Source organism: Pleuronectes platessa, chromosome 24, assembly GCF_947347685.1.
Source record: "Pleuronectes platessa chromosome 24, fPlePla1.1, whole genome shotgun sequence".
Classification (NCBI taxonomy): Eukaryota; Metazoa; Chordata; class Actinopteri; order Pleuronectiformes; family Pleuronectidae; genus Pleuronectes; species Pleuronectes platessa.
In genome coordinates, this window is record NC_070649.1 from 5,541,118 (window position 1) to 5,680,198 (window position 139,081).

Here is a 139,081-nt window from a genome sequence, read left to right on the forward strand (position 1 = left end):
CACGATCTTCCCGTCCAGAAGGTCCTCAGGTTCATCAGAATTATCAGAGCTGCCAACTTTTCAAAAAACCTTGGAGTGAGATTTTGTCGGGGGTGACCAACATTTTGCCGCGCACACAGCCACACACGTTGGTGGCTCAAATATCAGGGAATTGTTGGAATTTGGCGTTGTATCCATGTTGTTCGCTGCATTCTGGTGGCCTTTGGGGCCCGAAGTCGTTGATAGGAGCGGCCGACTGGAGATGGACAACATTGGTTACATTCTGTGACGCAAAGACATAGCTGAAGGTCCACCCCCAGGAAATGTTGGTTTAAGTAGATGTTGTTTCCTGCATTCTAGTGGATTTTTGGGTGGTATGCTAAAGATGTGCAATACCTGAACTTCTTCTGATTCATGTTCCTCTGATCATGACTTGTAGGGCCTTCTAGCCTTGAGCTGAACATTCAACCAGAAAACTATTGTTGTGCCTCAATGACCACAATATAGCCTAATTAATAGACCTTTGTTTAAGATTTGACCAAGGTAGGTTGATTGACATTTTGATTACAATGGTTTTCAACTAATTCTGAACTGAAACCTAACCTATATTTTAAATAATTGTATTCTTAAGAGCAGTTAATGATTTATGTTCGCCTCCCACCACACTTTCCATCAGACAAAAAAGTGCAACAAATAAAGTGCTTAAACAGTAGCCTTTTTAAGCAACACAATGGACCCTCTTCCCCAAAATAAAATTTGTCTGGAGCCGCAAAACATATTTGATAACAAAGCTAATAAAGTTTTATATAAAGTTATACTATACTAAACTATGGTTTGTTGCATTTATGAAATTATCGAACAACAATAAAGAAAACTGTTGACATTTGATTGATATTTTTACCTGTTACAACAAAGGAAAAACCAAACGCTTATGAAGAGAAGTAAATACACAGGCAAGTGTCGGCCTACTTTGAAATAAATTAAACACAGACCTTTGTAGGGTTATTTGAGTCCTCCCCGTATTTGTGGAAAATGTATGAAATAAGAAGTACCCTATTTTTAAATAAATAAAAACATATAGCTGCAGCCTAATAGCTTAAAAATATATATTTTAGTTGGCGAAATATTTAAACGAAAAGTGAGAGCAGGTCAGGCTGGAGGCGGACACAGAAACTGCAGCTCGGTAGAAACCAACTGCAGCTTCTGCTCTGATCAAGACGCTGAGCTCTGATCAGCTGAGACCAGAGAAACTCTGTGTTTTCACTGTTTCCACTGAGCAGCCGGTGAGTCAGTGACCAGCTCCTTCTTGTGGTTCTTGTGTCTCTGAGCGAGTGCGCGGGGCGGGGGGCGGAGCCTCGGGACCGGTGCGCTATCTGGGGCGCGCGCACACACACACACACACGCACACGCACACACACACACACGCACCTGGTACTTCATGACGGCCTGATACGATGATGTTTTAAAAAATGATCGTGACTTAGTCAACCACCAACATTTTCGTCTCGTCTCGTCAACAAGTTAAAATAGATTTAGTCATGCGCTTCACTTCAAAGATCCAGGTTTTTTTTGGCGTGAGAAATTGGATGTGTGGCGTGAGTGCGTGTGAAAACATGCAAAAGCGTGTGTCACACGGCGGAAGCATGAGAGTTGGCAGCTCTGGAATTATCCATGTTGTTTGTTTGTTTGAATGGCAGCTGCCGTCTGACTGCATTAGAGCGGCAACTAGTGCAGAGGCGGCGGAATTGGAAGGTCCTTCTGCGCATGCGTTAAATGCGTTAAAAAAAAAACGAATTAATCCTGTAATTTAATCATAAGGCGTTAACGCGTTATTTTTCACAGCTCTAATATATATATTGGTGTGCTTGCTAGAGGTATCTGGCGATTTGATTTATATTCACTATTATATGCAAAGGCAGGGGGCCACCAAAGGTTTTGGGATCAGGGGAGTCGTTAGGCCTGTTTTAGGGGGGCTGAAGCCCCCCTAAAATGTTCTTCAGCCCCCCCAAATAATTATTGGGATTTTTTTTTTTTTTTTTTAAATTAAACTATTGTTTTACACATGGACAAGTTATTTATAACTCTAACATGCTACATATTTGAATGCGTTTCTGGTTTGTATGTTTTCTCCCCCTTCAAAGTACAATCCAACAGCCTCTCATCATACTTGACAATAAAAGACCGGGCACTAGGACCTTGGGGAGTCTGCATCGCTGCTGCCCTGGCTTTCTCACTCTGCCAAGTAAAGGCCAATGTATGCTTCTCCGTTTTGACGGACACGGACAGATAGGACCGCCCTCTCCAACGTGGAACGCCCTCTCCGTGCCTCTCCGAGGCTCCTCGGAGAGCTTTTCGTGCCGCGCTCATTTTTCTAACTATACGTCGAAATGACGGACAGCCCACGGATAGTACTTGGCTGTGATTGGTCCGCTAACGCCAGCATTTCGGAATGGAAACTTCCTGTTCCATTCCCTACATCACAATAAACCAAAATCACAACTACGACTCTATGATTAATGTGACAAGTGTGTCCGGCTGACGGTGGCTGGTTAGAGCACTTACAGCATGTGTGTACGGTCACATACGGTTATAACGAACTTTGATAACGGGGGTAGCGGGCTAGCCACCATGCTAACTGCGGTGGGAACAGCGCAAAAACCCGCTGACTTTAATCCCACGGCTGTCATGACACTGTTTCTCAAACACCGTCAGGTTAGAAGCAAACACTTGGTAGTAGTTAGTATCGGGTGTCCGTGCTGACTGTGTGTGGAAGCTGGGGGGGAAGACAGCTGCCTCCGTGTAGCTTCAAGCTGTTGCAGCTGTTGAATTAGCAACGCAGTTTGGAAACAAGACCGGGGAACTGCTGGGTTAAGACACGATAACAAAAGCATTTTGACCCGCTGGGTGTCACTTTATTCAGCAAAAACTGTCGCGTCATCAACATCCTTTTTCTGTTAGTTGCCATCGTTCACTGTGTGCGAGGAGCCGGGAGGACGTAAATAAACCAGCGTGGACTTCTTCTATATACCTCATGAGGTAGGCTTGTCTAAGCTCGACTTCCGTTTCGCCATCTACTGTTCTGGCGGTGAATTGTTATCACAACAAAAAGGCTCGTAGAACTATAAATCAAAAAGGGTCCGTCCGATCCGTCCGTCCGTCATTCCGAAACGGACTCGGAGAAGCATACTGAGGCCTTAACGTTTCTCATCAAGACAGCAGGATTACAGCCAAGGAGTTTAGCTCATAGTAAATGATGCACGGAGTGAAATTGTAAGTACAGGTAGTTACAAAATGTGGCTATCTGTAGTTGTTAACAATTGTTACCTGCTTAAATATAGGTTTACTTGAGGCAAATGAAAGGAAATATTGTAATGAGCTATGTTAACACTAAAGGCCGAATTATAGTCGGGTTGCACGCACGCACGCATGCACGCAAGACACGCAACACGCCCCTTTCGTGCCCTCTGGCGGCTTGCGTGCGTCCGCCAATTTTTCTAACTATACGACAAAACGACGCGACCCTCACGCAGCCCGCAAGGCTTGTGATTGGTCTGCTTATTACATCCCGTCCGGAGTCTAGTTTCCGGTTTCATGCCATATAATACGCGGAAATCACGGAAGATTTAGTAGAACGAATATGGACTAAATAGATGAGCACTTGGCAGAAGAGATCCGAAAGTATGACCACTTGTATAATCCGTCACTGACTGGCCGATTTGTCCGCCAGAAATAGGCTATGAGGAACCGGAGTGGCGATCTAAATAAACAGTCGACGAAGAAGAAGACGTCTCTTCTTTGTGTGTTTTGTCTTCGACAAACAACGTTACTGCGCCTAGTGTTCTGGCGGTGAATTGCGTTGCAACACGCGCAACACGTTAGAAAAAGCATAAATCAAAACGAGTCCGTCGATGCAACTGCGTGGCCTTCCGAGGTTGCAGTCGCAGGACTATAATTCGGCCTTAAGTGGGAGGCAAAGTAGGAGGAAACCCGAACAACAGGAGACTTACACAGAGGCGTAGAGAGGAGCAATCTGTCTTAAAAGCCCAAACACAAGAGAAACAAACAACACTGTTGTTAAAAGAAATAAGTTTTTAATGAAAAGAATTTGGAGAAGCCAAAACAGGAGAAAAATCCACAGGAACTTGGTGACATAAGCTGACGTTTGAAGGAAGAAACAATATATTCTTCCAGTGCTGGGTCTTCCATTTCCAATTCCAAAAGAACACTGACAACACTGTGCCACTTTTTGCAGATTTTTTGGAAAATTACTTTGTCAAGGCGTTGCATCATTTTTGGGGTGATCTCAAAATCTTCATCCTGGATTTTGACCCATATGTTTTCGAATAGACGCTCGATGATGGCGTTTGGTGATCTGAGCGTATCCAACACCTTTGCTTTATTAAAGATCCTCGAAACCAGCTTCATAACAATGACCCTGATGGGCAATTTTCTTCCATCCTCTGTTGACTCTTGCTCTTCGCTGTATTCTTCAGTGAATTCAGAAGTGGTCATCTCACTTTCTGAGCCAGACCCTTGACTTTCATCTGAAGGCAGACTGGCCCCACCGATCGAGCCCTCTGACACAGCTTTTTCCAAAGTATGTGTTATCACCCTGGAAGTGAGAGTTTCTGCCTGTGTGTGAAGCCACCACCTCATTACTCCAAGGAAACACCACACCATGGCAAGGATGTCAGCTGATATGATAGCATGTGGCGGTAAAACCATTATGCTCAAGCGCTTTGGTCCTGAGCTGGTCTTGGGTCTCATCCTTTCAATGTGATTGCTGAGGATATTTTTCAGCTCATTGGTTAACTTGACGGTTTCACCACTGAGGATAACATCAATCCATTGAGACACATTCTGCCCCTGCTCTATCTCACCAACTACTGTTGGAAGCAGAGCGTCAATATCATTCATCACAGACTGCATTGACTGCCTACTTAAAACCTGGTCAAAGGCAGGGTTGTCAGGGCTGTCAAAGTACTTGATATTCAGTCTCTCCACAAGATGACCAATGGACGCTTGGGCAAACTGTTTTGCAGCGCATGTCTTAATCCTTCCACACACTTTCTTCAGCGAGGGTTAGCTTTGGGCTGTTTCTAGATCAACTTGGTTTTGCATCATAATTTCATCCACAATGACCTCAGCAACGTCATCTGCAACCTTCTTCATCTCCAGAGTGGAGCCAGATTCCAGCTGCTCATAAGCAGAGACGGAAATTTCATCAGAAGAAGATTCGGTGAACTGAGAGACCTCATCCTTGATGATCTCCTGGACAGTTTTGGATGTTTCAGACAAAAGACTTTCTCTGTCTTCTGAGATTGTCTTCCGGGATGAGGATGATGACTGACTGACCTTCTTTCTGCTCTCACAAGGTGCACACTCACGTTTCAGATCCCTCATGAGTCCTTTGATCATTTGGCCAGCCTGTTGAATCAGACATTGTAGTCTTTTTGGAGGTGTGATACGAGGAATGGTTTCCTTCCCACTGTCCACGCTCATGGAGAGGACAGAGTTGACACACTCTGCAATCTCTTTAGCAATCAACCTTGTCAACTTCTCTGAGCTGACCAGCTTGACCCCATCTGGAACATCAAGAGCCTGAGCAAAAATCTGAGGAAGTGTGTTGCCAAAAGAGCAAATCACACTGGTCTGAGACACAGGCCCAGCGGTGCTCACATGCTCCTTTAGGGTGGATTGTGTCTCCAAATAGACAATTTCCAGCAGTTTCTCTCCCAGTAGGGTTATTGTGGCCACATCAGGTTTGCCTGCTTTCGAAAGATTCCATTGTTCTGATGTCATGCCTTCGAAATAGGACGTCACAATGGGTAAAATGCTGTCGATGTCCATATTCTTGTTTCTGATATTGTTTTCCAATACTTCTGTTATTGGCTTGGCGTTTTAAATATCAGGTCAAATATCCTTGTATTCCTTGATATAGTAAAGTGCTCTCTCGGTTTGCCGTAGACTACATTGAACATTCACCTAGAGTTAGAAAACACACCAAAGAGACCACACCAAAGAGAACACGCACTAAAGAGTACACACTAAAGGGAGAACACACTCACCAAAGAGAAAGGCATCCAGGGCAGCTGACATCACAGGCTGACACCAGGCTTTCCAACAAGCCACGCCCCCAAATATTGATTGTTGATGTCAGTAGCAGCGGTAATTACCTCGACATAACACGATGCAAGCTGGTTAGAAATTGTCTGACTTTTACCAGCTCTGCAAAACATCACTATGTCACAGGACCTTAAAATATTGTGGGAGCGAGGTTCAGAAGGTGCAGTTTTTCTCCTTCAGCTGCAGCACCTGGGAACCAAAGTCTATGGAACCGGCCCTATGACACTTTATCCACACGACGTATCTTACGTTATATTCTTACACATTCAGAACAATTAACTGCTGCTTATTTTTCTCCAAAGGGGATGAGATGTCTTTGATCTCTACCTGACAGCTTTCTATTTACACTTAGAGTTTAAATTTTCTGTCATTAAAACAGTTTTGTTCAGGCGATTGTTTGTGTGAAGTTATTAATGATCATGTAGGTGTTTTTTTTGTCCTTTAGATTTATTTTGCTGACTTGTTTTTTTGGAATTATAAACTAGAACATAAATAAATTACCTTGTTGAGAATGTCAGTAAACTATACAAGGAAACATTGTCATGTGGAAAACACACCCACGCGCATACACACGCAAACACACTCATGTGCTTACTTCAGTTGTTTGGATTGAAGCTGCAAGGTTACACCAACAAGCTAGTCACCTGCCAGTTTACAACTCACATCACGCTACGTCTCGCTGTTCACGAACAACCCCCCCCCCCCCCCCTGTTTCCCTCTCTCACTCTCACACATGCACATAAACATACTCTCAGTTGGGAGATTCTGTATTGTGTTAACTAAAGGCCGATTTATAGTCGGGTTGTACGCCAATTTTTCTAACTACACGACAAAGCGACGCGAGCCTCACCCAGCCCGCAAGGCTTGTGATTGGTCTGCTTACTACATCCCGTCCGGAGTCTAGTTTCTGGTTTCATGCCACATAATACGCGGAAATCACGGAAGATTTAGAAGAACGAATATGGACTAAATAGATGAGCACTTGGCAGACGAGATCCGAAAAGTATGACCACTTGTATAACCCGTCACTGACTGGCCGATTTGTCCGCCAGAAATAGGCTATGAGGAACCGGAGTGGCGATCTAAATAAACAGTCGACGAAGAAGAAGACGTCTCTTCTTTGTGTGTTTTGTCTTCGACAAACAACGTTTCTCCGCCTAGTGTTCTGGCGGTGAATTGCGTTGCAACACGCGCAACACGTTAGAAAAGCATCAATCAAAACGAGTCCGTCGATGCAACTGCAATCTTACAAATTTGAAATGTAAGAAATAACTATTGACAGCACTCTATTCTTTGCATTAATATCTATCTCTAGTATTTTAAAACAATAATATCAGTGCCTATTATTCCCTTCTGCTCATAATACAACAAATAAACAACTCAGAAGTTGACACTGGCAGGTCCATTCTCCATCCATTGTGTGTGGTCCCTAAGAATTAGAATTTGGGAGTGACGCGGATATGAAAACTAATATATCCGTCTTTCCTTTACAAGCAGGAAAATGATTTCTCTCTATTCGAGAAAAGTTCATATTTGTGTTGTCAAATTTCACAAGGACCCTGAAATTCTGTCTCTTCTGTTATCTTATACTGAATGAATGCAAGCAAAGATACAGAGAAAATCAAAAAACACACTCTTTCTGATTGAACCAATCTATGAACTGTCTGAAACAATGGATAACCACAGCCCCAAATGAGCCCCCCAAAAAAATTGGCGCACAAACATTCGACATCCTTAGGGGCTAAGGCCCCCCCTTTCTTTCAATCCTAGAAACGCCCCTGTTTGGGATTCATCTCAAATATCATGGCAATGCATTCAATATGTCAAGATATGTCACTCCAGGTCGAAGTCCCAGACCAAACAATTCCTTTGGAGGACACGGTAAAAAAAAGTTGCCCAAAATTTCCCGAAATAAGAAAACTGGTATAAATGTGTCTAGCCATTGACGCCACTTGAGGAGAGGTAGACAAAGAGGATTGTTTTGACTGCCTCTCTTTTTATTCTTAATTTATTGTGTTGTGGCAGAAAACTGACTCCACTGCTTCGATTAAACACGAGGAAGGAACAGCGAGTTCCCATCTCAACCAAACATAATCATCATATTTGTTGTTGTGATACCGTTTTGAATACTTTCACACGATCTGCGAGCGCAGCTGGGCGGGTTTAATGCCATGAAACTCGACAACAAACACACTGAGATGCACACACTCTGCAACAGGAGCTTCCCTGTCTGGTCACACTCGGCCCACTGCGGGGGTCCTGCTGTGGTCAAGCCGACTGCAGGAATGCAGACTGGTCTCCCAATGGCAGCGGGTTAAGAATCCCTCCATCTGCATTCCATTTTTTTCACCTCCTTCTCCCCCGAAAACAGCGCTGGGCCTTGGAATTGTGCTAAAACAACAGGGCTCTCTTAAATTAGTGTGTGAGTCCGATTCAGCGTTTCCTTTACGGTTCAACACGAGCTCCACCTCCCTCCAAACCAGAGCAGGGGTCAATCCACCCAGCCAGGTGATGGAGATGGAGGCCTGGCTTAGCATGACTTGGATGGCACTTGGCCAAATGACCCACGTTTCCCTCCGACTGGTTGTTTAGCTCTCGTGTTCCAGCTTGACATGAATCAATGCATCTAGCATGATGCAACGCTTAATGAAGCCAGGGAATAACTTCTCAGCGTGTGTAGACGTCTTTCCCTAATTTATATTTAGTATTAAATTAGGTAATACCCCTGAGCTGCAGCCAGTTCAGTGGCTTTCGCCTCATCATCAATCCCGACAGATGGTAGGATGTCTGTTGTTTTGCTTGTCTTTATCCAGACTTTACGAACTCAATGCCCGCTCCTTGGAGCAGAGCGAAGCATATTGTCAACTCATCAAAGACAGAGCAAACCGCTGGAGCGGGCCGTCATCTCAAGATCTGTGATCCGGCAGCTCTCGTGAGCCTCCTGCCGCGCGTGCCATACCGATGCAGATTGATTTATCCTCGTACCGTGACTGGACAAAAAAATTGGCCGATTTGCTTTACATCAAAGCTCGGTCCAACAGCGTGTCTGTGCACACTTTCCTCCCGTGTGCCTCTCACACAGTTGGACAGAGACTTGGAGCGATCCGACTTTTTCCCAGGCGAATCTGCCTCTGTGGCTTCTGCATAATAATCAGTCACCCAAAGGCTTCTGACCCGCTGACCACGAGGCCCCGTCAGGCCCTCTGCCAGCCGCGTTAATGACAGAATGAGGTCACGACCTTCACATGCGGAGCCAAGGAGGGCAGATGTATGGTTTCAACTCCTCTCAAGGGTACAACTACTCACCCAGTTCCCCCAAGACTCCTTCTTCCTATCTGACTCCCCTTTCGTCTGACACCTTCTCCAGCCTGGATACCTCCTGTTCTTTTTCAAGTTCCGATCCTACAGGCGTGCTTGGACATTAATGTAAAGAGTCTAATCTCGCGGGCCTGACCTTGTCTCCTACTCCGACGCAGAGTTCTCATATTGCCAGGGCTCATTACAGGCTAAAGTAGAAGCACCAGATCAAGGGAGCTCCCCAGCAGGTTAATTTCCTCAACTAACCAAATCTCCGACATCAAATGGATCATCTTTCACTCCACCTAAGCTCAGGAGCTCCGAACTCTGGGGCTGAGACTCGGAGGACCTCCAACTTTTACTTTGAAGTTGCGGAAAATCAAAGTGAATGTCATTCGAGCCACAGTACCTTAAAAAAAAAAGGTATTTATCAGGAAGATAAGCTTATCAAATGGATTGCAATTTCCTCATGAAAGACAGACTCAACTATAATCTCCAGAGGTCGCGCATTCTGGATGACCCCCCCCCCCCCCTTCTCCATCTCTAAATTGCAGCATTTCTCAATCACTGTGTCAGATTGCGCTGAGTCACAGTGCCCATATTTCCTGCAGAGCACTTTCGGCTATTGTGGAGTATTTCCTCACACACACACACACACACACACACAAATATACACACACACACACACACAACCCACAATAGATTTATGGCAACTCTGCAAAGTTTTAATTCCCGCTCCCCGACACACGCCCGTGCCCTTCACAGACACAGCCGGTCATGGTAATGCTGGGAAAAATTGAGGTCAACTCCCCGTCCACCTGACGGCACACATCTGAGAAGCCTTTTTTTTTAAAGGCCCTCCACATCCCGCCCGGGGGTCCCAGAACAACAAACTTCCTGCATCACACGCAGACGCGGGGATTAGTCACTGATACGTGAGATGTGACAGGAAGTCAGGGCGTGGTTAAGGGAAGCATGACATACGAGTTCATTGGACAGTGACGTGCAGTTCCCACACATCTTACTCAGGGTCGGACATGGTGGAGTTTTAATAAGGCCAATTCATTAATACAATAGGTCACAAATAGAAGAGAATAGGATAAGAAAAAGAGCTGATATTAATAGGATGGTGCTGAAGAGGTCAAAGTGATTCGCAGTTTAGATCACAGCAGCAGGGAGAAAAATCAAAAAGAGGTCAGGCTTCTGTTTTGATGACAGCTCGCTCCAGCTGATCGATGCTCCTGGAGCGGAGGGCAGAGAGAGAGAGGATCAAAAGGCTTCTCCTCCAAATAGTGAAATTCCTAACGTCTGCGATTGTTCACTCTTTCTTTTCAAAACAGTGAAACGTTTGCAGCTTAAGATTTGCATAAAAGTGGCCTCGAGATTTTACTCTGCAAACTTCGGCTCTGCAGAATAATACTCGCTCCCAGTTTCCTACCAATGTGTGAGGCATTCTTGTATGACTGGTTGTGCAGCAGTTCAAAGGCATGAGTAGTGGGATATTTTCACGTCTTCCAAAAAGCAACCGATGACCCTCATATATTTCAGAAAGCGGTTAAACAAGGGGGAGGCTTCGGTGGTTTTCTTTCCTGCCAATTAGTGGAAAAAGAAATGCAATAATCACTAAATGTCACCGGCATGGAGGCGGCTTAAGAAATGTTATAATAACCAATAAACTTGATGCCAGCCTACAGAGGTTGTTTATATTCACAGGCCATGTGATCCTCCTCCAACGCTGTGCACTCCTGTGTGGCATTGGAAATGAAAAACACTCTGCTATTCAATCTAGATGCAGGAACCAGGTTTGTAGAGGGAGATAGGGAAGAGATTGCTTCCATGTGTGGCTTTATCTGGGCTGCAACCGACAATGGTGCCATGAAAACTCCCCTAGATTGATATCCTTGTCGACAAAAATACAACAATGCAGTCGGCAGCTGGGCTATCGGTTTTGTAGTCTAACTTCCCAACCCGAGCAAGTGGCACACAACCGATGACTTCATGCACCGAGAGGGCTCGTCAGCAGCCACTCCTCGAGCAGCGCCTAAAGATAATCTCGCCCGGTAAACATTTGGTTTCTCTAAGTGCACCTCTGCCGCACCCACTGGCTCCTGAGCGAGCTCAAACCAGCCAAGGCGCTGACAGTCGGCCACCTCACCGGCGTGTACTTCTTGGCAGACGCCGCTCGGCGGACGATGTGCCAGCCCCCGGCTTTTAACATCGCCCTACTGGAAGTGTGCGCTCAGTCCCGTAAATGATGTCAGAGAAAGTGGCACCACCGGAAAACAACAGCCCGTAACAGCCGGGAAACTGACGAAGAGGCACCTGTTACTCAGGTCCAATCGTATTTTGGCGCTCCGATAATGAATGGTGGTACTGAAAAGCTCAGTCTGCAGTTTTTTTTGCTTCTGGCAGAGCTTTTTATATTCTGCAATTTTGCACTCAGCTGCCAAAGGAGTGGAGGGAAAAGGAATCGTCCACGCACGGATCGAGTTCGGCTCGAGCCTCCTCGAGTAGCACAAACGCAGAACAGGGGAATTACTGCACTTTAAAGTTTTGTTGAGGGGTCTCCTGTGAGGTGTAACTCAAAACCCTCAAACTGCAACAGGAAATACAGTTATATCTCCAGTGCGACAATCAATGGTGTCGTAATTATCCTTGATGCAGCCCAGGAGTCTGGTCACCGGGGGGGAAGTGAGGATGATAAAGGTCTATAGGAAAGACTCACACACACACACACACACACACACACACACACACACACACACACACACACGCTTCATGGAAAATAAGCTATGCTACACACGCCGGAACCACGACTCCCCTTTCATCAGAAACGTCCTTTTCTTGACCGGATAAGAGGTCAGGGATCTCAGGTCCGATATCAAGGAGGAGGAAGACGGGGGAAGAAGAGAAGAAGAAGAGACTGAAACAAAGAGGAAGATGAGAGGGAGGTTGCTTCCCCCTCGTCAGTTCGAGGCGATGAGAGGAACAGCTGTCGAGAGCTTCCTTTTTGGCTCCGCAAGTCCACACACCCCACACACACATATTTATTCAATTGCTATAGGTCACAGAGGCTGGATGATGAAGGGTCAATATGGTGACACCTTGCTGACACCCCTTTTGTCCAACCACTGCGGGGGTGCCTCCCCATCAAATGGCTTCCTGACTTATTTGTCGGGACCCATGGGTGGGGCCGTCGCACTGGGAGGATGCACTGGGTGTGTGGACAGCGGACGCACGTGGAGAGGGAGGGGAGAGTGGTTGTGTTTTGGCTCGGGATACCGAGGCCTTTTCTCTATTTTTCCTCTCCTTCCTGTGGTTTTATGGCCTACTTACCGGTAGCAGACTTTCATCTGGCCATGAGAGAGGGTGATCTCTGGTAGATCTGTTGCAGAGATTTTGACAGGGGCTCCAGGGAGAGAGGGATCTCCAACAGGGCACCTGGGTTGGACCGGATGGCCCAGGGGGCGCTGGCTAGTTCTGGGGCGATTTAACACCCCTGGGTGGCGTATAGAGGTGAGAGGTGTGACCAAATACTTTTTTTAAAGTTGCCAAAAAAGATGAATTCATGACAGAAAAATGCAAATTTCATATAATTTTAAAGTACCTTGTCACAGAAAGCAACCTTTTTTAAAGATGCACTAATAAAAGCATGTTTTAATTTGACATACAATGTTTTTGAGCTTTGTTGTTGAGAGCTTTAATATGAAACTGAACCCAGGGTTTGTTTAGCTTAGCATTAAGACTGAACTAACACACTAACTAACACAGGGAGAAGTAGTGGGAGTTTGCAACTATCTGCAATCAAGTTCTGTATCTGCAAAAACTTACTTTTGTACTTTGACTTTTGTCTTTGGCCCGTGTCCCATCAACTAACATGTAGGAGGAAGGGGTTATGACCTATACCATAAGCAGCCAATAGGGGGCGATGAGATGGTTTGGCTTCGCTTTTGATGAACCACCATGTCCTCCATCTTCACAGTCTATAATTGACCTTAATACGTACTAATAATAAACTAAATAAACAACAATTCAAGAGCAGCTGCTGCACAGACATGTCAAATACTGCAGCTTCACCTCATTTGATGGAATATGTTGATATTATCCATATGGAACAAAATGATCTACTCTGTGAAAATGCACAGACCCACATTCATTAGTCACAACTCCATCTGCAGGGGGAACATCCGAGACCTTGTTTTGCTCACATGGAACCTGTTACGGCCACGGTGATTCAGACACGACGTGGAACATTCAAATGTGTTTAAGTGATCTGTACATTTACTTCTCAATAATGGCACCTATTATGGAGAGGTTCCTGTGAAGCAGCTGCAAAAATGGCTTCCATTGTAGTCGGCAGGCGTTTCTGTCATCAGCGGAGGATGGATTTCATGACTGTGCAGGGCCACCCAGGCTCCAAACTGCAAGCTCATGCTGTTTGGGATAAAATCACACACTGGTATATGGGGCTACAGTATATTTCACTATAATGGTCTATATGTTGAATTCCTTCCAATGTCATCACCTGCTTTGTGTTCGCAAAAGTGATGGATGTGGACGTTTGAGAGAGAAAGGGTTTGTAAAATAAATAAAATACAACTCTGGCATCTAAAACAATAAAAAAAACACAGTTTGAATATGTTGCCAATGAAAATCTACCTGAGGAAAATCTACCCTTCAGGCGCAAAATCATGTTCCTGTTACGCAGTAGTGACTAATTCATTGATTCATTAGGAGTGTCCAGGGAAGGAGAAACTCAGCCAGTGGGTTTTCCTTTCTTTTTTGTTGTTGCCCTGGAAATTATGGCAGAGACGGACAGAAAACGGGTAAAGTGGCAAATTGAAAAGCTCCTGTCATCTATAAAATGTTGGATAATGTACGTACACAAGTCAAGCAAGAAAAGAAGAACAGAAGAGAAGAGATGTGAGCCCGGTGTCGGTCAAAAGTCGACAGATCATGAGCCTTGTGTTTCTCATTCTGTGGAGCGAGTGTGTAAAGAGGTTGTGTGGGAAAACCTCCTCCACCTCGCTGTGTACATTAAGCGCTGTGAGCTGAATCACCTGAGAGAAAGTGTGTGTGAGAGAGAGAGAGAGAGAGAGAGAGAGAGAGAGAGAGAGAGAGAGAGAGAGAGTGGGCAATAGAATGAGGGCAGAAGTCTGCTGCTCTGAATATCACGCTGCGACTGTTGTCAAAACATCACCAGGTCTCCATGTGCCTGAGAGCGTGTGTGTGTGTGTGTGTGTGTGTGTGTGTGTGTGTGTGTGTGTGTGTGTGTGTGTGTATGTGTGTGTGTGTGTGTGGGTGTGTGTGTGTGTTGGATGGCGAGTACAGTAGGTGGCATATCCGTGTTTGTAGGTCAGTGTGTGGGTGGGCAAACATCTTCCTGGCAACACCACAATGCCCCTTTTCTTTTCTTTTTCTTGTTTTGGTGGTTCTCTCTCTCCATCAGTAAAGTGAACCATCCTGCAAACGCTCGGCTCCTTCAGGAACACTTCTGGTTTTGGACTCTGATCGGCCGCGGCGTCTGGACTGAATCAGGCCACGGCGTGTTTGTGTGCGGCGATCCTCCTTCTACCTCTTTTTTTTTTTTTTCTGTGCCGTAATCACAGAAGACATAAATCATAATATGAGCACACTGCAGGGAAGGCAGGCCAACAAAAGCCAAAAGAGGAGAGAGAGGTTCTCGTGCGCTGCGTGTCGTCAAAACAGGTTTTGTTTTTAAAGTGAATAAAGGAGGATGATTACGAGACGTGCTGATTAATTCCTCTTTCTCTTTCTGGGAGAAACGCACATGTGAGCTCATTGCATGGAAGCATTTAATCAACAAATGTGAGGAGAGACTTTCATTCCAATGGAAACATCAACTAATACATATTCAAAATTGATTCGTTTTTACATTTTGGTCCAATTATATACATCTTTTCCTACGTTGGTTCAGTGTAGACCTCAAGAAAAGGCAGAAATCACCTGCACTGTGGGATTCATCACTGAGAAATAGATTTTTCTTCTTGACATTTCCACTTGACAGGTGTTTGCATGGGGCCTCGCTCGCAGCCGTTTGTTCCCCGGTGAACCCTCTCCCTCCGAGTGTCTCAGCCTTTCCCCCCCGCTGGTACACAGTCTATAAACATTTAGACTTCATTGGGTAATTTTCCTGTCAAGGAGAGATTATGTGTCTGCTCCCAACTCCCTCCGGCCTCCTCGGAGAAGCGTGTCACCAAAAAATGGATTTCAAACAGAAATCAGATCACTTTTGTTTTTCTCTGCAGTGCAAATATTTGGGGAGTGGGGAGATTGGGTTTCGCGTTTTCTTCTTTTTCTTCTCTTCAGTTTTTTTTTTTGCAAACCACCCATCGCTCCAACTTGTCGTATTGGAAAAAAGAATCCTCCACATGGAGCCGGAGCCAGGAAAGTTTTTCCCTGAGCTGCAGGCTGGGTCTGTTTTTATGGTGCGCCGAGCGGCTAATTGGCTTTGCAGACGGCCTTTCCCCGCAGTGACCCACGGCGCTATCGGCCTCGGTGCTCGTCCACCACTGACAGCTTCACTAGAGCCGCCTGACGGGCCTGGGAAAGTGAGCGGGGGTCAAAGTAACGTAAAGCCCCTCGGATGTGTGTGATGTCCATGTTGGCGTGGGCAGACAGGTGAGGAGCCTCCTGTCGGGTCCAGAAACCTTCCTCAGCAGCTTCTGGAAATCGTCGGCTCACGTTTCCACCTGATGCGCTCGCGAAACAAAAGCGTGAGTGGGATGAGATTGATGTTTCGTTAAAGCCGTACATCTCTCACTCCTCGTTTTTCCCCCTTCTCCAGCTTTCTGCGGTGATAGAAATGGATTAGCGCGTTTCGAGCCCCCTGACACATTTCAAGGCCAATCACTTCCAAACCCTCCTACGTGCAACTGAATCCGTCCTCAGGAGTGATCTCTGCTGTCGGAGCTGAAGCGAGATGTTTAAAAATTATTATTTGTTTTAAACCGTCAGGCTCCCACATGCATGGCGATGTACTGACACGGTAGCACTCTGCGATAATCCCACGTGGGAGGCGAACCTGGGCCAAGCAATCACTTTCAACATGTCTCAGCACTTGATGCATTAGATCCCTTTTTCAATAGAGACTAGTCACTTAGTAAGTGTGAGCGTGCCCGTTACTCCCAGACCTTCATAACAGTGCAGGGGGAGAGAGTGGGTAACAAAGATGGCCTCTGCAAATGAGCTGTGACCTGAGGTGGGAGTCCCACGAGGGGGTGTGGGCCATACGAGGGCATGGAGAGGGAATATGAGACAGATGATGTGTGTGTTTGTGTGTGTGTGTGTGTGTGTGTGTGTGTGTGTGTGTGTGTGTGTGTGTGTGTGTGTGTGTGTGTGTGTGTGTGTGTGTGTGTGTGTGCGTGTGTAAATCCTCAAAGACACCCTGTCTGCGCCCAGGACGTCTTGTCTCTGGCTGCAAATCGTGTAAAAGTAGGTCACGTTTTTACTGCGTTTAATTATGTTTTGTCAACGCCAGAGGGTTAGGTTACTGGGGGGGGGGGGTGGGGGTGAGGAGTTGCTAAACACACGCACAGGTAGGTTTACACACAGAAAACACAGGAGACTTGTACTCAAATAAATTTGGGGCATAAAACCAAACGAAAATGTGAAATTTGTGAGATATCAAATGGGAAAATCTGCAGGTTTAAAAAATTCACACCACCTCTGGACACTCAGCAGTTTTGAGCCAATATTCTTTATTTAATAGTTTTCTATTATAGAGACTCCAAAACTTCCCAGACCATTATAAACCGAACCCTATTTTCCGAAAGGACAATGATTTGAGACTATGCACACATGTTTCGATAAGATAAGACAAGAGAAGATCAGATAAGACAAGACAAGAGAAGCTGAGATAAGTAGATTAATAGTAAATACTTTAAATATGAAGCTGTTGGTGTAAATTATTGTTTAAATCTAGTATATAGAATAGTTTTTACTGGGGTCCTGACCCCTAGTTCTGGATCCACTGCTCTGTACAGTCCACACGTTTAAATATTCTACATTATATTGAAATCAGCTCATCTCCGGCTCATCACACCCACGAGTTCAGCCTCATTTCTTATTGTTTTCAAACCCCTGACTGACGGCCCCTCATTCATAAACACGATACGGCATCAAACACAGATACAGATGGAAATTATCATTGCGCTTGTAATCTTCTTCTCACAACACGGACCTGCTCGTGAGCTTCCCCGGCGAAACATAACAATGTTTTAGGAGGGGAATGTAAACTCTCTCTGCACTTGGCAACCTCACACGGCTCCAGTGCACCCCCGAGACTCTGGCTGCAATTACATGGTCCAGTTTTGTCTAATCAGCCCAATCAATGGCCGCCGCCGGTGTTTACAGAGAGAAATGATCAGATAAGGTTCTGTTTGCACTCAGCAAGGGCCGGCAAATATTTGAAAAAACATCAACTTGTATCGAGCGATTGGTTTATTTTTGTTTAGCTTTGTTTTTGTTTTTCTTACAGAAACTATTAACACTGCTTACAGTATGGAGACAGCTCCCCTGAGGAGCACGCACCGTTTGGGATCGAGGTCGAAAGTGTTCACCGAGGCTTTCCTCAGCTGTGTTAGAGTGGAGAGTGTGATGCTACCACAGCGCCTGACCGTGTGGACGGTAAATAAACATGGACGACGCGTCTCCACCTCCTCCCACCATCCGCAAATGAAGCCGAAATATACGAACGCTGCCGTCTTCTGATGTTTGTCTGCGCAGAAGTGATCGGGGCACGGAGCAGAGGAATCAAGGTCCCGCCGATTCTTCCTCTTCGCTTTGGGGCTGCTGCCATGTCGTCCATCTTTATATGTAGACCACTGACACATCCAGAGCACAGATCCAGCTGTTTTCTAATCTCTCCGATCGACTCTGTCCTCACGATTCTCGTCAATTCTGCTTCATCGCCTGACGTTGGATTTACACGACGTGAAGACCTCCCTTTCAACATATCCCCAAACATCCCAGTTGTGTATTTTACCAGCAGATGTGTTTCATAACCTAATGGACATGTCCCGATTTCCTGCATTTACTGTTTACCCGATCGCGAGGGGGAGTAAATTCCCTTTTCGCGGCTCCAGCGTCGAGTTCAATCAGCCGCCGGTCAAACAGAGACGACTTGAATTTCAATAACATGTTGCTCCATCTTCATCAAGATGGAGTCGGCTGTCAGCGCTGGACGTCCCGGGGCCGGACGGGACATTGTGTACCGACAGAAATCGGCCTCAGCTGTTTCTGCGAGCGTGTGTGTGTGTGTGTGTGTGTACGTGTAATGGAGAGGAAAAAGACTTGCGGTGGATGAGTTGGCTCGTGTGTGTGTTTGGCCTGAGGCTGCATTGTGTTAATGAGCTGCTGCTCTGCGCCCAGCTCTTCACCTCCAACTGAAGGTATCCACATCTACACGGATACACACACGTCCAGATCAGCGTGTGCATCCCCCTGAAAGTTACGACTTGATTTTGCCACATCAACAACAGCCGAGTTATACGGTGTCAGATAACCAGAGGCAGACGACCGGCCGGTGCTGAGTCTGCAGACGTGTTCGTTACATCAAAACAAACTGTTTTCAAACTGAGAGGAAATTGCAAGTTGTACCCTGACAGAATTCATTTAAATCTGTGGTGTGTATGATTTAGAGGAAAAACATTTGAAAGTGTGTCCAGATGCAGCAACAGCTTTAGTTCCTCACTTGATCCTGGAGACACAAAAACAAGAATAACATGTTGTCCACGTGTGAACCGTGTTTAGGAAAATCAAAACACTCAAAACTCAATTTGAATGTGGTTACGTCAATCTTAACTGAACTGGACTGTGCTTCCATCAAGTGCAGGGATATTGACGCCACTTGAAACCATAGCTGTGGAGGTCGGGTGTGTTTACTGTGAGCAGGGGCCTATTCAGAACCATCTCTAAAGGTTGGTTCCTCAGCAGAACCCGTCTGACACAGTGGGCCGTATAGCGACTGGAGGCGGCACAAAGAGAGAGAGCTCCTGATGTGTATCTGCTCGCCCGCTAATTCTGTTTTGGTTCTCATGAACTCGCCGCTGTCGTCCCGCTGTTCAGTCCAATCCAACCGAGCGGCTAATCGGATTTCAAACATTGTTCGCTGCACGACTAGACCAACTCAAACAATGCTTATGTTATTATATCTGGGCCTCGGCTAATTTGTATCCTTTCATTGCAACTGTTTAGCTGGGGCTCATAAAATTAGGGCATGTTCATTTTCTGCAAGATTACATGGCACTTTTTGGGGGCTGCTAGATTATTGTGTAATTTGAACCGTTTAAGACGCCACTTCTTAAATCAATCATACCAAACACTTTAAACCCCAAATAATTCAAGGCGCTCAGTGTTTCTTCATGTGGACGTATGCTGCGTGTGCGTGCGTAACCTGCTGAGGGCGAACTCACGTGCACGAGGACGCTCAGGAATATAAAGCAGCGTGGGTTTTGTTTGTGCAGACGTGGCCCTGACCACCTCTGAAGCCGCTGAGGCTGTCCAGCTGCTTCACACTGATCCACATCTGGGTCGAGTCTGGTAGTGGTTAAGGCGTGAGCACGTGCGCATGCACACACGAGCACACAGACTCCCACACGGTCGCAGACACACAGTAAATCCCCTTACACATCCATACATACAGGAGACATTTCCACTTTTCCCCCCCGTGAAAAAATGCCGAGCTCAGCGATTGTTTTCGCGGCGCGGCCTTGTCGTGGCCCGTGACCTCCTTTTTTTCTCGATCTGCTAAAACGTGAACAGATTTTTTGAGGATAAAGTGGGGGGGCCTTCCCGGGCGGAATGGGGGTGAATAAACACACCTACCCACCAGCCTCTCCTCCTCCTCCTCCACCTCCTCCTCCTCTCCAAGCGAGACTAACCCACTTGGCCGAGGATCAGCAGTGTGGTTAGAGCAAGATAAACACAATCACACACACTCATCAAAGACTGACATTAGTAACCGGCCAGATTGGAAAACCATGGCCTGTATTATGAACCAACTCTTACCTTTATGCTGCAAAAATACATATAAAATATGAATTTTTATCAAATATCCCCGGAGAGACTCATCACTTTTACTTCACAGCAACGTTACATAAACACATGTCTAATCTTCCTATACAAGACTAAGCTTTTGTGCCTCCTTCATAACACAACACAACACACAACCCAATACAGAGCAGTTATTTACCGACAGGCCTGTATTGTGTCAGACGGTGACACAATTAAAGAAAAGCACGGCCTTCAAAGCTTCACCCACATCTCATTACGAGGTTCTTGGGTTATTGACGCTTGCACTTAAAGCTGCATCGCTTATTGCAGCTTCAAATAAGATTGTGGGCTTAGACTCTAAGTCGATTTACACAAAACATCAGGGACTTTGGAACACACACACTACACACACACACACAAACAGCTATTTTACAATGTGCCTTTTACTGCACGGGTCAAAGGTCAATCCACCACCTCACCTGGGTCGTGGATGGAGATCACAGATGTCAGACTTTTTTCACATGTGGTGACGAGGCTACAGATACATTGACTTCCATTTATCAAGCCAGTCACCGCTGGAATTTCAAATAAAGAAAGTTGAAATATGTGGATTTCCACGGGGCGATGCTGTGAAAGACCACAATCCAGACAGGTTCAATCCACACCATGTCGTAGCCTCGTCTAGACACACAAACACACACACACACGTGAAGAAATGCTCGCTTGCACAGACAGATACAACCAAGGCCCGAGCACAAACTGATGCTCGCCCTCTCATCTCTCAGTCTCTGAAATGAGCTGGAAAATAATTCAGGGCCGACACAAGTGATCCCGCCGGGCCGCACACGCCAGGCGGTGAGTATGGGTGATTTTGATCAGTGTGGGCACTTTTTCGGCGAGCTGGTCTGTTTGCCGGCTCGACTCCGAGCTTTTCCCCTCTAGCTCCGACTGGGACACGGGCCTAATTGCAACGACTCGCCAAATGCTTCAGGAGAGGAGAGCGATACATCATCGTTGGACATAAGCACACAAACACCCACGTGCACGTGCAGGCAGACACACTGGTTTTCGGTGTCACAAATCTGAGAGGTGTCTCGCTGGAGAAGGTTTTCTTGCCTGACACATCAAATCTGTGTTTGCCACCGTACAGGAAATACGCTACCGCATGTGCGCCTGTACGTTCGGCTTCATGGAGCTGATTTTATTCTGGTCAGCTGCCAAACGGGTGAACTTCTTCCTCAAAGAACAACACAACGGTTTCCAGAGAAGTTTCAGCGATCACAGTTGAAGTATTTGCAAGTCACTTTAGGAAACTTTTCCGTCTACATTTCCCCTGATGCGGGAAGCGCCCGCAAATCTGGCGCTGGAACCAGGTCAACACAAAGTGAAAGCATGTGGAAGTGTGCTGGAGAGGATGAATGAAGCCATTATGCTTATGGATGCTCTATTCTGGGTGTTGTGTGGTCGCACGGGAGTCGCACTCGCCCACCGCCCGGGCCTCCCGCCCCTCCTTTAGTTACACTCACACAGCGGGGCCTTGTTGACTTTGGTCGGGCTGACGTTGTCGCTCGGCGGGGGGGGGGGGGGGGGGGGGGGGATGGGTGGCCGTGGCCTCGCTCGCGCTCATTTCGGGGTGGAAAGTCACAGCCGCCCTCCCCGGGGAGCAGGCGAGCAGGAGGAGGTGATCCCTGCTGCCAGAGGGCCAGACCTATATCCCACAACTGAGGAAGCCACTGTTCTCCTCCGAGTCAGCGGGTCCGTTTGAATCCTGCACCGAGGAGGAAAGTGCACGGCTCGGTTTCGTCTGCACAAACTCACAGATCTCAGCAGCTTGATTGCTGTAAACAACACAATCTGTTCCCAATCAGTTGTATATCTGCAATCATTTCCCCCAAATATTCTCTGACACTTTGAATTTGAATTTCAGAATAAAAGGAACACGCGTCTTGGTATTCATTGAGCTCTCGTCCACGGGTAACACCCCTGATCTTTCGGCAACTGTGTAATCTGGAGTGAAATATCCTGAACGGGGACGGGGAGCGAGACTCGGCGCACGTTTCCATGTCTGACAGTGGGTCACATTCACCGCACGCAGAAATTCCACACACACATTTGTAGGTCAGCTATGGAGGAGAAGGAAAGGAGCTAAAAAAAAAAATGTAAACCCACACAGGACGGCAGAGCGCCAAGCTTGTACTGGGGCCATCTTGCCCTAACTGGAAATTCCCACTGTGAACTTTTCCATGCATGGTGCACAATCAACTCAAGGCACTGGTGTTAGTACGGCTGCGATTAATCCTTCACCTGAAAACGGGGTCATGTTTTCTCGCCGAATTAGAAAAGAACAATTGAAGCTTTTTTTAAAACAGCACCGTGTCGTCAATTGAATTAAAGGGACCTCGGTGAAGTTTCCATCAACAGATGATATTTGTAGCCTCGCTCTCATTCTGGCGGTGTCGGGTTGAGTGCTGGTGTTTCTGGAAGTTCTGGTGACAGTGCATGGGCTTGTTTTTCTTTCCCCGGCCTTTAAGAGGATTTGCACCTTGTTTGGTTGCGTGCCATGAGGTAACATCTTATTTGTGCTGGAACGCGGAGCGGCAGATGGTTTCAGACTTCGAGAGCCGTTATTATGACTCCCACTGTTTTGCTCCTCAGCAGTTTTCTTGAAGCGGCAGAGTAATGAACCATGAACCTCAGTTCAGATTGAGATCCATTATTAATATAAGCGATTAGGCACCTCTCGTCCTCAGTCAGTATTTATCTGTTTTTACACAAGAGTGGTTCCAGTCGGAGGTTTGTGTTTCAGACGTGGAAGAGGAGTCTGCACAGTGACTCAGAAAAAGCCATAAGTCATGTGGGTGCATGAACCTTTTCATTCAGTTTTTCCAATCAAACGGAAAGACTCCTGCCGTCAAGCTGCCGGCACACCGACGCCAGATGCACGGCCGTCTACAAACCCACGTACTTGGTGATGACAGGACGTACGTGCAAAATGATTTTGTGCGTTCCTTAAGTCACAATTTGAAACACACACAAGTGGAACGGTGAGAGTTGATGGGCAGCCATACCGGCCAATCAGACGCGAGAGTCAGTCACTTTGATTTAGATTAAATTGTCAAATATTCCAGATGCAATGGAAGAGAGAGGTCAGAGGTCAGAAAAAAGGATTTATTCCCCTGCAGGTGAGACACTAACAGAGAAAAAAGGGAAAAGACGAACTCATCATCATCTTTTCGCCCATTGCAAATAGTAATAAAGGGAAATAGAGAAAGGAGAAGCTGGACTTGCTGGGAACACTGGTTTGACCGCTCCACTGTAACTGTAGACGACACTGTGTGCTACATAATTATCTTGTTTTGGTGTGGAGGAGGAGGAGTGCAGGGACGGACCAGGACAAGACAAACTGACCCGTCCGGCTGTTCCAGGGAACAGAACATCCCCTCCTGACTGTTTCTGAACTCAAAGCAAACACTCGCTGGTCGTCTCCTCCGTGAAAACAGCCTGCAGCCACAAACAACCGGTCCACTCCACCTCTGCTTCTGAGCTGAGTCGCATATCAGACGGCTGTAGGGAAAATCCAAAAAAGCGAGGCCTCTGCTTTGTTTCGCTTGGATCGCTTTAAAACACACAACACGGCCACACGCGCACAAACCCCCCCCCCCCCCCCAACCCTTCACGCCGCAAATCCAACTGCAATTTATTTCTGTTTTGACGAAAGTCTGTAACTTTACGGCACGTCCCTGCCCTGTCTGGTTAGGGGCCGCGCGTGTCTGTGCAGAATATAAAAAAAAGGAGTGCGAATGAAAAATGGTGTCGAGGAAGTTTATCAGCGTGACACGAGCCATGCCCCCGGGAATCAGCCACATCCCTTACACGTTAAAAAAGTCATTTATTGAGGTTCGGTAAATTCCCCAGGAGAAGATTCATCAGGCCCTGATGGGACGGAGGTGATAATGGAGTGAAGGGGGACGAGGGAACGTGTGGTTCCAGGCTTGTGTGTTGTTTTTTTATTGGTGCTCTGCTGAATGTAGGCCAAGTGCTGGGTTTACGAGAGCCAGTCGCACACGCACACACACACACACGCACACAAATACGCCAACACACGCACATGCTGGTATTCTGACAACCCTTCACCTCGCCCACTCACTCACCTCTCCTCCTCCTCCTCCTCCTCCTCCTCCTCCTCCTCCTCCTCCTCCTCCTCCTCCTCCTCCTCCTCCCATAGATCTACAAACGCAGGACTGACCCTAACAATCTACAGCTGTTTGAGCCTGCGAGCGCCAAAACACTGAGGCGTGCTCAAATGAACCCCCCCCCACACACACACACACACACATATAACTATTACTACAGTGAAACAATGTGATATAGACTATAGTGACATAAAAGATAATTCAAATGCAGCAGATAGCAATACTGTACTGCAGCCAGCCACCAGGGGGCGATTGAGACATTTTGGCGGGGGGGGGGGGGCGGGGGGGGGGGGCCCCGCCAACGCCAGGACAAGATCCCATAATATCAACACCTTATATCTAGAAACAAGCAGGAGAATGTAAAATCAGATCCCTCGGCTTTCCAGACGTCAAGTTAAATTTGACGTGTTTTTTTAAGGATCTGAAATTCAAACCCTGTCAGTTTCTGAAACAACATCGCAAACTCGGGGGGGGGGGGGACTTGGAATCGTCGCTGCTTTGACTGCACGACTCCACTTTTCTAATTTGCACCATCTTGTTTGTCTTTTGCAATAAAACGAAGGGGGGGGGGGCACTAGAAGCATGTTTTGTCTCTGCTTTGTTTACACTCGGCCTGTCGCGTTATATGAGGAGCGCTTTTATGATTGTGGGTTTCGAGTGTTTCCCTCCTCGGCAGTGGAGTTGAGGTCGGAGGCCTGCAGCGCTTGCGGCTCTGCTCCTGGGTCGCCTCGCGTTTACAGGTTTATATTGGACTGTCCCGAGACTCTCGCCGGCCACAGACCGACGCCGTGGCTCGGGCCGTGTGGTCGGCTCCTCAACCGGGCCGGAGCGAGACTAACACACTTCTGAGTGTTTGTTTTAATCTGCGTCGAGGAGCAGAAGGGTGGGGATTCGCCACATTGAGACAATTGCTTCCTTCAGGGCGACACCCAGCAAATATGCAGAAAAGGCATCGGCGCGTCTGATTATCTCGAAGCTTGTCGTGCAACACTGAGGCAAACCCACGCACATCAGACGTATTGTAGCGAGCGAGGGGGGAAAACCCAAAGAAATCAAAGCAAATGAGCCACAATGTGAAAAAAACAACGTCTTATTTGTCTGAGGAGCAAATAAAAAATCCAGTAAAGCTCACATTGTCGAAGCCGCCGCTCTGATCATGCACGGGAGGATGTTGACGGCGCCGTTTCTTTCATTCCTCTCCAATCAACCAATCAGCTGCCTCGAATCCGGACATCTCCACGTGTCGGAGTCTGTGTCGGCTCCTTTTTCCAAACGTCTGCAGCCTAAAGTGACCCCGGAAGAAAAAGAGGTTTAAATGCATCTGTGAGCAAATGTCAGATTTGTGTGTGTGTGTATCCTCAAAGACACCGAAAAAGATGCTTTCTGAATGGATGACTGCCTAATTGGTTAATTGGCAAAATCTTGCCAGAGTGGAGTGTTTAATAAATGCCACTTGAAGTAAAAACCAAACACTGAATATAAAGATGAGCGATGCATCTCCACTTCCTACAACCATCTAGAAATGAAGCCTCAATATCTGAAGTCAGTCACCAGGGGGCGATCAAGATGCTTTGGCTTCACTTTTAGGGAGCAGTGATGTCGACCATCTTCATACACAGTCCATGGCAGAAGCAGCGTCATGGTTAGAAAGGTGGATTATAGGTTGTAGGTTTGGGACTCTCAGGTTAAACCCAATTTCTAAATAAAATCTTTGCTCGGATGGATCAGCAGCTCACAGTCGTCTGCAAAGCTGCAACGTTTCATGCACGAAACCACGGACACACACTAAATTGACCAAACTCTTCCAGACCCAGAACAGTCCGTCCTCCTCGTTCCAGAAACACAGCGGGTCCCGGTGAAGTGAAATGTGCTGCACCAAGACGAGGATTAGCTGCGGCCTCCTCTGTCCCGATCACGGCGATACCATCAGATGTGACTCTGCCAGTTGCTCTGCTCCTCTTGATAATCGCCGCTCATGAAAGATGCCACTCTGACACACGAGAAAGGCAATTAAAGAGGAGACGGGGAACTGAACTTCCCGGTGCCATCAGTCCCCATTAGCGTCAACGCCGGAGCGGCAAAGCTTCTGCAAATCCTCGTGGCTCGGGACTCCGTGTGCCTGGTGTGGATTAAAATGACTCAGATGGGTTTTGTGGCTTATTAAGAATCGAGAATTAGAACTGAGTAGCTTCATTAATGCACCTTGAATTGGTCTGATGGACAAAATAACCACGTTTGATGCTCTGTGCAAGAACTTCTGGCGCGCAATCTGCAGGGAGTGTGTTCCTGTCGAGGGACGGTCAGTGTGTGTGTGTGTGTGTGGTTGTGTGTGTGAGACGAGCAGCAACTCGGTGTGTGCGAAGAGGGACATCTTCATGAGAGAGTGACAGGAGATTCACAGAGAGTCAGAGAGAGGCAGATGTGAAGATGTACACTGCCCTCCAGTGGGAGAGGAGGGAAAAGTGAAGGTGCAAGATGCATCATGCATCGATCCATTATCTACATAGGGTTGCAGGGGAGGGGGGGGGGGGGGGGTTGGCGGGAGAGGCTCGATCCAATTCCAGCTGACTCTGGGCAAGAAGCGGGTTCCATTAACCCCTTACCAAAAATCTGCATATCTCTGGATTGTGTGAGAAAGTTGGAGAGAACCTAGGACCCCTGGTTAAACCAGAATTCAGCTGTCATGCATCAGATCAGGAAAAAAAAAGACATGTGTCAATAGTAATGAGCGACACAATGTGTGAAACTTAAGAGAAAAAGTGCTTTTTCTTGAATATATAACAGGAAAAGTCTTGTTTAAGGTGTTTCTCTCAAATGTCTTCAGGTCTTTACATCTGCACCTCTGAGATTTATCCCTTCATCCCAATAAATTAAGGGGAAAATTAACTTCTGTTGGCGGTGAGGTCTGAATTATTCATATCAACACAGTCCGAATTTTGACTCGATTGTTTTTAATCAACAGAGAATTTTAGAGGAAGTAAATTCACGGTGAAGGTGAGGAAACAGATTTTGTCTGAGAATTGATCTTGTGAATAATGTGCTTCTAATCTTTTTTATATATCTATAATCTATACTTCCAATATGTAGGATGTGTCACCTGGAGCCTGGACAATGGTGGTGGAGGTTGTGGGAAATGGAATTCAAAGCAGTGGCGTTTCCACGTTTAAACCTAATTCACAAATTAACATTTTCTATTATCATCTGCATTTTTGTTGTGCTACCACCTCCATGGACACTAGAGGGAGACAAACCACTGGAATCTGTATGAGGGTTAAATTGTGCAGCATTTCTGATCCTGAGGCTGCAAGATCCTCCAAACCTGCTGTGAACTAGTATATATGCAGTGTTGTGCAAGTTCACTACTCTCATGAACTAGTTCAAAGTTCAGTTCATACAAGTAAACATGAATAGTTCACGTTCATAGTTCACCATTTATATTCTGAACTAGTTCATAGTTCAGTTCATTTCATAGTTTTAAGGTGGACAGTGAGAACTTATTAAAGAAAAACTTATCACACTTATTAACACAGTGTGTAAAAATCCCTCAGATAATAATAAGGTCCATCGGATCTCGGATGTAGTTGCTGAGTCTGCGTCTCTGCTTTCTCTAACCATCTGTATATGAGACCGAGAGCTGTTGTGTTGCGGGTATGGCCTGTCCCTTTAAGGGAAGTTTGTAGTGTGTGACGTAGTGCACCTGGGTATTGTGGGAAAAGACGCTAAAAGTGTGTTTTATAAGGAGAAGTGACGGAGCACCTAGAGGTGATGCGAGTGTTGCTCCTGCTGTAGATCCGAGAAATAAAGTGGCTGCATTCCAAGTAAAGAAACATCTCCTCCTCCTTCTTCACGGAGCGGTCCGGACGGCTGGTTACCGGCCAGACAGCGAGCCAAGATAACCAGTGACAGGGGCGGCTCCTGGTGCAGGCGACATAGGAGACTGATTTATCATGACGTGACACATGCAATGTAAAACAATTAGGGCTGTGAAATGATTAAAATTTTTAATCAAATTAATCACAGGTTTCTATGGATTAATCATGATTAATCACATTACCGATTTTTTCGGAATATTTTTGTGAAAACAAGATTTATGACATTTAACTTTTCTTTTGTGCTGAAACTCAGCAGTTCTTCAGCAGTTATCAATGCTTTTCCATATGGAACATTAATATAATCTTCATCCTAAACAGAATTCGGGTTACTTAGCCATTGTGTGGTTGAATAAAACTTTTTTTTTTAAATTAAACAGAAATTATTTGAGCTTCTTAGCCATAGGATGGTTGACATTTTTTATATTTTTTGTCACACAACCATTAACCACACCATGATACAATCTAATGCCTCTAAAGGCCCTCTTAGCTACTCGGTCTTTAGCCAGTTGGTGAGGCAAACTAACTTGTTCAAATTCTCTGACAGTAAAGCTGACCGCTTCTTTTGCACAAAATCCGGCGAGTGAGTCTGGTTTGGCGCATTCCACTTGAACGCCCCTCGCCAACCAACACATGCTTCGCGTTGCGGTGGTTAGGCGGGTATTGCTACGGTGAAACGATAAAGTCTTCTCGCAGAGTGTGCATATCACCTTGGTTTTACTGAATGTTCGATCTTTGTTTTTTTGGAACACGATCTTCCCGTCCAGAAGGTCCTCAGGTTCATCAGAATTATCCATGTTGTTTGTTTGTTTGAATGGCAGCTGCCGTCTGACTGCATTAGAGCGGCGACTAGTGCAGAGGCGGCGGAATTGGAAGGTCCTTCTGCGCATGCGTTAAATGCGTTAAAAAAAAAAAAACGAATTAATCCTGTAATTTAATCATAACGCGTTAACGCGTTATTTTTCACAGCTCTAAAAACAATACATTAACGTCACACCATCATCCTCTAACCCCGGGGACGCACCGGATGTAGTAGCGCCTCAGCCTCCTTTCCTCGCCCATGTTAAATACTGTTCCATCGGCAGCGTAGTGCCGGGAAGAACCAGGAAGTGCCGCGGCAGAAGCCCATTGCGCACATCCTGCGCAGAAGCCCACTGCGCACATCCTGCAAGCCCATTGCGCAGTTTGTTTGTTTTTTCCTGTTTTTATATTTAATTAATTTAAATTTACAAATTGTAAGATATAAATATATTAATAGGAGAAATCCTGCCAATTTTAAGAATTCAGAATATTGCCAGCTTGAAGATGGGAAAGAGTGGGATTCGAACTGGGGTCCATCTTGACGGCAATCGAAAGCTCTACCAACTAAGCCATACCGCCTGTTGATTTCTGTGAGGAACTAAGCACTTTCACTGTGTCATTTTATGCTGCTTTTGATAAACACTTAAGAGGTTTAGGTTAGGCTACATCGCGGACATTTTAGAGGCATTGAGGAACGACATGGTGAAAGCATTCGATTTAGACAGCGCCTCTCCTGAGGAGAAAGTAATGAAATGTCCTAAGGGTCAGTGAACAGGTAGAGGTGGGGCACATGACAGTTCTAGGCCAATGGCGGTAGGGTTTTGTGGGATGGCAGGCTCATGAGTTGGCATCAAGGTTGAATGAGGAAAGGGAGTGAAGAATACAGTGGTGGATGAGAAGAGTGTCAGAGTTACGAACAAGAAGAGTGTCGTGTTCGCTGGACTTTAATAAAGTTACACATAAAGAGAGAAGTTTCCTGTCGTCTATACCCGAGGACGCTACAATATGAACGTGTTCACCGTTCAAATTCATTATTTGTCATTGAGTTGCGTTCAGTTCATCGTTCTCATAAAAGTGAACGTGTTCAATGAACGCGTTCTTTTGCGTTCGTTCATGCACAACACTGTATATATGTTATATATTATAGATATATCATCTCTAACTAGTAGCTGAATGATGTTCAGGGATTTATGGCACATTCCAGATCATTTAAAGCCCCACTTTTTTTAAGATTTGATTTCTGGTGTAATGTGCTAAAACGTCCACTAGGAGGTAGAAGAGAACAGGAATAAAGTAGAGGACTGGCCTCTCTCCTTTAAAAAAATAATGAATAGATATAAGCATTTATTTCAAGGTATTGATGTTAAATTTCCATTTAATTAAAAGAGAGATCACACTGATAAATGTGTGTATCTGCTGCCTTCCAACTGGTATGCAGTATGTGATATGCACACACACACACACACACACACACATAGATATTGTGTCTGTACCCCCACATGCACATTGCAACACTTGTAATCCTGCAGCATGTGACAGTGAGAGTCCCAGCTGGAGAAACACCCGAGCAGGGAGAGCGGGTGAATAAAGTGGCTCTGACATCGATGAAAGAAAAGGAACATTTGTCCCTGAAACACATCCAGGACGAGCAGCTGAAAGCATTGATTGATATTTCACATTAAAAGTCTCTTTTTAAAGCCGTTGTCCTCCAGCTCCTCGTTTTTTGTTTGTTTATTTGGTGTGTTTGCTGTGTCCGTCGCTCAGAAGCTCATCTGCTTCTGGCTGTTTGCATTTCCTAGAGATCCCCTGTCATCAGACATCGCTCCTCGTATACGGTATTTCTGGGGGAGCACTAGTATAAATACCCAGAAAGCAGAGCCTGATATTGAAAGATTTGGAGAATGCATTTTTCCCAAACTAAACCACTTCAACAGTCAAATAGCTTATTAGTCAGTAACGCCATATTCCAACTGTGACTGACTCAGCCGAAGAGTCGGTTCTTATTCCAATAGGTCTTCAGCAAATTCTTGTTCTATCCTACTGTGTGGTGATATGTATTGTATAATCATGCATCATATTCAGTAGGACCATTAAACAGCTGTCAGACTGAATGCAGTGGGAGAAAATGTACGATATTTCCCTCTTACATCTGCAGCACTAAATTGAGAATATTCAAGTGCCTCACACCTACATGCAGTATTTTATTAAGTGCTCTCGTATGTTCTACTTATATAAAGATAGACAATATTGGAGGTGATAATGCAGAATTCAACAAAGACGGTTTACACTAATGTGGTTTGCACACTTACACACCCGGTAAGGAGCTGTGGGGTTACCAAGGTAACAAGTGCACTGGGTGAGGTTACAAGCGGATGTTTTGGTGGCGCCCGGGAGTTCTCTGTGAGTGAATTGTTTGGTCAAAATAAACGCACGCCGAGAGACGCACAAATCAGGAAGATCTCCGGACTCCGTGATTCCCTCGACTCCTACAATATGACTGTTCCCCTAAAAGCCACCTGGTGGCCGGCTGCAGTACAGCTCACAGATCCCACCTCCTCCATGTAAGTGGATGGGACGGAACCAAACTAAAAAGTCAAAGCACACGTAAAAAAACAGTTTTTACAGATATGATTACTGTCATTTTAGGTCAGGAAAGGTCACGGCTATAACTCATTGAATTGGGGCTGTACGTCCTGGGAACAAATCAATATTTCCTCCCATCGACTTCCACGTGACAGACGCAGGAAATCCACTAATCCACTCTCCCAACATCTTAACAGGTTCAGTTTGGTTCGTATGAACTTTAAACTGCAGTTCACGTGACTTTTCATTGTTTGTGCACGTGAACCCTCTTCAAGAAAGCGTCCGCCGCCCTGAACTGCCGTAGGTGAACTAGAGGGAGTTGACCCCGGCCCTGCATGGTACTGCTGTTATCTTGTGATAAGCCCCCGATCGAAGCACCGCGTTTCCCCTTCTCAGCATGTGCGGAGGTGTGTGGGGGGGGGGGGGGGGGGGGGGGCTGTTAAACCCCTCTCTTATTTGCTTTCCCCCTCAAAGGGACTATGCGAGGAATGCTGGGAATTCCACTGATCCCCCGGAGTGTCCCGGTGTGGCTCCCAGCGCTCCCGCATGCTCACGTTCTTTGGAAACGGCCGGGCTACCTGAAACCGGACACCCGCTTGACCACCCGGCCGTGGGAAACCGGGCAGAGTGAAAACACATTCAAGGAAATGTCTCGGGCAGATTTGCGGGACAGCCCGAGATCACGGAGGATCCTCGGCAGCTCTCGCAGGAATTCGATGCACTGATCACTTGGGAGCTGGTTTCCTGGCATCTTCACCTGAGAAACACAATAAGCAGGCTCTGAAGAGCACAGCACAATAAGCCAAAGTGCATCTTCCAGCCGGGTGTTTTACCTGTGGCGAATTGACTCTTGGCAAAGTGGGGTCGTTGGACTTAGAGCCAACACTGATGAAAACTGGGTGCGGTATAATTCCTGCAATAACTGCTTCTGCTGAGGATTAATCAAAGCCTTCATGCAATCATTTCTCTCCACAATGTCCACTTGTTTTATTTAGCTGAAAGTACATATTGACCCCTGAGTCCCACAGATTGAAATACTCTGCTGTGGTATTTTTAGACACGCTGTATTTGCAGTGTGTGGCATCGGAGGGTGCAGACGCCCGGGGAGCGCTCCAGGCACCCGGCACCAGGAGTGGATGATGAGTAGCGTGGCCCAATTTAAAACCCGCACGGACACTTCCAAATCAATGGGGACCACCGGCGGCGTCCCAGTGGGAGTCCTTACTGCTGGGAGGGCCCGGGCTGTGGCAGCATCCAGCCGCTGTCGGAGCCCGGAGTCAGCGCTTCTCACAAACCAGTCAACATCTTCAGATGTCACTGTCCTCGAGGCACCTCAGCTATACCTCCATGGGAGGTGATGCCAACCCATGGACGACGCGTTACCACTTGCTCCTACTTTCCAGAAATGAAGCCAAAATATCACAGACACAAACGCATACTGCACATCTTGTGTATTTGGAGTCTGCGTGGTAGTGATCACCAATCGTGAGTCAGCCTCAGCCGTCAATCAGGATCTTTCACCCAGGTTCCATAGCATAGAGTCAATAAAGGGACCAATGCCTTCAGGTCTGCACGAGTTTAGAAATCTGCCATTTTTAGCTTTTTAATGTACACACACTTATAGTATGAATCCTCTGCACTGAAAAGAGGTACTTTAACTTTTCCTTTTCCTCCATGTCCTCAGTTCGGACTTTTAAAACCTGCTTCCTCCTCCTCCTCGTCTCACTTCCTCCTCCGGTGTGTTTCCTCTCTAAACTTCCTCCACCTGTCACTTGACAAACTCTATCTCACGCCAAATTAGATCATCGCGTTTATCGCGCTCTATTGATCCACACTCACACACTCACACACGCCTCCATCTCCTCTTTGACCCCCCTCACCAACCGCAAAGGATTGTGGGGAACCCGTGGAGAGGCCAATGAGGGCCCTCCAGACTTGATCGCTGCCGGGCATCGCCACCCACCTTGTGACTGCTCGCCAGCCGTTGCCGTGGCAACAGCAGCAGCACTCGACGGGAGAGGATCCTACTTTTCTGAAAAGACGAGTGTGCGCGCGCGTTGAGTGTTTTGTGTGTTTATTTAAATCTCCAAAGCCAAACTCCTCGACGTTGACCTTGAGAGGAGAGATGTGTCATGACCCTGAAGATGAATCAAGACACAATGAAAAGCCTGAACTCTATTGATTTTTGCAGCCCGGAGGTTTTGAAAACATGGATTCAGAATTTTGGCAACGGAGATTGTGCTTGTGCATATTTTTAGTGCGTGATGGAGAGAACGTGTTAGGGATGAGAGAAAAGATGGAGTGCACGTACTCGTGTGTTTGTGTGTATTAAAGAGAGGTAAAGAGGAGACGGGATCAGCGTGGGCTGAGCTCTTCATCTTTATTCATAGCCGAGCTGATCTCTTCACAGGTTCAGTGATCGTTTGCTCTTCTCCCCCATCGCTGCCTCTCCATCGGCTGCTCTGTCCATCTTTATTATTGTCACCATCACATCCTTTTATTTCTATCTCTCTATTCACTCACACACACATTTACAGTTGTGTTACACACACAAACACACTTGGACATGAGTCGTGACTAGTTTGGAGTAGACAGCTTCAACCAGGACTTTTAAAGTAAAACAAACTGGATTCAATTTGATTATTAAAGGTGATTAAAAACTAAACTTTTGTGAATTCTGAACCACAAAACACTCAAACACTTTCGCTCTAATCCCGACCAATTATAGGAAACCACAGGAATGGAAGCTTAGGACTAATTAGGCTGTCATTTATTAACAGGCTAATAAAATTGAACTTTTTAAATGGTGATAGCTTTATGTACATGTTGCAACTGTCGAACCCTCTCTCTCCCTCCTGGCCCAGATCCAGCCTACACACCACGTGCAGTAATGGCACTTGTAGTACGTTACTCTTTACTTTGATTTATTTATTTCTAATGAATCAAGCTACTCTATGATTTTCCCATGCACAAACATTGGGATATGCACGCACCTATCTGGGTCTACACTGCCTTACCAGTGTAAAGGAAGTAAAGGAAATAGGCTAAAGTTGCACGATTATGTGTCAGATATGTATTTTTGTTCTCAATATAAAATCCACTCTAGCTCCACTGATTCTGCAGACTCTTTGTTACACGCCAAGCTCTGCCAAAGCCCAAATCATCGAGTCAAAACTGAAAACAGTCTTTCTTCATCTTTGTCATCACCTGCCTCCTCCTCCTCCTCCCCCTCCTCCTCCTCCTGCTCTTCCTCCTCCTCATCCTCTCCGCCCACGCTCCACTTTTGTTGACTCTTGTCCTGAGTGAGTGTGTACTTCATTGTGTCTGTGTGCTATTTCATCAAGACAGTTCCACCCTCGCTTCTCCAACGTACTTTCCACTTAATGCATTTCATTATGAATGTGATACAATTGTAAGGATCTTTTTTCCGCTGTGAAAAGCCGAAAAGAAAGAAAGAATCTGACACATTATTTAATTAAATTATTGTTAAAGTTAAAGTAAAAGCTTGGAATGAAATAAAACAGTGAAAATTGTGCGTAAGATGTTGTGCTATTAGAGTTTATTTGCCTCCGAACATGCTGGAGCAGTAGTTTTCAGCCGAGTCGAGCTGGATTATTATCATTTATAACAAGTATTAAGTGTTTTTTTTGTCACATTATGAATTCTCCGCGCAAGCCAACAATGGCTCGCTCCTCATTGGAATTAAACGTCTCTATCTGGCAGCTCTTTCTCGCCGGTTGCAGCAGCGAAATTAACCAACCAATTTGTGTAAAGCACAAACGCACTCCTCTCGGCGGCAGGATTCACACTTGACTGTTGCCATGGCTCTGCAAATCTGCCAGCGTCTATCTGTCAAGGCCGGAGTGTTTGACAAAGATATTGTCAGGGAAGATGATTCACTTTGCACTCAACAGTCAGCGTCAGTGTGTGTGTGTGTGTGTGTGCGTGTGTGTGTGCAGGAACGCAGACAGTGTTGTCGGTTGTGTTTGTCCTCTCCGTCGAGGGAAACAAGCAAATGAAAGTTCAACACAATGTCTTCCTCTAAGAGCAGGAGCTCCAATAAAAGAGGATTAGCCGAGGATTTGGCCTCGGATGTTTCGGGCGATTGCTGCCGCTCGAGCGAGGCCACGCCGCTCGATACGCACAGATACTGAAAGTACGGTCGATGCGAGAGCGGAGCCGTGTTAAGTCGTCGGAGCCAAAAGTCTCCTCAAACAAACCCGTCAGAAATCAGATGGACTTCAGTGACAGATTCACGACATTCTCGGCTTCACGTGGAGAGTGGTTCTGGCAGGCAGGAGATGTAGCGCTTCTCGTCTTTGTTGTAAGGGAGGCAGTCGGTTGCCAGAGGACGCCCACGCACCCCATGTGTTCTTGTGCACTTCTCTTGTGCAGACACACACACACACACACACAAACACACACTGCAAAATGCCTCAAAATATTGGAAATTTATTCTGCAGAGATTAGTCTATCTCCAAAATGTGAGGTGGAAATATAACAGAACACAGTAGAGTAGTATATTACAGAATCTATTCAGCTATCCGTTTTCCATCCATCTATCCATCTATCCTTCTATCCATCTATCTATCTATCCATCTATCTATTTATCCATCTATCTGCCTGTATATAAAGATGGATGACATCTCTTCCTCCCACTACGCCGCCATCTTGTGCCATTGGAGTCAGAGCCTCCACAGAAGCGATCGGAGGATGGAGCCGCGGCATCGAGGTCCCACAGATACATGAGCTCGACCAATCGTGAGTCAGCCTCAGCTTTCAAAAGTGGCGTCCCCCCCCCCTCGTTATTATAGCATCAAATAACTAAAACCAAACTTATCAGGAGAGTCAACACTAGAACAAACCTTTCAATGTATTTATCGTTATAAAGAAAAAAAGAGGAATGGCATTTTTATTAAATGGTGGATAAGTTAATAAGTAAAGTAGAACCTTTAAGATTTTAAGTGACGTTGTGATCGTCTACATAGTTTTGAAACAAAACTCTGATTCTCATCAACACTCATTCATGTTCTTGTCGAGCGTTTCCAGAGCAGCTCCGACTGATTCCCGACTCCTCAGACATCGTATCATCATCACCGATCTACATTGTGTGCTGCTTTTTCAATGAATTCACACCTCAGCACATTTCCGACAGTTTTTTCTTTTCTTCGTCAGACACTTAAATCCAATTAAAACAGCCTCAGTGACTCAGCACACGCTCAGTCACTGGGGCTTAGTGGCCTCAGGCAGATGGCAATTCCCAGTACGTGTTTTTCCCAGGCGGCGACATTAAAGTGTATGTATTGAATTTGTGGAAATGTTTCGATGTTTGTCAATTCATATCTTTAACGTCCAGGTTTGTTTTCTCTACGAAGCTGCTCATTGTGGTTTAAATGCCTCACGGGACCGAAACTTAAAAACATCCACATCCTGTGCTTCAGCAGATTTACTACTAAAATGTACACAAAATACTCAAATGTACATAAAAGGGACACACACTCATGCTGCCCATTGATTTAAACTTTTCGGTGATGATTAATTCCTGCGAACAAAACATCAAATTATAGTAAGTTGCTCTCCACTGCGACTTCATCCTCAAATACATTGAATTTGTGATAAAAAGGCGACGCAAACATTATTACGGAAGAGGCAATCTGAGTCACCTAAATAAAGCCTGAGTATTGCATTGAGTGGTTGTTGATTATAGTGGAAGACAGACCTCTGATGGGTTTGGAACTGCTGCGGAAACACTGGAGCACATAGTTAACGTTGACCATTTAATGAGGGGGTGATGGACGGATGAATAATTGTTTTTCTGCATAATAAACATAAATCAATATATAGCAGTGTCTACCATTGCTAAAATAAGAAATAAATATATATATAAATCGGCTTAAAGAACGTATGCGTCCACAGAGGTTAAAGAATCTGATGGCATCATCAGTAGACCATGTTAGATAATAACTTTATCCTCTACACGTTCCTATTTAATTCATCCCCAGTTAAATTCTAACTCAGAGGTAGTTTTCAACTAAAATCATCAAATGCAAGGGGCCATTAGGAGCTGGTATAATATCAAAAACATTTAGGGAATTTGGGCAAATAATAGGTAGAATAAAGCAAAGGAAATGAGTTGCAGAAACAGACGTACCAGTGGCCGCATGGTCTCAAACAAAGAGATTTTGGTCGGACACACCCAGACCTTATAAGTCCCCTCCCCTCATCTGAACTCCTCCTCCGCACACACAGGTGAATCCTGCAGCTGCTCCAGGGCGGAATTCACCACGGACAGAATGTAGCAAACATATATTAGAGAAGAGAAGAGAAGACGATTATTAACCTTCAGAATTCCATTACAGCTGCCAGCTTCCGAGAATGAGCTGGAAAAGAGGACAAATGAAAGTATAAAATAGATCGAAAACAGGCAATAATAATCAAATTAATATTAATGAGCAACGCTTCGTCCATCTTCATTTACAGCCTGTGATCTTGACGCCCCTTTTCTGCGTGCAGCTTTACTTTAGCGCCACAGTTCGATAAGTAGCTCACTAAATTCATTCACCTACGGTTCAAAGGAACTTCTTCACCTGCTCTGTCACTGATTTCAGTCTAAAAAAACAACACAGGTGATGCTCAAAGAGAAGTTGGAGACGGATGAAAAGACTTTGAGGCCTCCGGGCTTAATTAAAGACATTTTTTTGTCTTCAGAGAACAAACCGGGGACGATTTGATTGATGCTATTTATTTACCTGGGAGCGCATGTTTGAAACCGCTTCCTCCGAGGTCAGCGACCATTTATTCAGCATGACTCATTCGCCTCCAGCACAAATTCCTTGAAAGTATGAACTCATGTTAAAATGAATATTAGCGCGCAGGCATACACCCCCGCAGACCTGCTGCTGGTTTGCCCACACACACACACACACACACACACACACAAACACACACACACACACACACACACACACACACACACACACACACACACATGCAGACTGTGTGTGTAAGCGAATGCTGTCCATGCATGTCTAGTAGAGCTGAGCTATGTGGAGGGGATCTTTGATGTCAGCCAGGCAGCCAACCAGCTTCTCCACTATTTGCATTCAGTCTCCTGGGTCCGTTGGCTCCTTGGCCCCTCACCAGCTTCAGATGCAGGTTACAGAGGTAGCCAGAGGGAGATTCCCACACATTCCTACTTGTGAGAGTGTGTGTGTGTGTGTATGTGTTTAAGGTTGTGTGATTTTGTGCATGCACGAGCCTGTGTTGTTGCCGGCTCAGAATGTAGCCGTGTTGAGTTTGTGTGTAAGAGACATGCAGAGGGAAGAAAAAGAGGCCGAGCGAGAGTATACCTGGGCCGGCACCGCATCAAAACTACAGAGGTCTTAGCAGCGAGGGAAAGCGGGTGAGAGGAGAGTGGAGAGGGAAAACAAGCTGGAGAGGATGAGGGAGAGAGAGAGAGAGGGAGAGAGAGAGAGCATGCAGGAGTAGTGAGCGGCGAGGGAGTAAAGAGAGTGAGGCCTCTCCAGGAGGTCACTGAGTTTCTGGATCTCCGCTCCTTTTGTCCCACAGCACATTCCATAGCAACAATCTGACCAGTCAGCCAGGGAGCCGCAAAAATGAAAAGAAATATAAAGAGGAAAAAAAAAAGAAGAAGAGAAAACTCACAGCCCACCTCAGACTGGTGTAGAGAGATTTTCAGATTTGAGTTTCTCCGCAGCACAGATTTGATTTTAGACTCTTCGCTCCCTAAAGGCCTCCAACACATTTTTCTATTTTTTAACAAAACTCGCTTCATTGGAATTTAGATTTTGATTCCTTTTAATCTGTTTGATTAAATGTAAATTTAAAGGATCAAAGATTGACAAGCAGACTAAATAGAATTCAAAAACATATGATGTAAGATATATGTGCTATATTAAAAAATAAAGCACATACTGCTGCTCACGCTACGTCTCTTGTGTAAACTCGCATTTCTGCTGACAGCAGGGGGCAGTATTGGCAATTTGTCCCATTATAAAATTTCGCATTCCCTTTGATATTTCCCGATTTACATCTAGTGGTGGAAATGTGCAAAGAAATGTAAAAAACATGCCAATTACTATGTTTCGTTAAGTTTAAAGGTTCAAGCTTTTCAAAAATACAAGGTTACTCATTAAATGAGGTAAATTCAATAAATTACTTTGAATGGACGGGTGTGTTTTCACTTAAAAATATTAAAGCTTTCAGTTGAAGTGGGAATAAAATTGAATTGTGTAGCAAGGTATTTTTTTGAAGTGTACCCATAATGCAATTCAACAGGAGAGCGGACCTCTCTTCCAAGGCCAAACAATCGTGGATTCAGAATTCACTTCCCCGACATGGCTGATTAAGATCTTAATCAAAATCATGACATGAGAAACTAACAGAAAATCCCCAAATTTTTTATATTTCACTCGACACTTGATATTAATCCGACTGAGACAATCAGAATCAGAATCAGAATCAGAAGTATTCTATTGCCAAGTAGGTTTACACCTACAAGGAATTTGCTCTGGTAATTGGTGCTTACATTTAACATAGAAACATAAAAACGCAATAACAATAGTCTGAATATGACACTGCCATGTAAACAGCTTGCTCTGATAGCCTTAACCTGAATATGTCACAATGGTAATAATAATGATGGACGGTATTCTATCGCATTAAAATGTCCTGTTGGAGCTTTCACTGGATTTTCCCCCCTCCTGATGTTCGTTAGGCCCCAACCGCTCGATGACACGTCCCCTGGGCTCGGGTGTAAACAATAATAGTAGTATAGAGTGCGTAAAAATGCAGACAAACAAACAACCAACCAGCAGGTACTTGGGGGGGGGGACAAACATCCTTGTTTTTGGTGATTTACGTCGGAGTGGCCCTCAAAGCGGCGGCTATTTCCAACTATGCAAATCAGCTCCACCTCAACACAGGAAACCAACAAATCACCTATTGCTCGCTGATTTCAGCGGCGCTCTTAATGCATCTCCCCCCCCGCACCAAAGTCAGGGAGTTTGCTCCCGTTCCCTTCGGTAATTTGAAATGTAATTACCCATCATTTTGAAGTGCTCCAGGAGCCTGACACCTACATCTTCCTCCCCCAGCCCCCCCAGCACCCCCCCCCCCCCCTCTCACTCTGGCTGTTTTTGTACGCTGCTGGAGGATTGTATATTTTCCACCACCGCACATTTTTGAGCACCACCCCTACCATTACCTATGTAAATGACTCAGACGGGCAGTTTACAGAGCCACCTCTCCCACACCATGACTAAATGAGAGCTTTTTACATGCGCGGGCAGGATACAAGATCCTTTCCCTGCAGAGGATCAGGGAAAAATCCGATCAGCCCCGTGTAGAGGAGCGTAGACGAAATGTTAAAGCAACAGGACTTGAACAGTGATGTTAAGATGCATCAATAATGTGTGTGAACAATAGATATATGTGTATAAAGATGTACGACAATACCAGTGCTCGACCAATCACGAGTCGGCCTCGGCTGTCAATCATAATGTTTAACTACTTTTTTATGGCGTCAAATAACTAAGTAAAACCAGACTTACAAGAAAAATAAGCTTACAAGAAACTTATGAGAAACTTTGGCCGTAAAAATGAACACTTGGACATAGATGAGTGAGTAATGAGAACTGCCTAAATTGATGGAAACCATCGTTGGGAAAAAAATCCATTTGACTTGTACTTAATAGGAATGAATTTGAAGTTCATGAAGCTGCAGGATTTTGGGTTGGACGAGTCAAGCGATGTTTTTCATTTCATTGTCTGTGTCGTGGCTGTATTATGCATAAACCTGCCCCGTGAAGCGAGGCCTCCGTAACCTCCCGAGCTCAGGTTCAACGATGAGAAATATTAGTTTGGAAAGCGTCCACGGAGACCTGCAGGGCAGAGTGCGCCAGTTTATTAATGAGGTGGGTGCAGGTCCAGCCCGAGAACACGGCTGAGGATACAATCATAGCACGTTTCATACAGTCTCTGCAAAAACAGCAGAGGATTCGATTCATCTCTGACAACAAGGGCCTGACGCTGATCTTTATCATGACAGAGGATTAAATGTCGTGATTATAAGTGATTATTTGCTCCCATTCGTCACATCAACACCCGGCAACGCCAACGAGAGTCTTTTGTTCCCTGTGAGCTCCCGCGGTCTGAAATTGTGCAGCTACCTGCAGAGCGCCGGGCTTTTCACAGCGTCCTTGCTATTATTTACAGTTGTTTACCTCCGCCTGCCTCACGCGCACACGAGAGATAAAGCCTTGCTCTTTGTCAGATATTGTTTTACATCATTATCCCTCGAGAAATTAATACATTTTTCCATTAAATTAAAACAAATCTGTCTCCGATTCTGCCAGATAAGGAGATTGCACCACTGATAAGTAGAAATTGTGGCTGCAGCTGTGTCCTCTTCCCATTTGTTTCATATTTCTGTCCATGCACAAATGAAAATGTGAGTTTAAACATCTGAGATGGGCTTTTCTGTGACATATAAGTACAAATACTTAATTGGAAGCGCAATGAATCTTGGGATAGGTCGGGCCATGAAGGAGCCACAGGTTGGAGCCTTCGTTTCTCGGGGATGGAGGGACACATTTAGAAGGCGCCCCCTGAATGGCTTCACTTCTGGAGAGCTGTCGTGTTCAGGTTCCAGATGTTCTGCCGGGTCCCACATCTGGTATCGTCGTCCTCTGAATAAACTGCAGTTGCCCTTCTGAGGCGAAGCATGTGGCAGCATTCATCCTCCATAGCTCCATGGACGTCTGGCCTCCTACCTCGAAGATGTTTTCATTTTTTTAATTCTACCTCCATCTCCCCTGTCAGAAGTCATCATTATAGTGATGAAGCCAGTCAGCTGTCAATCACTCCTCCTCCTCACCTGCCAAACCCTAATCATCACCCACTCTTTCTTGTGATGGCTGCGCATTAAGAAACAAAAAAATAAACTATTTTCAAGTCTTAAATCAGATTTACTTATATTTTCTTTAACAAATTATACAAACATAAGATTTTAACACTGATTCTCTGAGCTGGTCAACATGTTGCATTCTGGGGACTCAAAATGGTAATTTTCTTCGCCATTATTAGATTTAACCCCCGGTGTTGTCACCGCCGAATCGCCTGCATTTCTTCTCATCTGATGGCTTCACCGCCTCGCAGAGCCACGCAGGCATGAATTCAGACCACTATTTTTAACCTTGTTGCAGTGCAGGTGGCTCAGATTCCCTTTATTTCAAATTAGCTGGAGCGGCTGAAGCTCTCGAGCTCTCATTTCAATCCGTATCGAAGAGAATCGTCCTTTCTCTTCATCTTTGAGTCATTCCTGTGCAGAAATTTGGTGAAAGAGTTTTTCTGTGATGTTCAACGTTATGTAAAAGCATCACAGCAGGATGAGCTGTTCACCCAGGTAGCCTGATGGCCTGCAGCCGCCTATTCAACCGCTGCGCCACATGGTTTTTGCACATATTGGATGTAACCACTGCCATTACAAGCTACTCGGCATGAGTCACAGGTGTTCAGAGCCCGAGCTGGGGATACTCTGCTGCCCTCCTCAAGACATATACCCCCCTACCCCCCCCTAAAAAAAGAAAAAACATGCACACAATTGATGCGTAGGGGTGTGGAGTGGTCAACTGATGAGGCACTGTGGAGGCTGAGAGCTCTGGAGAGTGGTGTGTGTGGGTTGGAAGCCTCCTCTCCTCGGAGTAAAACACACACACACACACAGAGACACACACACACACAAAGCTGGGGGAGGTGGAGGCAGCCGAGCTTGCCTCACCGGCTGTCCATTGATCAGTCGAGAGGTTGGTAGACTTAAAAGATCAGTGTGGAGACTGGTGGAGAGCAGAGAGAGGGATGGAGAGGAGGATACCGGGGTCCTGCATGCAGGATGAGGCAACGAGACGGAGAGAGAGAGGGAAGGTGAGCAAGACAGAGAAGAGAGAAAGGGAGAGAAGACATGAGGAAAGTGTGTGAAGAGATGAGACATGAGGGAAGAGAAATAGAGAGGCAGATGAAGGCGTCTGCTGGTTGCCCTGGGTTTTAACGGTCTGGATAAAGCCTGCTGGTAAGATCTTAATGTTCCTGTGTTTCTGCATGCAATGTATGTATATGTGTGTGTGTTTGTGTGTGTGTTTGCCTGCAGGGTGCCCACATTTGTATGCCTGCCTGCGTCTCGTGCTGCCCATGCTTCATCGTAGAGCCACTGCAGAGAGCGAGATGCCGGGCGTGTGTCTCCACGGTGCAGCAGCAGCAGCAGCAGCAGCAGCAGCAGCAGCAGCAGCAGGAGGAGGCGCACCATATCCTCAAGGCTCTCCTCACACTGCAGACAAAAAAAAAATGTCCAGTGTGTTATCTGTTCAATTAAAAACAGCCGCACTCTCCGGGCTGCTGCTGCAAGATGCATTCACTCACACAGCGTGCATGTGCATGTGCATGTGAAAAGGTGTTAGGGTGGGAAAGAATCACACGCAGACTCTCAAGTTGTCGCCTGTGAGGAAAAGAAGAGTGATGTCCCCCCCCACACTGCAGCTTGTGTGTGTGTGTGTGTGTGCATGATTTGACATTTCTGTGTTTCTCTACCAGACTGTTGCATTGCCTAATATGTTCCTGCAGGCAGTTTGTAAAACAAGCCCGAAAGTAATCACTGCAGTGTCCCTCAGTCACAAGTTCGATCACACCGGCTGCCTCTCGTCCATGTAGAGGCTGAGGCATCGAACCTGGACAGAGCTGCAGTCAGTGGTGATGCAGTCGGTTTAATAAAGAGGTTAGGTCCAGCACTCGGAGGGACCACAATGCAAACAACCATTTGAAAATAATGGAGAATATAGAGAAAATGCTACTAAAATACTAAAATTGCCCACCATTCAAAACCACGCTTACCATCATTTCATCATCCAGTCATGCATTTCAAAAATAATGGTGAATAAAGAGTAAATGCATGGTCTCACTATAACAAAACAACAATAAGATCTTGTGTGCAATTGGAAAACACAAACTCCATCTTTCAAAACCACATTTAAGATGGTTTAATTATCCAGCAAACAAAATGAAGGAGTGGTTGTGCACATGTATTTCAAGATTATAGAGAATATAGAGAAATGCATGCTCACCCTCAATACAAACATGTGTGAAACTGCACAAATATGAATATCTACTATTCAGAAATGCAGCTGTAATATCAAGAACGAGAATAGAATCAATAGAATGAATTTACAAGGTTTTATCACTATTTAAGAAACAAAACCTTTAAATCCCTCAAAACAAATCAGTCCGGTTGATCCAAATGATCATATTTGAGGTTTGCAGCCAATAAAACTCCTGTTCTCCTTTAACTCGACACACACACTTGTTGCTCGCTGCCTCCGGAGGGGCCCCGGACCACCGCTTGGGCAACACAGAGCCCCCCCTCTCCTCTCTTATGATATGGAGAAAACACGCGTTGACGTGTCGCGCTGCGCTTCCGACCTCTAGTATTGGTATGCGTCTCCGGCGCGCACGCACACTCTCTCTCCTCTCTCTCTCTCTCTCACACACACACACGCGCGCTCCAAACACTCTCATGGGGACATGCGGCCGAGCGGACGCAGCCTGCACGGTAAGTGGAGCCACTTTTCACACAGGGGGGAATCGATCCCAGAAGTGTTCCGCGGCCTCTATGCGCGTGTTTGTGTGTTGCGTCGCGGCTGTTGTTGTTGTCCTCGTCGGGATCGAGCGGAGACTTTAGGACACTTTTCCTCTTGTCCTCGGCACCGCACTGTCCGTGCAGATTGCGCAACGCGGCGTGTGATCACGCCGGAGAAACCGGGGATGGGGGGGTGGGCAATTCAGTGTTGTTGCTTTTTGTTGTATTTGTGACACATTGGTGCCGTGAGTCCACCTCATCACCTCGGGTAAGGCGCTTCGCTTTGCTGGGGCCATGCGGGGCTTCTCCGGGTGTGGGGGGGGAGCACATTTCAGCCTCTCTACACTTGGCTAAAAAAAAAACGCGGATTTTTACGCACAAATTCACGTGTTGTTTTTTTCCAACACAAACCCGCATCTGCAGTGTTGTTGAATCGTCACTTGTGTTTTTCTTACTCACAACTTAAATGCTGCGCTTCTTTGAGCGGCCAAGTGTATGTGTGTGTCTGTGTGTGTGTGTGGTGAGGGGGGGAGCAATGCGCAAAGTGTGTGGTCTCCAAGCTCACCCGCGCAGAGACGCACGGTTTACGCACGCTCTCTCTCTCTCACACACACACTCACGCACTCACACTCATGCACGCTTGTCTGTCACGCTCGGGCATGGATGTCTCCGGGCCTCAGGAATGCACCCGGTGTTTTTCTCTGTATTTTTCACATTAAGAGCAGTTTCTCTCAGAAGCGTCGCCACCAGCGTCAAGTCCGCCGCCGTCACCCGCGCACATCCAGCGCGAGGTCTCGAAAATAATGGTAACGCTTTTCCAATTTGTTCCTCAATAGAGCCGCTCACTGTGGGTGAAGGGCAGTTATCACTAAAGTCACTTATTATAAAATCTAATCAACATCTCACATGTATTTTTTATAGTTGTGAATTATTTGTGGTTTGTATTTAAAATGTGGATTCATGTGCAAAAATTGATATTTGATCTATAAGATGCCAAAATGTACTTAAAAAAAGCAATTGATATTCTTCAAAAACCCACAATCTAATACAATGATCATTTAAAAAGCAACAAAACATAACAGAAAAGAAACATTAATTAATAATGTGTTAGTTTCACTCAACAAATTAGGTCCATTGACAATTAGAATAATTCCTGTTAATTTTGACTTATTATGAATAAACTACGATTTTCTATGAATAATGACGTTATGTCTCCATTGACTTTTTTATACATAATCTTTATATGATTGCTGTTGTAAGGGCAGCCTTTATATGTCTTTATTTCCTTATATTGGCTAATTGTCATGAGCAAACACAGTCTGTAACCATGGAGATAGTCTGTATCATTTTTATAACAAGCCACTTTTGTATTTGTGGTCCAACTAGTTTTCTCCTGAGTGCTTTTAATTTGAATGTAAAAGCCAGAGCAGCTTCCGCTTGGTTCCTGGTGAACTCTAGCCAGTCTGACACTGTTGGAGAGAGGGAGAGGGAGGGAGGGATGGAGGGATGGAGGGAGGGGGTAGCCCCAGCCTGGAGAGGAGAGAGGGGGAAATTCTTGTGTTTTTTGGTATGCGATTACCCAGCGGAGAACCCATGACTGAGGGGGAGGAGGAGGAGGCGGCGGAGGAGGAGGAGGAGGAGGAGGAGGTGGACCGGGGTTGAGAGTAGGATACATTCCTCGTCTTCCTCTTTAAGTTTGAGCCGCACTAGAGGAGCAGCTGACATGTTGCCTTCCTCGCTCACATAACAAAGTTCCCAGACAGATGACGAGAAGCTGAGAAACAAAGAAGCTGCTCTCAACTCCGGACATTCTCCCGTTCGTTCGAGTCGGTTGTTCAGAAGTTGACTTTTTTATGGAACTTCTCCTGCCAGGTTCCAGAAAAAGGTCCCAAGTTTAGCCCGTGTGAAAATACAGCAGGAAAATCTCCAGGAATTGGTTGGTGATGCTTCTAGAACATAAAAATCTCAGGATGAAAAAGAGGTGGCATTCACGTACACCGAATTTCTAGGGCTTGAGCGATAAGGCGGCTGTAAACAAAAAATGCGAAGTCTGACGCAGAATTTATGAATCACGTCCCGCCTCCTGCACGCTCGGCCGAGATCCCACCCCTCGCCCGAATGTGAAGGGCATCTTCCCGTTGCTGTGACCTCATCTGACCCGGACGATCTCCTGATGCGTTCTCCGTACGTGAAATGGCAAAAAGGTTCCAGAAAATTCCAGAGTAAATAAGAAAATGTATCTAATGTCGACCAAATTTACCTTTTCCCATTTCCTCTCTAGTTATTTGTGCACATTTCCTTAAAAAGTGATAAATTCACTTCGTCACCGTCAAATCCTTTTTACCCTCAGGTGTTCAAACACCAAAAAAACACACACACACACACACACACACACACAAAAACACACTCCCTGCTGCTAACCCCACATTACATCTGACACATGAAAACGGGGCCTCGGCACATTTGCATAAAACCAGCCGAGTTCTGCCTGTTCATCAGCATCCATTGAAAAGCATATTCGCCCACTCGCTAACGACAATTACTATAATGGACTGATCGGTGGATTATGCCACCAAAGTGGTTTCAGCACGCATCTGCATAATTGTTCTTAGCACATACATATATGCTAAGCGCCTGTGGGCTCCTGGCTGCCATTAACTGCTGCTGCGGAGAGAGAGAGAGAGAGCGAGCGAGGAGCGGCGCGATGCTTAAGAACAACGGCAAATTGTGTGCCAACTGTGTGGGTGTTTAGAGTGTGTGCGTGGAGTCAGTGCTGGGAGGAAATGCACAAAGCATCGTCTTATTAAAGTTGTTCTTAGGATTAGATTCCTTCCCGAACAGAGCAGGGGCTGAATAGGGCAAGTTACACATGCAGGGGTCAACTCGGGGGCTCATGAGCAAGGCACCGAACCTGCAGCTGCTCCACTGTGCACATGAGTAGATTTACATGCATTTTAAAGGAGGATGTTTGAGCTGCATCCTGTTGACTCAACTAGATAGATGAAAGTTAAGAAGCGATTTCCCGGGAGTTTTGTCGGTGTTGGATTCGTAAAACAGATTGAAGTTTTTCACCTTTTTAGCCAGAAGTGTTTAAAATGAAAGCGTAGTGATTTTTACAGCCTCTTGCAGACGTAAAGTTGCTTTACACTTTTCACCGATCCCTCACTTCATCACCTCCTATTGCAAAGTCCCACAATGCATCAAATATTCAAACAAAATAACTTAAAACCTCAGACGTCTGCTTGCAGGCCTTCTCAGATTCATTCAGAGTTTATCACACCAACAATGATCCAAGTCGTAGACAGACGAGGAGACAAAGACGAGATGGTATCGAGTGTCCCGCTTTGCCAAAGACTCAGAAAGGAGTGAAACCAGCGTCACGTGACCAACAGATGGACGGACACATGCGGCAGCGTGAGCCAGATCCAACAGCTGAACCCAGACTTCCTGTCGCAGCCGCTGTTCAAACACGCAAGTGAAGGCTGCGCAAAATCTGCTGAACTCTTTCCTCCGGGAGGAAGAAGGTCTGATTTCCTCATCGAATTCAATAATGTAAAACAAAAAATATTTTAAAAAAAACACCGGTTGTCGTCTGTGGCTGGTGTGTAACGATTTTTTCACGCAACCAGACTGCTGTTACTTCATCGCCCTCATCTCTTGAAAGCAAGCCAACGTCTCTCTCCCCCCCCCCCCCTACACACACACACGCAGAATCACACTCGTTCGCCCTCCCTCCACAACTGTGCTAATTACTCCCCCGTTTCCATGGCGACGGGTAGCACTTCTTTCTTTGTCACCGTCCATCGCAAAACACGCGTCCCCATCGTTCAGCCGAGTGGAGTGGACTGATCTGGATCCCGTCCTCCCCCACTTATCATGAGCGCCCAGATAAATGAAGAGTTTCCACTTTTGTGAATCCACGTTTATATAGTTCTTAATGTGCATTCCAGGGATTCTTTACATTTCCCAGAATGCCTTTGGACAGGGGGTAGTATTATGTGACCACAACAGCAGAGCTTCAGTTTTGCCAAACTCACATAAAATGCAGGGTCCCTTGAGGTTCCTTTTCGGGACTCTGGGTCTCTGGGAAACGTCTGGAATTTTTGGTCCAGACATTTTCCGGTTCACAGACAAAATAAATTCCACTGCGGAAATACCGTGTTTTTGCCGACAGCTCATCCACACTGCTGTCGGGCCTTATCGCCAGAAGCTCAGATATTCGCGTTCTCATGAAAACGTGCAGATATCAGTGCACGTCTGATAATAACATGGCTTTGAAGACCTGAATTGAAGGCCCCCCCCCCCCCCCCCCCCTCTGCCTCCTCCGATTGGACGCAGTATAAGTGAGTCGCTTTGTCTCAGACTTGAGTTTCTATACATAAAACCTGTAAGTTAGGAGGGGGGAGGGTTGTGTTAACATTGAAAAGGGTCAGAAAACATGGAGGCGTGGTAATTTCAGGAGAGAGAAAGAAGACTGTAGGATTCAAGGTGTGTGTGTGCGTGTGTGTGCGCGCGCGTGGTGTGTGTAGAACTGGAGAGAGAGAGAGAGCGATAGAGAGAGAGACGGAGATTATCACACCTCGCTTCATTACTCATTAAACACACAGGAATGTGCCGTCTCTGTGTCCGGCTGGATGGAGCGAGACTTAACAGGATACTTTAAAGAATGTAATTCACTTACATTACTGCTGTAATTTGCTGTGCTAAACTACACAATACACAATATTTGTTAGCTTTTGACAACAAACAACATTACTACAGATTCTGTTTACATGTGATTAACCACCAGTGTTTATTCTCTTTCGTTCACATACGTCCAAGTGGCATTAATAATTCATTTTGCAGGGTGAAGTGGGCTCGCTCCTCCTCCCTGCACGTGCCTTAATAAAACATTATCCTCAATGACCCCGGGGTTTTATGAATGGGCAGCGGGGAGCTCTGTCATTGGCTGGGGGGATGGCCAATCAGGGAGGAGCACTGGCAACAGAGGTGGGAGTGGATGAATGGAGAGTCAGACATTTTTAGAGGTCAGGGCCGTGTGTGTGTGTGCATGCGTGTGCATGCGTGTGCGTGTGTGTGTGTACATTTGTGTGTGTACATTTGTGTGTGTACATTTGTGTGTGTGAGTGTGTGTGTGAGACCTACTTGGTTTATTGTAGGCATCTATACATAGCTGTGGGAAACACCGGACAGACAATTGGCCTGGTTTAAAATTAGCAGTCAGGGCCACCTGCCTGTTCCTCAACAAAGGCGGAAACGAGGAAGCGCGGGGCGGAGATGGAGGGAACAGGAAGGGGGGGTGGGGGAAAGGAGGGATGAGAAGGGGGGGGAGATGGGGCATTGATCCCTCTGCTGGTTTAACTCCTTCTCTCCTTCTTCTTTTTTCTGTGTGTGTACCTCCCTCGACACAGGGAGACATTGTTGGGCCGACTGGATCTGGGTTTGAAGGTGGGGGGTTGGTGGTCCCGGGCCAAGCAGAGTTCACATACCTCTCTGCTGGAGCCCGGCCAGATTTCACACACCGTATAAGTGGGAAACAGGAGCGGGGGGGGGGGGGGAGTTAAAGGGCCCTCTGCGATTGGAGCCAATGAAACACCTTGTGAGACAACGTGATATCTTTAGAATAAAAGAGCCACCTGCAACCCCATACCCCCCCCCCCCCCCCATCCGCTACATACAACACCAATGTCACCATATTTCACAACTCACGTTTCCTGCCTTCGCCCGACAGGAAGTCTTCTTCTTCTTAACTTACACGCATGTTAACGCCGGCACCTCGTTTCCTAGAATCCACACCCACCACACAAGTTTTTTCTTCCTGTGAAGAAGGGAAACGTCTTCTAAAAAAGCAATATGAACAGCGAGTAGTTACTTCACGGCCCCCAGAGGACTCCGTTCTTATTGCTTCTTTAAAATGCGTTCGAATATTATATCTGAAAATGTCTGATGCTTAATTTCCCTTGGACCCAAACTCAGTCGTCTTGTTCTCTGTCTGCACTCTGATATAAACAAAATGAGACTCACAAGGGTTTTTCTTTTCCTTTCCAGTGTTCCTGTTTGGACACGACACTCCAGTGAAGGTGTTGGACTGTCCTCCTTGGACAATCTGTGTAGCTCGACTCCGACGACGGCCATCTTGGCTCCAGCGAGGGATCAGAGCGACAGAACAGCGCTGAAAGGCAAAGAGGGAGATTCATTTTTAATTCTCCCCCACATGCACCTCAACCGTTTTTTCCATATTTGTTTTAGAGATGCTCTGATTCATGAAGCTGCTTAAAATCCAGGTAATAAGCCCCCAAATGGTTTTGATCAAATCAAAACAATGGACCACAAAGATGGACGACACGTCTCCACTTCCTCCTGGATACGAACGCTGCCATCTTGCGTAAAGTCTGCTCAGTAGCATTCGGGGGGAAGGAGGCGTGGTAGCTCCACTAATTGCATAAATTAATCAATTAAAATCAAACTTCACATGTGATGTATAATTTGACTTTTTAGCTTTCATCCATGTCTCATCCACTAGCATGGAGGAGGTGAGGATTGTGAGATATACTGCAGCCAACCAGCAGGTGGCGATTGAGATGTTTTGGCTTCACTTTTGGGGAGCGGTCATGTCGTCCATCTTTGATGTACGATCAATGGGAGAAACACGCTTGATACTAGAAAACAGAAAAGAGTCAAACAACTTTTTCCAAATTGCTAAAATATTAATGGGTAAACTTGAAAAAGTTGCCTTATCTTCCCTTAATCGTTTTATTTATAAGTGTTTCTGATGCAACGTCGCTATTATTCAAGGACTTTCTTTAAAAACGTTTGTTTTACACACATCCTACCCCAGGAAACACACCTGTGGTGGCCGCAGCATGTGAACATCAGGCGGCACCATCCTGGCTCCAGGTGGCGCTGCAGAGCTGTGGGGGGGGGCGCCCAGCGGTTGCTCAGTAGTCAGTGTAGATCCTGTGGGGCTGGCAGCAGCTACATCTGGCTACTGGGTCTCCGCTGGCAGCCACGTCACTCAGGATACACAGTGAAGACACAATTGATGTGATGTTGTCGTTTGGACGTCAGGATTATTACAAAATAAAAGTGAAAATGAAGAGAAACTGTATAAGTTCTGAACCTGGCATACAGTGTAGGATTCTGTGTGTCAGTCTACAGCTACATTGTCTGCTGGGTTTCAGGCCTGTACTCACACGCCTCCATTTGTATTATTCTAAATAACCACATGTACAGTGTGGGTGTGAATGACGACATTGAACCAATGACAAATGGATAATTTGACAACTTTGTGTTTATTGACTCATCATAAAACATTCTTCAAACAATAAAACAATTTTAAATGTCCGTTTCTGTACAATGCTTGCTAAGCAATTTTATTTATATATAGAAAATGTAAGAGGAGTCGTGTTAAAATGACAAAACTCCTTCAAATTTAATGGCAGGTACTCTGGGAAAAAAATAACAGCATTCCATCGACAATTTTTTTTTCCAAGCAATAAATATGTATTTATAAATAGTGTAAATTTACATCAAGATTAGAAACAACAAAACAAAAACAAAATCACAAATTAAACTTTATTCCATAAGTCTATGTGCAACCCATTTTCTTTGTGACTTGGCTAGTAAGTTGTTTTTTTTCTAGTTATTTCCTTTTTTTTACCTAAGAAACAAACAAAACGTAGTCTTGAAAAGAACAAGACAGAGATAAAACATAAAAGCTGTATAAAAAAAATTAAAAAAGGAAGAAAGAGAAAGAAAAGAGAGAAATCACCTAAACTCTTCACATTACACATTTTTTTGGGGAGATTTTGCTGTCTCTGAATTACCATCTATACCATAGAAAAAGACCAGTTCGGCTAGTGCTCCTTAGGAGGGAAGAAACAAAGAGAATTCAGGGGAAATCTATAAATCAAATCCAACATTTCATCCTGTTACCAGAATGGAAAAAGAGAGAAAGAGAAGGAGGGAGAAAGGTTGTCAAGTCAGTAGTCTTTTATGGGTGGTGTTGCCAGTTGTGTCAGTGAACAAGTATCTACAAAACATTTTTATCACGCCTTAAAGAATCCCGACCCCCCCCTGTTCCCAACCGTTTTTGATTAAGTCCTCCAGTAAAACAGGGCAGAACCATTGTCATTAGAGGGGGCAGGCGGGGAGGGGGAGACAAGTCCTGTTTAGCGAGCTCGGCGGCGCCCCCCTCTGGAAGGGCCGGGCCCCAGCACTTCGAAAAACAGGTTGCATAGACAGACACACTCAGCCTCCAGCCGTCGCTATGGAGACCAGCCATATGGGAAGGGCGGTGGGGGGGGCGGGGGGGGCGGGGGGGAGACGGCCTTGGCTTTCCTGAATATCAGAAATGGTCCGTGTATGAAGATGTTTGTTTTGTTCCATTTTTTTGTTTTTTTATTCGTTTATTTATTGAACACAAGTTCCTGTGCATGGGCGTCGCGGCTCCGCAGCAGAAGAAGAAAGAGGCGTCGCCTAATGTCAAGATGAAGATGAATGAAGAGGAGGGGCCTGGGCGGGAAAATGATACGAGAATTAGTCATTGAATGCATCACAGGCCTCTGGGGTCAACAGGTCAAGTACCACAGACACAAAATAAGACCTAGGTCATTTAGCATGTTGAAGTTGCACTGCAGATATATTTGGCTTTATATGTATAAAAAACTACTGTCACTGGATGCTTGATTATCAATAAAGCACCTAACACCTTTCTTTAAACTATTTATTGTACTTAAATTGAATATTAACCACTCAACAAACTTTTTTATTATATATAAACATCCCTGACTCTTTGTTTGGGGCGTAAGCTAAAAGCATATATAGGAAACCATGTGCCAATAGAGTCCGACCAATATGGATTTTTGGGAGCGATGAGATATGAGGGAGTAAAAGAAAATTGATTGATGCAGATATTTCAGCCAAAATAAATATATTATAAAAAATTGGCAATGATTCCTCAGGAGAAGGTTTGATAGTTTCCAGTTAAACCATAAATTTATATCAAATAACTATGAATCAACATAAAACACAAATAAAACTAAATATATAGAAACTGGAATAAGAAAATATATTTTTTTCACATAAAATGTAAACATGAATGCCCATCATTGTTCTGTCAAAGAGGTGAAAAGCTCATATTCACAGACATATTGGTCGGGCTTCAATTTCCACCTCTAAGATAACATGAATGGGACTGAAATGAAAAGACCACGAGCACTGGTAAAAGTTTGTGCTGTCAAAGTTAGACAAGTTCAGAAAGCTCTGTTCTCGTTCCCGTACTCTGAGAGAAGTCCAGCTCTCCTTCACTCTGCCGAGCGACTTACTAATGTGAACTGGTCGTAGACCTGCATCAGGTCGTCCATCCTGTGCATCTCCAGCACCACAAAGTCGTCCAGTGTCGCGCTGCCCTTCCTGGCGCAGTCCTGGCAGTGGACCACGTGCTGCTTCTTGGAGAGGAGCTCGCGGCGCACAAACAGCAGGTCGAACACCTCCACCTGCAAAGAATGCACACGCTTCATTTAGTGAAAAACAGACGCCGCATCGTTCCTTTTGCCTGAGAAGTGTGCGTGAGGATGAACAGCAGGCACGGACTGCACAGGATGATGTCATGCACAGACAGATCCTGGAGCTGCTGCACAGACAGTGAGTAATGGAACGATTGCTACGACACAATAACAGCAGATGTTACACGGAGACGTTTCTGCTCGACAGCTGAGAGCCCTGCACTCAAATCTAAAACCATTAGCAAAATAAATTCGGCCCTCGGTGCAATGTAACTGAAGCAAGCAAACGTTCATTGTGTTGTTCGGGATGTGAGCGGGAGCTAGCCCATGGCGAGACAATCAAATAAAAAACCCAGAGTATGAGCGATGTGAGATCCTGTTTGAATTTGCACACTGAAGGGTTCTGGGTGCGCTCCACTGACCTCGCAGATGGTGCAGTAGTGAGCCGGTTCGTCCCTGGTCCTCGACTTCAGGACGGTCTCCTTGCCCGTCGTCACCAAAGCTTCCTTCACGCTCTGGCACTGCTTCAGCGTCCGCAGCAAGCAGTACCTGCCGTGAGAACACACAGAGACACCTGGTTAGAAAAAGACCGGACAATTCAAACTATCGCAACAGTGCTAGATGTGACGGATCCCGTGACTCACTTGATCATCTCAAACAGCTTGTGGTCGGACACTTTGATGTTGCGAGCCATGTTCCAGGAGAGGTGCACCATGGGAACCATCGACTTGACGCTCTGGAGCTTGTTCCACTCGTATCGCTCCACCGCCAGCTTGTACTGGTGAGCTGAAAACACAGAGAAAGTTACCACCAGAAACTGGGACGCACCGATTCATATGGAAACTTTTAAATATCACAGGGAAGGTCACAACATGAGTGATAGCTCCTGGTTGGTGGATAAAGATAGAAACTTTCCCACTGGTGTATTACCAGGTGTTCCTTCTCTAGTCTTAAAATCCTAAAAGATTGTCTACGTGTGTCCTGTATCTGCAGCATTAACAGATATCCCATGATTCAATGCGCGTACCCGTGAGAGGTCCCACGTTCCATGCAATGTTGTTGCACCAGCCGATGGCCTGCACCCAGTGCACGGTGCCTGTGTTGAGCCACACCAGGTCGCCCGGCCGCTGGATGAACCGGTACACGGGCACGTCGGCCTCGTACAGGTCCTCCAGGTTGGGCCACCACGAGCCCATCAGGAAGTTGATGTTGTTCCTGCAGGTGAGGGGGAGAGAGAGAATTGTGATGGATGCATGAAAGAAAGAGGAGAAAGGAGAAAGAAAGGAGAGAAGATCATCTTACTTTTCACAGAAGTTGCTCATCACTCCCCAGTAAGGCTCGGGCACAGCGAACCACTCACAGTCTCCGGGTCCGATGTTGATGTTGACGGCACAGAAGTTGTTGTGCTCCTGGTGACCTGGAGGGACAAACATGGAAACTCCTCACTGAGTGAACCTGCACATCAAAACTGACTGAAGCAATAACCCTCCGAAGAAATAAGCACTGACCTGCTATCCTGCTCCCGGGGACCTTCATGTAGAGCTGAACCGTGTTCATGCCCAGGATGGTGTGACCCACGTGGCTCAGCAGGTTCCCGGCGGATACGACCCGAGCGAAGGCCGGGAGTTTACTGAGCTCCTGCAGCTGCTGCTTCCACCTGGGAGAGAACGAAGATGAGGAGATTGTGAATTCAGGCTTTTAATCGTAAAACGATCAGTGTGAAGAGCAGGAGGAAATCCACACTCACTTCCTTTCGTCCGACACATCGATGTTGGTTCCGAACTTGATGTGCTTTAAGGGTCCTCTTCTTTTGCGTGCAACACTGTTGATACACAGGAATAGAAAATTAGCCACAGTTTAGTCTGGTCAGCCTCAAGAAAAGGGGGACGTAGCAGAAGCTGTTCAGAGAAAAGGTGCCAAACATTATGACATAGCGTCTGAACTGTAATTACTAGGGTGGAGGCTCACATGCTGGATATTGTCTTGCTTTTAAAACCATTCCACGAACAATTCAGCCAAACCAAACCAAAGTAAATACTGGCGCAAATAAAACATTTAAAAGTCTGGAGCTTTCGAAAGGAGAAAACAAAACGTGACGTACCTCTCTGCTGATGCTGGCTCTGCGTCCGACGGCTCTTTCAGTGCCTTCTTCTCATTCTCCTCCTGAAAACAGACAGGAAGAGTTTCATCAGATTTCCGTCGGTCTCTCTGATCTGACTCTAAATATGTCTCTTTTAAGTGAACTCCAGGGGACGTAGTTGAAAGCGAAACTCACCCGCAGGGATTCCTGGAAGGAAGCAGCCTGATACTGGGCGTATTTGGCGATAGTGGTGTGGGCGCGGGCGCTTTCGCAGCGCCACATTTTCTTTGTGCCGGCCGGGTCCCAGTTCTCGTCGGCGGGCTGCGAGAGCTGAGTCCAGACCTCCACCAGGTGCTCGGGGTTGGCCTCCACCAGCGTCTTTGTGGAGAACAGACCCAGGTCTGCAGGGAAATGGCAGAGAAGACTTTGTTAACATCATTTAAATCACGAAATATGATGTTTAATCAGCGCTTCATTTTATAAACAGTGAATTTACCCAGTTTGAGAGCTCCAGCCAGTCCTCTGATGACGGTGACGGGGTTGGAGGGGTTTGTGCAGAACTGGTGCAGAGGGGGGAAGAAAGCATCCCTCTTGTTCTCCAGCTGGTCAGGCAGAAAACAGACAGTTAACATACATACAGCCTACATGCATCTTAAGAGCACTTTGGTCCGTCCCCTGGGTCCTACTCACATAGATGCTGGGTGTGGGGGGGTTGAGCTTGTCTTTGGGCAGGACTGGCGAGGGCGGAGGGGGCAGTCGGGGCGGGGGGCACTTGTCGAGGAGGATGCTGCTGTTGGAGAGACCGTTCTTCCCCAGGTTTCTGCACAGAGAGGAGGTTTTCAGACGTGGCAGGAAAACACTACATCAGAAAAATAATTAGACTCGACTCACACCTCAGAACTCATGTATTTAATCTGTATTTACTGTATGTGCAGAGTGTAAATGTCACGTGTAACTAATCAAATGTTAAACTGCAAACAAACGGAACTGAAACCATTTAAATGTGTTGGGAATAATATCTGCATGGCAACAGGACTGTCCAGTCGCCTTCAGTGTTGTTTACAGTTACATAATATTTTTTCCACCGTTCCTGCAGTTACACCATTAATCCACTGGGAGGAGATCTCTTCAAAAGGAAAAGAAAAGCACATGTCCTCATTTGCACCGACTGTAAATACAAGTCGGTGCCACACTCAGCTTCATGTCCAAATCATTTTGGAAAACATGGAAGAAACACATCACACAAGGCTGCATTCTCTTTTTGTATTTATGGTAAAAACAGCATTAATGGGAACTTAAATTTACTGTATTCAAATGTTGTGAGGCTTCATGATAATAAGAACAGATCCATGCATCCATTACTAATGATGACGACCAGTATCAAATCAATACTTTCCTCTGGATTCAACACAACAGCATCGTCAAGCCAGAGCATGAGAGAGCATCTGCAGGAAGCTAAACGGTAAAGAGGTGGAGAGTCTCACCTGCAGGCCTTCAGCACGTCTGTGGAGCTGGGGTAGATGGAGACTGAAGACGACGACGACGAGCTGTGTCCATGTGGGGGCGTAGCTTTAAGACCCGTGACGGCAGGCGGCTCGGCCTTCTGCGGGCTCTGGGAGTCCTCAGAGATTCCCCCTTTGCCGTTACCATTCACGGCCGGTGCAGCAGATGTGGTGGTGGTGGTGGTGGTGGTGGTAGTGGCGGCAGGACTGTGGACGCCAGTTTGGGTGTGTTCTGAGGATTTGGGCGAGGGCGTGGCCGTGGACATGGCGGAGATGGGCGAGGAGGCGGCCGAGCTGCCCTGAGCGTGGGGGGTGGAGGGCAGGACAGCCGGGTGGATGTTGTTGACCTTCTTGTGGGGGTCGGGCGTGGCGGATGCGGCGGATACAGTCCCTTCTGACGATCCCTCGCCCCCATCAGGTCCCTTCCCCCCCGCCAGCAGGGCAGAAAGTCTAAGATTGTCTGCGCTAAGGCTCGGCTTCTCGCCACCTTCTGCCACCTTGCCGCCATCCCCCAAGTGGACATGATTGGCGAGGCCGTCTGCCGGTGCCTTTTTGCCATCAGCCGACGGCAGCGGCGATGGCGTCTTGCCCTCTGCGCCCCCGTTGCCGAGGGACGCGGTCGCGGTGGCGAGGGCGGCTGTGGTGTTGCTATCTTTGGTAGCGGACGCACCGGGTGCTGCTCCACCTGAGGTAGAGGAGTGCGGGAGGGAGGGAGGGGATGGGAGGTGGTTGTGAGGCTGCTGCCGTGGCGATGGGGCGTTAGTGGAATGTCCAACCTGATTGTTGGGGTGCACAGGGGCGGTGGAGTTGGGGGTCTGCGAGTGAGAGGGGGCCCCGTCACTGTTGGAGCCCATCGCATGTGGAATAGACCCTCTCTGAAGCCCCTGGAGGAAGAAGACAGCAACTGTTCAGACTGGCAGTAAAACATAGAGCTGGGGCAACGTGTCGTTAATAAAGCTGCAAACATATTGACAATAATTTGGCAGGTTTACACCTAGAGACTATTATAACCAGGAGCATAACGTACGGGTTGTGGACTCCACCCTTTGTTCCATTTCTATTTTTAAATCTGTTACGGGCATAGTCTGCGTCAGAGATTGAGGATGTGGTGGCGTGGCTCACCTGAGAGGAGTTTAGGTGCAGGGCCTGGTGCGGCGCGGCGTCCTGTGTTTGCGTGCTTGTGCAGGTGTGAGGTAGCAGTGTTGGGTCGCCGCTGCCGGCAGGTTGCAGGTAAGGCACGTCTCCGTTGGGCCCCGTGTCCGTCGGCCCTGGCTGATTATTACTACTACTGTTACTACTCTTACTGTTGTCGCCCACGTGGAGGGAGTCCGAGGGTCCTTGCGTCCCGGGGCCCATGGGCCCGTTGGCCAGCAGCTGCGGCGGGCACAGGGGCCGATGGGGTCCCAGGTGGGGCCGGAGGCTGGGGTTGGGGGAGGGGAGGGAGTTGGAGGTGGGGCCGTTGGGGAGAGAGGGACGCACCGGACCTCCTGAGGCGTTCTGTCTCATCTGCAAAAGAAAACACAACGTTACTTATTATGTTTGAGTAAAACTGGCTGAAGAACCTGAAGGGTGAGCTCGGATCAGACGAACACACCTTTAATTGAGTCACCGGTCATCGTCTGAACTTTGTTATTTACACATTACGTGCCCACGCATGACTGAGTCACATCCTAAAACGACGGTCAGTGTTTACATTCCTCAGAATTAGTGACTGTCATTATTCTAACAATCCGGGATGAGCCTTTAGCTTTTTTTGGAATCATGACCTGTGTGCCAGGGCATTACGTTTTCCCTACTATAGGCATTTGACCTTTATGCCTACTCATATCTTCATTTTTGACATAGTAAACAGATACATTTGTGTGTGTCTTCTACGAACATGGCAAAAAATAAAGTTCGTATGGGTTATTTGTTTTTTGACTCAAGTCTGACATGTGTGTCGGTTGTTTACCTGGTGCTGGTGCTGCTGCATCAAGGCGAGCTGAGCCTCCAGCTGCTCCAACATTTGAATCTGCGGTGGCTTCAAGCTGGCGCTGTTACTCCGCAACTGCTCCAGCACCTGAAGGTCAGACGGGGACAAACCCCCTCACATTAGCTCATGCAAGGAGTGGAAAATGGATGCGGCCTCGGCTAAGACGACTTTAAATACAATAATAGAAAAACACTAAGTTGCAAACCTGTAATTTCTGTGGGGAGAGGTACCAGTTGGGAACTGGCTGTGCTGGATTACTGGCCCATACTTCACCCTGGAGATAGAAAAGGTAGTTTAGGTTGAATCGAGGACACAGGCTTTCATGCATGGGTGTAACTTTGCATATTATGAGAGTTAAAGATAACAAGATTTACCTTCGAAGGGCTGGAGGCCCTCCTCCTCTTGGCTGGGCAGGACTGGTCCTCCACTTGGCCCAGCGTGCCCAGGTGAGGGGGCAGAGACTGACCCGAGCCCCCTCCCTCTGCACTGTGATTGGGCTTACAAGCCTGGAGGGAAAGGGGTGGCGGAGGCGCAGGCAAAATGGGAAACAAAAGGAGGATATAAAGGCCACAGAAACCAGGAGGATGGATGGATTAGAGATAAAAGGAAATTGGGTGTGGAATTAATGAAAAAATAAGATGCAGGGAGGATGGGGGGAGGGGGGGAAAGCAATATTGCATTGTTTTTTTATCAAGGAGTAAAGCGGCAAAAGGGGGGGGGGAAGAGGTGCAAAAAAAAAGCAGGGAATGGAGAAAGAGGAAGAGAGAAAAAAAAGGAGAGAGCGATATTGTCATTGTGTGCTGGCGCATAAACAAACAAGCAGGACATGTGGAGCAAAACATTCCTGCGTATCTGAAGGTGTTGCTTCATGGGGCAGGGACAGCCCCGGGGGATTGCTCCTGTTAAAGAGGAATGCTGGTGGAAATTTACCACTAGCGCTTCTCATCAACACCCGCAGCGCTCAGTCGTCACAGCGACTCTTCACAGGAAATCTGTGCTTTTCATTTTCAGAGAGCGTGAAGGAGAGTTGCAGCCGTTGGAGCAAAACTCCCACTTTTGTTTTTTTAAACCAAAGGATTTACAACACGCTCCTCACACTGCAGAGCCTTACCGTGACCTCGGAGGGAGTCCATGAGCCAGATGTGACTGAAATTTAGTTGCACAAAAAGTTTCGGATTTTCTCTTTTTCGGAACAAGAATGTCGGAAAATATGTCTTGAATTGGAAAAACAAAAAAATGCAATAATCGGCAGGTGCTTTCTTAAACATGAAGTCAAATTTTCACATCTGTCACATCTGACCCATTTAAAATCCATCCATCTGTTAACCTCCCGACTCCATTCACACTGGAATAGGTCTCACAGTGAATTGACTCTCACCAAGTCAAAGCTGCTACAAGTCCACATATTCCAATGCCCACGGGTCAATAGCACAACAATGATCACGCACACACACATTGGACACAACAGAACCACTCGCATCTACTGTATGATGAGCGTGGATGAATGAAGTGGTGATGGGGGGACACTAGGGGGCGTTGCTGAGGGGCGTTGTGAGCAGCTGTGCGACATCTAAGGTCAACTACTGAAGAGGAAGGGGGGAGGGGAGGGGAGGAAGATGGGACAGAGCCAGTGGGAAGCCTGGGCACACGCTACGCCAGCACGACCTCACCAATCACACCGGGGCACGGGTCAAAAGCCACGAGTGGAAAAAAAAGAAAACGGGCCCAAAACGTTGCAGAGAAATAGAAAAAACGGCCACTTGACTTTGAATTAAAGCACTTTAATCTCTTCACAAAGGCAATTTCTCCCAAAGCCGATTAAGAGCAAAACAGTGTGGCCCAGGTTCAACAAGTTCGCCTCCTAAAAGTGGGATTTATCCGTGAACTGCAGGGGGCGTAATCCTGAATACCACACTGGATTATAAACAGGATTGATTGAAGGAGAAATTGAATGTGGGGGTGGGAGGGAAACCAGCAGAATTTGTTTTTTGCGTGATGGGTGAAGCCGAGTGACTGGTGCGCTGAGGAGAAGAGAGGGGAGGGTGGGGGGGCTGCAGGGATGGATAACACTTGGCCGGTCACGCCTCCGAGTTTCAAAAGCGGACGCCTTAAAGCTGCCACGGACGAATTGCGGTCGCCAATTGAAACAGAAACTGAGCGGTGACGGTGATGTCAGCGTTCATAATGCGGTTGTGAGCCGTTTTTCTCTGTGCACGTTCTTTAGACATGTGTGGGAGGTGGCGTGGCGCTCAAGTGTTACCCGTGCGTATGTGCAACAGTGCATGCTCTCGTGTTTGACCTGCAGGTATGTCTGTGTGTACATTACGATTATGTGTCTCGAGTGTGCACTCGGTCAAAGGGAGGGAGGGAGGGATGGGAGAGGAAAGGGTTGGGTGAGGGAGGGGGGGGAGGTGTAGGTTTGCTCTATCTGGTCTCTCACCTGCTGTGGTACACTGCTCAGGCCTCCCTGCCTGGAGGTTAGCTCGGCTGGGATTGGCAGACTCCATGCCTCCTCAATAAGAGGGAGCATTTTACTTTTACCCTGTAGGCTACTGAGCTGGGGGTTACTCAACTGAGCCTAGGGGAATGGAGAACGACGTGAAAAAACAAAAAAAATAATAAAACACAAGGCTTTTCTTTAAAAAAAATAAAGGAAAAAGGAAACGATGACCTCAAAACAAGGAAATGATCAGCAATGGTAAAAAGGTAGAGGTTACAACACAAGTGAGGCTGCGATGTGTAAACTTGTGCCCTGGCTGGCTGATTATACCTGTGTCATGTACAGCATCCACCACACAAGGTGGATTTGCTAACCTGGATGACATTCAGCAACAAGTAAGATACCAAACACAGTAAGAGCTTCATTAAAACAAGCAGGTGAGCTTGTCTTAATGCCACCAGCTTGTTTTAACCTAATAACTGGTGGAAATGCAACATTCCTTCATGCATATGTAAAGGAAAAATGACATAGTTTGGACAAAAATAGAGATGAGTAAATTAACACATGAGGTATGGGGATTATTTGAACCCCGGGTTGTTAATCTGATAAATAAATTACCACTATTATTCCCCAAGAGGGCAACACAAGACTTGACAGTTAAGGATGTGAGATAATAAAGCCCAGGGGGAAAAAAATATAGAAATGCCACCAGACACCTCCTGGATTTTGAGCCATGAAATCAATTTGATTTCAGCTCCCTGGATGATTCAATAAGATGTGGACTCATTCAGCCGAGTTGTGGCCTGACGGGGGATGTTAACAAAGAACAGGAGAAAGGCCGGAGGGTGCAATGGTGGAAATGACATTCTTTCCTCCCTACGCTGGTGGAAGTGGAGATTTGGGGGTTTAGGAAGGTTCAGGAAAGGAAGCGGAGGAAGCCAGCGCCTGCTTTCGGTGACTTTTTATGATGGTTGTGTTATTAAGTCAGTGGTCAGTCGTCGTTTCTATCTGCATTTTGTGGCATTCGCTGCTTATCGTCCACACAATCTACATAAGAAATCGCAAGGGAATTTAGGGGGGGAAGAATAATGGATGTCCCGAAGTGATCAAGGTTGTTTTTTTTTCACTTTCAGCCAGCAGCAGTTGAAATGAATGATACGACAGAGTGCATCAGTCAACACCGAGCGGAGCGGCGTTAAAATCCACTGATGCTCATCTCTCGACACTTTCACATAAAATAAGTGATTATGAAGAATAGTATAAGAAACCTGTTTTAAAGGTTTTACTGCCTCAGGCCATATAAATCAACGTCGCTACTTTCAATTAACGATATCTACGCTGCCGGTTTGTGTAGAGAGCAAAGTGACGACAGCCATTTTGGTTAAAAACAAAGTCACTTTGCATCCATTTCAGCCAACTTTTGCCATCTGTACAATTCTGTTACTGGTAGACAAGTGCATCTCAGCTTCATCTATGGGATTATCAGACTGCAGCTGCATCCAAACAGCCGCCTCCTGATGTAAATCCCTCTCTCCACCCACCTGCAGGCATTTGATGCGTTGGGTTAGCGCGGTGGTGTTGGTGCAGCCCTTGCTGCGTGTGGCGTTGATGTAGCACTTGATGGCATCGTGCGGCTGGTTGCAGGACTCGTACAGCGTGCCCAGGTCCATCCAGGCGGCGGCGTGGCTGTGGTCCAGCTGCACGGCGCAGATGTATGCCTGGAGGGCGTCCATGGGCTGGTTCTGCTGCTGGTACAACACCCTGAGGAGGGGGGGGTGTGGGTGTGGGAGGGAAATGTAAGAGAAGGGTGGGGGGGGAGACAATCGGGAGGAGGAGCAATGGGAAAAAAGATTGAAACAGGAGAAATTGGGAGATTGGAGGTAGGTTGAATGGACAGATTGAAAAGAAAAATGTGAGGATTTAGGTCATTTCAAAATATCCATTGAGTTGACGAGTCCAGCCTAAATGATGCTTACCCTATAGAGCACCAGGTGTCGGCACTGGCCTCGGTTTTGTCTATGGATTGCCGATAGGAGATGAAGGCGTCCTGGACCTTCCCAATACTAGAGTAGCACCTGCAGGAGACACGGGCGGTGAGGTGTCTATAATATACTAAAGAAAGCTCTTTTTTTCTATTTCTGTCAGATAAATGACGAAGACGTTTGAATATTAACGCGCATGTTTTTCGCGACGTACCTGCCAAGGAAGTACCAGGACTGTCCAGAGTTGGGATCGGCCTCCAGAGATTTCTGCAGACACTGGATGGCATAGCTGTCCCTGGTGGACCTTTCCCCGAGCTGCTCCACCGTGTGATGCATCCAGCCTAGGAAATGTCAAATGAAGCAGTCGCTTTAAGACAAAGGGGAGTTTTCAAGACTTAAATCCAAAAATGAAAACCTACAAACTAAAATAACACAATGCAACAACAAACTTGACAGGAAAAAAGAAAGTTTCCCAAAAGGATCTGCATAAAGGCTGTTTTTCAAATGAACACCGAGCAATTGTGTTTGCCGAGCTACCGCCAACTTACCAAGCTGCTGCAGGGTAGTGGCCTTCACCTGTGCAGGAAGATCCTCCGTTTGCAGGAGGCTCTCGTAGGCCTCCTTTGCAGCCCGGTATCTCTTCTGGACGTGGGGGAATAGAGAGGGATGGAAGAGGGGATGTTAAAAGGAAAAGGAGTAGGTTTAGCAGAAAGGGGGGGGGGGGGGGGGGGGGAAAGAGGGGAGAAAACACAAATTAGAAAAGGGGTAAAGTTGTTTAAACCATCAACAATTCATATTCAGGCCATCCCAACGATGTAGTTTTGGGTTTAATTATCTGCTGCTCGGTAGCTCTGTAAGCCTGAGACTTCCAGTGCAGTGTTATGATTTTTTTTCTTGAAACAACAAGCGCGAGTCGTGAAGCGCCCCTACTCCCAAGGCTGCTGAGCGCTACTGTACCTCTCCACTGAAACCGAAATAAAGCGAGAGCGACCACCAGCATACAAAAGAGTGGGGGGGAGACAGACTTTCTTGTTTCCGTGGCAACCCCGTGGATCGGCTGAGAGTAATCTCCTATCGCCCCCCCGCACACCACCCACTCATGCAAGCACCCCGCTCCCTCCTCAGTTTGTCACCACCAGGTTCGAGACACATATAAAAACAAGGCTATCCCCAGAATCCGTGGACCCTGTGATTTAAGAGTGCTGGTTGGGCTACGAGGCACAAGCTCGGCGCTGGACAATAAATCAGCATGCAGCACTTCACGCTCACAGTTACAAGTGACAGAAATAAAACCAACGACTTGTGTCCTTGGGAGCAAACGCAACTGAGGGAAGGTTAAAGAAAAGAGCAAGCACTTACCTGAATCTCATACAAATGAGCAATGTGGAACTGGACTGTGAAAGACAAGAAGTGGAAACATGTTAGTTAAGGTATTTCAGCTTTCACGAAAAAAGGTTTCCCCCACCCCAAGTCTTTGTAAAGTAATGCTGCCTCTTTAGTAAATAGGCGTCGGAAACCCGAGGTCTCCCTGTCCACGTTAAGTGTAACAGACCAGATAGAGGTAGCTGTGCTCCTGGCAGCACCTTCCTTTGTCTGGAGCGCTGCAGTGTCTGATCTAAGCTGCTTGAGTGACTCTCAGCAGATTGAGAGAGAGAGAGAGAGAGAGAGAGAGAGAGAGAGAGAGAGAGAGAGAAAAAGGGAGAGGAGGGAGAGAGAGGTGGAGAAGAAAGACAGGGGCTGCCCTTCCTAAGTGTGTGTGTGTGTGTGTGTGTGTGTGTGTGTTAGAGAGAACAGGAATGAGGAGTGGGGGGGGACAGTGAGGCAAAGGCAAACAGCAAGAGGCTGGGCGAAAAAAATGGATATTGCTGTCGCCAAGGTAACAGGTACCGTGGCGGGAGAGATGAGAAGGCGGCGGCGTATCAAATGATACCAGACTGAACCGCGGCAGCTGGACATGATCTCAGGCCCGGGACACGCGGTTTTTATTTCATTATGTTTTTTTCCCGGCTTACAGTTCCAAGATTAAAGATATAAAATAGATATACACAGAAGTCAAAATAATACAAACAGCGCAAGATCCATATCTCCGACACTGTCCCCATGAATCATCACGGATTTAAAGATTGTCTCAAAAACCGTTAGTGTTGACAATCTGTATATATTTCTACCTGTGTGGAGACTCAACCTCCAACCTGATGCAACTCCACATGTAAACAATGCTATATAACGGTCCTTTGAAGGTCATTCAGGACAGCAGCAGTCATCTAACGACGCGACTTTGCCCAAATTTGTTCCCTCTTTTAAGATGAAAACGTTCAAACCCGCAAATCATAGAAAAAGACCGTAAACACTCAATAAAACATTAAAAATAGCAGCCGCTTCTGTTTCCGCATTAAATTATACCCTTCCCATCATTGACAACTACTTATGTTGCTGCACGGCTGCCACTGGCTCACCACATGCTGTGCATTGGTAAATCAATGAACATTTCTTTAAACTTTGGCCACATTTATTTAAAAGGAAAGTCTGGTCCCACAGGTTTACAAATGCATCAAGGACTGGACCACGACCTTTCTTCACAACCTGCAGATGGTCCAGGTCCATATTAAATTTGTGTGCAAGAATGCGGTTGAACTCAATTAAAAGCAGAAGAAAAGTCAATAAAAAGCAAATGCCCAACGTTCTCCATTCCCATCCTTTCCCTGTAGGCAAAGGGATCTACCATGCCATCAGTGTTTTCCATTAATTACTCAGACTGTAGCCGCCCGACATAGTATAATTAGTTCTGCCACGGTTTAATAATGAACTAAAAAGGTTCTTTTACACACTCATAATAAAATAAGGTTGGCAGCTTTGGCTTTTTTCCGAGGTTGATTCATTGTTGAGCCGTGCAGCGCTTGTTGCCTCGTGTCTCCATCAAACAGTCCTGCTCCTAGCAGAGCTGTAATTCTCCCCAAAATCTTTCCAGTGGAATTAAAATTCCAGGCTCCGGTGCGCGTACGCCACTGGTGCGGCATCGACGTTGAATATTGTAGCTGCACTTAAGTACAACGGTGTTGAGCTCGCGGAGGGAAACAACGCGCCACATCTACGATAGTGAGAACAAACAGATCACCTCTGGCCACTAGCTCACTCACATCCAGCTGTGTGTCAGAGACAGAAGGCCAATAGTCACAATGATCATCATCAGATTCGTAGCTTGATATAAAACTGACATCTTTCGTACGTACCATCAAAGAAATATCACAATAAATAAGGTAATGTATATGTAATGCAAAAAAACATACTAATCATATTTTTCTACATATTTTATTAAAAGTCTAAGTCATAAATATACACATACAAAACAAATGTAGGGCTTACTTTCAGCTTTGGACAAAGTGCAGGGGTTGGAGTCAATCAAAGCCAGCTGAAAATGCTGCCAGAGAAAATGGGTAGAAATCAGTAATAAGCATAATTCTGGGTCATCATCACAATGGGAGCGGCATTCCTTCTCTGCTCGGCTCCACTCGCTGCCCCACAGGAAGACAGAGCTTTTATTCTGAAGCCCCCTTGGGATACCGCAACATTTAGACAATGAATGTTCAAGATTTAAAAATGGGTTCAATGAGTATTGTTCTTAATGCTCGTTGGAGAATGTGTGTTTATAGGAGCTCATTTGAAGATACGTTGGGTGTGACCAACCTTTAGGCTTGACTCGTAGTCTGTGTTGACTTTGAACATGAGACCCAGCCGAAGGTGGATCTCCTTGGCCCGGGAAAACCCTGGGTCTATGTACAGCACCTCCTGGAATGCTTTGATCGCCCTGCAGGAGGCATGAAGAAGGGATGAAGAGGAGGAGGAAGGAGGGAATTAAAAAAGGTAATCATAGGACAAGAAGACAAACAGTAGGACTTGGTTGCTCCAGTTGAATTTGTTCCCTTGTTTCTGGTGGAGGAACCAAACAATAGGTGTGCACACAACCAGGGCTGCAGCACATTCTGCTGGTCAGACGGTCGGCGCTCATTCAAGTCACGCTGCGTGTCCGCCATCTTGAACTGAATACTAAAGATGTTCAGTGACAGAGAGAAGCCCATTTCTTATAAGCTTGTCTCAGTCGTCGAAATCAACTAAATCTTGATTTTCTAAATGCTACAAGAAAAAAAATGTAATATGTATGGATGAAAATGTTCCTCCTTACACTGTTCAAGTGTCCAGAGGTTCACGCTGACTGATTGTTAGTCACACAGATTATTGTTATTTCAGCCGGAGCGCAGTCCTCCTCTCTGGTTGTGGTGTTACCATGGAAACTACATACTGTAGGACAGCTTCTGTCAATTGTTTTTTTCAGCTCATGGCAACACATGCATTTACACACAATGTACATCTGGACAAGACATCGCTCTTAAACGGACTCGAGTTGCCACTATGTGTAGTTTGCCTTCTGCAAGGTTTAATTATGTATTTAGTAACAGATTCATCTTTACAATTTGCATAAAAAAGGCTGTTGACATTAATGTATGCTCCACCCTAAATTACCTACGACTCCTCTGGCGAGAACGTTTTTTATTCAAATGAAATAAAAAAAAGGGAAGTTGGTACTCACCACTGAAAGGCATTATAGTGGAAGTAGACCATTCCCAGGCCATACAGAAAGGCAGCATTCTGGGTGAGGTGGGATAAAGGTGCAAGGTTATTAATATATGACATAAAAACAGATTAGATCCACGATGCTCAAGTAATATAACTAAACTGAACCTAAAAATGGTAAAAGTATAAATTATATATATTTTATTGTTCAATTAAATTTCTTGAAAAGGCGGCAAATGATTCCCACTGCAAAAAAAGTACATTTCCAGCCCCTCTGTATAAACCCAAAACCACCGATTCAACCTTCAGCCCATCATCATGTGTTTCATACTCCAATTGTCCTTGTAAACATGATACATACATATTTATTTACTTATACCAATAATGAGAAATCAATCTCACCGCAAAGTGTCACGTTACCGGGAAAAAGTTCAAAATGACTCGGACATGAAACCCAAAACCGAAAGAACGTGTGGGAGAGAGAGCAAAACTGTATGTGTGTGTGTGTGTAAATGAGAGGGTGAGAGACGTGTGCATCTTACCTTCCAGTAGTCTGACTGTAAACTGTAGTACCTCTGGTATGCCGATAATGCTGCAATTAAATGAGGAGAGGGGTAGGCTGAGAATTAAGGCAAACTAGGAAACGATTGTTAGCAGTCAGCGTCTACGTCGAACTGTAATGGAGCCAGCGCCAGGTTGGCAGACGCTTTTGCTGCTTATGCATGGAAAAATTAGCTATTAGATGCACGTAAAATAAATTAAGTTTGAATGAAAGTCAAAATGAAAGTTAAAATCTCAGATTAGATGCTCAGAAATCTGTTCAAACACGCAACACGCGAGCACCGGAGGATGAGACAAACCACTGAAGAGGAAATCACTCACCTTTCGGATAATCCTCCAAGAGGAGGTTGAAGTGGCCGAGCTGGCAGAAAACCTCCGGCTCCACTTTCCCCTCGGCCTTAAGGATGAGCGAATCGTAGCAGCGGACAGCCTGAAACGGACAGAACGGGTCAGACGTGCATGGCGCTGGAGAGGAAAAGCATGTCAACATCCACGCCTCTGTTATGCAAAAACAAGGAGCACGTGGTGGAGAAAGCGAGGGAGGAAAATCACAGAGGGGAACGTCGCACAGAAACTTTTCAAAGTCACAGCACGGCTGACGTCAGCTTCCTAACTCTGGGCCAAGTGGACTCAAATTCTGTTCAGCAGATAAATATCATGCCCCGACTTACTGGAATGAAGTCTGTTGCAGATAAGGCGGCTTGAGGCCTTTTTATTTTTAAACTTCTTATATTACAGATTTTCCTGTGCTGATAAAAAGAGGAACAACAGCAGCTGGAGACTTTGGACGCTCCAAGATCTATGCAGTAAAGCAGTGTTTTACAAATTAACTAAGAGCAGAGCTGCTATACGTGGTGCACACACATTGCTGTTTTTCTCCACCATCTAATCCGAGTGCATTCTCCAAGCCTCCACGGAGAGACTTGCATCATCATTTATCACCAATGACAGAGCAGAGAAGTTATTGCAATGTCATTAAGCCTGAGGGGAAATTTGTTCTGTACATTTGATCACTGCATGGGAACAGGAACAGCTCCAGTGCAGCGCCTGGGGAACATTCCCCCATTTCATGTCCGTTACACAAAAATTCAAAAGCAGAGATCTCAAGTCTCAAACACGATATTCTTACTTTGGGAATTCACTTTGAGTTAAAGCAGGTAATCAGCAGAGACATCCCTGGTGTAGGACCACACACATGTTGAGTACCGATCATGATGTTTAAGCAGGTTTTATAGCATCAAATTACTACATCTCCAACCAAGCAGGATTCACCCTGTGTACTCTACTTCCTATTAAACCATCAACCAAGAACATCGATTTGAAGAAAGTGCACTAAACCAGCTCAATTTCTTGTTGGTGCCAGGGACCTTGCCAGTTAACATAGTAGCATTATATATTTTTTGTTAAAATGCCTATGTGCCATAAGGTGATGGAAGGATGACTAGATGGCTACATGCTGTTTTCTAGTTATGCGGTGAAAATGAGACGCCGTCGACAGCCTGAGCTCACAGTAGCAGACCCGAGCTGTGAAATGAACCCAACCATATTGTCCACATCCTTTCCCCTCCCAAGGCAAAACCACACAAGAGTGAGCTCCCTGGCACACGACGAGTATCTGGTGCCACGCTGAGATCGCATCAAAGATAACTCAGCTGGTCTCCCAGTGCCGGGCGCCATTCAAAGCCAAGGAGAAGTGTAAAAAAAAAGTTGTTCTCATGGTAGATGGACACACACAAAGGCCGACTGTTGGTCCTTGGTGGCTGGTGCCGTCTCATCATCTATGATAGAGACAAGTTGTTCCTCTTCAGACATGAGGATGTAGAATCTGCACTCGGACACAGATGTTCACTCAGCCCCACAAGCAAGTGGCCGACAGCCGTCCTCATTCATGAGCGCAGAACCACTTCACTCAGTGGCAGCAGTTTGTGTATTAAGAAGTGGTTAAAAGAAGTCTCTCAGTAACAACAGTGTTGGCTTTTGATTTACAGGAGAGCGTCAGAGTTTTACTGTCGTTTTCCCTCTTCCCCATAAAGATGTGTCGTACGTGATTAGTTCCTATCTAGCCTTTATCACTTTCATTCCATTCCTCTGGAAGGCGCACCATCTCATTACTGAAGAGACCACATTAGATACGGCTCCATGAAATCCCTGTTTACTTTCTGTATTTCGCTGCTGTGCCAGAGAGCAGTGATCGCGCTGGGCAAAGGGTTTCAACGAAGGGCCAATCGGCTAAAGACGTTTTATTCTCAGCGTAAAACCTGCAACGTGTGGATGAAGTATTCTGCTGCACGTGGACACAAATGTATGTGGAGGAAGTTCAACGGCCAAATCTCAAGGGAAAGCACTGAGATCACAGATACAAGTCACCACACACGGGTCAATCAGGGTAAAATAAGATATCAAAGTTATTTTGGGCTGATTATCTGACGAGGTGAGAAAAACTCCAGTAAGTCACTATTGATGATCGTCTGTGATGAAGAATAAACTTAAATTGGAAATAATATCACTCCGAATTAATGGACACACCAACAACATGAGAATGCCAAACTGACGGGTGATAATATGCCCTTACCTTAGTAAATGCATTATCTTAACCATGCATTCACACATACCATGATGCAGCTGTATCTAGTTCTTGTCTTGGCTAACACTTCCAGCCATTTCTACACTACCTTGAAAGAGGATGTCTACTAAACATTGTGTCACAAGCGTCTTCTGTGTGAAAACCGGCTCGCCCTTTCAGACACAGACTAAAACAAACAATGTTAACACTATTGTTATCAGCAATTACACCACATCTAATACGAGTCGGGAACTGGGTCAAACACAATAACGTATTACACGAGAATGTGAAAACGTTGGGGAGAATCAGTCCACGCTGCAAAGATAGGTAGCGTTGGTGATGAGACAACAAGTGCCTTAACAACTGTTTAATATATATAATGGATTTTTGTGATGATGTACTTTTATTATTTGAATATGTTATTCACAGAGTTAATCCTACACTACCGTTAATAGCTGCAACACGCAGTAATGATGCTCAACGAGGACGCCTACCAATAAAGTCTGTGACTGCTGTTCCAGTTTTGACATTTTATTTCGAGATTGATAAAAGTCACTGCAGGTCAGTGACATGTTGACCATCATCCAATCAGCTGCTTAGTTTGCAGACAGCGTCATTAACCTATCCAAACATTTGAAATCACTCAGATCAAACACAACAGGATTATCACTCAACAGTAGGCGGTGTGGATACTGCTGTGGTGCTGTCGGATCTATTAGCTTTCATGCACCAGGCATGTGTGTGAGCCCTGACTGATTTAAAACCAGGTGTGTGCTCATTCTACAACATAGTACAAATAAATAGACAATGACACATCCAGCAACATTATGCATTTAAATCCTCTGCCCTGGGTGCATGCCTATGAGTCAACCGGCATGCTAAGTGGCTGTTTGCAAATATTATTACTTAAGATAAACTGTATTAAACCCTGCGGGAAAACACGTCCTCTGCAAAACCACCTCTCTTAACTATTTCTGCACAGAGGTCGGCCGCAGCACAGTGCACAGCCAGTGCCTCCATCAAGGGCAATGCACGTACAGTCCTAACTACCGTGCATGTCTTTAAGCACTGCCTTCCCAGCCGGGAGGAAACACGTGCCAACTTCCGGCTGCAGGGAGGATTCAAACCCAGAGATTCCTGCTGCAACTGTCGCAGAAACGTTATCAACAATGCTGACACACCTTGATAATCAAACTCGAGAGGACACCCACGTTCAGAGCTTATCTTCCGCCGGAGTTGTTCTAAGTTTACGTCACTGCAATCTAGTCACTGGTGATGATACAGTGACCCAGTTCTGTCAGCGATGTTGATCCCAGCGTTAGCTGCATCTACACAGAGCAACAGTGAGGAGACGCGACCACTGAGAACAGGGCAGTGACTCAAAACTAACGAGCGACGAGCAGAAAGAAAAACAGTAAATGCATTAAACCATTTTAAGTGATAAAATGAGGAATTTGACAAATTCAGACAGATAATTAATTTAACTTGTTTTTAAACAACTCAGCAGATTCAATACAAATCTTTCCCTGATGCAGAATGGGGGAGACAGGGATTGAACCGCCGACCTTCCGGGTAGTGGTTGACCTGCTCTACCCTCTGAGCCACAGCTGACCCAAAGAAGCAAACCAAAGCTTATACAGAGCAAACAATCAATTATGATCACTGAGTAGGAATTTTGTCATGATGACGTCCAGAATCTGCATCATATAGTGAAATAATGTTTTCACTTTTGCAACCAATGCCATTAGAGGCACTTTCTTCAGCTTATTTAGATGAACCATCATTTATCATCGTATGGCATAAATGATGTCATTATGAAAGCAGGAAAATATGTAGCATTTCCTGGTTGCCCATGCAGAGTGTGCCCCATCTCTCTGATGCTTTTTTATTGTTTTCACAGCCCAAGAAACTATTAAGAGTCAATGTCTCCCAAATGCATTATGTGTGTCAAAGAGAAACTCACACACTAATATATTTGTCCAAAGCTATTGTCTTAACCACCAGCATTTTCCACAATGTGAAATACTTTGTTTTCTGTCATTTGATAGTCTTTTATCAGTGCTGTTGTGATGCAAGTTTCCTACTTTCCTGCTGCTTGCAATTGATCAGACATATTTTCATTCAGTCTTTAAACCAGTGTCCTGATTATTGCGATGCAAAGGTCCATCATTGTGGCTCAGGGGGGTAAAGCAGCTTGTCCACTAACCAGAGGGTTAATGGTTCAAACCCGGTCTCCCCTGATCTGTGTGCTAACAGACACTTGACTCCAAATTACCCCCGGAGGGTTTAAAATCTCTTAAATCTGTGTTTACTTCGCTGTGTGTGTCACTTTGAGCTGTAACAACACATTACTTACTCAACTGTTGTTATATCTACTTTATATACAAAGTTATAACACAGTCCGGAAAACACTGCGTTCTGTTTGCATCCGTCAACATTTGCTGACGTACTTGAGTTGTTTAGGGTCAGCCCTGTGCAGATGACTGCAACATTTCCCCCTCACAGGATGGGGTTTGGTATGACCGTGCGCGGTGGAAAAACGGAGCACACAGACATGCTGAGACTGATGTTATGGTGTAGACCTGGGTTAGCTATTACCAAGGTGAACAAGTGCGGGAATATGACAGGAAAACGTGACAATGACAAACCATAACAACCACAGCCATCGGCAACACATCCATTGCATAAGGCACAGAATAACACACTAAGGGGGAGCAGGTTTTTTTGAATAGATCACACAGGCTACGACACAAAACACACCTTTAAAATACAACCAGGCATTTTCAAGATGGATGGTGAGTACTTGAGCACAATTGCTAAGCAAAGCATTTAAAAACTAGTTAAAAAAAACATTGCATCAGTGCTGTTTGCACATACAAATATAATTAGAAGCAATGCACGTTGATAAGCTGGCTCCGCTTTGAAATTAGGAAGTGCACAGTTTAGTTGAAGCCTGCAAGTGTCGTACACCAGTGCTCTTTTCTGCTGCTCCTGTGCAGCTAAGGCCCAGACGAGGAGCTGCACTTCCTGGGTGTCCCACACCACCTAGCGAGCGGAGCCGTGGCTGATCCCCCCCTCAAAACCTCCAGCTGTCAAGAGCACCATCGAGATAAATCCCCCACAAGTGGGGCTTTTGCTCTTTGTTAGCCCGGCTCTGCGATGACCACAGGTAGAACTGTTTAACACGTAGGGAGCACATGCAGACGCAAATGACGACTGTAAACAAAGGATACTGACGCCACCTTAGTGCGTGAGGGGATCATTTGTGGGGCATTGAAACAACACTTCAGCGACACACACGCGCGACCAGGAGTGGCGTGTTCACATCAAATCGGGGCTACTGCCATCGGTGTCACTCCGCCGTGTCCCGCCATCTTGGACAGGCAGCCAGCCATTAACGTTACTTGTAACGTTTGTCAACTCGTTCAACACAGACTCCGGATCGACCCCGGGTACAGTGGATCAATGCAGTGTCACGAAAACAACACTAAACACAATGCAACACAACACGGAGCAATGCAACAACACACGGGGTGTAGCTAACCTCGCGTAATCAGGGCTAAAGCTGCCTTTGGTGCACAGGGGAAGACGGCTGCTACGTTAACGTTACTTCCACATACGTTATGGCCCCTTAGGAATACATGCGTTTTAAATGTGACATGTGTGAGTGTAATAGCTGCTACACAACAACCCAATGGCAACGTAAAACTTTCAGAGTGCAGTGTTTGCAGCGATCGGTGTGCTACACAAAACCGTGACGACGTTGTGTTGTTGGTTGGTGCAACTGCAAGCACACATGGATACGTTGTGTGTAATAGCCAGCCAGCTAACAGGGGAGGGGGGGTAGCCTCGAGAATATTACGATATGTGGGTGCTAACAGGGTAACAGAAGGACAGGGGCATGGCTAGTTTGGCTAGCTGCAGGTGCAGGGTCGCCTATCATCGGATAAGATGCAGCTAACTAGCGAGCTAGCTCCCAGGCTAGCCGAGGGGCTAGCTGGCCTTGGTGTCTTTAGCGAGAGGGCCACTCGCGATCACACTGGCTCGCCGCTAAGAGAGCAAATTCCCCGCCGTGCATACGGGGGGAGGTTGGAGGAAGTGCGGGGGCAATCGGCATGTAAAACAACATCCAGTTAGATTTGCTACCTTCATCAACAGGGCCTTCGTTCTGGCGCCATCTTCATGAAGCTTCTGAAATCCAAACAGTGAGCTGCAAACAAGAAGACAACATAGGCGGCTCAGTATCAGTGGCAGAGGGGGTCGGGGACATTCTCGACATGCGACGGGCGCAAAACAATTTAATTTCACACGGAGCGCGCGTGTGAGTGCACGGCGCGACTTTCCCGACCTGTCGATCCCGGCCAAACTGTCCCTCTCCGGGGCTGTCAGTGTCGGGAAGTCCTCCTCTGTTTCACTCGCTTTTCCCGCCGCCATTTTCTTTCCCTCATCACCACCAGAAGAAGCCGAGCCGAGACTCCGGGCGGCAGCGCAGGCAGCGGCGGCGAGAGACACGCCGCACGACTGCATGGGAGATCGCGACGCGGCACAACGCGCGGCTCCGGCCGAATCAAATAGGAAAAACCGCGGGGAACAAAACGACGGAAAACTTTTCTCCCAGGATGAGAAGATGCGATTCGATGTAGTAAATCCTTTCGGGGGGACAGACGCGCTCTCCGGGTGGCTCCTCAAACGTCACATCGTTCATCACAAAGTGATCCTGCGCCGCAGTTTGAACGAAATAACTGCGCGCTAGTTCCCAGGCGTGAGTATTTCGCAATAAAAACGCGTTTCGGCCGCGAAGATAAAAGTTGTTATAATTGTGTCACCTAAGCGAACCCACGCGCCGCTGTGGCCACGCCCTCTCCCCCTCCTCGCCAATGGGAGCAGCCGCGTCCCACCACATGACTCCCCCTGCTATATCATTCTTTTATCTCAAATATTCACATTCTCCTCTGCAAAATAATTAATTTATCAACGTTGCGGTGACTTTAAAAACACTTTAAAAATCATCACGTGCACGAACCTGTGCGCGGGATGCGTGCAGCAAAGTGCTAAAGCATCCCCCCCCTCACGAAAGCATCATTACCACACAGTGAAATAAACTAAAACATCAAATATATCCACACTTTTGCAGATCGCTTTCTCGTGAACCACTCGCTCTGCAGTTAAAGTTCGTAGCATTTTTTATTTTAATACAAATCGCGCTTCACGCCAGATGCATTATTTTAAGTTATGAAGTTGCTAAAATTGCAATATCCAAGCATTTGTAACTGACGTGGCAGGGCATCATAGCGTGGGCGTGGCCTCGCATTGTCAACATCCTGGTGCGAGAGCTGGTTCTCTCCAAAATGGCGACGGTGGACAACAGAGAAGGTTGGTGATGGTATTTGTTCTAAAGAAAACGCCTTATCAACCTTATTTAGAGGAAAATGTCCAAGTTTCCCCAACAGAGATGATACTAGTGACGTACGACCTCGACATTGATCTTTACAACTGCCCATAAAGGAAGTACGAGCGTGCTTCATGATGAATTGGTAGCCATTTGACGTTAGCCAGCTAGCATTAGCCTCCTTAGTCCTTTGCATAGAAAGGACCACCTAGCCCCCTGTACAGCCTGATACAACTAATGTAGTCAATTAGAAATACGTTTATAATGTAAACAAGGAGTAAACTGAGGTGTAGTGTAATTTATTGAGTATATAAAGCCCTTGTTCTCATTTGTTCTGAAGGCTAGTGGCAGTATATCTGATGTTATGTTCATAACTTTATATGTTGTTGTCTCACAGCAGGTCAGGACGACCCAGAGAGTGAAGATGAGGTGTACGAGGTCGTGGACCTGACAGAATACGCCCGGAGGCACCAGTGGTGGAGCAGGGTGTTCGGGAACAACTCGGGCCCCATCGCTGAGAAGTATTCTGTGGCCACTCAGATCGCGATGGGAGGGGTGACCGGATGGTAAGGCCTGGGCGTCCCATCTGGATCAGCTGTTTGTACTATTTCTGACAAAAGAGTAAAGTTGTTAATGTGTTAGAAACATACTGCTAATCGATGCAGTGTGTTTTAAAGGTGTAATTACATCCCTATAAATTAAGTACCTCCATTCAATATCTGTCTGTACTCTTAACAAAATTAAGTAAATAAATTGTTTGGGAAAAACTCAGGCCCCATTGCTGAGAAGTATTCTGTGGCCACTCAGCTCATGATGGGAGGGGTGACTGGACGGTAAGGCCTGGGCTTCACATCTGGATCAACTGAGGTTATTATACTATTTTTGACAAAAGAGTTAAGTTAGAAACATACAGCTATCAATGCAGCTTATCCCAAAGAAAAAACATGGCTGAGTAGTCATGATGTGTTATTACATCCAAGTACCTCCATTCAATATCTGTCATTACTCCTCACATTAAATGGTTTTTAACCATTTAAAACAATCCTCCCTTCTTTTCAACATACACAGGTGTGCTGGGTACGTCTTCCAGAGAGTCGGGAAGATAGCTGCTACTGCTGTTGGTGGAGGCTTCCTTCTATTACAGGCAAGGACACCATAACACATTGTTTGTGCAGCTTCAATAATTAAAGATTAAGTTCATCCTTTTATTAGTACTACTAGAGGAGCAGTAAAATAGAAACATCAGTACTACTACGTATGTAAATATGCAATGTCAACCCAAGGAAAAAAGAAAAGGAAATATTCCTTTCAACGTAAACATAACATATATCAGCACTGTCTCTAAGTCCTTGTGTAAGATTCATATTTTGCCCACTTTCATCACTGACAACTGAAGATGCCATCTGCACAGCAGGATGGTCAGCCTGTCCATTCTCTGCAGCAGAAAGAAAAGGCCATCTGGAATATTATGGGGTGTTACAATACTACCGTTGTCTTATTTCCGCATCATTGGATTACACAAAAGACAGTCAGTTCATTTGTCCCTATGACACAAAAAAGTAGTCACATCGTGATGGAAGAAATGTGAACGGATGACCTTGTATCTCTTGTGTTTTTGCTTTTGTCAGATTTTGGCACATAGAAGGAAACAATAGACTCAAGGCTTCCCGAATTAAATGTTCCCTGAATACTTTTTAATCTATTTTGAAAATGGCATGGCATCACAGATCTGCTTTTTTAATAGAATCTTCTTTTTTGTAGAAATTACATATAGGGAAATAAATTTGTAGACAGGTCTAGATGAAGCATAGATTAATTCTCTCTAGAACAAAACCTGTCAGGTGGTCATTCTATATATATAGTAGCAATGAAAAACATAATTAAATAAGACCAGTTCACATTGGCTTATATCAGATTTGGAGCCAAATATTTCCAGACGGCTTATTTAACTTCAAAGTGGACAACTGGGTTTTAAACAATTATGGAATGAAATAAGTGTTATTGAATATATCCATTTTGAGTATGACTTTATTTAATTTCTACAGATTGCCAATCATAGTGGCTACGTACAGGTGGACTGGAAGAAGGTGGAGAAGGACGTGAATAAAGCAAAGAAACACTTGAAGAAGAGGGCAGACAAAGCAGTCCCTGAAATAAACACCTTCATTGAGGAGGTAAAGGTACCAGGAACAAAGCTTGCTTTGTCTTTCATGCTTTTGCAAATCTTTTGTTGACTTAATCAAATTTCTCTCTGTTTACTAGAAAAGGGCTCCTCTCTACCAACATCTCCATGATATGAAAAACTATATTTATGTCCTTTTCTTTGACGTCCTGCTTGTGGTGAGGGGGGGTGTTAGTGCTTAATCTTCAAAGCAGCAATGCCATCTAGTGTACTGTTGGCTGTAATACACTCACAACCCATGACACAGCAGGCTGGTGAGAGATGATAGATTGATACATGTTCACACCATTATGGGTGTTTGGTTGTGTATCCATAATCAGGATGTATGGTTATTTAGGCTGGGTCAGTAGATGGTTTTAATAGATAGTATTTCCCTTCTTAAATTCACTCTACTCCTTGTTATTTTCATGGCTTCATTTCTCCAGCATCACTCAACCAGTTCACACCTTTTCATTGATTTATCTGCTTATTTTTTTAAATCTCCTATCAACTCATTCTTCATCCTCTCTCTCCTACGCAGGCCACAGACTTCATAAAGAGGAACATCGTCATGTCCAGCGGCTTCGTCGGCGGCTTCTTTCTGGGTTTGGCGTCCTAACGCCGCTGCACATGCCGCCGTCTCCACTTACTGTGAATCACATCGCTGCATAGGTCACTTTCCTCTCTGCTGTTTACCCCTCGACACCCCTCGTGTGCATTGATTTATGGACGGGGGTTATGTTGAGCATTAAAGCATGATCTGTTGTGACAGTCTTACTGTTTTATACTTTTAAACAAATGGCAGTTCATTATTTGCGGGGGGTTAAGTACACATTCTGAAGTCTGTATCAGAGTGTGTGGAGAATTTGATTTCTTGGATTGTACTGTGAAGACTCTAATGCTAAACATGCCGAGCTGCCACAAAAGGAGCACAGATGTCTCAATCGTTGTCATCTCCTTATGTATAATTGGTGGATGCTGATCTTATACTGTTTGGTATATAAGTTGGCTTGTGTGGGCGCCACTGGCAATATAGAACCACCCCCCTTTTTGGAGCTGTAAATACCCACACAAAAGGAAATATTATATGAACAGCGAAGGCAGCAGAGTGGGAAGTTATCAATGTTCCCCAGTCTTGTTGCTTTGGGGTATTTTTTTATGTAACTGCGAAGTTTGGCGAGTTTGTGCCATTTAAGCACCAGAGCAAACACATTGTTTATTTGAAGTCTTGCACACTCACTGACTGGGGGTTTAAACAAAAGTATTTTTCCACTCTGAGCGAGAGTTCTTAATCATATACAACACATATCACATGGCCAAAGCGAAATATTCCATCTGTTTACCTCTACTTTGAAATTAACCACAACTGTTGATTACAGATTCCCATAATCCTCAGCCACTTTACTGGCAGGACGAGCATCTGCTTTACACTAATTACTGCCATCAGACGCTCAGATACCAAAAGAGAAACCAGTCCCGTCATTAAAGAGCATAATGGAGCAGCGATTTGTGAGTCCTCCACCCTCGCTGTTGTCCCTGTGCATTTAGAAGTGTCAGTGTAGCAATATGCAACACAAAGGCGATGCTGCGTTGTCATGCATTATGTCCAATATCCACGCAGAATAAGTTGATCACAAGTTGCTTTTTTGTTGTGTTTGCCTTTTACTTACAGTGCAATATACAGTAATGTTTCAGATGCAAGGTTTGGTTTCTGATGAGCTTGTATTCTCATTACTCCCTCATTGTTTCTATGCCTTGTTGTTTTGATAACCTCATTTGAGCTGTGTCTATGGAGTTTAAGTTGCCAGATTTTCTTTTGAGAAACAATAAAAGAAAAGAAAAACAGAATAAGTTGGTCTGGAGTCGTTTGAATTTCTTGAGGGATCCCTGATCAACTGATTGTAAAACTACACACCCACTTGGAACCTGTACAGTATGCCCGAACGATTTGACATTTTTAGCTTTTATTTACAATTAAGAATGCAAAGATAAAGTTAACAAATACTTCAAATGTAATATTTACAAGAAAGGTTGGAACTTAAGCAATTTTGCTTAACAGACAAAGTAGGGTTAAGAATTTGGAACATAAGAACTTTTTCCTAAAAACATAATAGTAACAATAATTTCAACAACACGATAACATGTGTTTAAATTGTAGTCTGGGGGAAAGGAAAATTTCTCCAGGATCTTAAACGGTTAAAAAATGCATTTCCATTCTACTTTGTGGAAAAAAAAGGTAATTTATTAAAAAAGATTAGCATGGTTGTTAAAAACAAAACAAAGGGATTGTAATATAAAGCAGTGTGTCGGGTCCTGGCAGAAGCTGTCTCTATAATAAATGCTGCTTTCGCAACATTGCAGTTCCTGTTAAAGTCTTTCTGCTCAGATTGGCATTTTGAGGAGGGCACACTCCGTCAGTAGAGTCAGGGTGGTGATCATGTACCTGCTGTTGGAGATCTGAAAGAAAAGGGGGGGGGGGGGGGGGGGGGAATTATTGTGTTTGCTACAAAGAAGGTGAGAAGAATATCGATCTGGTTAAAAAACTTTATGAGAACAGCCATTTCTACCATATCGTACCTTGATCCTGCCGTTGCACTTGGCTGACCCCAGGGCTGTTGTGACCTGCCTCAAACTTCCTGCCGACAGATCCAGCCTGAAGTGTCTGAAGAAATGTCCCTTCAGCCCCTGCATGAACCTCATCACCTCCTTAATATCAATACTACCCCCCTCCTCCTCCTCCTCCTCTTCCTCGTCCTCCTTCTGCCGACCCGCCCTCACACTGCACCACAGCTCCCAGGCATCTTGGGGGTTAACCGTGTAGGTGACCTGCAGCGGGGGCACCACGGGGAGAGTCCAGCTCATTTTGAGGTGCTGAAGGCTGGATTCCATGTGGCAGTTAGTCCATAGAGCCACCAGCCACTGCAAACTGGTGTGGTTTATTTCCAGGGGCCCGAAGCAGCAGTCAAATGTTTGCTGGAACCAGGATTTGACCAAACCGCTGAGATACTCAGAGCCGCTGCAGCCGCAGAGCGGCAGACAGGTGAAGTCTTTGGGAAGGGAGTGCAGGTAATCCGTGTTGCCGTTGATGCAGGTCAGCCAGCCGCTCCACACCGACCTCTGGGGTTCGTCCTGTCTGGCGAACAAAGGGTTTGCATGGATCTGTTGGGACAAAGGTAACAGTGATAAACAAAGAATACAAGGCAGCCTGTGAAGTCTCCACACTTCGACAGAGTCCTGTGCTCACCTGTATGAGGACGGTCTCAGCGTCATCATCCGTCTCCGTCAACCCATGCACCACAGAGAGAGTGACCCTGAAACCGCTCTGCAGTCCCTCCACCTCCACCGCCAAGCCCTGCTGCTTCTCCGCAGCAATGAAGGCAGACAGCTGCCTGGAGTAGCTCTTCAGCTGGGTGTGCCTGAACTTGTACAGAGGAGAGACGTATGACAGCTTCCACTCCGTTTTCAACAGCAAGGCCAGATGCTCTGGATTCACCTTCTCCTGTTGGCAAAGAGAAAGAGGGGATGACCATTTTGTACATGTTATGCAAAGATTGATTTAAAAACATGGATAATAATGGAAAGGTTTGACTCACGCTGATATTATGGGACTTTGGAGCTCTTCGGCTGGTGTTGAGCCTCCTTGCCGTCAGCGCTGGCGTCAGGCCGAGCCGTGAGGCGGCGCCTAAACAGCTGCGGTACGACTGCCGGTAGCTCTTGCTTTTGCTCCTCCTCTGAACAATGACACTGTTGAGAGGAGTCCTCACCACACTGGAAATCACACAGGTCACCACCATGGCATTAGTTTCTTCTCTTTAATTATGAATTTGTACATTTTTACAACAACCACCAATTCCACATTAATTTTGGATGAAGTATGAGATATAAACCATGGTTTCTATTGGATAAGTTTGTATTTACAAACGACAGCGAGAATAAAGTGACCTAAACTTTGCAAACAAGCTTCATTAAGTTCTCGTCACAACACCATAGTAAAGAGATGTCACAATCTGATACTGTACATCTTTCTTTTTTATATATATATAAATGAATACGTGAAATTCAATAAGACAGCTTGGTTAAAACTTAATTTTTTCCTTAGAATTAGACATAAAACACTTGATTTGACACCGTTTAGGCTTCTGTTATTGTTTTATTTTGGACGAAGACGCCTGAGAGACAAGTGAAGAGACATCAAAATGTAACCATTTTGATTTAGTTAAGTTCTCCCGTGGTATATTATCTACGCCGAATTGAACGGAGGAGGCTAAAGATGTATAAACTGTGTCGTTGGTCTATCAATCAGTTTGGCACATTCCCCAAAAGGCTGAGTGAAGTTCAACTACGCGACTGCTGAATGATGTTTGGTTCAGTCGTGTCTTCATACGGGTAACAGCGGGAAGTGTCGTGTATTTAGCAGCACAGAAACACGCTGTGGACTGAAGCCTGTCGTTTAGCTGTCAAGAAGTTAAATGCGATTTATAAACCAGCGTGAGTAAACTGTGAAAAAGGCAGGAAGACATTTACCTGTTATGAGGCGGCTCCATGTTTGGCGCACCGGAGAAAACCGGAAACAGATTTGAACATCGCGCCTTCTTCTTCTTTTTGTCGTTTAATGGCCGGTGGTACTTGACGTTAACTGCGCATTAGCGCCACCTACCAGGCTGGAGTGTGGGTCAGAGGATTTGGTCCTCGGAAATACATACAAACAAAAAACAAAAACGTAAATTAAACATAGATCCTCGGGTTTCTTTTAAAAACTCAAACAATATTTAAAATGTTTCTTCTCCAATATAAAACAAATTATTCAGGTTTATCTCTTCCACCCCACATGTCCTCAACTCCTGTGTAGTGTTTTTCTCCCTGTGTTTTATATTTTTGGCATTGACAGATGAAAACAACAGGGAAAACATTAGAGAACAAACAGTTATAGCAAGGCCAAGTATAGGACACACAGGACTACATAAAACAATGCACTTAATTGGGAAACAGCCATCAGGACAGTGGGAATGTGGTTTATGGGAGGAAACTGTGGAGTTTTTAAAAACTGGTTTAATGAGGAGGATCTAAGTTTAGTTAAGTTTAGTTTGTTTCTTATTTTTATGCATTTCCGCAGACCAAACACTCTGACCCACCCTCCAGCCTAGTAGGTGGCGGTAATGCACCGTTAAGGTTAGGTGCCACCCGCTATGAAACAACAAAAAGAAGAAGAAGAAGAAGCTCCTGCTGCTGTTGCGGACCTGACGTCATCTCCCTGATCCTGTGCGTCATGCTAACCAAATTACCCCACAGGTTTATTTATAGTTAATACCAAAGAATACTTTAGTGTTTCGGGTTGAGTCAATACCTTCTGCCGAGCGACCACCTCCACCCAGAGCCAAACGACACAAGAAACCCGCAGATAATCGTGCGTTTAGCTTGTTTAGCTGCGTTATTCCAGCTTCCTGGTTAGCATAACGGTCCAGCTAGCCCAGCTTAGTGCAGCTTGTGGGCTAATACACCGAGAGCCGCTTGTCAGCTTTGGTGCTCCGTCAGCTGTTTGGATGGAAACAGCGTAAACTGAGCTGCGTTAACATGAAATAAACACTTTATTGGTACGTAGAACACTCAATGAAAACCAGCGCAAGCCACTACGTCAGCTTTTGACACTTAGAAAGTCATTGATGGGGGACGTTAGCTTGCTAAGCTAACTTTGTGTGTGTGGATTTCTGATTTCCAGACAAAAAAAACACACGAGATAAGCCACCGGGAGTCGAGATGCAGCGATCGAAGAAGGCCGTTGCGGAGGAGGCCACGGTGGATGTGAAGTTTACCGATTTACCAAACGCCCTGATCGCCTGCAGAGTGCCGGAGGACCTGTTCGGGGAAGGCATCCTCAAGGTAAGGAGCTAAAGGCTGTGTAGCACTCCGTTAGGCTCACTGTATACTAACACTGTATTGTGCTGCGTGCATGTTAGTGTAGCCGATGATAGCCGAGTGTAAAAGGGGTGCTCTGGGATTCATTACGCATTTAAAACAATAGTCTGTCATCTGTTATTTTGCAAAGAAACGCTTGATCATCACTTCTTTTATGGGGACTGGTGAGCTGCAGTGCACGCCCACACATCCCGTATCTCTCTCTATACAGGACGTAGATCTCCATTTCTGTTGAAAGGATTTGGGGTATTGGATCATCCCAATCATATTTCATTGTCTTAGCTGGGATTGTGAAAGGGGCCAAGAAACCTGACGGATCATATACAGAACTGATCATAGAGAACATTCCACGCCTTGTGTGTGGTTGCTCTCAGATGTTAAATCTGAACTTGAAGGTGTCTGTGTCAATGCACCATTGTAGTCCAAGAGCTCGTTCAATTAGCAGCTTGTCTCGGTCCAGATTCAACTCCTTGAAGTTCTTGGATCCATTTTATTCTGGAATTATCGGTTGCACCTCACGGACTGTTGCTGATCCACATTGTGAGATTGAAACCTCCTAACTTGCAGATAGCTGTGAGGTGCTCGACCATTAGAGTTGCATCTTCAGTAGCAGGCAACCTTTTCAAAAGATCATCCATATAAGAGGTTTCTTGATCACTTCCCAATCAGAACAGTAGTACTCTGACCCATTGTATGAAGATCAATCTTTGTTCTTCTCCCTTGGATGCTCAGCCGTTCCATTAGACTTTCAGAACAGAAAGTGTCTGAACTTCCTGGATCCAGAAACATGAGTTTAAACAATTTTGTTTCCCTTTGTACACTTAACATTGACAGGTAAGATCGAAAGGATGCCGTTACTCATTCCCCAAGGGAACTGACTCAATGAACGTGATAATGTCCTCAAAGCCAGATCTGCGACCTTGGGTTTCAGAGATGTCACATGCAGTCACTCTCCATTTCTCTCCGAACTTGTGAGGAAGTTTCTGCATTATTGTTTTCATGTTTGCAGGCACATTGAGTTCATCTAAATACTGCAGTTCCTCCCTGGCGCTGCAACATTCTCATAGAACAATGCACAGGCCTGCAGCCCCTTACTATCTTCTGCCTTAACAGCTGGCCATCCAATGGCTTTGTCCACACAGGCAGCTGTGACCTTTAATTTCCAAGGAGGTCTCTGGCCACAGCATTGCCATGTGTTGGCAGCTGTGCACCAGATCTCTAGGCTGCCCCCTAGTGAATTGCTCCAGATTGAACAAACAATCTCCTGTTGTCGAATGGGCCCTTGGAACACGGCCAGGATATGAGGCATTTAACTCTGATCATTTCGCTGTGGATGCGGCCATTTCAGTTTCAGTTCCAAGTTGCTCTTTTTTCCTTCTCAGTTGCTCCACTTGCTCTTCCAAGACGTTTTTTTCCTGTAGCAAGGCAGCACGTGCCACGAGTGCAGCTCCTTCTTCTTGAAGTCGTGCAGATGATGTTGTAGACTTGCTGCCTTTTGAGACGTTACTTTTTCCACCTGAACCTTAATGGGAAGTATTAGACTCAACGTATGAAATGCTGTCCTGAGGCTCCACATTTACTCACCACGGCTGCTGAGTGATTGTTCTGTCTGGTTTCCAGATAAAAGAGAGCAGAGCCACTTGTACTCTGGATAAATGTATTTTCCAAAAACAAATCAACCTTTAACATTGCATCCATTCCCACACGCTCAAAAACGGTTTGCTGCTTACCTTCAGCCAACACCTGGGTCAGATAACCCCACTGATTATTTAAACCTCTTGCCTGGCTGACAGCGGCACTACTCCCCCAAGTGGTGGGAGGAAAAACAAAACAAAACAACAGCAATATTGAGATTTCTTTTCAGCTGTTAAGACCACTAGATGGAGGTAATAGTTAAAATACACACACTGTTGTTTGACTGAACTGTCAACAAAACACTTCAGTGGTGAGTTGCTTAAAAGCCGAACTTCCTAAAGTTGAATTTTCTTCAATTCACTGAGATTGATCGATGGTGGATTTTTTAAATATCAGGATTCAAGACTGGAAAACAGAAGTAAGACGGTGGGAAAAACAACTCTATCCTTACTTTGTTGATGGTTTCTTAGTTTGCTCTTAATATAATGGTTCTTGCCAAGCTGTCGCCCAACAAAAGCCATTGTAATAGTCCCGGTTCATCTGTGGGATCCTGTGGGAACACGACAGCCCGTTAAACACATACTTAACCAATTGCTGGTACACACAGCCATTTTGCCAGGCATATGCATACACACGGGATGTGAGATGAGCCAGGGTGGAGTCTGCTGACGTTGATGGAAAAGGAAACACAACAGAGGTGAAGAGAGGAGATGTTTTCTTCCTTCGCTTGTTCCAGGATCCTGCTGCTTTTCCACTGGGCATCGGCAAGGTTTTGAAGGTCAGCTGATGTATCATATGGCAGGGTGTTCCACTGAGGCGTGTGACCGCCCATGGAATTTGTGAAAACACAAACGGTTGTACTTAAATGTTGGGTGAGAGAGATGGAATAAGATAAAGTGGCTAACTGTGGCTGTCTGTCGAGCAAACAGTGCAGATGTAATGATTTTGTTTAACTGCACTGTTCTTTTATATATTATAAACTTACTGGACTTAAAGCTGAGACATGGCACTTTAAGATAAACTTTATTACAAAACGACTGTCCTGAAGCTCAGAACCTGAAAAACTCTAATACTATACATGGTCTGGACTTTGTCTTTCAGCTGAGAAGTAACAAGAAATGGCAGAAATGAAATATGATAATTCAATTCCCCTGTTTTATATACCACCATACATTATATAGGCACTTTACAGAGTGAGTTTAAAGAGAACAGAGTCAGAGTGGTCATCTGTCTATGTATAAACTGTTCTATTCAATCACCATCAGTGGTTATTATAATGATGATAATAATATATTTATATATATCTAGTAGAGGAAGTCTGAGAATATATGGTCCGTATGGAGAAGAACATTTTAGGTCAGTTTACAGAAAGTATGGAATGTATTTTCCAGTCTGATGTGCAAGTTAAACTGGTTTTAGCTCAGACCTGCCAGTATTAATAAACCAGCATGGAAGAACAGCTTCAGGTCAGGGAAAACTCTGATGTAGGTCTGGAAAGTCCGGCAAGTTTCCTGGATTTTTCAGGCTGGACGCACCCTGATGCAGCTGTGGATGTAGTCACCGAGACCAGAGATGTAATCAGATTCCAATCTCAGCCTTATTATTCTGATTACAATCAGGACAGAGTGAGTGTGTGTGTGATGAAATGTGTGATCACAGTTCTCAGCACAGTGAATATCAGCATTAGTCGACAGTCTTACACAACAGGACAGGCAGGTTCCACACAGATCGATGTGAATCATGTTTCCAACCACCCTGATGACAAGTATGTAAACTAACCAGGTAACCCACAGCGGACGAGGAAGTTTCAGCCCAGATGGAAAATCTGAATGTTGTTGCTGGACATGCGCTAACTCAGCGTTCGCATTATCTAGATCTGCGGCTGTTTTTCTGAAACTCTCCATAAGTTCAGTGACACAGAGGCAGAGCTGGAACAGGCACCGATGTGTCACCGTGCTGCAGGCGCTCGTTTCCTGCTCAGATATGGGATTTTGCTCAAGCCACAAGGAAGGAGCGTGTCACAGGAGTCAGGCCTGTGTAACTTGATGTGACCGGGCTTTGTGTTGGGACAGTGGTGGGGGTTTAGAAATAAAGATGGTGTAGCTGGAGTTTTAATTGGGGAGACAAAGACATAGAAGTTATAAGATGGATGTGGCCAGATGAAGCTAGAGTGGCTTAAGACAGACAAGATAACCACCACTGCAGTGCTCCACCAATCTGAGCTTGGAAAGCCATCAGACTGTGAGAAACATGAGTCGATGGTAATCAGTGTGATCCACCATCTTGCTGCTACTTCAGTTATATTATTGTTACAGTATTTTGTATTTGCCAGCGTGGGCGAAGCTTCAGCTCCCACCAGTATCAACCATCACCTCGGCTCTGGAAAGAAGAGCATGATGCAATAACAATGTAGCAGCTGGCTGGTAACACAACACTGTGTCCAGTATGTGGTAAGCATTCGAGATTTGTTCTTGTGTGCACTGTGCATGTGCACACCTGTCTTTATGTGTGTGTGTGTGGGGGGGGGGTGTTGCCTGTCTGTCAAGTGAGGGAATGGAAAAAATAGGAAGATGAAAAAACAACACAGCGTGATGGAAAAAATGCAGGACGTGCACTCTCTCTCACACACACACACACACACACACACACACACACACACACACACACACACACACACACACACACACACACACACACACACACACACACACACACACACACACACACACACACACACACACACACACACACACACACACACAAGTAGCAGCCACACCAGGGTAAGGTTGAGGTCTGGAGATGATTAGCACCTTCCACACACACACACTTACTCACATGGTAATGTTTAACATCAACAAACAGCACTTACATGAGAGCATCAGTTTCACTGTCAGGAGGCTCATCAACTTTACACCACTTTACTTTCCACAGACACATTTTCCATTCATCACACACACACACACACACACAGGACAGTGCTTTAAGTCAATTCATTGTGTATTAACACCGCGCTCAGGGGCCTTAGGGATCATGAACAGAACGTCTACACGTTGGTCTGATAGCGAAGGATAGACTCGTTCCAGCCAGACAACCTGCCAGGTGTCACTGCCTGTACATGGAGGAGATTTACTCTAACATCTAAATGGCCATGGGGACTGTTGGGTCACCACAGTCTGTGTTAGCCACCACCTCACGGCCAGAAGGTCCCAGGGTCAACTCCCCTGAGGTCCTTTTGTCTTGTCCAGGATTCCTCCAGTTGCTCCAGTTTCCACCAGCAGGTCAAGGAGCAGGCAGCTTTGTCCTCTAAAGTGTCTGCTCGTGTGAATTTGAGTGTCCTGAAAGCAGACCTGTGTAAACGGAACACAAAGGCCTTGTGCTGATGTGGACGTGCCGCGGACGCAGATCTTTAAAGGCCGAAGTGGAGAAGGTTTCCATGTGAACAGAAGTTGAGCGCGTGCGTCTGTTGCTCAGGAGGCAGAGAGGGTCGTAGAGTGGTTTGATCCCGGGCTCACCCTGTAAAGTGCTTTCAATGGTCTATAAGAGGGAAAGTGCTTTATAATACAGTCCATTTACAATTTATATATAGGTATATAGTGTACTATACTGAATCTGCCAGTCTACTTGTGAAGCTTTAGTGGATTTTGAGTTATTTATCTCAAACTGCCTGTGATGCAGCCTCTCAAGATGAACGTCTGACTGAAACATGCATTATCTGTTTTCCCAAAGAGGACTCCTTAAAGCCCTGCTGTCTTCTGATTGGCTGAACAGCCTTAAACCTGCTGAGGGGCAACACTTGGCGCTTGTGGATCCCGACCTCCCTCTAACAAAATATCTCCGTGCAGACGAGATCTCAAAATCCATCAATCTGTCAATAACAGAAGTTGAAGGTGGTCGAATGGAAAAACACGATGTGCATGATATACCATAAAGGACTTGTGGTTAAATCCACCTCACAATATCTTCTAATGGGCCAACAACTCACAGACCACATGCTAATCCAAGATTAATGCATGCCAGATGCCTTTGTAATGCCGTTGATTGAATAATTAATGTTCCGCTAAGTGTGAGAGCGTAAAAGCTTTCATCTCCTCCAGATGTTAAATGCAGGACTTTGTCGAGGATCAGACGCACAAACCGGAACGTGTCGCTGTCCTCCTCGCGACCACGACGTTCTCTAACACACAGGTGCAAGTGTTGGCCGTGTTTTTCCAACTGCACACACACACACACACACACACACACGCACACGCACACACACACTTCCCCTCCACTTCAAGCTCTCTGCTATTAATACCCCCATAAAAGCATGTTATCAAACTGCATACTTTCCATGAGCACCAGCGCGCTCGCCTCTTGCTTTGTATCCCTTCATCCCTCCATCCTACATTCTTCCGACAAGCCGTCTCTTTCTCTCTCTTTGTCTGTTTGCTGCCTCTCTCTCTCTCTTTCTTTCTCTCCCCCTTTCTGTCTTGCTCTCTCGGCCTCATTCATATTGACTGAGATTGACATGTTTCCACATCTTGCCCCGTGCACTCGGCAGTCAGGTGATGAGGCTCGGTGGGAAACAGGGAGGTTCATTGTCACATAGTTTCCATTCAAACAAAGGCTTTTTTTTTGTCTTGAGATGAAATGCAACAGAAAGCGGATCAGGGCTTTTTGTTTGCTCAACAGTGATGTCATTATTTTCCAGTCTCTCTCTCTCTCTCTACACACACACACACACACACACACACACACACACACACACACACACACACACACACACACACACACACACACACACACACACACACACACACACACACACACACACACACACACACACACAGCCCACACACACACACACACACAGGCCCTCTTTCTGTCTGATTAGTCAGCATTAGCTCGTATCTATCAGTCGAGCGATAGGATGGAAAAAAAAAAGAACCAGACTGCCCCTCCCCTTTCCACAGGCGATTGGCTTGCCATGAAAGAACGGCTGAATGACACAGGAAGAGGAGGGGATGGGATTGTGGGTAATGCGTCATCGACTGGCAGGGGCTCATTTAAGCGGCTGTGTAGCAGGAGGAGAGAGAGAGACAGGGAGAGAGAGGCTGAGCTCAGTAGGGACTGAGTGACATTTCCAGCTCTCCACACCCAATCTCTGGAAAATTCCTCCAGTTTGCAGGCGGCTGCAGAGCGCGCTCCCCGAGGCCGACCAACAGACACAGGATTCTGCCTCTTTTCTGCGAGTGTTGCAGCAGATGACTAGATAACCTTGGAATGTGGGTTAGGAGGCTCTGTGTTGATTGAGGTGTGAATGCAGCGGTAGTGCGTCTCGCAGCGTTTTCCCTTGTGACTACAAAAGAAGACAAAACATTTTACGGATACAAAAGAAGATCCATGCGCAGGGAGCCAGAGGTGGACAAGAGCTGAGCTGTTTCCTGTTGGGGAGCATCTGTAACTTCCTGCTTGTCTGTCACCCTGGGGAAGGCAACGCTCCACCGATTCCCCCCCTCCTCTTCATCATCATCACCCCCATCGCCCTCACCGCCGCTCAAGGCCGTCTCAGCGTCCCGTTGCACTCTGACCTCGGGCATCAGGTGGAAAAGGCTTCGGCTCCTGGGATCGCCCATCATGCACATCAAGACCACCAAGTGTAACCGCTTCTGCTTGGTCGCCTCCGTGACTAACCAGGAAGTGTTCAGTCGTCCTGAGGCGCAGGTAAGAGAGCGGTCAAGCTTCCTCTAAATGATTCATCATTGAATCTGTGCTGTTTTTACGGCTCAGCTCTCGATATAATGCGATTGACCTGCACCAGAACCTCGTCACAGGTTCTGAAGAGCACGTCTTGTTTTACTTGAACTTAGTTCCTGTCAGTGTCAAAAGGCCCGCAGCTTTTTCCCTTGTCAATCAATCTCCTCAAAACTCATCTAGATTTTATTCCGACAGGATTGTACAGTGGCTCGTTGAAGGTTATCTGCCATCTTGAGTCATGTGCTTGATTCAGACTCAGCTCCATGCTCACATTATATGCAAGTCTGAAAAATGACTGATTTAGCAGTCATCATGTGAAGTGAGGATCTGAGATGTTATAGGTATTCACATTTAAATAGGTCGGATAAAATAACACTGGGTTACGGTCTGTGTGTTTTTTGGGGGATTCTTATACCCACATATGTTAGGGGCCTTGATGCTCATGTTGAATTACTCTGTCATGTGCTGTGAATTGCTGTGGATCCTCTTCAGGGAGCGTCTCTAAAGTGGTGGTGAGGGTGTTGTGATAATGAGGGACCTGACCTCCGAAGGCCACACTTTGTTCTTCTTCCTACTTTGATTTCGTCCATGACTCAGTGCACAGGTCCAGGCTCAGTGATTGCTCTTGTGTTGCAGTGCAGTGGGCACAGCACGCTGACTGATGACTGTAGGAGGCACAACTATTTTTATCCTCATCCCAGGAACAGTGACGACTGAAACACCACTTCTCATTTTTTGTCCGCTTATTGGGCAAATTCAGCTAAAGCAGTCCTGCTGATAAAGGTTCTAATTATATAATGCTACACTGACATGTTGTCTACCTTCTTTGATACAAATACAGTGGAAGAATATTATATTACATATTTTTTTAATTATAGATTGAATGTCCAAGTTCCTCCACACAAAACACAAACATCGATACTTTTTCTGGATAAATTAAAAAGCCGATCGCCGTGGCATATCGGTCAATATGTTCCACCTTTGTACTCTCCGCTTAAACTGTTTACCTGCAGGCAACCCAAGCCTGCTCACACATGATTGGTCAATCTAGAAACTGAATCCAGAAGGCTTCCATCACCTTAAGATTCTATATTTTTGCAGCGAAAGCGTCACAGGAGCTGAAGTGAAGCTGTTAAGCATTTAACCAGCAGTTGTGTGGCTGCGCTGTGCAGACGTGATGATACTGTGGGAACAGATCATCATGACCGGGCTCCAGTACAGCTCATCTCTTTGTCCTGTTGTTGTGCACCCTGACTGCTTTGGATTGGTAGTTGATGAAATAGTGGTTTGGGGTGGCTCCTCTTGGAAATGGGAAACAAGGTCACTTTTCAAGTCAATTTTGTTCTCTTAATTAGCTCTGCAGTTATTATTGTTCATTTAAAAGTGAGGCCACAGCCTCCTACACACACAGACACACACACACACAGACACACACACACAGGTCTTGAGAAGCGTCAGATATAGCGGCTGGTAGAAGAGGCTATTTTTACCATTTTTATTCCGAGCGGCTTCAAGTGCCAGAGCTGTGTTCATCGCTGCCTGTGGCTGGCAGTGCTCCGTATTTTAAGATAAGAGAAAAAAGAGCTCAAGGGAATAAATTGAGTGGAAGTAGAGGAGGAGGATGCAGGAGCTGCTCTCAATATCCTGATTTCGATGGTCTCTTCTGTTCTCACCCCCTCCCTTCTGTCTCCTCTCTCTCCCCCCCAGGCCAGCTTTGAGGCCTTGTTCCGTTCCTTTGACCCGGAGGTGCAGTTCCAGTACTTCAGGTCTTTCCGGCGGGTCAGGATCAGTTTCAGTGATGCTCTGGCTGCAGCGGAGGCCCGACTGCGGCTGCATAAGACCGACTTCAGTGGCAAAGAGATGAGACTCTACTTCGCCCAGGTAACGTCTCTGAAAAGCATCTTTCTCCTCCAACTGCATCGAGTTCACAGTTTCTGCTTATTTGGAAAACTGTGACCCAAACTCCAACCTGTCCCTTTTGTCCTGTAGTCTGTCCACATAGGGAGTCCTCGGCTGGAGCCTCCCAAGCCCGATAAGCAGTTCCTGATCTCCCCCCCGGCCTCCCCTCCCGTCGGCTGGGAGCAGTCTAAAGACGCCATGCCCGTGGTCAACTACGACCTGCTGTGTGCCATCTCAAAGCTCGGCCCAGGTACTGTGCATCTCACACTGTGACAGAGCTGCGATGCGTTTACTGTCCCACATCTCTCACCGAGCCTTTTCTTCCCCACGTTTGATTCCCAGGGGACAAATACGAGCTCCAGACCGCCACGCCCACCACCCCCAGCGTGGTCGTCCACGTCTGCGAGGACGAGCGCGGCGACAGCTCGGCGCCCGACGACGACAGCGAACAGGACGACCAGCCCCGCCCCCAGCGGCCCAAGATCATCCAGACGCGGCGTCCTGACTACAGCCCCGAGGTCAAGCAGTGAGCGACGGCACGGGGGGGCAGCAGTGTGATGACTGTAACATTCCATCCTGATGAGACTGGTCAAGAGCTGAACTCACTCTCGGAGCTTTGAGGGTTTGGCGCCCGCGGGCGCTGAGACGTCCCGTAGACGAGCATTTCATAAGAAGGAGAGAAAAACATAATGTGGAATGCTGCATTCATGTCCCATGGGAAAGACAGGAGATATGAACTACATAGTTGGTATAGCCATCAGTTGATATGTAATGTGTGAATTTGCATTTTTTTTTAGAGATGGAACTGTAGGAAATGATGTATACCACTTCTTTTTTTTTACTATTATTGTAGTGTGGCCGGAGACTTTGCTGAACGTTTGGTTTGTGGTGATGTTTTTGTGATATGAAGCTGGTCAGGTGCAAATAAAGTCTGTGCAGGAGCATCAAGCGGATGTTGGATGTTATTCCCACACGACATGAATGCAGCATCATTCTGCGAAAATCATGTTTGCGTTTTTTTGGGATGTGACGAGCGGATCCGGCTGTCGAGGTTGAGGATTTAAACTTAACTCACCACTGGCATGTGCTTTTTTTCAGTTCCCCTCTGGTTTGCGTGCTCATTAGCTACCAGGTCACGCCGGCGCCGCAGCTCCCTGTTACTCTTAACCGTTGTTAGATGTGTCGGAGCCTCCTCGGCTGTTGTGCGGCGGACGAGGAGCCCGGTGGAAGCTCGCCTTACTTCGCTCTCAGACCGGCTAACACTAAAAACATGGCTCCTTAAAAACGACAGTGTTCCCGTTACGATGTCTAACAGTGTTACTTGTGGATTCTTTCCCTTCTCTGCGTCTGTGGTTTGCTTGTAGATTAGTGAAGAAGTGTTTAAATCCTGTGGCTTTAACCAGCGTTCTTTATTTTTGAGAATGTAGTTTTGACGCCAAGCCCGTCGCCCGAGGGAAACTATTGTATATCGTTGTTTTTGAAAAAATAGGGCTAACTCCTTTTTTTGTGTGTGTGTGTGTTCACTTGGGCAAAATATTATTCAAACAATATGTGTGTGAAATCAAAGTGCAGCACAGTGACTCAAGGCCCGGCTCAGCTCTCAGTCTCTTCTCGTGGGTCCTGACTTGATCACAGTGCTCGTTAATGTGTGTGTGTGTGGCTTCTAGTCAATGTCTCACTGTATTCACACAACCTGTCTGCATGTTAAACCAACATCTGTGGGCAAATACGCACCAGAAGCATGTTCTGTGTGTGTGCGGCTGTTACTTTGTTCACTGTTGTCCAAACCGCTCTCTTTAAGTCCGCGGGAAACACTCATCGCTCCATATTGTCAAAAAAAATCACTTTTCTTTCAGTCACCGTTTAGAAAGTAAAACCCTGCAACCCTAAGTTTTTCTTTAAAGGAAGCCCCAGTATAAACAGACACCTGTTTGTGTGGCACCACTAAAACACATTCTATACTGAAAGGAAATATTTTTATGCTTTTGTTTGACGGGGACTTTCAGGTCTAAAATGTATTTTTAAGGCCTTGTCACTTTATACTGTGGTTGCATTTTAATAAATACTACATTTATAGAGTATGAACACAGAGTAAGAGTTACTGGGGTTTCCTCAGGGGCCCCTCTGTTAGGGTCTGTTCACATCTGCACCAATATATAAATATATATATATATTAATGCTGCTGACACAAACTCCTCACCAATAATAATAATAACCTTTAACAAGTGTATAGCACCTTTCAAATCACAGTTACAAGGCGCTTTATAAGTACAATTACAAAAATAGAGAGGTTACGACATATTATCCTAATAATTTGTGTTGAAGAGGCTCAGAATCAACTGTAAACGTGTCGGCTCCAACAGGCTTTGTATTTTCCATTTTTATCTCATAACGATTTACATAATCTACCAACTTGCGAGTGTGAATTAAAAACCTGTTTCTTTCCGACGATCTTCATTCCGGGTGAAGGCAGAATGTGAGCTTGTGGAAGCAGCACTGTGAAACACGACGGCACTGCCAGCCAGTCCGACAGCTCGTCTGTCCCACGCTGTTGCAAAAGGCTCTTGTCAAGTTTGGCTACTTTTGTACTACTGGTATTTTTGAGTTGATTTGTATTCAAGAGGAAATAACATTACTGAGTTATCATTAAATAAAAGATTTTACCATTGAAGTTGACGTGTCTGGTTTCATGTTTTCCACTCAAGTTCACCTTACTGGGTTATATTGTGCCTTCCGGCAGTGTATCAATGTAAATATACAAATATTAATATAAAACCCATTGTGTTAAGCTTAATATTTCAGTGCCACTGGGGGAATATTATCCTCACTGATGATTTGCCACCAGGCAGTTTTCCCTCCGTGTCCAAAAACCGAGCGTCAGCACCCTCTGCTGTTGGGAAAGAGAGGTTACATCACCCAGTGTTCATAGGCAATCCCATAGTCGGGGAAATAATAATTTACGAGGTTATCATTCTAAAGATCAGCCCTTCATGTGAGTGATCAGATACAAGTAGAGGGCCCGAGTGTTCATTCACCATCTCTTTATTGTTTGCACACATTGATATTACAGTATACTATCATTATATCATACATATATAGGAATAAAGATCCACGACATATCAAAAAGTAAAAGGATGAAAAAAAGATTTTAGAGTTAAGAAAATAAAGTCACAACGTCGATAAGATCAGCCTGGAAAACAAAATCATTTCTCCCGGGAGAAAAATATTGTTCACTGTCACCATGACGACAATTACAGTACAAAGATCCATAGATTAGACTGGAGCTGTAATGGATCAGCAGAGTTAAGGAAAAACAGTAATAGAGAAATGAAACTGAATATGTATGTGATCGTATTTTGTGTGAATATCTGAAAACTAAACGTGTGAACTAACGAGATTAAAACTAAACGATAATGTGCTAGAAGAGGATTCAACGCTTTTGAGATGAATCTGAGAATCCAGAAATGAGATACAACTCAGTTCTGACGTTATTTAAATCAAACTCTCCTAAAGTCCCTCTTACTTTTGTTGTGTCAGAATTGATTGGATGCAGCTTTAAAAGGTCCAGTGTGTAAGATTCAGGTGAACTAAAGGATCAATTGGCAGAAACTGAATATATAAAATAATTAACCCATAATCCTAGTGACGATTTCACTCGTGTGTTTCATCTAAATTATACAAATTGTTGTTTTCTTTACCATAGAATTGGCCCTTTATAATTAAATACTTTATATTGACATGGAGAGCTGGTTCTCTCTATTTTTTTTTACAGTAGCCCAGATTGGACAAACTAATGAGACAACGCATAGTCAGCTGCAACATGCAACTTCACCACTAGATGTCACTAAAGTCTACACACTGAACCCTTAATCCTGTTCCGACGTTACAGATTTCTTTAAGCCTGTGAGTTTCCATTACAGCTGACCTGAGTTCAACAAGCGGACGAGTTTGGACGGAAGCTCCACTTGTCTGCTTTGCTGCGACTCCTGTCGTGAACACGGTCCAACACAAGAACTGTGCTGAACGCACCTCGTGTTGTGTTAATCTATGGCAGAACGGGCACACTGGCACTTTGATGGCTAATCACACACTATCACTTGGGGGTTAACAGATAAGGCACGAGCATGCACACACACACAGACACACAGAGACACATTGTCGAATAATAAAACTATACCTCCCAAGTTGTCAAATTTTAACCTGTTGTCTAGAGATCATCTTGTTTTTTTGCTTGTCTTTTCAAATCATACAAATCACACACAAAAAGAACATTGCATGTCTTTCTCATGCACTCACACACACACACACACACTTTAAATGACAGAGCCCTATTTTTTTTTTAAAGTTTTCTTTAGCTATACATTTAAACCCTAACATATTTTCAAATGTGCTGGGTCCATAAGAATTACACACAAATACACACTTTCACACACACACACACCCATATATACACCAATAGCCTGTCGATTACCATCACGGCATTGACACGACCGGGAGATACAACATGTTAAACAGTTGAGATATTTTTTTTTTCTTCTTTGTTTCAGCTTCAGTCAAACTGATCTCAGACCTGATGATGTTTTCAGTCACGTCGCATCATAACAACCATAACGTTACAACACTAGTATTTACTCGCTGTTCAGGTTTCCACCATCAACGACATAAAAGGACAACGATAGTGTTCGGCCCCTTTGAGTCTCCACACAAAACCGCAGGAATAAAGTGATCAGGGTCCAAAAAGGGCAAATAGGTGATTGTTCTGTTCCTGGGACTTGCAGCCAAAGTTTTTTATATATATATAACACACTCACTCGTCAACAACAAAGTACACCGAGCTCCTCAAACCTGAATAATTGTTGGAATTTGACACAGAATGCAAAGCTTTGGATGAGCTGACTTTGGAGACAGGCGGCGAGAAATGGTCTTGAAATTAAGGCTTTGGAAACGGAATGACCAGAAAGTATAAAGCTTGATGATGCACCTCAGAGTTCAACCAGGCGTGTCTCTCTTAGATATGGTCGATTCAAATTTTAAATGATTATTTAGGGGTCTTTGCTACGAGTCTGGCAACATGGAGGAGACGTCCAACTTAGGTTGAGAGGAGTTTGGATTTTACTGAGAGAAGCTGAATCCTTTTCGGATGTGGATGATGTCAATGAAGCCTCTGACTTCAATAATCTTCCCAATTTTTTTAAACCAGAATAAACGGAAGAAGAGTTTCTACAAATTGAAGCAAAAACAAGGAGAGAGAGAGCAGAAGAGGACCGGACTCTAAAGTGGCGATTCTGTCGACTGTCGCAGTTTCCCTGAAGCTTTTTGTAAGTACCTTTCATTTACACACATTTACAAACATAGGGGCCCAGGTTGGAAATGACTGGAATTCCCCTTTAAATGACGACTGGCTAGTCGAGCAATATTAGTGTTCCAATCAAATAAATGCCACATTATTGGATTACTTGGATAAAAGACAGATCTTTAACTCTTCTTAAGGAGCTGCTCGGCACGAGGCATAACAGCTATATTGATTTGTTACATTGCTGTTGATGAAAGTTAAATTCTGGTGATTATTGATATTGTTTAACTTCCCAGAGGAGCCTGCACCATGAAGAGAGAGCACACGCCCACATATCAGCTGTGCACCATCAACCACAACATAAGGCAAACACAGAGCAAAAATCCCACCAGCGACTTCCCTCATGGGAAATGTTTTCCTCGGCTATATGAAGGGACTAAAAAGATCCAGAATGCACAGCGGCGATGCAGCACGACTTAAGATGGCAGCCGGAATAAAAGACAACAAACGACAATAACTCACACACGACCACTGTCAGTGGATCAGGTGCACGAGCACGTAACAGACACGCAGCAGCTCCTGGAGACAACTAGCGTGTCATAGTTTAAAATGCTTTAGACTTCAATACCCACAAATCCATAGATACATCTGCACTGAATGCTACAAGATTGTTCAGATGGTTCAGAGAGGGGGGGGGGGGGGGGGGGAGCTGCCTTTGATAAGAGTTTAAAAGGGCGAAATATTTTCTGTCTCATTTATCAACGATGTAAAAACTTTGTGTAGCTCCATTTTGTGATTAATTGTGTTCATCTTGAGGTAAACGACGGTCCTGTACTTCCTGTGTTTGTGCTACTGAATGTTGAATCTCATTCTGTGGAGATGTGTCAGCGGTTTATCCAGTACCATTAAAACACAAAACAGCTCCTGTGACGAGCTACGACCAGTTAAGTCAGTATTATGTTGCGGCGGCGGGGAAAGTCAAAGATCTTCTTATTAATACTGAATCAAATATAGTAAGGGAAGAGCGATGAAGAAGCAGGATAGAGTCCAGAGCATCAGTGAGTCCTCTGATCTGGGTTTGAGCTTTAACACTCTGCTCCACTTCATTACAGCGCCTCATAGATTGTCCACACACAACGTTTGGTACCAAGTTCACCGAGTTCGAAGTTAACCTGAGACTCGCTCCTCTCTTCACTCTGGGGTCATACAAGGTTCAAAACCTGCATTCTCTCACTATCTGTAGCTATTATACATTTATATATACCACCCGGCTCTCTGTGTCTTTCTGTGAAGCTGGAGGCCATTTTTTTCTTGTTTTGTTAGAAAGGAGCAGGCAGGAAGATCGACAGCACAACACAGCACAGCACATATATACAGAGACTGAGGATCTATGTCCAGTCGCTAGTAATCTCCCTACAGAGATAAAAGAGGACGAGCCACACTGAGTTCAGGTCGGGCCTGAGAAACACATGGAAACAGGTACAAACACATGCATTAGTATTTAGTAGTGGGGGTTCTGAAGGGTGGGCTGGGGGGGATGAGGAGGTGGTAGATTCAGGAATATGTAATATCACGACAGGGACATTTCTGAACACATTATAATCTAATTGAACTAATAACACAAACTATTTTGTTGTTTGGTCCATAATGAAAACACCATTCAAACATTCACAGCAGGTTGGAGAACATGAGTGAACCTGTCAGTGAATGTTTGAGACGACAGAGTATCAGGGACGTGTGGAGGAGAAGAAAATAAAAGAAGAGATTTCAAGGATAAAGTCGTAATTGAGAAGAAACTTGTTATATCACAAGAATTAAGTCAGAATATATTGTAAAATTATGACTTTACTCTCATAATCTCAGGATTCTTCTCTTCAGCACGGACTTAATACTCAACACTTTATCGTGTGTGTTTGACAAAGACACGAAAGATTAGAATTGTTTGTGTGTTATTAGTTTAAGAACATGATTTAGACAGGTTCTGACTGAAAGAGACTGTTATTACCACAGCAGTTTGTATTGTGCTGGCGTTGTGACAGCACTGCCATTTAACATCACTTCCCCATGCAGCCTGACGTTGTGTTCGTGTGAACTGACTTCTGCTGAGGGAATGTGTCGTGTCACCGGGGATTTAATTTGCAGTTCACATGACGTTTAGCACTTGACGACTATGAAGTTTAACAAGTTCATTTCACTGGTAATCGGAGAAAATGACTCGACTCTTCAGGGTTATCTCAGTGCTTAATAATCAGATTTATAACTGAAAGTCCGTGTTGTGAACTGGGGGAATACTGTGGTTTCAAAGTGCGGGTTTACTACACAGGGGCTGATGGGAGATTTCAATAAGCTGCATTCCTGGAAATGTACAACATGGATGCGGTGGTTTGGAGATTGGTGGAAGGGATTCGTATCCAGGACGTCATGGCCTCTGCTGCCATGACCAGTAAGACTTTGAGTAGGTGCAACAGTAAAATCACTGCAGAGCCGCTGGGTCAGTTGTCGTCTCTGTCAGTCAAAGAGGCAACATCTGATTGGCTGGTCTAATGCGTGTTCCATTTCCAGGCACTCATGCAGGGAGGCTCATGGAAATGGCATCACAATCAGACTGGAAAGAACGGTCTAAATGAAGGATATGGTAGGATATTCTGATATATTTGATGGTATTTTAATTGAAAAGCAGATGAAGTGGTTTTTATATCTAAGTGCTGCTGATGGGAAAGTACCCTGATGAAGCTGCTGATTGGTCTGACTAAATGCTGTATGAGAAGGCGGCTCCCAGTGGGGTGCTGGTTTAGGTGAAGATCAGATGCTGTTGGTCCAGCAGGGTTCTGGTGAAGTTGTTGATGGGCCCGATGGCGCTCAGTGACATGGCGTTGTCCCGCCCCCAGAGCAGGTTGGGACCGAACACCACAGCCAGGTTGCTGTTGGTCATCTTATTCACCTCGCTGTTGGCTGACACCTGAACACACACACACAAACACACACACACACACACAAGTTGAAGTTGGTAACAGTCTGACACACAGGCCTGAGAGGCTCTGGAGAGCAGGAGCTGTACCTGTGCCAGGAACGTGATGAGGTATCGCAGCGACGTGCGGTTTTCCTCTGGCAGTGACTCGACCAGCGTCTTCAGAGCCGACACCTGGTTGTCACTGGGAACAGCTGCACAACAACAAGCACAAACACCAGTCTGAGTCAGAGCTACTTTCAGATGTGGAACAGTCAGAACCCAGGTCACAGGGAGGAGTGAGGCGTTTGTGATTCTCTTCCCTCTGCGTGTCAGTGTTCATTTCCTTTTTATAGTATGATGAACCTCCTCTATCTGTTAATTGAAAACTACCTGTTCACACCTTCAATTTGCATCAAAACCTGTTTGAACATACTGGCAAAGTTGACGATGTCGTTGTAGAGCTGGTAGGTGAGCAGGGGCTCGGGCAGCTCCCTCAGGAACGTTTTCAGAATCACAGCCGCCAAGTGGACGTCTTCAAGCTCTCTGAAATTCACCGGCGCACCTACAAGACACACAAACACGTGCAATAAGAAAAGAAACACCATCCGAAAGAAACTGTCCGAGTCTAACATCACCACAAGTCAAGATAAACATGCCTGTTAGTCCTACCTGAGTTGTATTTGAGCTGGACCTCCTTCACCAGAGTGACGTTGGCCGACCGTCTGAAGATCCCCTCAATCTCCAAACCTGAAAAACAAACACACACAGGGTAAAATAGGTGGTTCTTACCGAGGGATCAATTTAGTATAGTCGACTATGTTTGTGTGTCTAGCACAACAACAAAAACGTACCTTGCTCTGATAGAAAACTGATTGTGTCTCTCATCACCACAGGAATTTGATCACCGTCTGGACTATTCTCTCTCAGCCTGACACACACACACACACACACACACACACACACACACACACACACACACACACACACACACACACACACACACACACACACACACACACACACACACACACACACACACACACACACACACACACACACACACACACACACACACACAAACACACACAAAGGTGAGTGAAATCTGCCAGAGCAGAATCTGCCAGTCAGACAAAACCCATTCCAAGACTTACAATGCAAGTGGCACTCCAAACACCTGGTTGGGGAGCGGAGGGCTGCGAGCAGGGGACATGGGAGGCTGGGCGCTCGGTTTCAGAGACGCTCTCAGCTTGTTGTCGTACCTGCACACACAGACATGTTCGATTATTAGGTGCTTTGGATTTAAAGTAAGAAAACCAAGTTCTATTTCTGGATGGAAATGTATAATAACAATATATAGAAGAAACATTACCATTTGTTTAAGTGTACAGAATGCAAATGAAAATATTCCCTGTGTAATATTTCCTGCTTCAGCACTCACTCTGTGACACGTGCAGGAATGAGCAGCTGATCACACTTCACCACATCCTCCAGCTCGCTCAGATAGCTCACGTAGTTGATCTTCCTGCCAAACTTAAAACTGCACAGGGGGAGAAACAGAGGCCGGTTGTTGAAAACATTCTAGTTTTGGTTGGAGAATGACTTTTAAACAGAAGTAATCCACATATCCACAGAATGGATTGCTTCTATAGTTTTTTACAGCTGCCACTAGATGGTACTAGAAACATTTTAGTGACCTCGTCCCTTCTGTTCATGATGAAACCTCACATCCACACAACAGCAGCAGAAGCCAAGGGCGACAAAGTGTCATCAGGGTGAGATCTGATGTTAGATTATTTTTATACACATCTCCATCACACTGTGCTCCACACAACACTTGGTATCTGTGGTATCTATACTTCACAATCGCCCACACAGGAAGAATTCTGTGAGCAGGTCTGTGAATGCTGGTGGAATGTCGACACCACTTGACCAGACACCGATTGTTATACAACAGCTTGTGTGTGTTGAAATGTTCTAAACAACTCTCACAAGTTTCATAAGAATAATCTGCTCACAGACCTTGGTACAGGAGGAAAACAGGAAGTCTACAACCACAAAACTAGAGAAATAGCGCTGCCATTTGGTTTGCAAGTTAATGATTTATTCAGAGGTTTCATTTTAATCCTGGTAGTAGTAGTAGTCTGATCACAACAACCAGGCCAGTCTCATTACGACTTATTTCAACCCAGCTGGAAGAGGTGTGATAAAAGATAGGAGGTGAATTAAGGTTAAATGGTGAGGGGGAAGTGTCTGAGACTAATAACGGCTCATAAGGTTAAAATGCCACATTGCATCAGCAAGTCAAATCTAAATGAGGTGTTAACATCAGCTTCAAAAACATGTTGAGTAATTTGTATAAAAAATAGAAGAACCTGATGAGAGGTTTGAAGAGGATCAGCAGAGTCTTGATGAACATGGTGGGATGGACGATGTACAGAGCCTTGATGTTCTTCTTGTACCTGAAATCACAGACAGCAGATATTCGGATCACAGGTGCAGTACAGACAGTGGAGATCAGTGGAGCTGTGTACGTGGTTGTGTTGTTATGATTTTGATGTGTTGCTGCCAAGTCCAGTGACTTTATTGAGCTTACTTTCTGTCAAACTCCCTGTACGCATCTCGTAGCCAGCCGAGAGACGGTTTGTTTTCACTGGTCAGCCCATGATGGAAATAGATCAGAGTGTAGTCACTTTCCACGTACTGGTCCAGTGTTCCTTTGAGATACCTGCAGAAATACAACAAATGTATTGTGATTCACCAAAATGTGGTTGGAAAACATCACTGCAGGGAGAGAGAAAAAAGCTGAAGCAGCACTTTGGCTTCCTTTTATGGAATTGAGATACTTGTTCACTTTGAAGACTACAGAGAAACCAGTCACATTTCTCCTCACTGAGTCATGTAAATGTGTCATGGTGAGCCAGCAGTCTGTGGAACTACAATTTCACTGATCTGAGTCAAACCAGTGACTTTCAATAACCTGTAGTGTTATTTGGTGCTTGTAGCAGGTTAATCCCAACATGCTCCTCTCCTATCTGCTATAGAGCTGTTACACGGAATTACTAACATGATCACTGAGAAAAAACATACTTTACTGTAAACTACAGCACCAACTCAAGCAAAGTGAACATCTAAAGCAGTTGAGGTCCCATTAATGCTTACATCAGCAGCTTGTGATGGTCCAGCTGATGGTGTGGGGGCATCCTGCAGGCGTTGAACACTATCACCTTCCTGCCAAAGTTATCATCACCTACAGACACACAGAGACAGAGAGAATCAACATCACTTGTATTGACTCTTTAAAGCTGTTCATAAGACTAATGTCACAGACGAGAACAACTGACAGAAAACCATCAGACGAGCTTTGTGAGGACTGACCTGCCACTTCAATGATCTGATGCCGGGCGATGTCATAGAAGGGATGGTCCCAGGGCAGGTGGGGAGAGCCACTGTCAAAGCGCTGGGAGAGGTCCGTCTCTGAAACACACACACACACACACACCAATACACACATATGAACATCACACAGTAGATTTCATTTAATTCTGTGTGCAAGTATATCTTATTTGCCTTACGTCACTGGGAAGCTTACTGTTATGTGCTTCCTCCCATTTTATTTTTTGTTATGGGGTTGACACACAGTGATGCATCAAAAGAAGTGAAGGGAGAACTTACTATTAATGTGCTTTTTCAAGTATATGCTCATAGAGAGACACTTGAAAACATACTGAGATGAGTTAACATGTGGAAATATTCCTTTCCACAGATAACTCAGACACACTTGTGTAAATCTAAAGTGTCTGGCACATAAAAGGAATGTGATTTAATGAATTAAACTATTCAGGAACCCTCGACTCCACTCGTGATGCGTGCTCACAAATCGTTCTCACCTGACTTGCTGAGAGTGGACTCATCGGTGGGCCACTGCTGGTCCTCTATCGTGGCCAGCTTCAGCTGCCCGAGCTGTGCAGTCGCAGGTTCATCTCCGAAATCCACCAGCAGCTCTGAAGACATCGCGCACGCTGCAGAACGGCGCTAAACGCACCCAGTCGCACACACACACGCTCAACAGGGACGCCTCAGACGCACAAAGACGCAAAAAGCGGCAAATTCCACACAGCAGCAGCCAGAGTCCTGCAAGAGACAGAGAGACCTTGGGTCAGCTGACAGTTCACATGCTACTGTGACGGATCGTTTATTTACAGGATTGTATTATCAATTCAAATATGCAATTTCCGAGAGAGAGAGGAGAGCTGAGATGTCATTTAAATATGGAGATAACAGAACATACTTCAGGACACTCTCTGCTTGACACCATCACAGTGTCCTCCTCTGTCATTCACAAGCTAAAGAACAGATATAGTTATGTAAGGAATGAAGACCGGAGAGAGCTGAGAAACTGGAAACCCACACAGTGCACTGGTCACTGTGGTACTCAGGCAATACATATTCTCAGTGTAAAGTCGCAGTGTGTGGAAACACAACTACGTCACAGCTTTCATTTCTAATTAAAAAAAAATCTGTCAGGTTGATTTCATGGGAAATATCTATAATGATGAAGAAAACATCAGGAATTTGATGATTGGATAAACTGCTATGTTTATTGAAACAATCAGGGTTGGCCAATCGCCTCTATTTATCTAAAACTGATTCATGCAGACCGGGGCTCCATCTGTGTTTCTCTCTCTCGTTTGGTTACAATTAAATGTGCTTGGTTGAAGTCATCACAAACATAAACAAACAATCAACACATACCATTGAAACTTAGTTAAAGACCACTGTTAATAATAACAAGAGGTATTTATATATGTTAAGAGCAAATCGGACACTTTAGAAGCCGTGCAGCATGAGCACCATTACTGCAGCAACAAGGGAAAGACGTCTTGATCACAGAAACACAGAGGGACAACATCGATGGGACACTATTTGGAATCAGTCAAAAGAAACCATTAAACATTTTGACTTGCCACTTCCTGCACTTCAACATAATGTCTTCCAAGGAGCTACTTAATGCATATGTGTATTCACTGTATACACTCAGCTGGATACTGGGTAAAGCTGGGATCACTATGGTTTATGTTCCAACACTGCCTCCAGCAGCTCCACTGACTGAGCAGCATCATGGATCTGCTTCCAGTTAATGACTGCATCTCTCTGCCTCCTCTCACATATTAACACTCCCCGCTTACTCACACTAGCTCCTTTGGCCCAGCCCCCACTTATTCACCCTGAATTCTCTCTCTCTATCACACACACACACACACGGCCTCTGTTCTGTTCTCTCTGCTCTGTGATGTTATGCTGGATGACAGCATGTTGCTTTAAATAAATATTGCTACTAACCAACGGGCACAATCAGCCTATTGCAGCTGACCAACAACACACACACAGAGACACACACACACACACACACAACAGTGCTTAGGATTTTTGGACGATAGCTTCCTCTTTTCTTGCTCAGTGTGTTCCTGAACCGTGCACCCGAAAGCAGGTCGACCAGTTGAGGTCAGGGGGCCGAGGACATGCCACCGCATAACCGGCACCCCATGTGAAACACATCTCAGATTCTAGAGTGTGGACGACATCAGGCTGATACCATGAAGTCAATTCAGCAAAAATATTTGCAAGACAATCGGATTTGAAAAGGTTGCCTACTATTTTTTTCAGACATTTCATCTGCATCTCGTGATTCGCATCAGTGAACGGAGCGTGCTGAGGCCTCATCATGTTTCTATGTGACTGAACATTCAAACACACCATTTTATTTTCAGCATTCGTGCATCATCACCTCTTTGTCAAACAATTCATCAGTTCATGGACATATCAATTACTTGGTAGAATTATTAGCTGTAGCCTTAATTCATGTCGCTATCAAATGAGACTTATACCTCTTTTACATGCAAAGAAAGCTGCTGCACATTGTTCCTAAGATGTAAAAATAGATATTTACGCACCAAACCCTTAAAGTTCAATTTGCGTTTTAACATTGCGCTGGAAGCGGTGCAGCCAGAGTGCTAAATAAAATAGAGGAAATTATCTTGTTCACCCCGGTGTCAATCGGAGTCGATAACAAGCTGTGTAAACTGAAAGTCCTTCGACCCGGGAGTGGATGAAGATTGAATCCATTATCATCCAATCCATTGACATGAATTGATAAACTAATTAATCTGATCGTTATTGATTTGTCAGACGAACAATCTCGGCTGTGATTTTTTTGCAAGCCTCATACTGTTTGCTTTAAGTCAGGCAGATTTGAACCCACCCAACAAAGTCATGCGTTATGACTGATGTCACACATTCAGTCAGCGAGACAGTCATCCAGTTAGCTGTTGAGCCAGTCGGTCAGCATACTGACATCTAAATAAGTTCAAGTTGTTAGATGGTTAGCTACAATCCAACCATTCTCATATCTACGATTTAAAACTCACATCCCTGCCGACAGAGAATCGGGGATCCGACAAACAGTGAAACAGTGAGTTTGCTTCCTGGAGGATTTTCAGCAGTGGAGCTGAACAGCATCCGGTGCTTCCCCACCCACGCCCAGCCACAACACCTGTCTATAGGTGTCAGCATTGAAGGATCATGAGGCAATATACACACACAGCCATTGTGTGTATATGTGTGAGCAGTTTATAGAAGGCTAGAGAAGCAGCAGCAGCAGCAGCACCCTGCCCCCCTTTCATTCTCCTTTCTATCACAGCTCTGCAGAGCAGCAGTGGAAAGCAGCTTAGTGTCCTCCAGGGGGGGTTGAACACTGGTTCCCAGTATAACTATACTGGAGACACACCCCCTCCCTACAATCACTCACTTCCTGCACAAAGATCACAGTAAGCGAACAAAATCATTTCCACATCTGGAACAGTGCACTCTCCATCCGGCACGATCACAAATCCCACATACTACAACACCATGTTCAGTTTATAACTTCTAATGTATTCTAATGCAGCAGCTGTCGCTAACACAAGTACATGCTTTCTGTCAATAGACTGTATTTATATAGGCCAGTCTTATCAAAGCACTTAACAAGTTGCATTCATGCACACAACAATTCAATACGCTATACATCATTCATACACCGGATCTTGCCAAGGACAATCCTGCATGCAGACTGGAGGGGCCGGGGAATCGAACCACCAACCTTCTGGTTAGTGGACGACCCTCTCTATCACCTTTGTATACCCCCCCTTATATAATTCATTTGAGACCGAGGTATGACGTTTTTTTAATTTCCTGATTGGTGTCGACAGCCTTTTTTCCTCATGATCTCCGTCCAATCACAAGCCTGCTTCTCCTGACCTTAAAGGTCATTGCTGCCTTCGGGGTGCGAGATGTTAATGGTCCCAGTTTGTGTTTCTACAGCGATCAGTGGTAAATCTAGCTACTGTGCATGTAGGCATCAGCCTGTTTAGTCACATTAAACTGCACAGTGGGAGATTATTGACAGAACAAATGGGAGGGTTCCAGTGTAACCAGGCTTTTGAAAGAGGGGCCTTCAGATGTAATCAACTGTGTTTACTGGCTAAATGGGACATATATTAAAATGGTTTTAATACAGTTTTGCCGATTGGTGCCCACAGACACGAGCTGATGTGTCGGCAGGTAAAAGCAACAAGTGGGTAACAGGTAACTTTCCCAGAAATCTGTTTAACTGTTATCATGCTAACTCCACTAGCCTAGAACCCGATTAGCAAGCTAGCCCGGTTCATTGAGGCACTATGTATGTGTCTGTGTGTGTGTGTTTGTGGTGCAGCTCACAGCTGAAAAGAGAAACGCTGAGCTAAAAGCGCTTCTCCGCAGCGGAACACACCGATGTTATCGCGGCGGACGAGCCCCGTGACACACGACTGTCAGCGGGCAAACACGAGAGAAGCACCCGCTGCTGGTGGTTCCTCAGACCCGGACCCCACCGAGCTCCTGCCCTCGACAGCATCGAACTCACGGCACAGTCACCGCGTTTTATTTACCGTGAAAGCGTCGGTGTTCCGCGGTGAGTCTTCAGGCTTTGTGGCGTCTCTGCTCTGCTCGCCGTGGGACTTCCGGCAGCGCCACTGACAACAACCGACTGCGTCAACACCTTTTCCGGTGCACAGACTTTTTCTTTTTTTTTCAAAATAAGCGCACGCACTTCTGTTTACGACGCCGTGTGCTGTGCGTGTCAAAATAAAAGCACGTATACGGGTTTGTAGCGCCCTCTTGTGGTTTTACCTAAACCCTTCACCTAAGCACCTGGTAAAGTAAATAAATAAATAAAGTAGAACTACAGATACGGAACAGCCCGAGGGACATTTCTGAGTGCGGAAGTGCCACCTGAATATGGGAAGAGCAGAAAGTGAGAAGAGTTCCTGACTCAGCAGCGGAGCACGGAGGTTTTTAAAGAAATGGAACATCCAGGCTCTTCCTCCGTGGGACCCGGTGGGGGTGTCGGGTCAGGGGCCGCGGATCGGCCGCTCTCCCACCGACACGGCGCCAGACGTTGGTCCGTGGTCGCCCTGTCCGTCCTGGGCTCCGCGGCGTGTGTGTCCGCTGTCGGTTGCTTGTGCGCCTTCATCTACCCCATACTGAAAGGTAATGCGTGTCACGTAGGCGCGTGGTCGTGATGGTCGAAACTTTTAATAACTATCAAGTAACTTTGTGGAAGTTTGTCTTGGCTCTTGGGGCCCCAAGGAGAAATTCCCAGCGGGGCCCCTCAAACCGCATTAGTCAGGGTTATGTTATAATTAATCTTGGGTAGGAAGTGTTTTTAATTTCAAATTTAAATTTAAAACATTACATTTAAATACAGAACATTAAAACCTTCCAATTTTCTAAATCGAATCAACAATAAAAGCCTTAAAGGGTTCAACATTAGCAGACATAAGTTGGCACAATATAAATCTATTAAACACCATAAATAACTTAAAATAACAGCTACATTTTAATACTGTCTGTACTGCCATGTTCGTTTCTTTTTCCACATCATCTGTTTATCTCTTTCTCTTATAAAGGATATTATTTAAGAAGGGATGTTCAATGAAATGACCCAAACGCACTAACAGTGATATTTGTCATGTTTATGAGAATGATATTTGGCTTTGCTGCTGCTGCTTGTCACTCGGGACACTGACCAGAGTGTGACTGTTTCAGAGCTGCGGGCAGGGAGAGTGAGAGGAGAGGACGGGACCGCAGAGAGAATCCTGGGTGAGTATCAGGACATCTCTCTCTCTGTCATCTCCACGTACAGTTACATGAAGTCGCCATACAATCCTCTATCTGTAATAAAGAGACGAAAGTCCCTTTACTCACACTTTAGTTGGGTTTAAAAAAAATGAATACAGATTTAAACTAATTTGATGACGCTTTTTCATTTTTGCAGGCTTCTGGAGCATCCTTGTGCTGTCAGTAGTCGTTGGATGCATCTGCTGCGTCTTCTCGTGGACTCTCACCTACCTGGACTCATACCAGCCGGGCAAGGGGTTCCTGTCACCGCTGTCACTGGCCCACTCCAGGTAACAGGGTGTCGGACGAGTGTGTGGTGTGGTCCCTTGTGTTTGAACTCACTGGTAAACAGCAGAGGATGACGTCATGTTAAAAACTTCCTTGCCTCTCTGTGTTTCTTCATAGAGATGAACCTGGCCATCGATTTCAAGTGGGTTATGGTGCTGTCGTCCTCAACGGCATCATGGCCATGCTCACCGTCTTCTGGATCCTCACCTGAAACACACACACACACACATACATACTGTTTCTTTTATTTGTGTTTCTGTTAGTCTGCGGGATTACACAAAACTACTGGACTCATTAAAACAACATTTAAAAAAAAGGGTGCAGCAATGATCAGGACATAAATATTTGGTTGCACATCACATGATGAATCCCCACAGAGCTGTGTGTGTTTTTTGTAAGGTCAATTTCTGAAATTGGTTTCTCCTTCCATGTTTGTTTGCCCACGTCACAAGATCTGAGCTGTGGGGGATTCCATTTGGCGAGGTCTGCAGAAATGTTCCTGTGCTATAACGGTGGGACAGGCCTCAGCTGTATTTATTGGATGTATTTGTATATGGAGGACGGAAACTGCCAACATTTAAAAACATTTATAAATTAATAATCAACTTGAAGATATATAAATAAAGTAAAAGTTGAAGAGGCCGGAGGTTTGATTTGATTAATGAGTAATGAGTGACCCTTACTCCTTGTGCTAGTTTATGAGAACAATATGTAATTTATTTGATCAACGAATATAAACTAGAAGGTTTTACATGAATTTTCAGAAGTATATTAAATTAAATGTGTCCCACTCTGTGATTCTTGTTAGGCGTCAGAAGCCAAGGCTGAAACTACTGGGTTATTCTCCAACAATAAGTTTTTAAAGCATGTTAAATCATCCAGTATCTAAAATCCCAAAATATAAAAGTAACTTTTAAGTATGATAATACAGGATTGGCATAGTTGGTAGAGTGGCTGTTCTCCAACAAGAAGGTTGCCGGTTCAAATGCCACTCTCCCACATCTGTTCGACGAAGTTTCCTTGGCAATATACTGAACCCCTAAAATTGTCAGGACTTCAACCACCTATTAATAGCACAATATTTTACACTATGTAAATTTCAAAATAAATAAATGAAAAATATTAAATCAAAATGAAAAAAAAATTATAAAAAGATTAAATTAATCCTGCGCAGAAGCCGACTGCGCACCTCCTGCGCAGAAGCCAATTCCTATTTAAGTCCTCTGGCATACCTCATGTACCCAACATGGAATTTCACTTCAATTCCATCAAATTTCTAATCTCAAAATAAATGGGAATAATCTTCATGTCCTTTTATGTAATTTGAGTAGGATTTGTGTCTTTGTAGAAAATAATCTGTCAACATAAAACACGTATGATTCAAATAAGAAAGATAATGGAAACAAACACCTATAGAGAACATTAGAAAAGTTTATTTGTGATAAGTATTGCATAGACATAAACTTTGAAAGAATAAACTTTTTAGGGGGGGGTGCACACAAATGTGACCACTAGTTATCCAGGAAACACCGAATGAAAACATTCAGCTGCTTAACATTCATGACAAATGTGTGTTTCCAACCACTTTGACTCAAAGTAACTATCGTATGAATACTACAATAATTCAGTAGTATTTAATTTCAACTGCATGAATACAGTATTTTCTTGATAGGGGACCACATTTTCAAATAACTCTAAACTAATTCCAAACATTATAGTGAAGCCTTAATAATAAGAATTATTATTATTATTCACATTATCATCATTGTTGATATTATTATAAGCTTCATGTACTTTAGGCTCTTTTCAATGACCAGGCAAACAGTGTCTGCACTTCACATTTCTACAGCAGTGAGTTATTTAGTTGCAAATCCATCACTTCTAGCAGGATTTTATATCGACATGAATAAAAAAAAAAGAGAACATTTGGCCAGTAGAAAAGAAACGCGCGTTATCTGCTCCCCACACACACACCCACATCACACTCTACAAAACAACAGTCACATACTGTAACAGAACATTTCTCTGCTGCAGGTATAGATTTGGCCAAATGTTCATTTCTTCAAAATTCATTCAGTTGATTCGAGGCAGCGATTTGTTCGCTACTTTATACTCAAGGAATGTCACTTCCTGTGCTCTGAAAACCTTTCTGAATTCATTTTGAAGAAATTAAGCAGTTCCAGGTATTTTTTGACCTTTTGAGGCACTTCTTCAAACACAGCAGGTATTGTGTAGTACAGTATAGAAAAGCCTGATACAGCTTATCAGTGCAAGTAATTATCATTTAGAAAACAGTACTCAATCTATAAGTTATAAGGAGAAAATAATAAATAGAAAAATAGAAACATATCTTTTGGCTGGGGCAAGATTCAACACAGCTTATAAGTACCATTCACATCCGTTCTTTAGTTCATCCAGTCTAAGGCATCAGCTTCCATAAGGTAAAGCACAGAATGGATTCCTGTCCATCTGTAAAGTTGTGTCACTTGATGATCACATTAAATGTTGCGACGTTTGTACGTGAATATACTCACAACATTTTTGTTGAGTCTAAGTGCTATCAAGTATTAACAGAGTAACCAGCAGCAGCCACCTCATGTCCCCTCCACTAACATGGAGGAGCCAGGATTTGTGACCCATACTAGAGCCAGCCACCAGATCGAGGTTCGTCGTCCTCTACACACGAGAGTTCAACACATTCCCCATGACAATAGCATGACAATAGTTTGCTTCGGCTTTGACTGTCAGATTGTTCTACGCTCCCCCGGCCCCTAGTGGCCAGAAGTGTTTAAAGTAGTGTAGGTAAAGAAACAGTGAGTAGCCTGCAGTCGTTACACAGACTTTAGGTGTTAGTCTCTACTTTCTACTACAGTGCAACTGAAGAGTTAATGCGTTCCCTCTACTTTGGAGCTTTAGTGCGGCAGATTCATTATGTTTTATCTGCTGGAGCTCGTATCGCTGATGGGAGGAGAGCCTGACTCTGCTTCTGCTCGGCTGTCGGCCATGACGTCCTGCTTGCAGCGCCTCCTGGAGGCAAGTCGGAAAAGCCCGGCGATGAGGAAGACTGTGGAAATGACTGCAAAGTAGCCGCCATAGATGAGGAACTGAGGGAAGGAAACAAGGAAACTATCAGTCCCAGAGGTAGAAAAAGTACACACATTATTTACTCAAGTGGAAGTACTGATGAAGTAAAAGTATTGGTTCAACGTGTTTACTCAAGTAAAAGTATGACAGGACAGACTCTGAAATGTTCTCAAGTATAAAAGTAAGAGGTTCCGTACTGACTGATGCAGTCAAACGGGATCTTCAGAGATGGAGCCGTTTGCAGCTGTCTTTAGCAGGTAGAGTGCAAACGGTAAAAATGAATATCTTACCAAGGTACCTTTACCTTTTTCAATGCTTACCAATCTACCTCCCCTGTTCATTTTTTAACCGTATCATTAGCATCATATCCACATTCATTTGGGCAGGTAAACGAGCCAGAGCCAATAAATTCTTGCTCCAGAGGAGTAGATCGGAGGGTGGCCTAGGACTGCCCAATCTCCTTGGGTACTATTGGGCGGCTAATGCACAAAAGATTTTATTGTGGTTCACCTCTCCTCAACAGGGCTGGTGCCAATTGGAAGAGAGCTCATGTTCCACATCCCTTCAAGCACTAGTATGTAGTACCCTCCCCCTCTCTCTCACAAATTTCTCATCCAACCCCATTGTAATTAATACATTAAAAATCTGGACTCAAATCAGGAAACGGTTTGGATGGCTCTCCCTCCCTCAGGCTACACCTCTTCGTAATAACCACTTATTTATACCAGCCAAGATTGACTCCCGCTTTGCAACTCTAGAAAATAAAGGCCTGAGATGCCTGGGAGACTTGTACATGAACGGACTTTTTGCTAGTTTTAACCAACTATGTTTAACCTTCGGATTGGGTAATACAGACTTCTTTCGCTTCTTCCAACTTCGCGATTTTGCTCGAACCTACTCTTCTCAGTTTCCACAAGCCCCACCCCTCAGCGGCATGGATCTGGTTCTCCAGGCTAAGTCGTTGCCTAAGGGCCATGTCTCATATCTCTATAATCTCTTGTCACCAACAAACGATTCATCTGTGAATAGGAGCAGGACCGGCTGGGAAACTGAGCTCCAGATGGGCATCTCCGATGCTCTTTGGAGGGGAGCGTTGAAAGCTGTTAACTCCTCTTCTAGCTGTGCCAGACTTTCTGTTATCCAATTCAAAGTACTTTTCAGGTTGCACTATAGCAAAGACAAACTCTTCAAACTTTACCCAGACAAGACATCTGAAATTTGTGATAGATGCTCTCAGACGCCATGCAATCTGACACATATGTTCTGGTCATGCTCCAAGTTGGTAAATTATTGGCAATCAATCTTTAAAACTATCTCTGACATCCTAGGTATACCAGTTAGTCCTTCACCACAGATAGCTATTTTTGGGGTACCTCCGGATGAACTTGTAACCACATCCCTGCAGGAAAATGTTATAGCTTTTGCGTCCTTGATTGCACGTAGAAAAATTCTTCTCTTATGGAAATCTTCCCAGCCACCTTCCTTCAAGTCCTGGCTACATGATTTATTATTTCTATTGAAACTGGAGAAAATCAAATTCAGCCTTAGAGGCCGCCCTGACAAGTTTTATTCGCACTGGAAATCACTCCTGGATTATGTCGATAAACTTCCTGCCACTGAAACGTCCCCCTGATCCTTTGTTCACACCTTGAATAGTCCGCCGACCCCCACCCCATTGGATATGACTCTTGGTACTCAATCTGACCCAGGAATAATGAGCTGATCAGTTAAGCATGTAGAGACGCAGGCAGCAAACAACTTATATTACACCACCCTTCTTTATCTATTTTATGTTATTTTATTTATTTATTATTTTTATTACATTATTATTCTATTATTGTCATTGTTTATTATTTATTTATTTATCTTTTTCTGTATGTCGTGTTATCTAAAACTGATCTGGTATATTATGCTGTTGTTAAAATGTTTGAAGATCTCTGGGATGGGAGGGATGGGCATGGGGTTATACAAAATGGAAATGAAACTCTCTTTGATTGTACTGTCCACTGCAAATGTGAAATCAATAAAAATGTTTATAAAAAAAAAAAAAAAAAAGTAAGAGGTTCCCCTCTGAAGACTATTTCTACCACCGATACTTGAGCAAAAGAAACTGTGACATATATATAGTTTGAAGACCATTCAACTTAAACCTCTCTTACTTCAAAGTTGATCCCACTGATAAACACTGAAGTAGATCAGCGACTTGAAGTAAGTTACAGTGAAGAAGACCACAGGTGCCTCCATGTTACATTCGGGGGCCGGGCTTCTGCTTCCTCACCTGAGTGAAGACGTCGAGGCCGAGGCCGGCCGAGTCCACCACCACGAACGTGAGCAGCGACTGCAGCAGGAGCGCCATGAAGGTGTTGACTCCGAACACCAGGGCGTACCGCTGCGTGCTGAGACTGGCTGCAATCTGATATCTGAAGGGTCAGAGCACAGTAACACATCACAAGGAGGATTTACAGGTTAGATCTATGGATGAGACATTTCTTGAATTATACAGCAGTTTAGAAAATGACGGTGAAAGATAAGCACGGAAGTAAATGTTTGTTGTGGTGAGTCAGACCTCTGACATTCAAATCCTCCCTCAACCTAATACACAAGAAAACTTCAGAGGAAGAACATCATGATCCCTCGTCATCCTGCAGCCAGATATTTGTCTAAGCTCATGTTTGTTTTTTGTCGGCGGGGTGATTCAGCTTTCCCACACTTGTCAAACCAGATAATATTCACAACGGATGAATGGGACTTGTTATAGTGGATCGGAGTCCCAAAAATCAAAATTCACTTGCACACAATGGTTTCAGATAAATCACATACACTGTGTTTGTGTGTTTTCTTTGCACTCACGTGGCCACTGTGATTAGCAGCATGTACATGGCCCTGAAGAGGACGTACGAGGCGTAACACAGCCAGATTTGCCTCAGCGTGTCCATGACAAACACACACACAGCCATCAGCAGGGAGAGGACGCACAGAACCAGCTCGCCCCACAGAGCCCAGTTTATCGGTAGGTAGCCCACCAGCAGAGCTGCCAGAGCCCCTGTAACAGAGCAGCTGTTAGATACTGTTCACTCACACATCACTGCAGACACATCTGACTGCTTCAAAGTCTGAAATCTGTTCTATATTCTTGTGAGAGTCAATTGAGCCTAAAGCAGCCTCACCTAACAGAGTGGACAGTGTCTCCACATAGCCGTTGTAGATTTCATATTCCTTGGATGGACGGATGTTCTCCCACAGTGGCTGCGCATAGTTGACGACCTGGAAGTAGCCGCACGTGGCCAGAGCCCACCACACCGACCAGGCCAGCAGGGGGCGACACTTGTAGCACTCCAGGAAATCGGCGAACAGCATTTGCATCACCTCCACGAGACCGCTGCTCTGGCTGTCTGCCTCGGAGGACCTGGTTATCTGCACCGAGAGAGAGATGGATGTAAAACAGAGCGAGTCACGTTTGAACAGATGCATCATGACCCTGATTTAACCGGATCAAAGCGGTTGGTCGCTCACCGCGGAGTCATCACAGCTGCTCAGAGGCACTTTGCTCTCCAAGTCCTCCGCCTTCACCATGAGGGGTGTGCTGCTGCTTTGCTGCGTCTTCTCTGCTGTTGCTGAGCTCTTGTGGAAGAACAAGCTCCTCTGGGGCATGGGTAGAAACCAGGGAGCCACGAACGCCACGGCGGCCGACGCCAGAGTGACAATGACGAGGTGAAGCAGCTGAGCTTTGGCCACAGAGAGCAGGAGCTGTCCGATCAGAGACCCCGCGGCCGATCCGAACAAGGCGACGCTGCGGCAGTAGCCCGTCACTCTCTGGTAGTGTTCTGGCTCCACCACGCTGTAGATGTAAGAGTAGTAGGCCACCTCCGAGGCCGTTGCCAGCCCAAAGAAAAACTCCACCAGCTGCATGGCCAACAGGCCCTGCGTCTTCAGCAGCATGACGTAGGTAACTACAAAGCTAATGGCCTGCAGGACCAGTACAGGCTTATAACAGAGGTAATCAGTGGCCAGGAACACGGGGAACAGCAGCGCCAGGTAGGAATACGTCCATACTGGATATATTTCACTGACAATCTGGAGAAAACAGATAAAGATTTGTCGTTAGAACTCAGGGTCAGCCATCGTTGAAGTGTGGGGAAGTTGGAGAGTTCGTCCAACGTCCCCAACCCTCCTTCTATCAGTTTTTAACAGTGTGTTTAGGAACAGCTAATCCCTACGTCCTGTCTTCAGTTTTTATCCTTCATCTCAGCTGTGTGGGAAAGCAATTTGTATGTTAGGGTCTGTACATGATAACATGTCCCTGTAGCAGACTAACTAAACAGGACAACGAAGAAACCTTCTCCTTCCCATTTTCCACGATTTTGGATGCCACACACAGAACAGACACAGGTCAGTGATTTATCTTAGTTACATCATTCTGGGCAAATTCTTCTCCTCTTGAAACATTTTGCCCGGCGTCCTCTATTAAGCTGATGGAGCTTATTATAAGAAGGATTAACAAGGAAATTCCAATGGATCTGGGCCTTGTGCTCCTGGGTTGTTTTTTTCTGCGTGAGGCAACTCGAGCCCTGACACAAGCGGCGCTAGATGTGGCGAAACAAGAAACCAGAAGCGCAGCCTCTGCCAACCTGCTCAGTGACAGGATGTATGGTCACAATCTCCCCTTTGTTTCCTGAGTGATGGCAAATAAACTGTTTTATCATTTAACATCAAATGCCACAGTGAAGTTGACATTTTACCTTTTCTAAATAAAATGTCATCAACAACAACAAAGTAGACACTCCTATGTTAAACTGCGTCGCAATGAGAGTATGAATTCTGTTTTAAGAGGTCGCAGTCACCATGACCTTTGAACACCCAGATCTTATCTTTAAATCAAAATGACCGTTTGAGGCAAATTTGAAGAAGTTCCCTTGAAGCATTTCTCCATTACAGGGGGCATCTATCACACTTCTGTCCGTCCTGGGGGAGGGACCCCTCACATGTGGCTGTCTCTGAGGTCTCTACGTGTGTTTCCCATTAAGGACAGAGGATGTCCCACCTTGTGAAGCCCCATGAGCCGACAGTGATTTCTAAATATTGGCTATACAGATAAAACTGATTGATTTGATTGACTTGATTGATTGCCCACTAGATGTCACTCAACTCTACACCCACTGAACCTTTAACACGACTATTAACTGAGGCGTCTGTGATGACACCGGCAGCAGCGTTGTTGCGTCAGTAGCTACCGACCTGGCTCTCCGTCAGGTTCTGGTCCGGCCCCATCAGGTAGGCGGTGAGGAAGGGCTCCGACGGCCGCAGGTTGGAGAAGAAGCCATAAGCACACAGCAGGAGAGTCGGGTAGAGAACAGACATGTCGGGCGAACACGACCTCCACACACTCACTGGAACTCATGCTCACGCGACCACAGCACCCGCTCTCCTCTGCTTCTTCTCGGGTGGAAGTGACGTAAGCCTGGAGTGGCAACACCGCCTCCTGCTGGTGTGAATATGGAAGGGGATCCCGTTCTTATATTTTAGATGCTGTCTCTCTTAACTAGTTCATTAGACGATGATGTATGTTTCTTGATGTTTATCCTTACACATTTTCTGATTCCTTGCTTTGTTCTTTATATTTGTTGGACCCAATCCTTGCATCGCTTCACTGGTTACCAGTTAAATCCCTGCACAGATTTGCAGTGTTGTGCATGAACGAACGCAAAAGAACGCGTTCAATGAACACGTTCACTTTTATGAGAACGATGAACTGAACGCAACTCAATGACAAATAATGAATTTGAACGGTGAACACGTTCATATTGTAGCGTCCTCGCGTATAGACGACAGGAAACTTCTTTCTTTATGTGTAACTTTATTAAAGTCCAGCGAACACGACACGCTTCTTGTTCGTCTCCTCTCATCCACCACTGTATTTTTCACTCCCGTTCCTCATTCAACCTTGATACGCCAACTCATCAGCCAATGAGAGCCTGGCATCCCACAAAACCCTACAGCCATTGGCCTAGAACTATCACGTGCCCCACCCCTACCTGTTCACTGATCCTCGGGACATTTCAATACTTTCTCCTCAGGAGAGACGCTGTCTAAATCGAATGCTTTCACCATGTCGTTGCTCAGTGCCCGTAAAATGTCCGCGATTTAGCCTAACCGAAACCAACTAACTAGAATTATCACTACGTTACCCATCACTCATGGCACACACATGCAGACCAAACAAGCAACGTATTCCAAGTTTTTTCTTCTCTGGCCAGTGTCTTGGCTCCGTACAACGCCCTCCAAATCTCTATAAAAAAGGGAATGGAAAGGCCTAACAATTCGATTACCACGAGAAGTATAATAAGATCAAATAAGATATAAAATTAGAAGAAGTGACTGTGGGGGAGACTGCTGAGGAGCGGCCCTTTTTGTGGTCTCTGCCCGTGTGTTAGTATTCCTACAAACAAGGAAATTGATCCATACACATTAAAAGAGGCAACAAAGGACATTAAGACCCATTCTCGTCTAATATTTGCACTTACACCTAAACAATCCATTTAAGTAGGAGAAAACACCACCCACGCACACACTGATAGTACAGCGCACAGACAATTTCGTGGACTGACTGAACAGGGGAGGTAAAAAATGGAGGATTGAAGCCATCCCCACCAGACGGGAGGATGCAAAGTCAGTGGTCAAGTGGCTGCAAAAGGACTTGATCCCCCGTTACGGGGTTCCACGGTTCATTCGCTCAGACAATGGCACACACTTCAACAACACACACCTAAGAGAGGTGTGTGTTGGGCATTCACCACAAGTTTGGCTCAGTGTATCATCCACAGTCACAAGGCCTTGTAGAAAGAGCCAATCAAACGCTTAAAGCCAAAATTGCGAAGGTTTGTGCAGACACTAAAATGACATGGGTTGACGCCCTGCCATTGGTGTTGATGGCAATGAGGTCATCCCCAGGCGGTAAGACACACCTGTCGCCACATGAGTGTCTGACAGGCAGAATAATGCCTGGTCCACCCAGGGATGGAGGTCACGTGCCACCCCTGGATGTCTTTGAAATTGAGATGTCAAGTTATATGACGGCTTTAACTGCTCTTACTGTAGCTCTCTCCAATCGGGTCTCCAGGGCCCTGGCGACTGATCCGGAGGCAGCTGCAGGAACTGAAGGTAAAAGTTGGTGAGTAAGAGTTAAGGTTCACAAGAGAAAGTGGCCAGAACCCAGGTGGACTGGATCATACGAAGTGAAGGAGGTTACTTCACACTCGGCCCAGGTCAAAGGTAAATCAGGCGCACCTTGGCACCACCTGACACATTGTACCCCAGCACCTTCACCTTCCCGCCCATTGGCTGAAATAAGAACTAATTTGAAAAAAAAAAAAATGGAGGAGGAGAGGAAAAAGAGTCAAGGTCAGCTTGCTGACTGAGACAGAGAGGGAAATGACTGACTGAGAGAAACAGAAATAAAAAAAAATTAAAACTAGACTAGAGGCGATATACGCCTGCCATTTGATGTATGTTGTATGTATGGATGGGAGGGGTAAACTTGTAAAGGACTTGCCAAAGAAAGTAAAAGAATGTTGACTGAAAGTTTGAGAGATTAGCTAATGACGAGAAAGATAAAGTAGGAATAAGAAAGATCTACAGGAGTGAGATGTTTCAATTCAGTAATATCTTGCTCTGAGAAGGATAATAGAATGTAAAACTTGAGGGGTAAAGAAAGTAGGGGAAGAGATGTGGGAATAGAAAGATTTTGCACGTGCACAACAGGATGAAAGGAGGGATATAAGAGTGTTTTGTTACCTGCTTAAATATAGGTTTACTTGAGGCAAATGAAAGGAAATATTGTAACGAGCTATGTTAACACTAAGGCAAAGTAGGAGGAAACCCGAACAACAGGAGACTTACACAGAGGCGTAGAGAGGAGAAATCTGTCTTAAAAGCCAAAACACAAGAGAAACAAACAACACTGTTGTTAAAAGAAATACGTTTTTAATGAAAAGAATTTGGAGAAGCCAAAACAGGAGAAAAATCCACAGGAACTTGGTGACATAAGCTGACGTTTGAAGGAAGAAACAATATATTCTTCCAGTGCTGGGTCTTCCATTTCCAATTCCAAAAGCACACTGACAACACTCTGCCACTTTTTGCGGATTTTTTGGAAAATGACTTTGTCAAGGCGTTGGATCATTTTTGGGGTGATCTCAAAATCTTCATCCTGGATTTCGACCCATATGTTTTCGACCAGACGCTTGATGATGGCGTTTGGTGATCTGAGCGTGTCCAACACCTTTGCTTTATTAAAGATCCTCGAAACCAGCTTCATAACAATTACCCTGATGAGGGATTTCCTCCCGTCCTCTTGCTCTTCGCTGTATTCTTCCGTGGATTCAGAAGTGGTCACCTCGCTTTCTGAGCCAGACCCTTGACTTTCATCCGAAGGCAGACTGGCCCCATCGATCGAGCCCTCTGACACAGCTTTTTCCAAAGTATGTGTTATCACCCTGGAAGTGAGAGTTTCTGCCTGTGTGTGAAGCCACCACCTCATTACTCCAAGGAAACACCACACCATGGCAAGGATATCAGCTGATATGATAGCATGTGGCGGTAAAACCATTATGCTCAAGCGCTTTGGTCCTGTGCTGGTCTTGGGTCTCATCCTTTCAATGTGATTGATGATGATATTTTTCAGCTCATTGGTTAACTCGACGGTTTCACCACTGAGGATAACATCAATCCATTGAGACACATTCTGCCCCTGCTCTATCTCACCAACTACTGTTGGAAGCAGAGCGTCAACATCACTCATCACAGACTGCATTGACTGCCTACTTAAAACCTGGTCAAAGGCAGGGTTGTCAGGGCTGTCAAAGTACTTGATATTCAGTCTCTCCACAAGATGACCAATGGACGCTTGGGCAAACTGTTTTGCAGCGCATGTCTTAATCCTTCCACACACTTTCTTCAGCGAGGGTGAGCTTTGGGCTGTTTCTAGATCAACTTGGTTTTGCATCATGATTTCATCCACAATGACCTCAGCAACGTCATCTGCAACCTTCTTCATCTCCAGAGTGGAGCCAGATTCCAGCTGCTCATAAGCAGAGACGGAAATTTCATCAGATGAAGATTTGGTGAACTGAGAGACCTCATCCTTGATGATCTCCTGGACAGTTTTGGATGTTTCAGACAAAAGACTTTCTCTGTCTTCTGAGATTGTCTTCCGGGATGAGGATGATGACCGACTGACCTTCTTTCTGCTCTCACAAGGTGCACACTCACGTTTCAGATCCCTCATGAGTCCTTTGATCATTTGGCCAGCCTGTTGAATCAGACATTGTAGTCTTTTTGGAGGTGTGATACGAGGAATGGTTTCCTTCCCACTGTCCACGCTCATGGAGAGGACAGAGTTAACACACTCTGCAATCTCTTTAGCAATCAACCTTGTCAACTTCTCTGAGCTGACCAGCTTGACCTCATCTGGAACATCAAGAGCCTGAGCAAAAATCTGAGGAAGTGTGTTGCCCAAAGAGCAAATCACACTTTTCGGAGACACAGGCCCATCGGTGCTCACATGCTCCTTTAGGGTGGATTGTGTCTCCAAATAGACAATTTCCAGCAGTTTCTCTCCCAGTAGGGTTATTGTGGCCACATCAGGTTTGCCTGCTTTCGAAAGATTCCATTGTTCTGATGTCATGCCTTCGAAATAGGACGTCACGATGGGTAAAATGCTGTCGATGTCCATATTCCTGTTTCTGATATTGTTTTCCAATACTTCTGTTATTGGCTTGGCGTTTAAATATCAGGTCGAATATCCTTGTATTCCTGGATATAGTAAAGTGCTCTCTCGGTTTGCCGTAGACTACATTGAACATTCACCTATCAACTAGAGGAAGAAAATAATCCAAAGAGAGAACACGCACTAAAGAGTACACACTAAAGGGAGAACACACTCACCAAAGAGAAAGGCATCCAGGGCAGCTGACATCACAGGCTGACACCAGGCTTTCCAACAAGCCACGCCCCCAAATATTGACTGTTGATGTCAGTAGCAGCGATAGCTACCTCGACATAACACGATGCAAGCTGGTTAGAAATTGTCTGACTTTTACCAGCTCTGCAAAACATCACCATGTCACAGGACCTTAAAATATTGTGGGAGCGAGGTTCAGAAGGTGCAGTTTTTCTCCTTCAGCTGCAGCACCTGGGAACCAAAGTCTATGGAACCGGCCCTATGAAACTTTATCCACACGACGTATCTTACATTATATTCTTACACATTCAGAACAATTAACTGCTGCTTATTTTTCTCCAAAGGGGATGAGATGTCTTTGATCTCTACCTGAAAGCTTTCTATTTACACCTAGAGTTTACGTTTTCTGTCATTAAAACAGTTTTGTTCAGGCGATTGTTTGTGTGAAGTTATTAATGATCATGTAGGTGTTTTTTTTGTCCTTTAGATTTATTTAGCTGACTTGTTTTTTTGGAATTATAAACTAGAACATAAATAAATGACCTTGTTGAGAATGTCAGTAAACTATACAAGGAAACATTGTCATGTGGAAAACACACACACGCGTACACGCACGCACACACACTCATGTGCTTGCTTCAGTTGTTTGGATTGAAGCTGCAAGGTTATACCAACAAGCTAGTCACCTGCCAGTTTACAACTCACATCACGAACAACCCTCCTTTTCCCCCATTCCTTCGATACACTCTCTCTAATCCCCCCCGTTTCCCTCTCTCACTCTCACACATGCACATAAACATACTCTCAGTTGGGAGATTCTGTATTGTGTTAACTAAAGGCCGAATTATAGTCGGGTTGTACGCCAATTTTTCTAACTATACGACAAAGCGACGCAAGCCTCACCCAGCCCCCAAGGCTTGTGATTGGTCTGCTTACTACAAAAAAAATTATTACAAAAAAATAAAATTTAAAAAAAAAGTTGCATGTGTCACTTCATGATGAATCAGTCTCCTATGTCGCCTGTACCAGGAGCCGCCCCTGTCACTGGTTATCTTGGCTCGCTGTCTGGCCGGTAACCAGCCGTCCGGACCGCTCCGTGAAGAAGGAGGAGGAGATGTTTCTTTACTTGGAATGCGGCCACTTTATTTCTCGGATCTACAGCAGGAGCAACACTCGCATCACCTCTAGGTGCTCCGTCATTTCTCCTTATAAACACACTTTTAGCGTATTTTCCCACAATACCCTGGTGCACTACGTCACACACTACAAACTTTCCTTAAAGGGGCAGGCCATACCTGCAACACAACAGCTCTCGGTTTCATACACAGATGGTTAGAGAAAGCAGAGACGCCGACTCAGCAACTACATCCGAGATCCGATGCACCTTATTATTATCTGAGGGATTTTTACACACTGTGTTAATAAGTGTGATAAGGTTTTCTTTAACAAGTTCTCACTGTCCACCTTAAAACTATGAAATTAACTGAAATATGAACTAGTTCAGAATTTAAATGGTGAACTATGAACGTGAACTATTCATGTTTACTTGTATGAACTGAACTTTGAACTTGTTCATGAGAGTAGTGAACTTGCACAACACTGCAGATTTGGAATCTTATTCTAATGAGAGTAGGTAGTATTTAGTTTAAGAAGGCGTAGAGGTAATGATGTAGCCAGTCCAATTTATCTTTAGCCTCAACGTTATTTTTATTTATATTTTACCATGTTTTTTGTGAAGCATACCTACCTTATTTAGATATGGACACAGAAATACAGAAATAAATCAGTGTAGAAATACAAATATGATTACAAAATACAAACATGAAGGAATAACTGAATAATGTAGAAATTGATAAATGTAGAAATGCAGAATTAAACAAATGAATAAATCAGTGTATAGATACAGAAATATACAAATGAATAAATGTAGGAATACAAACATTAATAAATGAATTGATAAAGTAATACGAGTAGGAACTACAGAGGATTTTACATCCCAATAAACAAATGCAGGGACAACCTTCTGTATACAATATTTGGGAAACTCTTTATTGATAAATGTGCATTAGTTTAAAATGTGTTACCACTGAGCATGTTAGATCTGGACACTGGAGCAACAGACGGTACAGAGAGAGTATTCTACCCCACCTAGCGACAACAAGGAAATAAAAGCAGGAATCACTGAAGCTCATTATTGTATTTAGTTGAGTAAGTGCTGTCAGAAACATGTCACCAAAATGAGCCAAATGCAGATTAGAATCCACAATCTGATGAACAACACAGCCCAAGAAATTCATTGAAGGGCTGTTCACTGACAAATCTGGTTGTTTTTTGAAAGTGCAGCACATCTGAGGTCACGGTCAACCTTCACACAGACACAGTCATGGGCGATGCATCACACTTGTACAAGCAGGGCTGAAAAAAATGTCTTGTTGATCCGACACAAGCTGCAGACGTGAGAAAACCGTCCATCGCCACATTCAGAGAATGAAGATTTAAGACAAACTGGCATGAGAGGGGCTGATGATGTAAATCCTGCAGACCATAAGAATGAAAGCAATAATAATCACTGCAGTAAAGCATGGGAACAACTGTCAATAATCAATAATCTTTCATCAATGCTGCTGTCAGATACAATATATGTATATTTATATATCTGACAGCATCATCTTGAGGCGGTGGAGACCCAACACAGAGCTAAAAGCAAAAGGGGTACTGGACTTACATTCATCATTTGGATGCAGCAAAGTTAATGCTCACATTGCTCTGTGTTTATTGGCCAGCAAAGGTAAACTCAAGGGACGGACACTTTGAACAACCAGGGCTCATTCGTTTTTCTGAAGCAGGGAAGTAGAAGTGCGGAATGAGGTGAGTTTTGTAATCTTCTTAACACGATCTTGGTGCGGTGGTCACAACATTAAACCTGCTGAGAAATGTCAGAGGAACAATCCGGCTTTCAGGACACAGCCTTGTCTGGAGTCTTAGAGCAGAGTCAGGTGACAAGATGGATGTTAGTTTCATCACTATCTGTCTGGTACGGAGATACGTTTAGGATGTGGTTAGTCTAGTCAGCTTATAACCAAAAGTGGGAAGAACACAAAGTAAGAACTCAAACAAATATATCCACATTAGTTGATTTTTTAATTTTTTTAAGTACGTTAAATAGAAAGATACAACATGAAACTGTTTAGACAAAACACATCCATCTCTGTACTGGACACATACTGGTATATTAATTTCCTTCTCTGACTTGTTTTAATGGAAATCAAGGCTGTGTCCCGGAAACGTCGGACTGTTCCTTTAACAGAAACATGACTTGAACGTTCCCTGTGTCCTGCGCCCACACAAAGTCTCTCAGAGTAACACAAACACTCCACACACCAGCAGCAACCTGAGCAGACCACATACACAATCTCCCATCTTTTCCCCATGTACAAGATGTTAAAATGGATGAAGCGGCACGCAGATGAAGCTACATGGTGAAGTGTCTCGTGTAGTCATATTCTATTGTGGGAATGACGGCCTGAACGAATTTGAGGAAAATCAGAAGATACCTGAAAGTTGCAGTTAAGAGAAACAGGTGGGAACATGGAACAAAGTTACAACATGTTAGTAAGAAACTAGAATTAGAAACATACAAACTCCATAAGGGGTGCCCTCTATCTTTATAACCATCATTCAGAATTGTTGCATGTGTCAAAGGTAATTCGTATGAAAAGGATACATGTGCACGCCGAGCTCTCCTCCGCCTTCTGCCACTGTCTCGATGATCTTTTTCATCACTTCAGCATGTCTGAAAGGAAAAATTAGATCAGGTTCTTCTCAAAGTGTTTCTGATAAGGGTGGAAATAACGTTTTTATTAACACAGTCACAATTTCAGACTGAATAGTTACTTAAAGAGTCAACAATTCCCTTATGAAACAGCATTTAAAAGCCTGGATCCACCAGGGTGTTTCACAGGGTCCAGAAAACACTCTGGATCTACATAAAACCCACAGTAACGATGGTGAAGCCCAAAGTATCTCACCTGCAGGGGTGGACGGAGCACATGGCAGGTGGAGGAAGGTGTGGGTGGTTCTCGATGGTGACCGTCTTCTTCACATGATCCTGGCTGATATCCTCGTACATCTGTTCCACACTCAGCGGTTGCCTGTCCTGGGAGACACCGCAGACAGAGCCAAATGAGTTTCCTCTTAAGTAAGACATTACTTTCTTAGTCACTTACTATGTGAAGTCCCACCAGATACATACTTCATCATATCCAAACAGCCAGAGTCGAGGGGTCTGGTAGTATTTGTCGTATGTGATGTACAGGTCATATGTTCTAGTCTGAAGGATGTCGTCTTCATTCCCAGGGTCTGCTTTGGGTTTTGTTTCTACCATTTTGCTGGTGTCCAGGGTGGCCTGCACACGAGAACATTGTCAAGTTTCAGTCTGACGATCACAGACATAACATCACAAGACACATGACGTGCTGCAGAACATCACCTCATCGGTTTCCAACAGGCCGCTCTCCTCGTATTCTGAAAAGCCAACGTGAAAGGACATCATGAGTTCCGCTGCAGCCTGTGTCAGGTTGATTCATTACTGCCAGGATGTGAGTGAGATCTGAATACCTTCCATGTCTGCTGCTTCTTCTCCATCCTCATCGTCGTCATCATCATCATCAGCAACGCCACGTGCTGCTGACTTGGCATTCATATTCCTGTCCTGCAGGATCACATATTAAAAAGATGCCATTTGTAGATTTGGGTAAAATAAAAAGGTCACAAATCATTTCGAGACAACCAAGAAAGTGAATTCTGTGCATTTGGAAGCTTTGGGTTTCACATTGATTTTAACACAAAACATTGAGGCATCATACCTTATTATTATCCAATGAAATTTCTCGTACAGCTTCTGTGGCTCCTAACAAACCTTATGAAACAGATCATGTTTAGAAACTGGTAATACAGAATGTTTTATAATGCTTTAAGTCTTCCAACCAATAACAAAGTCATGTAAAGTATTGATATTGCCAAAGATATAGTCAAACCGTGGTTGTGGTAAGTGTCCACCCATCCTCCGTCTCCATCATCCTCCTCTATGATGGCCTCCAGCTCGTCTGAATACTCCATCTGTTTACAGCGCTTGTAACACGGAACTGAAACCACAAACAGAGTGAGCACACAGGGACGACGGGTTGAACACAAAATAAGAAGAAGTAAAAGGTGACAGTCTTCATTTCACAACAAATCCACCTCTTACCATTGCGTGTCAGGAGAAACTGTTTGTCCTGCGGCAAATACGGCTTCACCTTCACCTCTTCTCCTGCGGCCCTACAGAGAGATGGAATCAGGAGCATGTTATAACTATTTCTCCGGCCATAGGTTTGGTGCTCATCGTTACCCCTGCCAAGGATGTTGTGTGTTCATCCGCGTTCGTTCATTTGTTAGTTAGCAGAATTACACAAAAAGTGCTTAACGGAATGCCACCAAACTTGGATGGGATGCAGTATGGTGTCAAGGGAAAACTCAGCAAACTTTGTTGTGGATCCAGATTACCACTTTCTTTGACATTGCAATGATTTATAGGGGCATTCTACAAAATTTGTGTTGATTTGTCAGAAAATTCAATGTCAATATTGAGTGGACTGAATCTGTGTGTACGTGTGTGTGTGTGTGTGTGTGTGTGTGTGTGTGTGTGTGTGTGTGTGTGTGTGTGTGTAATTTAGAGCTATTGATTGAATTTAAGTGGAATGTTGGGCCTCGGTAGAGGTATGTGCTCGACTGAGTGCCATTCTAGTGTTGTTACTGAAGGCACTGGCAACCCACAACTGTTTTGGTGTTAGAGGAGAAAGGTTTAGAGGATCAGATATTTGAAAAGTCATTAATCATAAGGGGAACCAACAAGACACTCACCACTTCCATGTGGGGCAATGGTGAACCAAGTGATCTCCAGCTGCAACGAACTAGCACACAAACAGAAGTGATCACATATGTATTACACTTCCTGATGAGCTGAGTGATGGGTGAAGCCACTAAAAAAAACACATCACTCTCAAACGTGTCCTCACCTCCTCCGGTGTGATGACTCCGGTCTCTTTGAATTTCGACTCCTGTGATGAAAAAGCAAAAGCAGAAGCACATCAGGGGCGAGTGGCAACATTAGCATCGGACTGTCAACAGAAGGTGTTACTGTCGCATTGACGGGACAGAATCAGGGGATCGACCCATTCGCTCCTGATCCAAATGACAGCCACACAAACAAGCGGTGTCGTGGCGGGTTCCTGCTGCCCCGTGTTTCCTGACAGCTCCCAACCAGCCACCACCTATCAACAAGCTAGCTGCTGCTGCTGCAGGGCTGCTGGGCTTACCTTCAGCACCGGGGTGAGGAACTCCGCCACTCCCAGCGCGGTGCCTTTCACCGAGTTGATGACGTTCTGCATCTTCCGCAGCCTCCCGTGGGACAAACCCGACGTTCTCCTTCTCGAAACAGTGAACCTTTACAGGGTCGTTTTCACTTATTTGGCCATGGCTGCCTTCACGAGCAGAGAGTGTGCCTGGAGAAGCGAAATCACATGATACGTGTGAACACTTCCGGTATCGGACTCTCGCGAGACCCACGGCTGTGACAGCGAAGTAATAGTAAATATGTCCGTAAACATGTGTCAATGGATGTTGAACATTTTAATAATAAATCATATTAAATAGATTAAATTCAAACTCTGTCACTGTTTTGCTGTTTGCTAACGCTGGACAAGCAGCTAGGCTAGGCTAGGCTAAGCTAAGCTAAGGGTGTTGGTGCCGCTTCGCCCCCAGCCAGGTGTCAAGATGTTGGGGCACCCGGTGCGGTCGGTGCTGCGGCAGGCAAGGCTCCTCCGCCGGGCATTGTGCACTGTCGCCGGACAACAGACACCCCGCTGCGGTGTGTCGGCTAAGAAATGGACTCAACCCGCCGGGTTCGACACCGGCGTGAAGACTTTCAACAGCCTGACCCAACAGAAAGAGCCGCTGGTCGTGGCCACGGAGGGGGTAGCTACCTGGTAGGAAACAGCCACATGGGATCCATGTAGCTTTAACCCTCAGATATATATATAACCTGACACTGTTGTTCCCAGGTACAGCTGCGGACCCACCGTGTACGACCATGCCCACCTTGGTCACGCCTGGTAAACATTCACACTCTCAAGTTTGTTTTTTGCACGAGATCCATTCAGTAAATGTGTTAAATAGCTTGTTGTGTGTCTGTGTCTGTGTCTGTGTGTTTGTGTGCTGTCACAGCTCGTATGTCCGGTTTGACATCCTGCAGAGGGTCCTGTCCAGGCTCTTTGGGATCACTGTCGTCCAGGCCATGGTGATCACTGACATCGATGACAAAATCATCAAAAGAGGCTGGGAGGTGAGATCACAAGCATGCGTTCCCCAGTGATTGCTGGTTTTAGGTTCAAGGTTCAAAAGGTCAAGGTTCGAAGGCTTTATTGTCATATGCAGAAATAGCAAGTTATCATACACTGGAATTGTTCGTTCTCTTGTCTCTGCCTGGTGCCTTCAGTTTTTTTAAATAAAAGTGTGTTCATTCCATAATCTTTGACTCTATAGGAGAATGCGTCTCCCACCATCATAGCCAGAATGTATGAGGAGGAATTCAAGAGGGACATGCTGTCCTTAAAGGTTTGTCATGCTTCATGATTATCTTGTTAATGAATCATTTACTCACTACTGATCCTAGCTAAGAATGTTAATACTTAACTTGGCAACACAGCAAAAACACAACATACTACTTAAGTGCGTTATTACTGCATCTCTCTTTTGATATAAACGTGTCTTTGTATTCTGTTGTTGTTGTTGTTTTAAGGTGATTCCTCCTGCTGTGTATTTAAGAGTCACTGAGAACGTGCATCATGTTGTCGCGTTCATCGAGGGCATCATCAAGAATGGACATGCCTACGCCACAGAAGAAGGTGAATGATAAGTAACTTGTTGTTGTTATTTCACTAATAAATAAAATGGCCACAGCACCCGAGTGACCATTTGTGAACGGCTTTGGTCGCAGGTGATGTGTATTTTGACATTCGGTCCATCGGGGATCGTTACGGCAAGTTCGCAGGAGCTGTGGATTCTCATGGAGAACCTGGTAAGTGGAGTGTTACAGTTTATTATAGGACGGACAATCACACTGTTCAAGTATTTAAAGGAGACATAATATACTCGTATTCAGGTTTGAGATTAGAATTTTGGCTCTTAATCGAGAATTTCTCTCCATTTCCCTGAGTCTGTGATTACTGGCCCTGCTTGTTCTGCATGAGTTCACTGTGTGAACACATTTTACTAATGGACGACAAACTGCATGGTTCTCCAGGCAGCTCAAACAAACGAGACTCCAGGGATTTCGCTCTGTGGAAGAAGTCCAAACCTCAGGAACCGTACTGGGAATCTCCGTGGGGCAGAGGGAGACCTGGCTGGCATATTGAATGCTCCACCATCGCTAGGTCTGGATCCATATAACCTGTCTGTGTCAAAAGTGTAATTAGATTAATAATAATACAGATGTCTTGGAACCTGTGTTTATTTTTAATTAAAGCAACTTATCGATCAGACCAGTGGGTTAACTGTGTGCTTGTCTCTGGGCTGGTTGAAGCTGTGTGTTCGGGAGTCAGCTGGACATCCACTCCGGAGGCATCGACCTGGCCTTCCCTCACCACGAGAACGAGGTTGCTCAGAGTGAAGCCTACCACCAGTGTGGACAGTGGGCCAACTACTTCCTCCACTCGGGTAAGTCCACATTGATTATGAAAAAAACAAGCTTGAACATTTTGGAGACTGAGACTTTTTGAGTGATTTCCGTTTGCCTGATTTGTTGTCGTCGTTTTCAGGACACTTGCACCTCAAAGGCAGTGCGGAGAAAATGTCCAAATCTTTAAAGAACTATATCACCATCAAGGTACGGCCATTGTGAATAATTTCTTCACCCAGTAACAGTTGTGTTAATAAGGACCTGTCTTTCTAACAGTCCTGTTTGGTTTGTCCTCCATCAGGATTTCCTGCAGTCGTACTCTGCCAATGAATTCAGGATGTTTTGTCTTATGACGAAATACAGATCAGGTACGAAATAATATTTTTTTTAGATATATAAAATATCTACTGTCATCCACAGTAATGGAGTCTTGGCTAAACAGTAGAATGTTCCTGATTTCCTGTGCTGTCTCCTCAGGGATCGACTACAGTGACAACAACATGTCAGAGGCTCGGACGTCCATGGGAACCATCTCCACCTTCCTCCATGATGCTCAGGCCTACATGCGGGGTCAGCTGCAGTGCTCACCTGTACACGAGGCTTCTCTCTGGGAGAGGTAGGAGCTTTCTCCTCACTCTGGCTCTTTTCAGACCTAAACAGAACATCCGTCCTGAGAGATCGAATCACAAGCAGACAGCGTTAAGCACATCTGTTCACACCTGACCTGTGTGCTGAATGTGTCTCCTGTGATGAATGAGATGTATTCCGTGTTCTTATTTATAACTCCTGTTTCTTCAGGTTGGCTGAGACTAAATCCAGTGTGGTGAAAGCTTTGGCAGATGACTTCGACACCCAGAGAGCCATCGGCGCTGTGATGAATCTGGTTCATCACGGAAACCGACAGCTGCAGCCTGTATCCACGGTAAAGTTTCTGTCTCACTGCACACGTGACTCTCCTTGGATTACATAAGAGACTAAAGGTTACAGTTCTGCTGATTCTGCAGTCTCAAGAAGAAAAACTATGGGGTCGCATGGGCAACTTAAAAGTGATATAGCAATGATAACAAATATGTGTGTGTGTGTTTGTGCCCTCAGGCTGATGGAGTGGCTCGGAGCCCTGCAGTATTCGGAGCGATGGTGAGCTACATGAGGGAGGTGCTGGACATGTTCGGGATCGATCTGCTGCAAAGCAAGGTGAGAACATGTGGATGAAATATACAGATTTTGAGATTCTCATCTGGCAGGAAGATGGTGTATGTGTGCACATGAGAGAAAGACCCACTCACTGAGCAGGTTATTAGGAACACTACACTAACACTGGCCACCTGACAGAGACAAATCATTGTGATCTCAAACTACACATTGTTTGCAGGCTTGAGATTTCTGGAGGCCACTGAAACCATTTTTTTTGTGACGTTTCTTCTCTCTGCCGTCATGTGTAGCAGGCTGAGGTGGCGAGCGGCTCAGGAAATCTGCAGAGCGTCGTGGAGCAGCTCACTCACTTCCGAAGCGAAGTCAGAGCGGTGGCACTCGCTCATCGGAACGACCCCGCCACAGCATCCCTCAGAAACCCTCTCCTCAAGGCCTGTGACACCATCCGAAAGGACCTGGCGCCGTTGGGTGTTTTGATAAAGGTATGCCGCGGTGGCTCTGATCCAAATGAAAACTTAGCATCTCCCTCGGTGTTTACTGTGAGACTGATGTGTGTTTCCTGTTCTCAGGATAGAGGAGCCACCTCTACATGGGAGATAACTGAAGGAAAACAGAGACAGACTGAACAGAGAGTCCAAGGTCAGGGACAGGAGACATCCAGCTGAGGTCGGCCTCTGGCTCTGAGAACCACTTAGAGAACTTCAAATTCATTGTCATCATTAGAAGGTGTAATAAATGTTAGGTTAACTGTAAATACCAGAGTATATTCATTGAATCAATGCAAATTAAAGAGTACATTTAAATATCGGTGTGAATGTTTGACTCATCACGTTAATAATAGGCGCATGTGAGAAGCAGTGATCGAGCTGCACATTGTGAACACTGTGTCCTGTAGGAAGGGCTGAATGGATTCCAGATGTCACCACGTAGGTGTCAGACATGTGATCAGTGTGGGAGGTGTGACGCTCCGTTAGATGACATCACCATAAAACTCACATGATACATAAGTCACATAAGACCTGACTCAGGCAAGATGCAACAAAGCAAGTATTTGCTTTCAAATTATTTTTTAATGTCACACACTGCATATAGTGTGTCAGTATGTGTTTATATATATTTTTTTAATTTATCAAACATAAGTCCTGGTTCATGTGCAGCCTGACATCTCATCTCTTCTGTTCGTGAAGCCAGCAGATGATAATAATAGAAGCCAGACCCTGAACAGAGCAGTCGGGCGAAATCTTCACACTGATCTGAGTCCAGATTTTTGTGCCGTGTGGTCCTGCAGCAGTCAGGCGGCGCAGCGGCTCTCAGGCGTCAGGTTGATCAGAGAGTTACTGGCCTGAGCCAGCTCTGTGATGGACACTCTGCCTCTCTGTTTGATGAACTGAGCCACGGAGTCCAGCTCCTCTGGAGTGATGGAGATAAACTTCCCTCTGTCGTCAATCACTCCTGCAGAAAACGTAAACCAGCATATTAAAACGTACATTTATACATATATGTGTGTATTGAATATAAACAGATACTGAATATACATTTATATACAAACATGTATACAACTTATTATCTCCCTTATTTATAAGTATTACTTATTATTACTTTACTGACCTAGCTGCTGTAATGTTCACCACTGTGGGACTAATAAAGGATTATCTTTCAAATTGCAAAAACCACGTGTTCGAAAACAAGTTGACCACTTAGACATCTGTTGACATCAGACCTTCATTTCTCTGTATTTCCTGTGTTGTATAAATTTGAGCTGCAAACTGGAGCGTTAAGTTTTTCCTGCTTCACAGGCTTCAGATGAAAAAGTCAGCTCACAGTAGGCTTCAGAGATAAAAGCTGCTTTGGCTGCAATGGATCTGGAGTGAAGCCATGAGCGAGAGGCTCGGCTCACATTCTGGAAGGAAGGGATTCTCTCTAAGACAAGGCAACATTCCTCTCTTATTAACTCCTGATTCAAACCATGAGAGCTCACGTTTCTGTCTTTACTCTGTGCAGCTAAACCAGGATCAGCCCTGCTCCCACTCACCTGTGAGGGAGCCTTCAGCCAACAGGTCCTGCAGTCTGCTGATCGCATCTTGAGTCCTCATCCCGAATTGAGAAGCCAGGTCCTCCAGCAGGACGACCTTAGAGCTCTGCAGGATGGAGGGACGTATTATTTTCAATACTAACATACCTCAGTAAAGGCTGGAGAGTGTAGAGTGAGTCAGTCTCACCTCGATGTAATCAATGAATTCCTGCAGCAGGTTGCGGGACTAAGAATAGAGCACAAACATTTATTATGTCATATTTTAAACACAACTTATTTGTTCAGTAAATTTTTTTTTAAATAGTCTGACCTGGTCCTCAGTGAGCTGCTCCTCCTCTCCCTGGTCCTCTACGGTGAAGGAGGCTTTGAGTTTTAAGTACTCCTCCTCCTCCCGCCGATCCTGCTCCTCTTTGGCCCGTTGCTCCTCCTCCTCCTGCGGTTAAACGCCACCACAGACAGTTTTAAAGTCAACGTCTCTCCGTCGTGAACACACAGGGAGAAAAGAGTCGGCGAGAGGTCAGAGCGCGTCACCTGTTTCTGCTCCAGCCGTCGTTCCCTCTCGTCATCATGCCGTCGCTCCTGCTCCCTGAGCTCCTGCATTTTCTTCCTCTCCTCCCTCTCCTCCACCTCCGCCTGGAAGTAAAAACCCAGTTCAATACAAGTGTCCATCATTTGGTCACGTTCCCAGTGTTAGCAGCTCAGCATGCACTGCATCTCTCTCACCTCTCTCTGGGCTTTCTTGGCCTGTTTCTCCTCCAGCTTCCTCTGCTTCTTGGCTCCAACCTTTCCTGACAGCCCGAAGTTCTGCTGCTCCTGCTCCTGCTCCTGATCCGGCTCCTCTCCCTCCATCTCTTCCTCCTCTGAAGTCCGCAGCACACATCATACAGATCACATGCCATACATTTTGTGACTATAAAAAAAGCATGTGATGACCTGATCTCAATCTTTGGTCTTAACAGTGACAGGACACAGGTGACGGGTGGTTACCTTGTTCCACAG

At 45.2% G+C, this 139,081-nt stretch overlaps 10 protein-coding genes across 15 annotated transcripts in view; 4 read left to right on the top strand and 6 right to left on the bottom strand.

Moving 5' to 3' along the window:
- Positions 1–52,782: 52,782 nt before the first annotated feature.
- On the bottom strand, positions 52,783–77,570 carry LOC128431192 (histone demethylase UTY). The gene is made up of 30 exons (XM_053417427.1): positions 77,033–77,570; positions 76,831–76,894; positions 70,443–70,551; positions 70,103–70,152; positions 69,577–69,635; positions 68,676–68,796; positions 68,355–68,409; positions 66,351–66,385; positions 65,540–65,633; positions 65,206–65,332; positions 64,986–65,084; positions 64,551–64,770; positions 63,010–63,147; positions 60,944–61,075; positions 60,775–60,843; positions 60,549–60,656; positions 59,720–60,103; positions 58,580–59,481; positions 57,786–57,915; positions 57,592–57,697; positions 57,291–57,496; positions 57,117–57,178; positions 56,763–56,837; positions 56,524–56,672; positions 56,318–56,432; positions 56,043–56,230; positions 55,660–55,801; positions 55,438–55,564; positions 54,836–55,006; positions 52,783–54,023 (listed from the first exon to the last, which is right to left on the bottom strand). The coding sequence occupies exons 1-30, from the start codon at positions 77,209–77,211 to the stop codon at positions 53,994–53,996; spliced, it is 4,446 nt and encodes a 1,481-aa protein (XP_053273402.1). The 5' UTR covers positions 77,212–77,570; the 3' UTR covers positions 52,783–53,993.
- A 328-nt stretch (positions 77,571–77,898) lies between these two features.
- LOC128431195 (FUN14 domain-containing protein 1) lies at positions 77,899–82,076 on the top strand. 3 transcript variants are annotated; one of them, XM_053417429.1, is made up of 5 exons: positions 77,899–78,057; positions 78,471–78,639; positions 79,142–79,217; positions 80,119–80,253; positions 80,776–82,076. In XM_053417429.1, exons 1-5 carry the CDS (start codon positions 78,033–78,035, stop codon positions 80,851–80,853), a joined length of 483 nt encoding a protein of 160 aa, XP_053273404.1. In that variant the 5' UTR covers positions 77,899–78,032; the 3' UTR covers positions 80,854–82,076. The 3 variants fall into 3 exon arrangements, with proteins under 3 accessions (XP_053273404.1, XP_053273406.1, XP_053273405.1); XM_053417431.1 differs by having other exon boundaries at positions 80,119–80,247; XM_053417430.1 differs by having other exon boundaries at positions 77,920–78,057; positions 78,474–78,639.
- A 102-nt stretch (positions 82,077–82,178) lies between these two features.
- cenpl (centromere protein L) lies at positions 82,179–85,284 on the bottom strand. Its single transcript, XM_053417428.1, has 5 exons — positions 84,759–85,284; positions 83,828–84,002; positions 83,479–83,733; positions 82,812–83,393; positions 82,179–82,691 (listed from the first exon to the last, which is right to left on the bottom strand). The coding sequence occupies exons 1-5, from the start codon at positions 84,776–84,778 to the stop codon at positions 82,617–82,619; spliced, it is 1,107 nt and encodes a 368-aa protein (XP_053273403.1). The 5' UTR covers positions 84,779–85,284; the 3' UTR covers positions 82,179–82,616.
- A 151-nt stretch (positions 85,285–85,435) lies between these two features.
- On the top strand, positions 85,436–98,088 carry LOC128431196 (calcipressin-1). Of its 2 annotated transcripts, XM_053417433.1 has the most exons (5): positions 85,436–85,825; positions 85,951–86,111; positions 95,226–95,399; positions 95,508–95,667; positions 95,760–98,088. In XM_053417433.1, exons 2-5 carry the CDS (start codon positions 85,989–85,991, stop codon positions 95,945–95,947), a joined length of 645 nt encoding a protein of 214 aa, XP_053273408.1. In that variant the 5' UTR covers positions 85,436–85,825; positions 85,951–85,988; the 3' UTR covers positions 95,948–98,088. The 2 variants fall into 2 exon arrangements, with proteins under 2 accessions (XP_053273408.1, XP_053273409.1); XM_053417434.1 differs by lacking the exons at positions 85,436–85,825; positions 85,951–86,111 and adding an exon at positions 92,692–93,485.
- Positions 98,089–98,443: 355 nt separating this feature from the next.
- Positions 98,444–111,730, bottom strand: arhgap1 (Rho GTPase activating protein 1). The gene is made up of 13 exons (XM_053417539.1): positions 111,622–111,730; positions 107,548–107,791; positions 107,036–107,134; positions 106,820–106,907; positions 106,254–106,385; positions 106,033–106,119; positions 105,099–105,197; positions 104,812–104,919; positions 104,512–104,588; positions 104,330–104,407; positions 104,094–104,222; positions 103,769–103,872; positions 98,444–103,669 (listed from the first exon to the last, which is right to left on the bottom strand). The coding sequence occupies exons 2-13, from the start codon at positions 107,669–107,671 to the stop codon at positions 103,502–103,504; spliced, it is 1,293 nt and encodes a 430-aa protein (XP_053273514.1). The 5' UTR covers positions 107,672–107,791; positions 111,622–111,730; the 3' UTR covers positions 98,444–103,501.
- Positions 111,731–111,940: 210 nt separating this feature from the next.
- arl6ip6 (ADP-ribosylation factor-like 6 interacting protein 6) lies at positions 111,941–113,786 on the top strand. Its single transcript, XM_053417540.1, has 4 exons — positions 111,941–112,222; positions 112,781–112,834; positions 113,010–113,142; positions 113,258–113,786. Exons 1-4 carry the CDS (start codon positions 112,036–112,038, stop codon positions 113,349–113,351), a joined length of 468 nt encoding a protein of 155 aa, XP_053273515.1. The 5' UTR covers positions 111,941–112,035; the 3' UTR covers positions 113,352–113,786.
- Positions 113,787–114,555: 769 nt separating this feature from the next.
- Positions 114,556–121,660, bottom strand: slc19a2 (solute carrier family 19 member 2). The gene is made up of 6 exons (XM_053417538.1): positions 121,460–121,660; positions 119,738–120,298; positions 119,392–119,638; positions 119,075–119,267; positions 118,503–118,644; positions 114,556–116,244 (listed from the first exon to the last, which is right to left on the bottom strand). The coding sequence occupies exons 1-6, from the start codon at positions 121,580–121,582 to the stop codon at positions 116,077–116,079; spliced, it is 1,434 nt and encodes a 477-aa protein (XP_053273513.1). The 5' UTR covers positions 121,583–121,660; the 3' UTR covers positions 114,556–116,076.
- Positions 121,661–128,203: 6,543 nt separating this feature from the next.
- Positions 128,204–132,762, bottom strand: atg3 (autophagy related 3). Of its 2 annotated transcripts, none has more exons than XM_053416933.1 (12): positions 132,539–132,762; positions 132,239–132,280; positions 132,084–132,133; positions 131,431–131,501; positions 131,219–131,326; positions 131,048–131,091; positions 130,800–130,893; positions 130,672–130,706; positions 130,435–130,587; positions 130,211–130,338; positions 129,907–129,975; positions 128,204–129,736 (listed from the first exon to the last, which is right to left on the bottom strand). In XM_053416933.1, the coding sequence occupies exons 1-12, from the start codon at positions 132,608–132,610 to the stop codon at positions 129,655–129,657; spliced, it is 948 nt and encodes a 315-aa protein (XP_053272908.1). In that variant the 5' UTR covers positions 132,611–132,762; the 3' UTR covers positions 128,204–129,654. The 2 variants fall into 2 exon arrangements, with proteins under 2 accessions (XP_053272908.1, XP_053272906.1); XM_053416931.1 differs by having other exon boundaries at positions 131,048–131,100.
- cars2 (cysteinyl-tRNA synthetase 2, mitochondrial) lies at positions 132,291–136,853 on the top strand. Of its 2 annotated transcripts, none has more exons than XM_053416930.1 (15): positions 132,291–133,207; positions 133,283–133,333; positions 133,446–133,563; positions 133,764–133,835; positions 134,020–134,125; positions 134,218–134,298; positions 134,524–134,653; positions 134,803–134,936; positions 135,038–135,105; positions 135,200–135,266; positions 135,376–135,514; positions 135,697–135,820; positions 135,994–136,092; positions 136,344–136,532; positions 136,620–136,853. In XM_053416930.1, exons 1-15 carry the CDS (start codon positions 132,996–132,998, stop codon positions 136,713–136,715), a joined length of 1,686 nt encoding a protein of 561 aa, XP_053272905.1. In that variant the 5' UTR covers positions 132,291–132,995; the 3' UTR covers positions 136,716–136,853. The 2 variants fall into 2 exon arrangements, with proteins under 2 accessions (XP_053272905.1, XP_053272904.1); XM_053416929.1 differs by having other exon boundaries at positions 132,293–133,207; positions 136,341–136,532.
- Positions 136,854–137,100: 247 nt separating this feature from the next.
- Positions 137,101–139,081, bottom strand: part of LOC128430848 (DDRGK domain-containing protein 1) — a 2,745-nt gene continuing 764 nt past the window's right edge. Inside the window, exons 2-8 of the mRNA XM_053416934.1 lie at positions 139,070–139,081; positions 138,806–138,942; positions 138,614–138,715; positions 138,393–138,515; positions 138,270–138,308; positions 138,083–138,188; positions 137,101–137,502 (exon numbers count right to left, since the gene is read on the bottom strand). The exon at positions 139,070–139,081 is cut by the window's right edge and continues 138 nt beyond it. Coding sequence (XP_053272909.1) covers positions 137,342–137,502; positions 138,083–138,188; positions 138,270–138,308; positions 138,393–138,515; positions 138,614–138,715; positions 138,806–138,942; positions 139,070–139,081 — 680 coding nt within the window. The 3' untranslated portion in view covers positions 137,101–137,341. The remainder of the gene's footprint in view (positions 137,503–138,082; positions 138,189–138,269; positions 138,309–138,392; positions 138,516–138,613; positions 138,716–138,805; positions 138,943–139,069) is intronic.

What these genes read in the sequence shown, in the direction of transcription:
- LOC128431192 (XM_053417427.1), bottom strand. Translation starts at nt 77,211, where the DNA reads ATGCAGTCGTGCGGCGTGTCTCTCGCCGCCGCTGCCTGCGCTGCCGCC. An exon ending in CTTGGAGGATTATCCGAAAG is followed by an intron (nt 70,153 to 70,442) that starts GTGAGTGATTTC and finishes ATTTAATTGCAG; the next exon opens with CATTATCGGCATACCAGAGG. An exon ending in GACGTGCTGAAGGCCTGCAG is followed by an intron (nt 57,916 to 58,579) that starts GTGAGACTCTCC and finishes CTCTCTGTGCAG; the next exon opens with AAACCTGGGGAAGAACGGTC.
- LOC128431195 (XM_053417429.1), top strand. Translation starts at nt 78,033, where the DNA reads ATGGCGACGGTGGACAACAGAGAAG. An exon ending in GAGGCTTCCTTCTATTACAG is followed by an intron (nt 79,218 to 80,118) that starts GCAAGGACACCA and finishes TAATTTCTACAG; the next exon opens with ATTGCCAATCATAGTGGCTA. An exon ending in CCTTCATTGAGGAGGTAAAG is followed by an intron (nt 80,254 to 80,775) that starts GTACCAGGAACA and finishes TCTCCTACGCAG; the next exon opens with GCCACAGACTTCATAAAGAG.
- cenpl (XM_053417428.1), bottom strand. Translation starts at nt 84,778, where the DNA reads ATGGAGCCGCCTCATAACAG. An exon ending in CTGAGACCGTCCTCATACAG is followed by an intron (nt 83,394 to 83,478) that starts GTGAGCACAGGA and finishes TTGTCCCAACAG; the next exon opens with ATCCATGCAAACCCTTTGTT. An exon ending in AGTGCAACGGCAGGATCAAG is followed by an intron (nt 82,692 to 82,811) that starts GTACGATATGGT and finishes CTTTTCTTTCAG; the next exon opens with ATCTCCAACAGCAGGTACAT.
- LOC128431196 (XM_053417433.1), top strand. Translation starts at nt 85,989, where the DNA reads ATGCAGCGATCGAAGAAGGCCGTTGCGGAGGAGGCCACGGTGGATGTG. An exon ending in TCGGGGAAGGCATCCTCAAG is followed by an intron (nt 86,112 to 95,225) that starts GTAAGGAGCTAA and finishes TCTCCCCCCCAG; the next exon opens with GCCAGCTTTGAGGCCTTGTT. An exon ending in CATCTCAAAGCTCGGCCCAG is followed by an intron (nt 95,668 to 95,759) that starts GTACTGTGCATC and finishes TTTGATTCCCAG; the next exon opens with GGGACAAATACGAGCTCCAG.
- arhgap1 (XM_053417539.1), bottom strand. Translation starts at nt 107,671, where the DNA reads ATGTCTTCAGAGCTGCTGGTGGATTTCGGAGATGAACCTGCGACTGCA. An exon ending in CTCTTCAAACCTCTCATCAG is followed by an intron (nt 105,198 to 106,032) that starts GTTCTTCTATTT and finishes CCCCCTGTGCAG; the next exon opens with TTTTAAGTTTGGCAGGAAGA. An exon ending in ATTCCTGCACGTGTCACAGA is followed by an intron (nt 104,920 to 105,098) that starts GTGAGTGCTGAA and finishes CTGTGTGTGCAG; the next exon opens with GTACGACAACAAGCTGAGAG.
- arl6ip6 (XM_053417540.1), top strand. Translation starts at nt 112,036, where the DNA reads ATGGAACATCCAGGCTCTTCCTCCGTGGGACCCGGTGGGGGTGTCGGG. An exon ending in CATCTACCCCATACTGAAAG is followed by an intron (nt 112,223 to 112,780) that starts GTAATGCGTGTC and finishes TGACTGTTTCAG; the next exon opens with AGCTGCGGGCAGGGAGAGTG. An exon ending in GACCGCAGAGAGAATCCTGG is followed by an intron (nt 112,835 to 113,009) that starts GTGAGTATCAGG and finishes TCATTTTTGCAG; the next exon opens with GCTTCTGGAGCATCCTTGTG.
- slc19a2 (XM_053417538.1), bottom strand. Translation starts at nt 121,582, where the DNA reads ATGTCTGTTCTCTACCCGACTCTCCTGCTGTGTGCTTATGGCTTCTTC. An exon ending in GCAGCTGTGATGACTCCGCG is followed by an intron (nt 119,639 to 119,737) that starts GTGAGCGACCAA and finishes CTCTCGGTGCAG; the next exon opens with ATAACCAGGTCCTCCGAGGC. An exon ending in GACACTGTCCACTCTGTTAG is followed by an intron (nt 119,268 to 119,391) that starts GTGAGGCTGCTT and finishes GCTCTGTTACAG; the next exon opens with GGGCTCTGGCAGCTCTGCTG.
- atg3 (XM_053416931.1), bottom strand. Translation starts at nt 132,610, where the DNA reads ATGCAGAACGTCATCAACTCGGTGAAAGGCACCGCGCTGGGAGTGGCG. An exon ending in GAGTCATCACACCGGAGGAG is followed by an intron (nt 132,134 to 132,238) that starts GTGAGGACACGT and finishes TTTGTGTGCTAG; the next exon opens with TTCGTTGCAGCTGGAGATCA. An exon ending in GGACACTTACCACAACCACG is followed by an intron (nt 131,101 to 131,218) that starts GTTTGACTATAT and finishes CTGTTTCATAAG; the next exon opens with GTTTGTTAGGAGCCACAGAA.
- cars2 (XM_053416929.1), top strand. Translation starts at nt 132,996, where the DNA reads ATGTTGGGGCACCCGGTGCGGTCGGTGCTGCGGCAGGCAAGGCTCCTC. An exon ending in TGCCTACGCCACAGAAGAAG is followed by an intron (nt 134,126 to 134,217) that starts GTGAATGATAAG and finishes CTTTGGTCGCAG; the next exon opens with GTGATGTGTATTTTGACATT. An exon ending in CAACTACTTCCTCCACTCGG is followed by an intron (nt 134,937 to 135,037) that starts GTAAGTCCACAT and finishes CGTCGTTTTCAG; the next exon opens with GACACTTGCACCTCAAAGGC.